Source organism: Myxocyprinus asiaticus, chromosome 9 (genome assembly GCF_019703515.2).
Source record: "Myxocyprinus asiaticus isolate MX2 ecotype Aquarium Trade chromosome 9, UBuf_Myxa_2, whole genome shotgun sequence".
NCBI lineage: Eukaryota > Metazoa > Chordata > Actinopteri > Cypriniformes > Catostomidae > Myxocyprinus > Myxocyprinus asiaticus.
Window position 1 is genome coordinate 31,503,454 of NC_059352.1, and position 111,737 is coordinate 31,615,190.

At 38.8% G+C, this 111,737-nt stretch overlaps 3 protein-coding genes across 4 annotated transcripts; 2 read left to right on the forward strand and 1 right to left on the reverse strand.

The window, feature by feature from the left end:
- Positions 1-7,493: 7,493 nt before the first annotated feature.
- LOC127446602 (protein Dr1) lies at positions 7,494-10,835 on the forward strand. 2 transcript variants are annotated; one of them, XM_051707651.1, is made up of 4 exons: positions 7,494-7,762; positions 7,853-8,212; positions 8,891-9,054; positions 9,603-10,835. In XM_051707651.1, exons 2-4 carry the CDS (start codon positions 7,993-7,995, stop codon positions 9,747-9,749), a joined length of 531 nt encoding a protein of 176 aa, XP_051563611.1. In that variant the 5' UTR covers positions 7,494-7,762; positions 7,853-7,992; the 3' UTR covers positions 9,750-10,835. The 2 variants fall into 2 exon arrangements, with proteins under 2 accessions (XP_051563611.1, XP_051563613.1); XM_051707653.1 differs by having other exon boundaries at positions 7,494-8,212.
- A 7,898-nt stretch (positions 10,836-18,733) lies between these two features.
- Positions 18,734-99,017, forward strand: LOC127446605 (guanine nucleotide-binding protein G(I)/G(S)/G(O) subunit gamma-12). Its single transcript, XM_051707656.1, has 3 exons — positions 18,734-19,107; positions 92,653-92,765; positions 97,084-99,017. Exons 2-3 carry the CDS (start codon positions 92,673-92,675, stop codon positions 97,207-97,209), a joined length of 219 nt encoding a protein of 72 aa, XP_051563616.1. The 5' UTR covers positions 18,734-19,107; positions 92,653-92,672; the 3' UTR covers positions 97,210-99,017.
- Positions 99,018-108,666: 9,649 nt separating this feature from the next.
- Positions 108,667-111,179, reverse strand: LOC127446603 (growth arrest and DNA damage-inducible protein GADD45 alpha-like). Its single transcript, XM_051707654.1, has 4 exons — positions 111,019-111,179; positions 110,417-110,518; positions 110,089-110,302; positions 108,667-109,459 (listed from the first exon to the last, which is right to left on the reverse strand). The coding sequence occupies exons 1-4, from the start codon at positions 111,066-111,068 to the stop codon at positions 109,346-109,348; spliced, it is 480 nt and encodes a 159-aa protein (XP_051563614.1). The 5' UTR covers positions 111,069-111,179; the 3' UTR covers positions 108,667-109,345.
- Between the last annotated feature and the right edge of the window lie 558 nt (positions 111,180-111,737).

Here is a 111,737-nt window from a genome sequence, read left to right on the forward strand (position 1 = left end):
GTGGAGATCATTGTGGACTTTAGGAGAAACACCCCAACACTGACCCCCCTCACCATTCTAAACAGGTTCCTGGGCACTACCATCTCACAGGACCTGAAGTGGGAGACCCACATTGACTCCATTGTGAAAAAGGCCCAGCAGAGGTTGTACTTCCTTCGCCAGCTGAGGAAATTCAACCTGCCACAGGCGCTGCTGATACAGTTCTACTCAGCAGTCATTGAGTCTGTCCTCTGCACTTCAATAACTGTCTGGTTTGGTTCAGCTACGAAATCAGACATCAGAAGACTACAAAGGACAGTTGAGAGGATTATTGGTTGCCCCCTGCCCCCTTTCAAGAACTATACACTTCCAGAGTGAGGGAAAAGGCTGGAAAATCACTCTTGACCCCGCTCACCCACCCCACTACCTTTTTGAACTTTTGTCTTCTGGCTGACGCTTCTGAGCACCAGAACCGTTAGTCACAGGAACAGTTTTTTTCCTCAGGCTATCCATCTCATGAACAGCTAAATTGCCCCATTGAGCAATAACTATGTGCAATACACAATTTGGTCTTTCTTATATTTATTCAACACATCCAACCTCTTCTGCCATTTCATTCCTCTGAAAAAAAAAAAAAAAAACATTTGCACTGTACATAACAGATTGTATTAGATTTGTACTACCCACGTGTATGTGTGTATGTATGTATGTGTGTGTCTGTATGTATGTGTATAATTATTTTTTATTTTTTATTATTATCTGTGTCTTGCTGCTGTTTTTGTATTGTTTTTGTTTTGTTGTACACTGGAAGCTCCTGTCACTAAGACAAATTCCTTGTATGTGTAAGCATACTTGGCAATAAAGCTGATTCTGATTCTGATTCTGATACCACACATCAGTATGGGTGTTATGAATTTAACATCTTCTATCTGCCTTTCCAGTTTAATTGTATCCGACTCCATTATGTTATAAATATAACTGACACGTGTACAGATAACTGACATGTCTGAATAAATTAGCAAAAACCAACAACTGTTTTATCCCTGCTCTCCCCCTTCATCACTGCTTGACTTTGTCAAAATGAAGCCATGACACTTGAAAGATATATTGAAAGAAAAATTACTTTTGGCTCTGGTACGTAAACTGCAGTATAAGTTTATCAAGATTTATAAATAGAAACAAAAATTTTGCAGGATTCCCGCAGCACACTGAAGGTATATGGATATTTGGTCACAAACATGCATGGCGGTGCTGTCACAGTGACATCACAGGAAACAGGTCAATAAGTAAATTACTATTATCTGAGAACACTGTGGTAAAAAAAAATAAGAAGAAAGAGAAGAAAATCTGAATAAATATAATAGGGTTCCAATCAGGCCCAGATTGGCCATTGGAAACACAGGGAAAATTCACCTTTTTCAGCGAAAACTGGACTTTCACTGTCCAGGGCAACCCAGTTCATTTCCCCCTCAATCACGGCAATAATGACAACATGGAAAATGGACTGACCATGTCACTGTATATTGCTCTGGGCCCCTTAAGTATTAAAAAAAATACAGTTTCGAATTTGTTGTGGGTCCCCCTGGACCTTTGGACCCCTAGAATCATTACCACCTTTCATCCCACTAGAATGTGATGCTTTCCAGTCACACTCTCAGCTTCCTGCAGTGAGAATGACTGACAGTCAGAAAGCACATCAAAGTCTTCTGATTGGTTAATCAATGAGTTTGACTGCAGCCTGCGGCTACATTTTTGTTTTCAGTTTACACAGTCTAGTGCTGTCACAAAGAGCAGTGAAATATCTCAGGAGGACTCTTATTTCAATCATATCTTTCAGGGATTAGGAACATTTTCTGCATACCATTCCATAAAAAAATAAAAAATAAAAAATAAAAAAAATGCTTACAGCACTTTCAATACAGATGTGATGCTGCCAGGGACAGAATGAGAAGCAGACCTGTAAGCTAATTAAAATTATCCGTGCAGTTATTTTATTTTTTATTTAGGGCTTGTGATAAAGTTCAGATACTGATAGTTTTTTTTTTTTTACAAGAGCAAAGAGTAGTGTGTTATCCCTTTTATTTTACACCAATATTTGTAATTAAAGCAGTGTAAAGTTGATTGAGGAGTTTATTATTTCCAGAATAACATGTACTGTGTGTGTGCTTTGGGTACAACCAGGTTTAATACAATAAAAACAATTCTGCTTGCATTAAGGTGATGTTTAGTCCAAACAGGTCTGTATGAAAACAATGTCTGTTTTTGCAATTTCGTTTGGTGGTGCAGAAATTATACACTTCAGCTTTAAATATAAAGGATATATGAAAGACGTTATATACAGTATAATATTTGTTATGCTTTTGTCTATGTTGATCAATTAAATTAAAACCATTAGTTAATGGTATAGGTCAAATAGGAGGGAGCTGGGATAAATGTATTAGTTAGGAACAATAGAAATACATACAAGACAAGATTAACAGTAGGCCCTATCACTTTTCCAACATTTTATTATTCTTAAAAGTAATGTAAATTAGCTAAATATTTTGAGATAGCCTATATTACAGTCGGTTGTTGGTGGGTTTGAAATTTGTTGTGGATTTATGGGGTGGCCTGGATTAGCGTGAGACTCCCGGCCTGAAATTTCTCCCTAGTTCAGCCATAGTTCCAGTTGTTGCCTTGCTGCTTGGCTTGGAACCCAACAATAGCCAAATAAACAAATGCTCCAGCCTACAAAAAACATATATAACCACATGATAGACCTTTTTCACACTTCGGGTTTTGGAACGTGGAAGTAAATGATTGCAGGTTAAACGTCGACAGCGATGAATGGGAGTGAATGGGAGATCACAGCAAATATTCTTTTCACTTACCCATTTGCTCCAAGACCAAAAGAAAAAAATCCACTATTACATTTTAATGACTTTCCGGAAGAACAAAAAAATTGAGAGTGGTGGATTAAGACAGTCGTATGGGAGAAGAAGCAATATTTACTGTCACTCTTTCAGCAGCTGTCATCGAAACCCCCTCACAGCTGTGGTAATTTATTTTATTTATTTATTTATTTATTTTTTTACTAATTCCATGGTAATATAACACAAAATATAATATTATAAAGTTACACTCAATATTTGACAAAATGACAATATAAAAAGTTAGATTTAAGCTGCTAAATGTCACAGTCTGTCTCCCTCATGTTCTTCAAGGACTCTTATTTTGAAGTTTTCCCCTGGACTACATCTCCCATAGTTCACTTCCATCTGCTTCTCATCCTCACCTGTATTCCATTCCCTCATTTAGTTCCTTGTGTGTAAATACCTTCTAGATTTGTTCATCCATTTTTCAGTCCTTGAAGTGTTACGTTGAGTTATGTTATGATGTTTAGCTTTATTGTTTGTTCCACTCCAGCGATTTGTTATTAAAAGATTTAAAGTATTTACTCCTGCATCTCCTCTCTTCCACTCCAAGAACCCAGCATTACACTAAATACGGTGGAAACGCATCACAGTCTGCGACAAAGGTCCATCTGTGAGCTTGCAATTTCCTCTTCGTAACTAGATGGAAGTATCAAGCAATTCCATGAAACAATAACAAGCAGAAGAATAACCAAATATTTTTTAGACTAGAGGATTAATATGTCTAAATGATGGTAGAGGAACAAGATGTTCATGGTAGGTGGTCATCAATGGATTTAACGTTAGTTTCAGAAAGTTTGGCAAGGATGTGTGTGGGATATTTGTGATGAAAATACAATAGGTAGTGATCATTTACCTATTTTTTTGTAAAATATGCATGAACATCACTGAAATGGTTGAGGAGATGATTCCTAGATGCAGACTGGGAGGGATTTAAGGAACTAAATGATATGACTTTGCAAGATTTTGATCTGTTTGGGAATATACAAGATGTACAGTAGAAGAACTGAATAATAAAATATGTGAAACATTAAATAGAACTGATGGCTGGAAAAAGGGGCTGAAGAATGTAGCAAAGTAGTTCAAGCTAGAAATAAAGCATTCAAGAAGTTTAAGAGATCATATTCATTTGATGATTTTATTACTTATAAGAGGGCACAGGCAGGAGTAAGGAAAGTAATCTGAACTGCTAAAAGGAATTATTGGGAGTTTTGTAATACTATAGGTGGAGATGTAGATATTAGTGAAGTGTGGGGTATGATAAGGAAGATGGGAGGAATTCACAAAAGTTATATTCTGCTAGTTTTACATGATGGGGAAAGAGTGGCTGTCACTAATCCAGAAAAAGCAGATGTTTTAGCTAAAGTTTTTGTCAGAGTGCACAGTAACGATAATATACCAGAGGAGATGAGAATATATAGAGAACAATGTATTGAGGAAAATTCAGATATTAGGGTGATAAGAAGTACTTCTGGTGACACCCTTGATGCAAACTTTTCAATGTATGAGTTGAAGAGAACACTTGGGTGAGTCAAGCAAACCTCTCAAGGAATGGAAGATATATGCTACTCTATGATTAAACATCTATCAGATAAATCATTGGAAATCATACTATGTTTATTTAATAAGATATGGGATGCAGGGAGATTACCTTCTTCATGGAAACATGGAGTCATTGTGCCCATTGGAAAACCAGGTAAGGATAGGTCCAATGCTTCTAACTACAGGCCAATTGCTTTGACTTCCAACTTATGCAAATTTACGGAGTGATGACTATATATAGATTGAATTACATACTTGAAAGTAAAAGGCTTATCTCTCCACTTCAGTGGCTTCCATACAGGTAGAAGCACTTTGGATGCTGTACAATGTTTAGAAGGAGATATAAGAAAGGCCCAAGTTAATAAAGAAGTGTTGGTGGGTGTTTTCTTTGACATTGAAAAAGCATATTAATAGAAGAAAATTTATAATTGGATTATGGATTTTCTATTTGGTCATACAGTGCAGGTTAGAGTGGGAACATCTTACTCTAAAGTGTTTCCAATAGACAATGGTACTCCCCAGGATAGTGTATGCAGTCCAGTACTGTTCAACATAATGATAAATGATATTTTCAAGCAAATCAAAATAGACATAGGAAGATCACTATATGCTGACGATGGTGCAATATGGAAAAGAGGTTTTAACATCTCACATGTAATAAGAAGCATTTGACAGCAGTGGTGAAGCGGAGAGCTGGGCCAATAAGTGGAATTTCCGATTATCTATGTCCAAAACCTAGGTGATGTGCTTCACTAAAAGAAATATCATCCCAAAAGTTAATCTGAAACTGTATGGCCAAAGTCTGGAACAAGCACTAGTGATAAGATATCTGGGAATATTGATGGACTCTAGACTGACTTTTGGTATGCATTCTCAGAAGCTGATAACCAAATGCAAAATAGGAATAACCATACTAACCATACTAAGATGTTTGGCAGGAGTTGAGTGGTGTGCTAGTCGACTGTCCTTAAAGCGGATATATTGCGCATTAATTAGGTGTTCTCTGGATTATGGGAGTGTGACGATGAGGAGGGTGTGGCCGGGCCGTAGCAATGGATGCCTGCCGCTGAATCAGTCCAATCAGCGGGGAGATGGATAAAGAGGAGCCAGGGACACCAGTTCGAGAGAGAGAGAGAGAGAGACACACACGTGGCTGCTCTCTCTCTCTCTGTGTCTGTGTGTGCCTGTGTGTGTGTCATTATAATTTATAATAATTATATTTATTTATCACACATTATACGTTTGCACATATAGAGTGAAATTCTTTTTTTCACATATCCCAGCTAAGCTGGGGTCAGAGTGCAGGGTCAGCCATGATACAGCACCCCTGGAGCAGTTAGTGTCAAGGGCCTTGCTCAAGGGCCCAACAGTGGCATCTTGGCGGTGCTGGGGCTTGAACCCCCAACCTTCTGATCAGTAACCCAGAGCCTTAACCGCTGAGCCACCACTGCCCAAAAAAAAGTCTTGTTGATTGTTTATCCAGTTCCTGCTTCCTCCTTTCCTTACCAAACAAGAGGCTTGTCTGCAACAGGGAGCATGGTATGTGGATCCACAGCACCTAATACAATTCGTAACATTGATGCAGTGAAGACACAAGCTTTAAGAGTATGCTGTGGAGCTTTCAAATCTTCCTCAACTCCAGCTCTGCAGATAGAGATGGGAGAAACCCCATTAGATCACTGCAGATTTCAACTAGCAATTTTATCTTGAATCAACCTGAAAGGACACTCTGAGATTCATCCAGTGCAGAAAGTGTTGGTGGAATTTTGGGAGCATGGAGATAAAGGCATTAGAAGCTTTGGGTGGACTGCTTCCAGAGATGCTCAAATAATGGGAATTACAGACATTGCAGTTAGTCCTACTGTTGTTCTACCAAATACCCCTCCCTGGTTATTTCATATGCCTCTAATTGATATTCAGCTGCAGGAAAAATTAGGAATGAGAAACATGTCCCTAAGGAAACTGTTTTTAAGCAGCATTTAGATCAAGCATATTTTTCGGCAATTCCCATTTTTACAGATGGTTCCAAAGATCCCATATCAGGTTACACAGCTGCAGCAGAACATATTCCAAAATTTAACATTAGTATTAAGAAAAGGACAACACACCTCTGGAGTTGCGAGTTCGAATCCAGTGCGTGCTGAGTGATTCCAGCTAGGTCTCCTAAGCAACCAAATTGGCCTAGTTGTTAGGGAGGGTAGAGTCACATGGGGCAACCTCCTCGTGGTCGCTATAATGTGGCTCTCGCTCTCGGTGGGGCGCGTGGTGAGTTGTGCGTGGATGCCATGGGGAATAGCGTGAAGCCTCCACACACGCTATGTCTCTGCGGTAACATGCTCAACAAGCCACGTGATAAGATGCTCGGATTGACGGTCTTGTAGAGGACGAAGAGCGCATTAGGAATTGGGCATTCCAAATTGGGGAGAAAAGGGGAGATAAAAAAAAAAAGAGAAAAGGACAACAAATCATCTGTATATTCAACAGAATTAATAGCAATTATGTTAGCCCTTCACTGTGTGGAGGATGTTCAGCCCTTAAATACGGTAATATGTACTGACTCACTCTCAGCTTTAAGTCTTGCAAATGGTCAACATTCATCAAGACAAGATATAGTATATGAAATTCTCTTTAGTTTATTCAGAATACACAACGTTGCAGTTAGTCCTGTCATTTTTGTGGGTACCAGCACACGTGTGAGTGGGGGACAATGAAATAGCTGATACATTGGCTAAACAAGCAATAAGACACCCATATACTGTTATTCAGGTAACATTAAGTAAAACAGAGATAAAAACAGTTATAAAAACATAATCAAGTGGCAAGAGAAATGGGATAGAGAAATCAAGGGAAAACATTCAAAATCAAGCAGGTAAAGGGAGAACATGTTTTAATAAACGGAAAGAGGATACAATCATCTCCCATCTCAGAACAGGATCTAGTCTAAATTATTCTTTATTTGTAATATGAAAGCACGAAACTGGACAATGCATACATCCCTCACCCCCCCTACCCAGTTGGTGGCGATAATGCACCAAAAAAACCTTAGAAGAAGAAGAAGAAGAACCGGATATCCTGAAATGTTGCATTGTGGGATTCGTTTCGTTGATCGCTAATCGAGTGGGTGAAGTAATGAATTAAGAGCTTCGGACGCTTCTAAATATCCGTTCCGTGCTACAGGCGAACGCGCACGGCGCTTGTAAGACTATCCAGACAGTGGGTTTGATTGAGAATGAATGCTTGGAATTAAACATGTTTATTAACGCTAACAGGAACAGCAGCAGCACTGATGTGTGGATGTGGAGACTCCGCGTAAACTAATCAAGCAAAAGGTACCGTCTCCTTCCATCCTCCTCTATTACGCACACTCTCCCTGGCTTCAGTTCCACTTTATATTTACAATTACGCATTCTCTGTGACAGTGTTTTGGTGAAAGCCGGCCAAATCATCTGAAGCTCCACACAAAGCCGCTGCGGCAGGCGCTTTATCATCATTAACCCGTTGAACCTCCTCGGCTTGTTTTGATCCTCCTGAACTGAAGCGTCTCAGCAGCTCATCACTCATGGCATCTTCATCAGGGAACGACGATGACCTGACGATTCCGAGGGCGGCGATCAATAAAATGATCAAAGAAACGCTTCCCAATGTGCGAGTGGCGAACGATGCCAGAGAGCTGGTGGTGAACTGCTGCACAGAGTTCATTCACCTCATCTCATCAGAAGCCAACGAGATATGTAATAAATCAGAGAAGAAGACTATATCTCCAGAGCATGTCATAAATGGTGAGAATGTCCACACGTCTTTGCCTGATGTGCTTTTGCTTGCTAATAACTCAACACAGTATACTACAGGGACATAATGTGGATGGATCAACTTTTGTGGGTTTGACCTTACAACCTTTTAGCTACCAGCTCAGATTTTTGACCAGGCTGCATTAATGCACAAGGTTTTAGTATTTCAGCGTTCAGTGTGCCTTTAAACGGAACAAGTACCAGTGATAAGATATCTGGGAATATGGATGCACTCTAGATTGACCAAATGCAAAAAAGGAATAACCATACTAAGATGTTTGGCTGGAGTTGAGTGGGGTGCTAGTCGACTGTCCTTAAAATGATAGCTATGGTTGTATTACCATAATGTTTAAGAGTAAGGGAGATGTTAGGCAAATTTGTTTCCTCAAAGCTGGTCATCATTCACTTTCATTGCACATTTTTTCAATAAAATGAAAGCCAGTGGTGACTGAGATTAACAGTTTACTTGACATAATTTATGGGACAGTATGGGTTTTGAGCAACACAAAGGCAAAAATTATGACAATTAAAATTTGAGTGAATTGTCCCTTTAAATATTTACAGTGTGTATAAAATGATTTATTGTATGCTGGATTTGCAGGCACATATCTTATTGGATAAACGCAGCTAAGTAACTGTAAATTCATTGCTTTTAATTTTTTTCTATAGCACTTGAAAGTCTAGGTTTTGGGTCATATATCGCAGAGGTAAAAGACGTTCTGCAGGAGTGTAAAACGGTAGCACTTAAACGGAGGAAGGCCAGCTCTCGACTAGAGAACCTTGGCATTCCGGAGGAGGAACTTCTCCGTCAACAGCAGGAATTATTTGCCAAGGTAAAATAAGCTTTATGTGATCTTCAAGATCAAGCACATACCAATTAAGCATATCAATTATTCATTAAACAGAGAAAGTGTTTGTGTTTTTTATGAGAGAAATTAAAGTAACTTAAAAAGGGTGTAGCTCTTAAAGCTGAAGTGTGCGTCACCATCTTCACCAAACAAAGTTGAAAAAATGATCACAGCCTTCCATTAGTTGTACAAATAGATAGTCCTGCCCCAAACTCATGTCATTGGTCGAGCCAATGTTGCTCTGTCGGGCTGGATGGGCTGCTCAAACAAATGGAAGAATGTTTTGATAGCGTCACAGAGCCACAGTGTTACACTTTTAGGTGAAACTCAACCTATAGATGGCTTGCTTACTCTGCATATTAAGCTGGAATGTATAGAAATACACACATCAGCTTTAAGTAGAAGTTAAAAATTTTTTATCTGTAGTAATGCAGTTACTAGTTCCTCTCTAGATGAAGTAACCTTGTGTTTGTGTAGGTCCATGAAAGCTGTGGTTTTGAGTGGCTTTTCTGGTAAGCTCTGCTGTGTTACAGGCTAGGCAGCAGCAGGCTGAGTTAGCACAACAGGAGTGGTTACAGATGCAGCAGGCTGCCCAACAGGCACAATTAGCGGCAGCTTCAGCCAGTTCTGCTCAGCAGGCTGGATCTTCCCAGGATGAAGATGAAGAGGATGACATGTAACTCCCAACAGGCTTTCCCTGTGGCACACAGATAGATTGACACATATATATATATATATATATATATATATACACACACACAAATAAATATTTTACAGACATGTATGGTCTCCTACACAATTTGCCCTCCTTAAACCCTAGCAGAGAGGGGACCTCTGCAGTGTTGTTTCCTAAACAAACTTTTAAATCAAGCTCATCAGTATAAATTCATACTGATGGTTTAGGAATGCTCATGGGTGCTCTTCTGTGATTTGTTGCAATGTTTGCCTCTATTCACTTGTTAACTAGAATTATTAGGTCTTTTCTTTCACATTTATACCCGAGTTATTTGAAGGCAGTTGTCATGAGTTTCACCATTTTGTATGTGTGTGGTAAGGATGTTAAGTCGTGTAAAGTGGCTGTGACGTGACGCGCACCACATTGATTGTCCTTGGTTAAGTTCAGGAGCCAGCGTTTTACCTCACTGCCTCCTGTTTTAGGTGACTTGCATATTTCTCGTATTTTTGTTTGTAAAATAGCTTATAAAGACACATTTTGGGGAATCTTTTTTGGAAAGTGATTTTTACAGCAGTTCATCCCCGCTTCTGTATTTCTCTATGTTCTGCTGAGTGAGATCTGAGAAAATGTCCTTTGTAATGTAGGATGTTGCTTTTTGGTTCTTTTTTTGTTAGACGATCAGGATACAATATATGTAGATAGGCTTTTACCTGCCCTGTGCTCAGAACAGTATTCCAATGAAAATATTTACATTTGCAGAACTAATATCTGACTCATAGTACCAAAGATAGAAGAAACTATGAAACTTCAGTCAACTGATAGTTTTCAGAAATCTACATATGGTATTTCCTCTCTGTTCGAATTGAGTGCTTCAGTGCAGACCACACTGAAGTCTCTGTAAACCTATTGGTGGCTACTCTCACTTTGTACAATGTTTTGATAGCAGATTTTTCAAGGTGCAATGTGTAAAAGTTGCATTGTGAATGTGTGATTAATTGTTATCTCATGACTGGTAAGGTGTAGTTGACAAGCATATTCACATGCCTTTGCAAAAGCTGTATTCTCTAAGCAATAAATTCAACCTGTTTTATAGACGTAGTCCTTGTCATTTCTTTAATCACAGGTTTAATAAAGATTGATTCTTAATTTCCATGATTAAAGTATTTGTGTATGAATCCTTGCTGGAGTCTTACAGGTTATTAATTTTTAGTTCACTAAAATTAATAGTTCATAATTGTGTTTACAATATTAAAAAAAATAAAGGAAATCTGGGAGTCAATTATCAACTATTTTTATTCAATATCTGGTGTAAGGTGTATTAGTTTTGGCAACAAAAAACAAATTTTGCCCTACTTGGCAACAAATAACATCCAACCAAACCTTGATACTATATAACTGAGTGGAAATATAGCCATCTTTTTTATATATGCTTTTATTTAGAATTTATTATGGATTATAAAATATAATGATTATATTTCTTATAATCTTGATCTGGTGAGGACCCATGTCGGTTGAAACGTTATCAAGGTGAGGTCATATTAGCTTTTTTCTGGTCACAAAATGTATCAAGGTCGAAACAATTTATGACTTTTTATTGAATATTGATGGAGCAACATAGTTTGTGTGAAAATAATAATGGGTTGTAAAAGGTTGTTTTGTTTAAAAAACAATATTTAATTTTTGAGTAACATATTAAGATAATGCTTATTCAAAATAACTACTTTAGAAGGGGTGCACGATTTGCTGTTAATTTCAAACACATTTGTCATTTTACAGTATAACATCTCAAGCTTTCTGTAAACAGATTAACCTCCTTTGAGATTGGACAAATCCATGTGACAATGTGCCCACTTTTTTTTTTTTGTGTGTGTGTGTGTGTGTGTGTGTGGATTTTCTCCCCTTTATTTCCCAGTTTGAAATGACCAATTCCCAATGTGCTCTAAGTCCTCGTGGTGGCGTAGTGACTCGCCTCAATCCGGGTGGCGGACGATGAATCTCAGCTGCCTCCGGGTCTGAGACCGTCAACCCACGCATCTTATCACACGCCATCCACCGCGGCATCAACTCACCAGGGTAGGGTTGCACCAGTTGTGCGTAAGTTCTCACGTAAGTTAGGACGTAAAGTTCACACTAAGGGCTTAGTAACTACTAGTTAGTTTGTAGCTAATCAGTGCTTAATTTGGTTGCACCACCTGTTCTTAAGGCAAGACTGAACTAGTAGATCGTAAGCTCTCCATAAAGTAATGCGTAGTCACATAATATGTTGTTTACCTGAACTGATCCAATAAGCAGCCTTCAAATTTGTACACAGAAGCAGGCAAGTGCACACATATACATCAAAGGGGGCTTGAGCACCTGCCCTTTTTCTTCCTCGAGGGAAAGTGCCCTTTTTTCTGGGGTGTTTTTTTTTTTTAATTATTTATATATATATATATATATATATATATATATAAATGAATATATATATATATATAAATGAATATATAAATGAATATATATATATATATATAATATATATATATATATAAATGAATATATATATATATGTAAATGAATATATATATATATATAAATGAATATATATATATATATATATAAATGAATATATATATATATTATATATATATATATATATATAATATATATATATAAATGAATATATATATATATATATATATATATATATATATATATATATATATATATATATATATAATGAATATATATATATATATATATATATTATATATATATATAAATGAATATATATATGTATATATATATATAAATGAATATATAAATGAATATATATATATATATATATATATATAAATGAATATATAAATGAATATATATATATATATATATGTATATATATATATAAATGAATATATAAATGATATATATATATATATATATATATATATATATATATATATATATATATATATATATATATAAATGAATATATAAATGAATATATAAATGAATATATATATATATATAAATGATATATATATATATATATATATATATATATATATATATATATATATAAATAAATGAATATATATATATATATATATATATATATATAAATGAATATATATATATATATATATATATATATATATATATATATATATATATATATATATATATAAATAAATGATATATATATATATATATATATATATATATATATATATATATATATATATATATATATATATATATATATTCCTGTTTGCGCACAGCTTCCCTGTCAAACAATTATATTTATTGAATAAAAAAATCTAAATATCAGTTAAATATCAGATGAGACTATGTCGAAGTTCCGATGCCCGCCCTCCCTCCCTCCCGCGCAGCAGTGCAGCACACATCGGCACATCAGACAGACAGGCAGCAGCCCCTCCCAGCTCCTATCCCAGTTGTGTTTTTCATGGCTTGTGTGGAGGTGAGTGGTGATGAACAAAAGACTAAGCTACCAGTGCCTCGACTTTACAGCTAATTAGCCAAAAGACAAATATAGTTTACTTGTGTCTTGCTAACATGCATGACTCATGAGCTACTAGCTAATGTAATATAAATCAATATATCATGGCCATACAGGCTAATGTACTGTACTTATTGGAGACACTGTGGTGAATACAGGAACATTTTTGTCTAATAACGTCATCACAATCGCCACATTGTTATGCAAATTAGGCGTTAACTAATTAAAATGTGCTACTTTGCATACATTTGACAAGGCACTGCAGGTGAATAGGATAAACAAAATAACTAAAGCATATCACCAGGGAATGGAAGTAACAGATTTTATTTCAAAGTTCAAGAGATTTTTTTTTAAATAATTTCAGTTAAATTGCTGTATTTTTGTATTTTGTCAATCATATTTTGCAGTGTTTTTTCATTATTTTTGCAGTGTTTTTCCCTGTAAAATTAACAAAATACCAGCAACAGCCTTTTTCAGTTTAGTGTGAAAATTTGTGTTGATTTTGAAGTGTTATGTATTCTAATAACACCAAAAGAATTAAAATGATTTATTGCCTTGTGCAAAATAAATTATTAGTGAAACTATGTCCTTCTCCTTGGTGCAGTGATTTATTCTAAATATATACTTGAAACTAGTAGCATAGAAAACATGCATATTGTGGCATAGTTTCCTTTGCTGTTGCCTGCTCTTGTGATAAACCTAGTGAATACTAAAGACGACTATGGTCTCTGTGTGAACTGATTATTTTGTAGAAATCTGTTGAGTATGAAACAATTGCGTGAGTGTGAGGGAATTAAAATAAATTGGTAGTTTTTATTTGACCAGTTGTGTTAATATATTTAACATTTTGTTTAAAAAAAAATTGTAATAAATAATTATGAGAAGTGCCCTTTTTTTCCACTTGAGCCCCTGCCCCCCAAAATGTCTGTGCATGTCCCTGCACAGAAGTATTAAAAAGCCGTGCATTTCAGTTTTATCTCGTTACGGTTGATGTTCAAACCTTGTAACCCGTAACTGTCAGCTGTAATAAATTATATCCCCATTAAAATACGATACGTAATAAAAGTAGCTACATTTGGTAAATAGTGTATTTGCTCTGTGTAAATAACAATAAATAGGAACTGTATCTAAAATAAATAAGGGGTGATAAATAAATACTAATACAACAGGCTGGAAAAATAGACATCTATTCATTTTAAGATCTTGTTTAATATCTTATATATTTCGTATGTTGAAACTTGACACCGGGTGACGCACTCTGAAAACTGCACCATTTGAACGGTTTCATACTGAAGAGCTGCTTAAAAGTAAGTTTTTTTTTCTCTCCCTCGTAAATGTAAATGAGTGTAAATGCCAACATCATCATATGTGTCGAAAGGATTGAAGCCTGTCATGCAAAACATGAGCTCATTGATGTCATTAAATGAGGCTGCTTCTTTATTCCATCCATTACTCCTGGTCGGAGGCTTCTGTAAATATTTAGTTTATATGTAGGGTTATGTTCTACCTAAGTTTAATGGTGCAATGCTCAAATATTTAGTAGTGCGTAAGTTGTGGCTTAGTGCCCATTTACGCCACAACTAGGCTAAGTTGTAATGTATGTATAGCTGGTGCAACTGGCCCCTGGCGCCCCACTGAGAGGAACCACATTATAGTGATCACAAGGAGGTTACCCTGTGTGACTCTACCCTCCCTAGCAACTGGGCCAATTTGGTTGCTTAGGAGACCTGGCTGGAGTCACTCAGCATGCCCTGGGATTTGAGCTAGCGAACTCCAGGTGTGGTAGCCAGCGTCTTTACCACTGAGCTACCCAGGCCCCCAGTTGTGAGCCCACTTTTAAAATTTCCAGAACAATTCTATTCCCCACACTTAAAAAAAAGACAGTGTGTTTATAGGAGCCTTTAGCCCCTGCAAAAGGGGGGCTTTTTACCCCAAATACCAACCTTTCACTTATTGGACGGTTATTAAAAAACTTTTGATTTAATGACCTGGAAAAAAAACGAAAATGATAAGTCAAGTCAAGTCATCCTATATTTATATAGCACATTTAAAAACGAAAGCAGTTGACCCAAAGTGCTTTACAAATCAATCAAAAATATACAATGACAGAATTATATACATGCAAAAAAATTAATAATAATAATAATAATAATAAATAAAAACAATACAATTTAAAAACTGCATCTTAACTGCAATTTAACATATTAAAAGACCTATTCAAATGCTTAAGAGGAACATTCAAAAGAAGATGATAAGAAGACCTGAGTGCTCTGGCGGGGGAGTAAGGGATGAGAAAATCACTCATGTATTTGGGCGAATGACCAGAAAGTGACGTGTAAACAAAAAGCAGAATTTTCTCCCCAATTTGGAATGCCCAATTCCCAATGCGCTTTAGGTCCTCGGTCCTCAATCCGGGTGGCGGAGGACGAATTTCAGTTGCCTCTGCGTCTGAGACAGTCAATCTGTGCATCTTATCACGTGGCTTGTTGAGGGCATTACCGCGGAGACATAGCACGTGTGGAGCCTTCACGCTATTCACCACGGCATCCATGCACAACACACCACGCGCCCCACCGAGAGCGAGAACCACATTATAGCGACCACAAGGAGGTTACCCCACGTGACTCTACCCTTCCTAGCAACAGGCCAGTTTGGTTGCTAGGGAGGAGATGCATAGCATCTTTACTCACTGAGCTACCCAGGCCCCCACAAAAAGCAGAATTTTAAAATCGACCCTGAATTTAACAGGAAGCCAGTGTAAAGATGCTTATATAGGGGTAATGTGATCCCTCTTTCTTGACCCAGTCAAAAGCCTAGCTGCTTCATTTTGAACCAGCTGTAGGTGGGATAACACTGTTTGAGTGAGGCCAATTGATAATGAGTTACAATAATCTAACCATGATGAAATAAGTGAGTGGATCACAATTTCAAGGTCTTTGCTGGAAAGAAAATGTTTGACTTTAGCAATCGATCTCTGGTGGAAAAAGCTACCCTTGACAATGGCATTAATTTGTTTATTAAAAAGTAATGATGAATCTAAAATCACTCCAAGACTTCTTACATGATCTTGTACATTCGACAACAGAGGATCTAACTTGGCAGCCAGGCCAGGAAAGGAGGACATGGGGGGACCTAAAATCAGAACTTCAGTTTTACTCGTTTAATTGTAAAAAAAATAAATAAAATGTTTGCCAGCCAATGTTTAATATCTTCGAAGCAATTCTGAATGTTATCAAATAAACACTTCTTGTTTAAGATCACTGTTAAGTAAAATTGGGAATCGTCAGCACAGCAGTGATAGGATATGCTGTACTTCTGGAAAATAGAGCTTAGAGGAAGCATATTCAAAGAAAATAATAAGGGTCCTAAAATCGATCTTTGAGGGATGCCACATTGTAAATGAGATGATGTACATTTACAGAAAACATGCTATCTTTTAGATAGGAGGCAAACCACTGGAGGGCCATACCCTGTATGTATGTAAATAATGGAAAATTCTAATGAAGTAAGATAAGTAAATTATCTCAAAATAAGAAGAAAATTTTCATTTGCAACATTTTTAAAAATATAAAAAAATGTTTTCATTATTTATTTTTTCACATCAATCTACACTCCCTACCCCATAATGACAAAGCAAAAACCATATTTTTGATAACTTTGCAAATTTATTAAAAAAATAAAAAACTGAAATATCACATTGACAAGTATTCAGACCCTTTGCTATGACACTTGAAATTTCTTCATCCATTTCTCTGGATCATCTTTGAGATGTTTCTACACTTTGATTGGAGTCCAGCTGTGGCCAGTTCAACTGATTGAACATGATTTGGAAAGGCACACACCCGTCTATATAAGGTCTCACAGCTGAAAATGCATATCAGAGCAAAAACCAAGCTGTGAGGTCAAAGGAACTGCCTGCAGAGCTCAGAGACAGGACAGAGACAGACACAGATCTAGGGTAGGCTACAAAATGTTTTGGCTGCATTGAAGGTCCCAAGAGAACAGTGGCCTCCATAATTCTTAAATGGAAGAAGTTTGGAACAACCAGGACTCTTCCTAGAGCTGGCCGCTGGGCCAAACTGAGCAATTAGGGGAGAAGGGCCTTGGTAAGAGAGGTGACCAAGAACCAGATGGGCACTCTGGTTGAGCTCCAGAGATTATGTGTTGAGATTGGAGAAACTTGTAGAAGGACAACCATCACTGCAACATTCCACTAATCTGGGCTTTATGGCAGAGTGTCCAGACGGAAGCCTCTCTTGTGTGTGTGTGTGTGTGTGTGTGTGTGTGTGTGTGTGTGTGTGTGTATATATATATAAATATATATATATATATATAAATAATGTTTGTGTGTGTATATTATATACAGCTCAGCCACAACATTAAAACCACCTGCCTAATATTGTGTAGGTCCCCCTCGTACTGCCAAAACTGCGCCAACCCGCATCTTGGAATAGCATTCTGAGATGCTATTCTTCTCACCACAATTGTACAGTGCGGATATCTGAGTTACCGTAGACTTATTCAGTTTGAACCAGTCTGGACATTCTCTGTTGACCTCTCTCATCAACAAGGCATTTCTGTCCACAGAACTACCGCTCACTGGATTTTATTTTTGTTTTTGGCACCATTCGGAGTAAATTCTAGAGCGTGAAAATCCCAGGAGATCAGCAGTTATAGAAATACTCAAACCAGCCCATCTGGCACCAACAATCATGCCACAGTCCAAATGTGGAGAATGGAGATCACATTTTCCCCCATTCTGATGGTTGATGTGAACATGAACTGAATCTCCTGACCCTTATCTGCATGATTTTATGCACTGCACTGCAATCAAACGATTGGCTGATTAGGTAATCGCATGGATGATTGTTGGTGCCAAACGGGCTGGTTTGAGTATTTCTGTAACTGCTCATCTCCTGGGATTTTAACGCACAACAGTCTCTAGAATTTACTCAGAATGGTGCCTAAAAACAAAAAACATCCAGTGAGCGGCAATTCTGCAGACGGAAATACCTTGTTGATGAGAGAGGTCAACAGAGAATGGCCAGACTGGTTCGAACTGACAAAGTCTACGGTAACTCAGATAACTGCTCTGTACAATTGTGGTGAGAAGAATATCATCTCAGAATGCAAATCTGAGATGCAGGTTGGCACTGTTTTGGTGGCACGAAGGTTACCTACACAATATTAGGCAGGTGGTTTTAATGTTGTGGCTGATATATATATATATATATATATATATAAAGCAGCTACACAAAACGCACCCTTGAACAGTTATCTTTCCAATGCATCTCTTCCCAATTTTTATATGAATAAGTTGTATCTCACCGACAGGGGGCGCTCCTGTGGCCATTATATGGGCAAGAATTTACATGCCCTACTATGGCAAAGGCGTGACTCATTAATAATAACTACGTGACGTTCCATCAATACTCCTAAGTGATTTGCTGAAGTCTTAGCTCATGACCATCATTAGGTTACGTGACTGGACGCTACCGGAAGGTTACCAAGCAACGTCAGTAATACCTGATTAATATGCATGGACTATTGTTTTACCATAGTATCATTCGTAAATTTGCGCTGTGAACGTGTGGAGAAACTGTTGCGCTTCAGTCCTCCAGCGTTCCCACCATAGCGCCTTATTTTCGCCTACAGAATTGTGGGAGTTCGCACAGGAGTTTTTTTTAGAGCAGTCAACTCAATAATATTAGAGTTAATGAGGTGACAGTTGTTAAAAGGAGAACTTTAAGTACACGTGAAGAATTGTCATCGGCAGATTGGACTGTTTTCGACGATATTACACCAAGGTTGTTGTTCTGTTACCGTTTTTCATCCACCCACTAAACCCACAATAAGTCAAAATACGGTAAGTCAAACTGACAATATAATGTGTGTGTATACTATAGACAAATATATAAATGTATCACTCTCATTAAGTGTTTCCGTTCACTTGTAAACTTGTGAATGTTTATAAACATTGTTGCACGGATGATTTGTGTATGACTTTGTTGTGGTGTTAAGGCTGATGTGTGTCTCGTGGGTGATAGTTGCTATATTTGTAACCAGATAGAACAAGAAAGATGCATTGTTGCCTTCGTTGTTGACATGTGTGGTGTTTATTTATTTCACTTAGGTGTGTTGGCAGCCTTAGTGTACAAATCGAGCTTCTGCAGGACATTATGAACGGTGTGTTTTGTCAATTTCAGATCTTTGAGGAGTTGTGAATTGAGATTCTTCTTATTTCCATATTATATTTGGCAAAATTAAGGATTAGAAGACCTTTTTAAATAATGTGTGGGTGCCACATGGAACCTTTATTCTGTTCTTTATGAGTTATTGGTAATCATAATTCTGAAATAACAAATCAAGATGTGATGTATATCACAGGATATAAAACCACTCTTGGTTTATGAAGTTATTTGGTAGTGCTCCCCAAATAGTCAACAAAATCTTGTTTTAGAGTTTACACGTCCAGTTCATGCCATGCATAGGAAAGCAATGACACTTAATTCTGAATGACATGAAATTAGGGTACGTTTACACAACAACGATGTACTAAAAGCGGAAAAAATTTTCATTTGCGTTTTTGAAAAGTTTCGCGTACAGACAACAACGTTGTCAAAACGATCCCCGTTCACACGGATCTGCGAAAACGACTAAAAATGCTGTATTATATATGCCAGGCCAGTAGTTGGCGATGTCATTTTGTAAAGAAACACTACGCGCCTGCGCACATAAGCATTCTTCCACAGAGCGGTGCATACAAACAATGAAGATGGTGAAAGCATCGAGCAATTTTGTCTGGACGGACGATGAGGTTGCTTTATTACTACAATTACTTTGCTGGAGAAGTATCAAACTCAAAATCTTGAGCAGAACAAACACAGTCCTGTAGTCCACTATTGTAGTTTTGAATGTCTCGCAATGTTTTGAAGTACTCAAGCGCGTGCCTATAGACTAAACACGTAATACGCGTGCGCATGATGTCATAGTTTTCACAAATTCCCGTTTTTGTATGGTTTACATGGAGACGACAGTGGCATTGTTTTCAAAAACGTGCACTTTGTTGCAAAAAAACGTTCAAAAGTTTGCGTTTTCGGGCCCCAAAACGCCGTTGTCGTGTAAACGAACAGCCAAAACGCATAAAAAGTTTTCAGTTTTTAGTTGAAAACGTCATGTAAATGGCCCCTAAATCTGAAATCTGTGTAACAAGATTTTGTTAAACTCTGCACAGTTGAAATTGTACAGTGACAATGCAAGAGTCTGAATCTCAACTTGCTGTAACAGGACTGTGTACGTTGAACTGTTAAATTCAGGCAATGTATTTCATTGAAAAGAAACAAGAGCTGACAGTCTTCAATCTTTGCTTGATATCGGACATTAGCTATTTCATCGACACGCTCTTCATAAAACTGATTAAATGAATGTTTTATGTATCTGTATGTGACGTGTTAAAATGTATGTGATGTATTTTGTGGAGAGTGCCTATTAAATCTTTAATGTCTGCACCATATATTTACCTTTCTGGTTGGACCTAATGGCTCATAAAAATAAAATGTAATTGCCCTACTTTACAACATGTTGGTAACATTGTCTTTATATTTACAACAGAATTTCAAGCTACATCATGTTCACTTTTATTATTTATGTTTTGCAGATAGGAAATCTTTAGTATGTTAAAAGTATGTAAGTCATAGTGAATGTTTATATAAGTGAAGTCAGAGAATTACAGTCACTAGATGCTATCAGGCCAGAATCATGTCAGGAATCGGGGGAGTTAATCAATGAATGCTGATTTACCAGTTTGGCCTGGCTTCAGGTTCACATAAGGCTGGCCATATCCATAATGTAAACTTACAAATATCCTAGAGGAGGAAGTTTTCTGCAAGACTAACAGTGGTGGAAATAGTACTGAAAATCTTTACTTGAGTATAAATAATTCTTAAGTAGAAGTACTGAGAAATAATGTGGCTCGAGTAAATAAGTAGTCTGCAGAAAAACTACTCAAATAATTACTTTACAAATTACTTTTATGAAAATTATAATATATTTATACTACAGGGCTGCTGAATGCTTGATTCTGATCATTTGACAGGCATTCTAAAGATGTGCAATTACTTTTTAATGTTTTTAAAAACACGTCTGTGAAGTAGTTGCAGGTCTTGACCACATAACTGTTCCATATCACTTTGCCAAATTATTTCAGTTAATTCAAAGAGCAGTACAGGCTACCACAGCCAATGTCTTTGTTTTATTTTGATATTTTGCTAAGTAAATCGGATAGAAATGACAAACAATTTTCTATAAAATTCTAAATGTATTTACATTTCTGTGGAAAGCACTATCACGCTTCCTTTCTCTCTCTCCCTCTCTTAAGTTCTCACCCACACTGACACACATATGCACACTCATAGAGACTCGCTAGCAAAAGAGTCTTGATGTTAATGCACACTGGGACTTGATCAATACAACAGTTTCTATACTATCCGAAATTAATTTTAATATCTGTGTAAAGCACAGTTTCATGTGACGTCACTGTATGACCGCGCCGCCATGTTTGTGACCAAAATTCCATATTTCTTCATTGTGCTGCACTGTGGGATGTGGCAATAGCCGGCAACATTTTTGTTTCTTTTTATAAATCATGAAACGTGTTACTGGTGTTTACTTACCATAGCCAAAATTAAAATTTCCTTTCAATAAAGTTTTATCTTTATCTTATATATAAGTGACACGGCTCCATTTCACCAAAGTCAAGCAGCCATAAAGGGGGAGGGCAGGGATAAAAACACTTGTTAGTCTTTGCTTATTTATTCAGACATGTCAGTTATCTTTATACGTGTCAATTATATTTATAACATCATCAATTCAGATATAATTGGAAATGCACATAGTTTGTTATTCATAACACCCAGTATGTCATAATTGTAACACATTGTAATACATAAAAAAGCACTATAATATGTGAATAACTTAGTATATATTTAATGTGTATATACTAATGTTAGTCAGTAAACAACACATAATGCATGATGCTCAGACATTATTCACACCACCAGATTACAGTGTGAACATATTAGTCATATTCACTAATATGCCTCGGTTGCTTTCTGTGTATTCTTCATAAGTTAAAACTAGTGATCAACCGATATGGGTTTTTTAATGGCCGATGCCAATATCCATAGAGCAGGGTGGCTGATAGGCCGATACAATGCCAATATATCACACAATTTAATATAGTAAATAACATAAACATAAAATTAGCAGTTTCTTCTGATTTCTGTTTAGTCATTAAATTTTCGTAATTTATTTGCACATGAAGAAATTGTTAAAATATAGGAAATACACCCCTGGAGTCGCGAGTTCGGATCCAGGGCGTGCTGAGGGACTCCAGCCAGGTCTTCTAAGCAACCAAATTGGCCCGGTTGCTAGGGAGGGTAGAGCCACATGGGGTAACCTCCTCATGGTCGCTATAATGTGGTTCTCGCTCTCGGTGGTGCACGTGGTGAGTTGTGCTTGGATGCTGCGGAGAATAGCGTGAAGCCTCCACACACACTATGTCTCCGCGGTAACGCACTCAAGCCACATGATAAAATGTGCAGATTGACTGTCTCAGACGCGGAGGCAACTGAGATTTGTCCTCCGCCACCCGGATTGAGGCGAGTCACTATGCCACCACGAGGACTTAGAGCGAATTGGGCATTCCAAATTGGGGAGAAAAGGAGAGGAAAAAAAAAATATTGGAAATAACAGTACACACAGTAGTCCAGCATCCATGGATGGCATGTCCATGTTAGCAATCACATTTACTAAAAAAAAAAAAAAAACTGAATCAAACCAATTGACATACAGTGCATAGTAAATAAGACATTTACTCATAGCACACGTGAAGCGCTTTTACTTTGAAGTTGTTCTCACGCATTTGTGCGGATCCATCATGAGCAGCAATCTCCTGACAGTTTAAATGGCCTGCATCGCCTGCTTGGATTATCATGGACTGACCATCATGATTTGTGAATTATTAGAGGAACTTTTGATCCTGAAGTTTTGATTCTGACTGATAGAATACACGCTTCAGAGGAAGATATTAGATGAGCGCTCGACAGGAAGAAAATGCTGGATTTTCGTGAGGTTCGTGAATTACATCTTTTTAAATTAGATATCTGCATATTTGCAGACTGTATATAAAAGTTTTATTGATATTTGCCTTTTATCATTAGAAAAGTTACAGGGAATTCTTGAGGAGAAACTGTTAGAATACATGCTTCAGAGGATGATATGAGAGCTCCACAGGATGCAGGATCTGCTGAAGTTGTATGAGGTTGGTTTATTACATCTGTTTAAACGATATGCGCATATTTGCAGAGGGGTATGATATTAGTTTTATTGATATTTGCCTTTTTATCATTAGACAAGACAGTTAACAGTTACAGGGAACTGTTGAGGAGAGAGAGGGAGAATGAAACAGGCCAGCACTTTAAAGTTATGAGCTCAAACAAGTCTGCCGCAGCTCTGATATGTGGATTGTTTAAATGAGACTCTGTTGCACACCGGTCTATTATTGTAATAACAAGATGGCAAGTAACAACTAAACAAACCATGACTGGTCGTTTACATGTCTCAGTAGCTTCACATGCAAGCAGGCGATTCTCAGCGCCCTCAAGAAACAAAACGGCCAAATCAACAAATTCAGAATATCGGCCGATATATCGGTTGACCACTAGTTAAAAGCAGCTCTTACATTCATACAGATGGGATCATCACAGACGTTTTCTAATATTGTGACCAAATCAGAGCAGAAAACAACACAAACATTTGTAACATTTGAATGAGAGATGTTTACAGTGATGTACCGGTAGGCATATGCACTCACCAGTCACACATTAGACTTGCCAGTGTACGGAAATGAATCATTGATAAAATATATTTAAATGTCCGCAAAAGTAAAATTTGGCAATATTTGTGCTGACCTCAGACATGTATACACCTTTCCTGAGACTTTGCATGGAATAAAACCGTTTTTTTGAGGTTTTTCTTGAAATCGTTTTATGGTTGTTTTTCCATTCACCACCATTGTTTCCTCCCACTGATGGTCACAAATATGGCGGCTGCGGTGAAAAAGTGACCACCTCACGGGAGGGTGAGTAATCTTTCCACAGATATATTTAATGTTCCCTCTCTCTCTTTTGCTCTCACGCACACTCTCACACATGGATACACATACATACACACAAACATAGACACTCGCGAGCAACAGAACCTTTATGTCAACGGACCCCTGCGACTCAATAAAACAGTTGTTTAGCAAAGGAACATTTATATACAAGAATGGTGACGCTACCACGCTGCTGATGAGAACTGCAGTATACTTAATTTAACATCTTGCCAATTTAAAGTGATGTTACTGCTGACGAGAGCCACAGCAAACACAGGTAATCCGTCTCTGTTTTCTCTCTTTCGCTCACGCTCACACACACACATACGCTCACACACACACACACACACACACACGACACATCCCTTATACTTCAAAATTGCTTAAAAGCAGCGTAAGCCTCTGTTACTACACTGAAAAAACAAATCTGTGGCAGAAGAAAGTCGTTCCACTCACAAGAGGGACAAAAACTAGAAAAAAACTAGATAAAATCATGAAAGATGTCTTAAGGTGTGGTAACCTTGGTATAAGCGGAAAAATTTACGCTGTTGAATGGAGTGCTTGCACTGAGCCTCATGACGTAGGCTACTTCCGCTTTAAAATAGTGCGGCCTGATAGTTTCCGGTTAAATGTGTTTACATGCGGTGTAGTTGCCTAGTTCCCGAAACGCCACTTAAAATGAGTGTTCGAAAGAAGATTTTGAAGAACAGATCTTTTCAGAGGTAGGAGAAGAAATTTTCGGAACATTACCGTGTACAGTGTCTTCAAAATTCAGTGGAAGAACAGTTTTCAGAGCTTGAATTCAGCCCGAGCCGATCTGAGAAAGCAATGGCTGGTATATACTCCAATCCAAGCGCATTTCACCGTTGAAATGGAGTCACACGGAGGTCTGTAGCAGACATTTAAACAGATCAGCTCGAAATGCAAATGACTAAAGATGGAGGGAGACAAAGGGTGTCAGCACCAGCAGTTCTCTTTGAATTAAACAACTGCGTGCTTCAGTCTTTGCTGTGTTCCATGTGTGAGGGAGAGAGACGTGATGAACGCATGCATCACCCTGTTTATAGTAAATGTTTGTTTTAATCTTTATTATGTGTCACTGTTTCACTGATAAGTACTGTATATCGATAAATGTTGAAATGCAAATGCCTAAGTAATAGCTGCTAAAGATAATGAGTTAATGTTTGAAATAGATTAAATATGTGTGGTTAAATATATTTTAGCGCAGTTGTTTATTTAATTTAATACAACTGCTTCATTTTGCTCAGAGTGTTTTTTAAAGCATGGTCAGAGTAAGATAACAGCTAATGTATTTATAATAAATACATCTGGGACATTTATCCAAAGAAAAGTTATTTGCAATCATTGTATGGTGGAATTTATTGTTTAATCTCAACTGGTATGAAATATCATCAATTAATGAAACACGTGTTAATGAGACTGCAGCAGGTTATACTGTATAGGTTTGATTTATTATTCAGGAGCTGAGTTTAGCTACATTTGGACAGTAAAAAATATATTTAGAGGCAAATTTCAGAAAATTATAAAATTGAGACATCACGTTAGCACCAAAAATATAATTTATTGATTTAATCAACTGAAAGCCCTAAGAAAAACAAAAGAAATGATCTGCCTCCCCGTGAATAATTCGCTGCATGTAGGCACGCTGAACGCTGTAACCAGAAACGCCTGAGCCGCACTACTTAGAACATGGAAGCAGTTGTGCAAGTAGTCCATTATTGAAAAATATTGCACACTCCACTTTGCGGCATGGCTGCATAACCACCTAATTATTTGTGCATTATTTTTCAATAATTCATTAAGAAATCATTCTAAGGTGCTAATTTGGTACTTAATATTGTTTTTTGATTATTAGAACAGTTGAAAGTTTCTGAGGTATATTGCACACTTGAATTTCTTACAAATCCCTTCACACTTGCAAGTCAAATTTTGGTTTTAAAAATGGCCAAAAAGTAACAAATTTCTCATGAAATTCATCAGTCTGTTTTTTAAGAGATGAAGGCGATTCCATGCACACCTGTTTTGAAAGAAGAAATCAAACTGGATCTAACCAGGACAGAGAGAAGTGGACGGCTCAGATGCACAACAACAAGAAGACATTAGAGTCTCTAGTTTGAGAAACAGACTCCTCACCTTAAATTAGCTTTCTTATTTTTTTTTTTTTTTTTTTTTTTGTCTCCCCAATTTTTTTTCTTCCCTTTTCTCCCCAATTTGGAATGCCCAGTTCCCAATGTGCTCTAAGTCCTCGTGGTGGTGTAGTGACTTGTCTAAATCCGGGTGGCGGAGGACAAATCTTAGTTGCCTCTGCATCTGAGACCGTCAATCCGTGCATCTTATCACGTGGCTTGTTGAGAGCGTCACCACGTGCCCCACCGAGAGCAAGAACCACACATTATAGTGACCACAAGGAGGTTATCCCAAGAGACTCTACCCTCCCTAGCAATCGGGCCAATTTGTTTGCTGAGGAGACCTGGCTGGAGTCACTCAGCATGCCCTGGATTCGAACTCATTACTCCAGGGGTGCTAGTCAATGTCAATACTCGCTGAGCTACCCAGGCCGCCAATCTAAATTAGCTTTCTAAATCTAAAAGGTGATTGGCTCTTTTACCTGCAAGACGGGACTTCCTTTCGATGTCCATTGACTGTTGGGTGCTAAAGCTTCTGGGGTGGGTGTTCCAGTTTCTCCCATTCATTTAAATAGAAGTGACTCGTCTCTGCTAAATAGTCTCTGGCCTCACACTCTATAGAGCTACAATGCCATTCATGCACTACGTCTCCTCCCAAAAGTTTGCACACTTTTACTCCTGATTTCTCACAATACAGGGACAGTAGAGGTGTACAAAAGCAACGCATTACTTTATTTAAAAAGTAACTCAAATATTACGGTCTAAAATATTGTTACATTACTCGTTACTCAAAAAAGTAATCTGAATACTAGCGTGCGATACTTTTATTGCATTACCCCCAACACTGTAAGCAACATTAAGAAACACATTAATTAATTAATATTAACTTCAAAAAACATAATTATGAAAAAGAACTTGAAAGATTCATGGCATCATGTCTTTTTAAAGGTATTTTAAAACATTTTATTTGATACAGATAGTTGCAAGAAAATAGGATATCCCTGCATGTTTGGCAAATTACACTGTGTTAACATGTTTCATTCAGTTAAAACATGCTTAAAAACAAGTGAAATGATCAGTGCTTGAACACATCAGTCAGAAAGTCCTTTCATATCTGAATGAATGGTTCCAAATATGCAGAAGATTACAGCAGTTCTTGCCTAGTTGAAAAGACTTGTGAGGGGAGAGACGATTGTTGCTACATAAGAACTACAACATCTGTCCGATCATGTAAACTCATCCTTGTGATAGTTGTAGTCCTTATGTATCAACTTAGCAAACTACCTTTTTTAAAGAACACAGCAGTTTCAAAAATTAATGTTTGAGGTATGGCTATATAATTTATGTTATCCACAGTTTTTCTGACTAACCACTGGACGGTGCCATGATTCTGATTGCCGCTGCACTGTTTTCTTGTTCCGGTGTCCATAAGAAACCACCAATACGAGCGTTCCAGATGGCGCACAACAACCATTTTAAGTGTTAGTTAGAGTAAAAATGACTTCAGGCTCAACTTATTCATTTGCAACATGTCATAACTTGAAATAGAACCTGATAAATAATGCGCAGCATAGAGGGTTCAAATATCAGAAATATCCACAGATAGACAGTCTCTAACGTTAATGAATGACAATAGAATACAACAGACATACTGTTTTACTCGCAGACTAAAATCTGTTTATTTGTATACAGCATAGAGTCACAAAGCATAGAGATCTGTATTTCCTAAGGTAATTTAATCTTCATAAGGGAGTGCATCTGACTTTTGAATGGATGAAGGGATGGACTCGGGCAGCTGCATCCAGGTCCTAGTGCCTGCTCATACAGTCTTTGTCAGTGCAACTTAAGCCAAGCTTACACTACACGACTTGCAGTTGGCGCCCTGCAACTCACAGTCCAGTTTTTCGTCGCGCTGGTGAGAACCATAGATATACATACATAGATGCCTCATTCGGCTGGTTCGGATCCGTCAACCGTGGCACCATCTCGTCTCTTGGAACAGTCAACAAGGAGAGCTGTTTGAATGTAAGTGAATGGAGAAGAAGCCTCAGAACACTGCATAAACGTTTGTGTGGAAAAAGTTCATCATGTAATGAATTGACTGACTGGGTGCTAATTTTCAGTATGTTTGCCATGGTATATTCATTTGTAGAGGACTTTTTTTGCAGATTGCTATGGGATAAAAAACCTGTTTTAGAAGTGAAGTCAGAATTTCTTATATCATCTAAAATATGTAAAATCAGATAATCTGAAAGTTGGCTGGAAAAGACAACAGACTTTTGCAGACCGTATCTGTCAATTTACATTCATGTGTTGACAGACAGCTCTTGACCTATCCAATATGGCGGATGCGCTGACGTATCGTGGTCCATAGAAACAGCTGCTAATAAGGTATCTACATATAGATATCTATGGTGCGAACACTTCAGGACTGTAGTGTCAACTACATGACCATTAGTCCCCGACTGAGGCAATGTGTATACTTGGTATTAAGATGAGTTTAGGGTGATCTGATCACAAGTGTAGAAGCGAGGCAGTTCACCGTTACATCTGGTCGTCTCTTTTGACCATTTGTTTTCTTATTCGAGGAGAGAATCTCTGATTTCAAATCATTATGTCTGTGTTTACTAAATGATGATAAAGTGCAAAAAAGTAAAAGACGAGAGAGAAAGCGGTACAGATTCTCTTCCCAAACATGACATTTGGAGCAGAATTCTGAGTGCAGAACCTGTAATTGAGCTTCTAATGTGCATGCTGCTCATTTCTGTGTCTCTATTGTACATGTCCATGCATTCGCTTTTTTACATTTTCCGATCGTACGCTTATTTCCCTTTAAATCCACACCGTTTATATGCCCACCTGTCAGTCTTCTCAAGCATATAAATCTTTATATGCCCAGCTGTCAGTCAAAGTTTAGCGCTAATTTTACCCTGTTGAAACAATATGGTGTCCATTTAGTGCAGTTGAATGTCAAATTTGTTAATTGTCATTTAATCTCAGTTTCATACTAAATGTATAAATTATCATCTCAGCTCATCATCTTTCTTTCATCAATATATGATTAACACGCACAAGGCAATAAATGTGTTATGGCAGACATGAAATAACAGAGTTGCTCTCTGTCACAAGCACACCCTGCATACACACATGCGTGCACACACACACACTTTTACAAAGATGTGACACATTCTGCCACTGACTTGTGAAGACTTGGTTTAATCTGTAAGTGGTTGCTATACTCCTCATTAAGCAGTCTTGCTCTGTAGACCAAGGAGTTCTTTTTTTTTCCCCTCCATAGATTTTGTATTAGTGTGTAGTTTTTTTTCAATGTCAAAATACCTGTTTAATGTGCAGAGATACTATACAAATATACAATACTATAAAAACTCTGCAACTGTAAGAAATTTATTTATTGTTGACTTTGTGAAATGTGTAAACACTGTGGCTTTGTGCCATTTTAAAACATTGCTCGGGGCTGGGTTTCCCGAAGCACTAGGCTAAGTAGAAAGTTAGTCACACATGTGTAGTGCTTAATCTTTACAGCATGTTTCACAAAAGTATTAAAAACGATTAGAAATGAAAGAAAGCTTCAGACCACTTGTACACCCAATACCTTCAACTTAAAGGTGCTGTAAGTGATTTTTCATGAAAAGGTATGTTGAAAATGTTCCTACTCCCTGAAAGAAAATAATAAAATAAGTGACTTGAGATATCTCACCGGTGTCTTTGACAGCACTAGACTCAGTAAACAACAAACTGTGTCAACAGGCTGCAGTCTCTGATGCTTTCTGCCTGTCAGTCATTTTGCGCATTCTCATAGTATTGTAATTGCAGCTAATTATTGAGGATTTATACCATTTTTATGGCATGTGGTTCAAAACAGTTGTCAGTTAAAGGTGCTATTTTGCTGCTGGTGTTTCTGACAACTACTTCTGCTCGATAAATAAAGCTCATTTGGTATCTTTGGAGTGCAGTGTTTTGGAAAGAGGGGGCGTGGCTAGCTTGGGGAAATTCTAGATTGGCTAAAATCGCTTACAGCATCTTTAGACATCTTTTTCGCTTCTTTCACAGTTTATTAGAGACAAAATAATGTTTCTGAGAAGAACAAAGTTTTGTGAAAAAATTGCATTTAAAAAAATAGGCTACTTCGCAGTTTGAGCATGCAACGTGATAGGCCTTAATTTATATGGCAGACAATAGCCTACTGTATAATTTATGTTGGCCTACTTTGATAAGCATAATATTTTCTTATTAATCATTTTGATTTCACAAGAAGACGTGACCCTGGTGAAAGTTTCGGCTTTAGTTCAGCACCTTTTGACCTGACAGCTCCCATAATGGCGCACTTAAGTTCTACTTAATAATGAGCGATCTACATGCTGGTTTAGAAAACAGACGTTACAACATTGTAAAATAATGTACAACATTAGTTAAGTTGCTATGTTATCGGGAAACCCAGCCCTATTTGTTTGAGCAGTTTGACATATCAACTTTTGGTGCAACAGATGGCAGGCGTTTGATGGATGACAACATTTTTTATGCAGTCTAGTTTGCCGCTAGTGGCCTTTTGCTCACCTTTATGTTTGCCCCAAGTGAAATGTAGCATATTGTTTTTTATTCCCATTTTATTCCCTTTTTCTGTCTCCAGAACTTTCACACCCACTACAGTCATCTCAGAGACTTTACAATGTGTTGGAATGACCCATGTTTTGTGTGATATGTGGGTAGGGCTTGTAATTTTGTTAAGTGTTATTGGCCTGCTGTGGATGTTTTGTACTGTTTTGTCCAAATAACTCTCTGTAGTCTAATTATACTGTTACTTGGTCTACGCTCACTTGTCGATTTTGTCTCATGTACATTAGTAAGTGTTGAGGTTTAGGTTGCCATAAGTCCAGTGTGAAGTCATCTCATGTTTACAGCAGTTTACTGGAAGTGTGTTTGTGACTAACAGTTACTTGTGTGTGACACACACAATGATGAGTTCAGGGTGTTTAGGTAAGGCATAGACATAAATTATGGGAGGAAAAACAATACATGCATAATAACAAAATCTGGCTCATGCAAATGGTTATCAGGTAAATAGTGACAACCATATCTTTATTTAATGTCAGATTTATGCCAAGGATTGTTGAGATTGTGACTGGACCTGTGAGAGATACATTCTTTTATGTATGGGCCACAGGATCAGGCTGCATGACATTGCATAAATAGTGTGCATCTTTCAGCTCAGATGGTATATTTCTGTCTATTTTTAAATTTACTTGAGCCATAGACTGATCAGGCAGAGATTTACCTTATTTTTGCATAAAGGGTTGTTTCGTGGAAAACCTAGCAACCCAGTTGCTTGAGGCTATTGTTTGCATGAGTGCAGACATGTGGCCCCATTTACACCTTGCATTAACATGGTTTTCGTATCTGGATAGTATCTGGATATTCTGTAGCTGGATTGTATTTACACCTTCCACTCCACTCATAATCAGATGCTGTGGTAACTGAAAATTCTCCATCTTTAAGCAAAATTTAAAAACACAGATGGATAATTCAAATGCTTTCTATCACTTTAACAGTCAGGGATTTTCCATCATTTTAAATTTTTTGGTGGCCGCCAAAGCTAAATGTAATGATATTCATCTCACATTCGGTGCTTTGTATATGCTTCTCATCTGAAATGTGTGAGTGATGACATCTGGTTTCTTGTGAATTTCACCCGAGGGGGTGATTAGAAAACAGGAGAGAGATGCGAGCGAGTGGGAATTTGAGGAGAGAGAGAAGATATTCCAAGTGTATTCCAATCGAATTCATGAAATATTGTTCGGGTGACAAAATTTTCAAGACAGCGGTGTCTGTTGTGTTCTTCACATTGCACTGGCTGAATTGATGGAAAAAGGCAAGAACCCGCAACAAAGCACTTTAACAATGGATGAATGTAGCGTAACCTCATCACATAATTACTTACGTAGTTGGCTCATACTATAATTGGGGGTACATTTCATGTCAACAAAAATGTACAAAAATAAAGTCCTTTCAATAAAACAACTATTGGTTTAAGTTAATATATTTCTTCAGTGTAACATATCTACTAGTTGCAAAGCTTAAAGGTGCAGTATGTAACAATTTTCATGTAATATTCGCCTTTTTTTTTTTTTTTTTTTTTTTGCCAATGTGTGAACGGCTTGTAACGCAACTTAAATGAGCCCTTCCTGGACTTCCAAGGTTTCCTATTAAAGCCTGTAGACGGATTTTCATTTGAAGGGAGCGGGTCAGTTTTGCCGGGAAAATCCAAAGTATGTGACGTTTATGCGTGCTCCTGAGAACCTTGCCTCAGTGCTTCTCTTCCGCTATTCAACAGCGACAACAAACGGCAAAACTAGGTAATGTTATCTTAGAGATGGAATCCAGCAAACATCCAGCTCCCAGCACAACACCGACTCCTACACAAACTTAGAGTAAGCCAAACTACCCCCAACCCACCCCCCCCCGATCATTGTCGAACGAAAACTAGAGTGAACATCGGCAGGGCATTTGATTCCTGGAGGGAACTTCGTTCGGTTTTGGGGATCAAAACCGACCCTGAATTGGCATTCTTCTTATTGGACAGGTAAGCTTACATAACTGCAAAGCATATGAAATATAGTGCCATAAGGATTGATATGTGTAATTTTAGCTAACTTGATCTTGCCTGCTGAAGTTGACAAATTGAAAGCTACCTTGCTTCGTAACTTTCAAATAATTTCAACGATCTTCTCTTTATACTAAATGTCAGGTATACAGGATAAATTTAAGCAAATACGCTGGTTTCTTGATCGTAGTACAACATATGACATACAAAACATACAATAGTGCAACATAATGCAGTGCAACAATAAACTGTCTGGTATAGTTCGATAGTATGTAGCTGTATGTGTGTATCAGTATGCTATGTTAGCTGATAAGTAGTTTTAGTTTAGTCTCAAAATTTGTAGTAAAACAATCATAATTGTGTAATTTTAATTATGCTACCTCATCTGTCAGCATGATGCCGGTGGATCACGTTCAGTCTCTTTGTACGTTACGTCATTGTTTTGGCCAATGCTTGCTCGCTCGCATCCCTATGGAGTGTGTGCGCGAGCGCGAGCAACAGGTAGCTGGCTGCAGTTCACTTAACGGCCACAGGTGTCATTAATAACAAGGGTTTCTGAATCTTACATACTGCACCTTTAAGCATTAAACACCTTTTTGATATTATAAGGGAAATGATGTTTTCCCTAGTGAGTTTGTCAACTATGTTACAGACAAACTGCATGCCATTACAGACACTGATTAAATGCTACACTTCAAGTAACACATAATTAAGGGGTCTTTGGTCATAAATCTGCCTTAAATATAATTTTGATAGTTTTGAGATGTTATGCAAAACTCTAACCTTTGTGGATTTAAAATAAGGCCTATACCTTGAAGGATATCAGAAGCAGCATTCTTGTTATTTGAAATCAAGTGTAACATAGTTGACAGTGAAAGTAAAAGTGTTGAAAAAGCAATATCCTGCTTTTTTCACAAAACACAATGACACCATTTACATAAGAAGATCTCTGTTTTAACTTGGAAAGGAACAATATCTAGTTAATTTTGTAAAATCAATTAAATGTCCCTTAATTCTGAATCATCATGATTCACACACATGAATGCACACACTTGCACGAGGGCACACACACCCCCAGTGTCATGTGACATACAGGTTAAAATTATGACAAAAAACTGTTATATGGTCATCAACTATGTTACCCAAGAATTGGGCCTAGATGGCAACATATTTGACAATTCCCTCATTTTAACTCATCATTTCAATGGTAGGCCTCACCTGGCCAACCACATGTAATTTTCTTGATCAGGTTAACCTCAAATTTTTATATATATTTTAGTTAAAATCATAAAAATATATCAAACCATAACAATGCACCCAACATAGTTGACGGTCAGTTAATATTGTCCTTGACATTATGCTATTGTAGTTAAAATATTGAGAAACAAAATTTAAGGACACTCACCATTATGTGTTCAAAATGTCCCCCACAGAGAAAAATGACATCACATGATGATGGTCACATGTTTTTGGGATACACCATTTTTTAGTTGCAGGGGAGTGTTTATTTAGTAACATAGTTGACAGAACTTTTGTCGACATGAGTAAAAGAAGATATTTTCTTTATTAAAATGTCAAACTCAATCTAAAAATTAAAATTTTTCTGAAGTGTTTAGAATCTAAAAATAAATAAAATTTAGATAATGTTGACTAACATTTTTATTCATTATTTTTTAACTTAAGACCCTCTCACTTAAAAAATGGACATTGCAAAAACTGTCAATTAAGAATCATCATGGCAATTTCAAGCAAAATGAATGGGGTGCACAAAATATTTGTGATATTGTAACATGCTTTCCCTTTATGGATAAAATTGGATAGTTCTGAAGAAAATATAGAATTATCATCAATGGACATTGAATGTACCCTAAATTATAGAATGAAATCCAGATAATAAAAATGCATTAGCATTTACACCTTCTTTGAATGTGGTCAGAATCCATTCCTGACCACCTCTGAATGTGGTTTGAATGATCTGATCATCGAAAATGCATGTTAATGCAAGGTGTAAATGGGGCCACAGATGTCATTGTGTACATCATTGGTAACATAATCATAGATTGTCCTCTTTTCCATAGCATACACAAGACTGTAATTGAGTGGATGACCAATTTTACCACAGAAAACACTTTTAGGATCTGTGTGGCTGCTGCATTCAGGAAGTATTAGGCTAACCAAGGAAAGTTTGAGATCGTTGACAGTTTTTGTTTCCTCCTCCTCCTCCACATCAAACTCTCCTATTAGACTTGCCTTTTGTTGCCAGGACATTGACCCAGTTAAACTCCAGAAGGACTTGTTCAGCTCTGCGATTTTCAGTCCTTCAGAACTGTCATCAGCCTGTGTGTAACATGCAGTGGTGTGACACCAGAGTTTTAATGGAATTTGGATCCTGTTCTCCTCAGCCGTACCTATAGAGGTTTTTCCTCAGGGAACCGCTTGGACCAGGTCTGGAGGGGGTAAGAGTATGGTAACCATCAGCAGTTTCACATTCCTTATGTCCAAATATCCATACTTCCCTACTACGCCAAAAACAGTATGACAATGGAGTAGTAGGGCTGGGCGGTATAGCTGCAAAAATTATATCTCAGTATTTTTCAGCTTATTGACAAATGTGATATATATCTTGATAATGATGTATTTGTTCTAAAGTGGCATTAGAAGTGTTTTTTAATTGAAAGGGACCATCATTTCAACCAAACAGCCATTGTAGCCAAGAATACTGAAAATGTTTAATACATGAAATAAAAAATAAAAATTATTAAGGCATGTTTTCCTCAGTTTTTCACTAAATGAACAGAAGGAAAAACTATGTTTAATAAAAAAACATTTAGATGCAACAATACAACAATACAATAATAAAAAGCAATATTTACCTACATATATTTTTACTAAAACATTGTTTGTGAATGAACAGGGTGTGCAAAAATTACAAGTTCACTCACTTTTTGGAGCCCAGTTGAATTTCATTATAACAATAAATAATACTGAAAGGGCTGTCGTATTTACTTCAACTTCACCTGAAGCTTTTATTTTGGTGGAAAACTGAAAGTACAGTGTTTATTTGGCAGCTTGCAATGTTGCTCATTACAAATTAGGTGAAACACTGTCCTCTCCTTCTTTTCTGTGATACCTTGTCCCATTTTTAGATTTGTATAATAACTTGTAGAGATTACAAAAGCTTAGAATTATGTTAATGTGTGAACCTGCAGCGCTTTGCTTTCACAATGCACACAAACTGCTCTGAGACTGCTTAAAAGAGCGTATAATGAGCACCGCTTGTGAACACAGACCATGCATTCATTGCATTAAATCACAGCCTTTTGCGGTTCAATAATCACATATGACAATACTGAGATTTTGATGTTATTTTGATGAATTGTATAGCTCTGAAGGATCGTGAAATTTGTCTAATGCTATGCTCTTAGGAAACATTGTGGCCAAATAAAAAGCACACTACAATCATCGCAATATTCTCTATATTGCTTGATTTTATATTGCCAGCAAAATCATCATGATAATATCGTGAATATTTGAAATATTGCCCAGCCCTATGGAGTAGTATGTCAGAATCCTCAGTATTCATAAAACAGTAAGCCAGAAATACCTGGATGACCTACTATTACCTGCCAGATTTTAAAGTGCAGATTGACTGGACACTTTATGATCCCATAATGCCTCGGGAGCTGAGGAGACTTCATGTTTAAAATGCTGGATTTAAAAAATTTAAAAAAAAAAACAGCAGAGAACCGAGTCAGGTGCCCTGCAACATAGCACCCTGTCTTTTGTTTTCGGTTGTGTTGGTGTGCACACTACATGACTAATTGCAGACTAGGTGTATAAACTACAAGACCGTTCCTGACTGAAACTATGATCCCAAAATTCTAATTCACAAACTCACACACATTGCAATGGGAGAGTGTATTCATGATAACAAAAAAAAAAATAATGCTGAAAATGATGAGACAGCAGTTTTGGAGACGCGGGTGATGTTTTGTTGTATTATATAATTATTTTTTGTCTCCTGCTTCCCAATGCCTCACTCATTGGAACAGTGCGCACACCTGTTGACTTGTCTGCCAGATCTGAAGCAGGTTTGAAATCCATGGTAATGTCTTCAACTTGTCTGGTGAGTCACAAGAGCAGGGCCGTAGCTAATGGGGTGAAAGGTGTAAATGATTCTATGGGCCCACAGGTCCAGGGAGGCCCACAACAAATTTTAAACTGAATTTATTAATAAGAAAGACCAATATACAGTCAGGGGGCCCAGAATTTCTTGCTATGGCACTGCACAAGAGTATGTACACTACCTTTGGTCGTGCTATCTGAGACTTCTAATCAGACTAGTTGCTGACTCAAAAAAATCAAAGGAGATGAGCTTGAGTCGTGTAATGTGCGTTTGGCTTAAGGCACCAAAAATGTAAAGTTTTACTACAAAGTTGCAAAAGATGCAAAGAATGCGAGATACTTGCCGATGGCAATTTCTGAAGAAACGGGCAGTATTTAGAAATGCATTTGCTTCTCTTCATGTCAGTTTCGTTAGTCAGGAAGGTGAGTGAACAAGCTATTTGTCATTAATAGCGGTAAATTTCTGCAAATTAGGCCAGATAGCTTTCATAACAATGGAGAATCACACTGGAACCGTTCTCGAGTGGCCTTGGGTGCGATTCCTTGGTGCACTAACCAACTAACCAAACTCTGACATCAAACGGATTCAAGTATTCCCCTGAAGATCTAGTGTGAAAGCACTTTTTCTCATCTAGGCTTTTCACCCAAATTAATTTGCACCAAAAAATTGTAGGCTCTGATGAGTTTATCATGACCATAGTTGACCATCAGAGATGGACCTAAGATCAGAGATGTTGTAAAGCTCCAGAGTGCTCCACATGATTTGGTCCCCAATGCGTTTCTCTACAGCTGTTTTTGTGGTTCAGGGGATTAAATGTAAACCGCATTAGACTATCCATCAGAGAATCCTTTCCCTTACTAATTGACTCATTAATTTCATTATGAGTCAATTAGTAAGGCTTTGCTGTTCTCAGTCTGGTGGAGGCACTGATGACTGCACCCTTCAAGGCACTTACAGCATCACACCTATTCAAAAGCACCAACTCCTTGTAAAAATTGGTGTGTAAACTTCAAAGAATTTTATAAAAGCAGCTTTTACACTTTTGCAACCATGGTTACCACAGAGGAAAAGACAACACTTATAAAATAGTCATTGTATGATGTGCACAAATGCTCATTATCGAATTATCCCCAATTGTCTTAAAGGGATAGTTCATTAAAAAAATGAAAATTCTCTCATTATTTACTCACCCTCATATGGTTCCAAACCAGTATGACTTTCTTCCGTGGAACATTCTGAGCCTGTGTGTAACATGCAGTGGCTTGAAGAACTAGGAAACATTCTGCCTAACCTCTCCTTTTGTGTTTCATGGAAGAAAGTTGTAGGATACAGGTGTGGAACAACATGAGGGTGATTAAATGATGAAATAATAAACATTTTTGTGAACTATCCCTTTAACTCCACAGAGCCCATTTTGGTCCCAGTATATGGAGTACCTCCGAAGATGGTAAATACCATATTTGCCCAGGTTACTCCCTAACATACCAGATGTTCATGATGTTCAGATCTCTAAGCATCTTGTGTGATACATAGGGCCATTCACTGAGGGCTAGTTAATTAGGTGTCACCAGATGAATGCTGTGGTCATGTTATCGCCTACATGGAGACACAGAAAAATAAGAACACTGTGATTCTGCACAAACTTGCTGGCTAGAGAAGCAAAAGGTTGCCTAGTAACTGTAGAACTCAGTAGGGAATAAAGGAACAAAATAGGTTCAGCACCTAAACCAAATTGGCACATATCATGATGTTTGGGTGTAGATGAGTGTCTTTTGTCTTTGAGCCAAGGTGTGGAAGAATAGGAGTTTGTGGATGTGGCTTCAAGAAAACATATACCATACGCTATTGTCTCACTCTGGCATGTCTATTAATATACTTTATGCTTAAGTTTGAGTATCGAGGTTGTGCTGACATGCCATGATTTCCCTCGAGATGTGCAGAGAATCTGAGCTCCTGTTTTGTGTAAGCGTGACCCCATGAATGACCTCAGCACTTATAATTCTCACCCTCCACAAGCCCTTATATTCTATGGGCCCTGTGTTGTGACAACTACATTACACAAACTGCGGACATAAAAAGGAAAAACTGTTCTAAAATGAATATGATGCTTTTTTCAGCAGATAAACATTATAGTGATTTATACATGCATTAAATCAGGACAGAGACGTAGTATTTGGACTTTGCCTATGTTTTATGACTTCTTGTTTTATTAAGCCATTTCATGTGGAGTTATTTCTGTTCCCTTTTGTCTCCATGACAAGTTTCCTGCTTTGTTGCCTAGTGATCTATAAACCCAGAATTGGCTGCAGCCCCTGTCTGAAAAAGCCTGTCTAAAGTTTATCATTTAGCCACACTTTCAGTTTTAAGTCGCTGTTGTAGTACTTACTGCAATTAGCCTGTTTACTGCCAACATTCAGACAAGCTCATTATGTCTCAGTGTACACATCTTGTTGTGATTGTCTTAAGGATAGCAAAGATTTACTGCAATGATCTTGCAACTGACCTACCAGCTCACGCTTGATGAATATGTTGAAATGCAGTTATAGATTATGTCTGTGTAAAATCTAGAATCCATTTGTTTACTCCAAGCAGCCCTTGACTTAAATACTAGGCATTCATCTGGGAGCCAGGCAATGCTTAATTCCAAACCATGATCCCTACAACTGCTCACAAGAGACTATAATAAATGTAACATCTCACACTGATAACAGCTCAAACTAAATAAACTGAAGTTTGAAGACAGATTCATGAGGTTTTTAAGGAGAAATGGCACTCCAAAGACTTGTAGAGGCTGGAGAGAGATTTCTTATGGCCCGTCTCACTCGCCTACTCGAAATGACTCAGTTTTGTTCGGGAATGTCACACCTACTGACTTTTTGGTTTACATTTTTATCCTTTCTATCAGAGGTCTGTCACACATCAATTGAGAATGGAAGAGAGGTGAGAGAGAAAACAAATACCTCTCTGTTCTACAGTATTATACAATAGAAGAACCCGAAATCTTAACTTAAAGGGATAGTTCACCCAAAAATGAAAATACCTCATCATTTACTCACCCTCATGTCATCTCAGATGTGAATGACTTTCTTTCTTCTGCAGAACACAAACCAAGGTTTTTAGAAGAAAATCTCAGCTGTGTAGGTGCATACAATGCAAATGAATGGTGACCAGACCTTTCAAACTCCAAAAATCAAATAAAGGCAGCATAAAAGTTATCTATATGACTCCAGTGGTTAAATGTATGTCTTCAGAAGTGATATGATTGGTGTGGGTGAGAAATAGATCAGTATTTAAGTCCTTTTTTTATTATAAATTCTCCACGTTCACATTCTGAAAGTGAAAGTGAAGATTCATAGTAAAAAAAGGACTTAAATATTGATCTGTTTGCATCGCTTCAGAAGACATATATTAAACCACTGAAGTCATATGGATTACTTTTACTACAACTGTCTATGCTTTTTGGAGCTTTAAAGTGCTGATCACCATTCACTTGCATTATATGGACCTACACAGCTGAGATGTTCTTCTAAAAATCTTTGTTTGTGTTCAGCAGAAGAAAGAAAGTCATACAGATCTGGGATGGCATGAGGGTGAGTAAATGATGAGAGAATTTAAACTTTTGGCTGAACTATCCCTTTGAAAACTGCGTTTTATACTATGCACTGCATTGTTTTAAAATGAGTTTGTTGAGGAAAATAAATGAATAAAGTCAAGTCCAAACTGCACCCATGAGTAGTTTTGACCAATCATGATCTCTCTTGGAGTTCACCCAGGTCAAGAACTTCAGGGGAGTGTGCAAACAGGAGAAATCCAACTAAACAAACATCTTATCAGAACAAAACAGTCAATGCATTTCGTAATTTTTAGACAAACTAAATAAAGCCAGTTCACCCAGCAAGTGTAAATTAGCCTAAGACCTGTGAAGCTCGCCGAAACAATGACGTGAGAACCGTGTCAACATAAATAATTGTAATAGACTCAATAACTATCCAATTTGTTGTCACTTTTCCCTGGCGAATGTGTGTGATTATGTTTATCCCTTCAGGAATAGCTGTAGAAGCGTCCATCCAACTTCAGTGAGAAAAGTATTCTGTCTCCACTTTCTGATTTTATTAGTCAATTAAGTGTAGATGCACCCCAGAAAAGCATTTTTATTTTTTTTGCGATATGTGGCTTTGTGTTTGCTGAGGAAAAAGAGCAGGATGATGTCTTGTTCTTCAGTGTGAGAAAAAGCTCATTGGTCACTTGACGAGACCACAAGTGCCAGACACGTAAAGGAAGATCCAAATGCAGAGGAAGAATTTAACAGTTTATATTTATTTATAACAGTGATGAATAAACAGGTCAAAGTAAAGTATGTAGACCCAGCTCAGACTGCAGTGGGAGAGAGACTAGCAATAGCCAACACACAGGGCACCCAGGCGGAGAGAACTGGAGGAATGATGACTGGAGGAGAGACTGATAAGGTACAACCTGCTGGAGATGCAGACTGGAGGCAAACAGCCACTGACCGAACAGACAGAGAACAAGACTGATTGACAGAGGCAAGACTGAATGCGGTGAGTGCGAGGCTACACACAAACAACAGTCTGGTGACAAACATAACACACAGTGGTGCTTAAAGAGTAAAGGGAGTAATGACGACACACAAGGTAACGAACACAGAATGAGCCGAGTGAACTCACTGACCGTGGCAGTACACCCCCCTCCCCCCATCTCCTAGCTTCCCTAAAGGGGTTACCATGACGATGATGGAACTGGTCAGTGAGTGGTCCAGAATATCCCAAGCCAGGACACAACACCTCTCCTCAGGTCCATAACCCTCCCAGTCTACCAAATACTGGAACCCTCTGCCTAACGTACAGCAGCCGTTTGACCGAATAATCTGAAGCCCCCTCAATAAGTTGTGGAGGATGGGAGAGGCGGGCTGAAGATCAGAATGGAAAACTGGTTTCATTTTAGAAACATGGTGAATGTGCTTGAGATGGGGTGGTCATTTGTGGTAAATCACCACCGGACTGAGGACCTTAGAAATAGCAAACAGGTTGATGAATTTGGGCCCCAGTTTACGAGAGGGGAGTCAGAGAGTGATGTCCTTAGAGGACAACTAAACCTTCTAGCCATAGACGTAAGCTGGGAGCTTAGACCGGTGTCGGTCCGCTAACACTTTCTGGCGACTGCCAGTCCTGAGAAGGGCTTCTCTGGCTAGTCTCAAGGTGTGTTGGCACCTTTGAATAAAGGCGTGGGCAGAGAGAACAACGGCATCAGGTTCTTGAGTCGGAAAGAAAGGCGGCTGATAACCGAGGCAGCACTGGAAGGGTGATAACCCCGTAGACGACGACGGTAAGGAGTTGTGAGCGTACTCGACCCAGCCCAAATGAGAACTCCAGGAAGACTAATTCCAAGAGGCCACACAGCGCAGGGCTCTTTCTAGGTCTTGGTTAGTGCATCAGGCTTAACGTTCTTAGAGCACGGACGATACGAGAGGATGAAGTCGAAACATGCAAAGAAAAGTGCCCAGCGAGCCTGTCTCAAATTTATGTTTAGCTCTTGCAGATATATTCAAGGTTCTTTTGGTAAGTCCAAACCACAAAAGGTACATCCTCTAACCAATGACGCCATTCGCCCAAGGCCAGTTTGACAGCCGTGACATCGTAATTCCGTTCCGAGGGAGAAAGGCGTTGAGAATAAAAGGTGCATGTATGCATCTTTCCATCCTAGGGAGAGCGCTGGGACAGAACCGGCCCGAGACAGACCTCTGATGCATCCCCCTCCACCACAAACTGACAAGACGGGTCGGGTGTAATGAGAACGGGGGTGGTGTTAAACCTTTCCTTTAATTTGAGAAACGCAGACTGAGCCTGCAACAACCATTCAAATTCCGTTTGGGTGGAGGTGAAATTCGTCAGAGGTAAAGTTATGAATGAAACGGGGGTAGAAATTGGTGAACCCCATTAACCTCTGCAAAGCCTTGTGGGAATCTGGGGTTAGCCAATTGAAGATGGCTCTGAACTTAACCGGGTCCATGCATACCCCCTCAGATGAAATGATGAACCCCAGGAACAAAACTGACTGCACGTAAAACACACACTTCTCTGCCTTGAAGAACAGCTGATTCTCTAACAGCTGCTGTAACACCCTCCTGACATGCTGGACATGGTCCTGGATACTCTGGGAGAAAATCAGAATATCATCAAGATAAAGACAAACTGATCAACCATGTCTTTAATCACATCATTAACGAGCCCCTGGAAGACAGCTGGGGTGTTGGCCAGCCCAAAGGGCATGACCAAGTACTCAAAGTGCCCCCTAGGGGTGTTAAAGGCTGTCTTCCACGTATCCCCCTCCCTGGTGATAAGCTTTGCACAGGTCCAACATCGTAAAGATTGTCACCCCCTGCAAAAGCTTGAAGGCCGAGAACATCAACGGCAAGGGATAATGATTCTTGACTGTGATGTCGTCCAGAGAGGGAGGCTATGGATTAGTATATCAACGATTCTCTGGCTGCTGGCCTCATCCGCCATTCTTCCTCTCTGGCAGGGGCGGGGTTCTTCTTCGCAGAGAAAAAAGATGGTTCGCTTAGGTCAGTGGTTCCCAACCCTGGTCCAGGAGTACTCACAACACTGCATGTTTTGGATGTCTCCCTTATCTAACACACCTGATTCAACTCATCTGCTCATTAGTAGAGGCTCCATGAGCAGAACTGGGTGTGTCAAATAACGGAGACATCCAAAATGTGCAGTGTTGGGGGTACTCCTGGACCAGGGTTGGGAACCACTGGCCTAAGCGAACCATCTTTTTTCTCTGCGAAGAAGAACCCCGCCTCTGCCAGAGAGGAAGTATGGCGGATGAGGCCAGCAGCCAGAGAATCGTTGATATACTTATCCATAGCTTCCCTCTCTGGGGCAGAGTGCGAATAAAGTCAACCTTGAGGCGGAAAAGTGCCGGGTAGCAAATCAATGGCGCAGTCATACGGGTGATGAGGAGGAAGGATCGTGGCGCGCGACCAGCTGAACACCGCTCCCAGGTCATGGTAAGCCATGGGGACACCAGACAAATTCACGACTCGTCCTGCAACATAGAACAAAACTTAACAGGGAAGTCAGCAGAGGTGAGACAATGAGACAAACAGTAAGGACTCCAGGCAAGAATGGTGTTAGTGGATGAGTCTATATGTGGATTATGTTTTACCATCCATGGGTACCCTAACACAACTGAAGATTATGGATTTTTGATACATTTATTTATTTTTATTTTTTTAAAGATTTATACATTTTAAATGTATAAAAATATTATAATTTTTTTAAATATATACATGTTACAATAAATGTAATTTGTTAAATATATTAAATACAATGCCCCAAATACCCTGTAAATATGGTCACCCTGTTTCTAAAGCAGTGTTTCCCAACCTTTTTTCTGCCATGGCACACTAAAAAATTCTACGGCATACCACTATCCCACATAGGCTAACCATCGTCAATATTTTTCCTTTTCAAGAACTTGTCCATGTTTTCTATCCATCTTAGTAGCGTGTTTACTTGTAATGTTTGAAATTCGGCTATGCAAAAAAAATAAGTCACATAGGTAGGCTACACTGTGTGAGGTCACAGGTGGCAAGAGCGCTAAATAGGTAATGGAAAAACAACAAATTTGCTTATTTTCTAATTTGTAGATTTGTTCTTACAATGCCACAACAAATTACAGGGATACAAACTCATGAGGGGCGAAAATATTGATCACTGGTCCACGAACATTTTTTCTGGGGATATTTTTTTTTTTAAAGAATAAGCTAAAAGCACCAATTCCAGCTATTTTAATGATTCAAGTTTATTCAAGTTTACAATTGTGCAGAATTAGCTGCAAAATAAAGAGTATTTTGGTGAGGCTTGTTTCTGTTTCACAAATTTGTTCAATTTTATTAACTGATTAGTTCAGTGACCCCTTCTGGAAATGTCACTAGGTGGCGACAAATGAGCGTCTTATGTGCTATGAGTGAGTCAGTGACTCATTTTGAGTCGTTCATGACCGAAATCTACCAAGAGACTTTATAGTGTTTAAGCATTAAAAGAACAAAGCAGATCTATAGTCTTCCTTCAGTCTGAGCATTATTTTTCGTCCAAAAAGACAACAGTAATAGTCTAATAATAGTGAGTTTCAATTACGTCCTTACCTTCTCCTTTATTAAAACTTGCATGGCTACAAATCTACTGACTTCAGTATAAGAATTATAAACACAAATCAGATCTACGGTATCATTTCATACAGCAGCCTATTTAAACTGCTGAGCATGGCTTTTATCAGAAAAGCTAAGTTTCAATAATGTTATTTTGTCATTGTAAAGCACATTTCACGAGGCGTCAACGCTCCGTTCAACGCCAGCGTCAACGCGCCGCTTTGCCCTCCACATGACAAGCGTTGCTGAAAGCGTCACAGAGGGGCGATTTTACGAGTTTGCCACGTAACAAAGCGGGAGGTGTGCACAATAAACATTGAAAACATGTATTTGGAAGAGAGAGAGAGAGAGAAAAAAACTTGCAGTTTCTTTGATAGCATAAAATGACTCGTTCATGTTTAGGTCTAAGCGTTTTCTTGGTGAATTTAAATTAGTTCAATAACTGGGGTCTCTGATATTCGGAAACGATAAGGTAATATTTAATTAAAAGAAATTATGAGACATTCAACGTCTCTTCGCAAATTTGGACAGTTTTTAAATATTTCTTGTTGCTTAGTACTCTCAAAGACATTATTGGTGAAGCAAAAAGGTGTGTTTGAAAAACACTTTGGTGTAAAGTGGCGTCACTTCATAGACTTCAATGTATTCTGCAGCGCTGACGCGAGTCATGTGAAAGACTCTTAACGCGTATAAATATCAGTCACTTTTGCACATTAATCATTGCTCTTCACAGTAACAAAAGTGACCGATTATGGTTTCAAAACGGCGAATTTCTCCGAAAGGGGAGGAGTTTGGATCCCTGAAATTATTATTATTATTATTATTATTTGCATACATTTATTTATTTTTTGGAATTTTGATAATTTTCCACAGCACATCTGACAATATTTCATGGCACACTAGTGTGCTGCCGCACAGTGGTTGGGAAACACTGTTCTTAAGGGTTTTAATTTATCTTTCTCTTTGAAGAAAGATCACAGTAGCTCTAATAAACAGGCATAATAAACAGTAGCTAACAAATAGGCCTTAATGTTGTATATTTGGAATTACCATTACCTGTATATAGAAAAGCCACTAGGGGGAGCCACTGAACTAGGAATAGATTACTTTCCTGCAATATAAAACAGCAAGTTTCCATGAACAACTTCGGTCTGACTACAGACTGACATCTTTTAATTTTTCTTTTGTACTAAATACTCACTCCAATGCTCAGTACAGCAGGGTGCATGAGTTGCAGTAACGTAACTTTTTAAAAGTTCTGTAGTCTTGTTTTAGATGGACATTTTATAGCCTGCCACAAGAAAATCTGAATTCTTTTGGTTATCTATCCCACCATTAACTGGCGTATTGTGGGATTATATTGGACTATGTGCATGTTTGAATGATTATGCAACAAGTGCAATGCTTCAGGTGAGCACTCCTCCTCTCTGAGAAGAGGACAGCACATCAAGGACCCCTTCAAGCATATGAATACTGTATTTTCAGTGTCAAGGCCCTGGTGTGGGGTCCCCGAACAAGAGTGTTTGAGAAAATCTGAAGTTTCACTGTCAGAACTAGCCTAGTGTTGTAATAACATACTCCAGCATAGCACTGAGGGCTGGTCAGGCATGCATCTCACAGAGAGTAACTCAGTACACAGCTGTAGTTCACATGAATGGCTTCAGAACTAAAGTGTTTGTTGAATGCTTAAACAGAGAGTGGGCTGGAATGCATCAAGTGTAATATAATCTGTGATGAAGTGTCATATTTTGCTGGTATGGAAGGAAGGAGGCTCTTGGCTGAGAAAGGTTGTTTTATCCCTAGATGAAGGAAGTGTGGGAAAAATTCCTTCCCCTAACAGGACAACAAGGGCAGCAGGTTTAGTTTCAGTCCCTCTTTTGTGTGGATCATTGGCTCACCGTCTCAGAACTCACGGCCCGTGTGGATTCCTGGCTGGTGGGCTTGCATAATGATGCACTATAATCTAACAGACATGCCGGATGTCAACATCCGTCAATGGGAAATGTTCTAACTGTAAGAGAACTAGAAAAAAAAAAACTCTGAGTGTCCTGTGGCAGTTTTTAAGCATAATGTATGTTTAGGAATGCTTTTGTGTACCTGCAAGAGATATATATGTGTGTATTAGTCAATGTGTTTATGTGAGTTGTGTTCATGGTTTTTACCATGCCTTCTAGGAAAATGAAAATGCACATTTGGCCTACATTACCTCATGATTGCTTTTTTATAGGCCCTTCCCATTAAAGGCATTGCTACCTTCCTGTTTCGTAAACACTTGCTCATATATGGGCATTATGGTGTATGGGTGTGGCTGAGTTCCGTCCAAAATTCTACAAGCTCCCCCTCCACAAGCATGTAGACTTGCACTCTCCCACATCCTCCACACACGCTCACACACTCAACATCCGCGCAAACCGGCCCAAAGCTCAGACAGGCGTGGCATGGCAGGAAGTGATGTTATTTGGCTCTGTAGGACTGTTCTTTTTGATCATGTGTGTAGTAATGTGCCCCACAGGAAAACAAGGAAGTGCTTCAATTTTGATTGTTATTCTATCTGCCTTTGTTAGTGCCAGTGCTGACCACAGATAACTTTGTAGTTGCTTGTTAAAAGAATATGCACAAAGTTCCTTCTTCCTGTGTGTGAGTGTGGGTCTGGTTTTGCCTACATTTTTGGGGACCAAATATGCCCACAAAAATAGAAATCACATACAATGTGGTAACCTGCCAATGGCCCCCACATGGAAAATGGCTTAATTAATGTACAGTTGAAGTGAGAAGTTTACATACACTTAGGTTGAAGTCATTAAAACTAATTTTTTAACCACTCCACAGATTTAATATTAGCAAACTATAGTTTTGGCAAGTCGTTTAGGACATCTTTGTGCATGACACGAGTAATTTTTCCAACAATTGTTTACAGACAGATTGTTTCATTATTAAATGACTATATCACAATTCCAGTGGGTCAGAAGTTTACATACACTATAGGTACCTCATAATGTCTTAACGAAAATCTGAAAATACAGAAAGGTTTACAGTTGAAGTCAGAAGCTTACATACACTTTGTTAGTATTTGGTAGCATTGCCTTTAAATTGTTTGTACTTAGGTCAAAACGTTTTGGGTAGCCTTCCACAAGCTTCTAACAATAAGTTGCTGGAATTTTGGCCCATTCCTCCAGACAGAACTGGTGTAACTGACTCAGGTTTGTAGGCCTCCTTGCTCGCACACGCTTTTTCAGTTCTGCCCACAAATTTTCTATCGGATTGAGGTCAGGGCTTTGTGATGGCCACTCCAATACCTTGACTCTGTTGTCCTTAACCCTCTGGGGTCTGAAAGTGTTTTGAGCCCTGGAGAAGTTTTGACATGCCTTAACATTTGTGCTTTTTTCAGTTGCTTAAAAACATATTAATGGCTAAAGTCTGATAACACTGTATTCAGCACAAACTGGGCTAAAATAATATGTGAGCAACATGTTATTTTAGACCAGCAAAATAATGTTTATGCATGTTTTTTTTTTTACATCACTGAAATAAGGCCATATAACACATACTAAATATTTGTTCACATGACTTTCTTTAGCCTAGAGTTTTTGCTATAAAATGATGTGAAAACCATCCTGATCACTCATTCATACAAAACAATATAGTCATTTAACTTTTGTAAGACTTTAGTGTTAGAAAGGCCATATGTAAGGAGGCATGGATGATCATGAATATTGATGTGATTCACACCTGAGAAGACAAAGACCCCACCCCTGAGAGAGAATGAATGTGAGGAGACTTAATGATTGAATTTATTGTTTGTAGTTTATGTTAAAATAAGTAATCTGACTATACATTTTCTTTACATAAAGACTTTACTTAAAAACTTTAGACCTAAACTACCGTTTTAGATCAGTAAGATTTTTTAATGTTTTTATAAGAAGTCTCTTCTGCTCACCAAGGCTGCATTTATTTGATTCAAAATACAGCAAAAACAGTGATACTGTGAAATATTTGTACAATTTAAAATAACTTTTCTATTTGAATGTATATTGTCAAATGCAATTTATTCCTGTGATCAAAGCTGAATTTTCAGCATAATTACTGCAGTCTTCAGTGTCACATGATCCTTCAGAAATCATTCTAATATACTGATTTTCTAATATGGGCATATTTACTGCACATTTGACACATTTACACCTGAACAGATATTTGCAAGCACAAGCTTCATTGATGATAATGAGGCAGCATAAACACTAGTAAAAATATAATCTAAACATTCATATTATTTTTATATCATATTACATATCATATTTATGTCATATAGCATACAATTTAAATACCTGCTTTAGCCGAAACAACGTTTAAATGTAACTAAAACTTGCCTATTAGGACATATTTCAAATTTCATTACTTTGAATACTGGCTGGCAAGTCTGGAAATAGTCCAACTAGTAATATATGTACATGTTTATATAAAATAGCATGTCAACTAATGTAAGTAAAGACTTACTCATCCGAAATTGTATCCTCGGCTGGATCAAGTCGCTCTTCAAAATGCAAATGTTCCTTGTTGGATTCCTGCTCTTCTTCTGAGGAAAATGTGAATCTTCGTCACTATCCAGGAGGTTCCTCACCTGTGTAGCGTGCCGTCTTCCAAATGCACAGGAAAGTGAATGAATCGGATGATGAACTTCATGTTTTTTAAGACATTGTTGGGGGCGTTTACCATTTGCACTGATCGCCTCAGCACATTACCGTATGAATAGCACACTTTGCTGGTGGGTGTGATCACATTAGCGATAATTAGCTGAGCCAGAAGAAATTGTACATCGCTTTGTTTCGTACAGATTACATTGCAGGAGAATATTTGTTTTAAATGTGAATTGTTTTATTTAAAAGTAGACATTTTAAGCTTTCTTTAGACATATGTTTCATGTTTGTCTGATAAGTATTCGTGGAGTATCAGTTCATTTTTGTGACGTGTTTCAGAAAGATGTTCGCGAAGACAGAGATGGCTGAAAGCGCACCCTGTTTATTTTCTTTATTTTACAAAAGCACAAGGTTTTGTTGTTATTGTGAGTGTACACAAAAGTAGACCCTTTATAGTTTCTAATGATGTCTTACACTTATCTGTATGCCCAAAAATGACGGAGTATTTTAAGTTGTTTCGCTGTTATGAGGAGAAAATCCAGCAGGACGTGCTGCCGCATCCGTCGACCCCACAGGGTTAAGCCATTTTGCTACAACTTTGGAGGTATGCTTGGGGTCATTGTCCATTTGGAAGACCCATTTGCGACTGAGCTTTAACTTCCTGGCTGATGTCTTGAGATGTTGCTTCAATATATCCACATAATTTTCCTTCCTCATGATGCCATCTATTTTGCGAAGTGCACCAGTCCCTCCTGCAGCAAAGCACCCCAACAACATGATGCTGCCACCCCCATGCTTCACGGTTGGGATGGTGTTCTTCAGCTTGCAAGCCTCACCCTTTTTCCTTCAAACATAACAATGGTCATTATGGCCAAACGGTTTTTGTTTCATCAGACCAGAGGACATTTTTCCAAAAAGTAAGATCTTTGTCCCTGTGTGCATTTGCAGACTGTAGTCTGGCTTTTTTATGGTGGTTTTGGAGAAGTGGCTTCTTCCTTGCTGAGCAGCCTTTCAGGTTATGTCGATATAGGACTCATTTTACTGTGGATGTAGATACTTGTTTACCTGTTTCTTCCAGCATCTTCACAAGGTCCTTTGCTGTTGTTCTGGGATTTATTTAAACTTTTCACACCAAATTACGTTCATCTCTAGGAGACAGAATGCGTCTCCTTCCTGAGCAGTATGATGGCTACTTGGAACCATGGTGTTTATACTTGCTTACTGTTGTTTGTACAGATGAACGTGGTACCTTCAGGTGTTTAAAAATTGCTCCCAAGGATGAATTGCTTATTATGTGCTACTAGTTACAAATCAAAAAGGGAAGTGGAAAATACACACAGCATTCACGCTCTGGTCTCAGGAGGATAAAGGCCCCTATGAGGAATGTTTCAAATCAGTCACTTTGAACTAATGTTCTTTTTTATTTAGGATGATGCTGTGTGTACAGTTCTCCCTCATGACTGAATCTGTCAGATGTCTTTTGCAGTTATGTCCTCCTGACAGCAGTCAGATTTGTTTAGACCAAACTGTACTAGCTCTGATAAGACTATCTAAATCCTGTGTTGTGGTGTCCGTTCAACAGCTCTCTACTCTTGGGAAAAGGGGCAATTTAAATCTTATAGACACTAATTAGCTGCAGGAGACAGAAATTTCTCTTTACGAATGTATTTCGGGCTCTGACCTGGTCATCTGACTATGTAAGGGCTTTTTTTCCTACTGTGCAAAAGTGTGTAGTAAGATTATCTGAGTAGTATCAGAGGCGGTGTGTAGGGGTTACCTGCCCCCTGTCACACTGGCCTATTTCACCCTCTTTAAGTGGGTCAACTCGGATCACATTCCCTGAGCCTGGGCTGTCTTTCTCACAATGTGTGCCAGGCAAGGGATCCAGAGCATATATTCATGTATATGTGTGTGTGTGTGTGTGTGTGTGTGTGTGTGTGTGTGTGTGTGTATATGTATATATATATATATATATATATATATATATATATATATATATATATATATATATATATATTAGATTAGATTAGATAAGCAGTTTCATTTAGTCTCAGCTGCATCAGTGAAACGTTCTGGAAATATTTGTGCTGCATGATTCTGCATATAGTAGCATGCCTCAGAAGAACTTAAAGTGGTGTGGGGGTGAAGAGGTGTGGAGATATTTTTATCATATTTTGTATATGTAAGGAATGTTTCCTGACACATACCTCTGTGATGACACTGTGCAATCATGATAATTCTTTAGAATTCTTCTGTGCAATCATGAGGGTCGTCTCTTAAAAATTTTTTTATATTAAAGTCCTTTTTTTATTTTTTCTAATTTAATGTGCAGAGACAATTATAAGTAGTTTAATTTCAAAACATTGCTCGGTTTGTTTGAGCAATCTGAGATTTCAACTTCTGCTCAATTAATAGTGTGAAATTGGGGTGGGACTACCTGTTTGTCCAAAAATGGTAGATGGTGAGTGGGACAGAGAGGACCTGCTGGTCAGTGTTTGGTCAGGTTTGCAGTTCAGAAATGACACCACCTTAAATGTATATGTATTCAGTCTGGAATCATTTCCATCCACTGTGCCCTCAGCAGTCTGCAGGAAGTGAGGTGAGATATCCAGTGATCATAGTACAAAAGCATGTGACCAATCCCTCTGTGGCCTCACTGGTAAAATCTCCACATGCCTGGAATTCTGCTCACAGCCTGCTTTTCCATGCTTTTCATTTTTTGTCCCCTCTTTTTTGTTTTGTTTTTGGAGGTTTGTTTGAAGCAGTGTCTCTTGGCAGATAGAGGAAGAGGAAATATTTGCCTGGCCATAAATAAGTGGAGTTTAATTGCAGTGGCTGTCGGTTGAAAAGTAGAGGGAGGCACCACAGCCAGTCCGCTCAGTGTTTTACACCACAGCCTAATGAGTGTTAAAAACACATCTTCTCTCTCAGCATGTTTCTCTTGCTCTTTCCTACTTTTGTCAAATCTGCACTCTTAAAGAAAAGGTGTATATATACAGGTGCATCTCAATAAATTAGAATGTCGTGGAAAAGTTCATTTATTTCAGTAATTCAACTCAAATTGTGAAACTCGTGTATTAAATAAATTCAGTGCACACAGACTGAAGTAGTTTAAGTCTTTGGTTCTTTTAATTGTGATGATTTTGGCTCACATTTAACAAAAACCCACCAATTCACTATCTCAACAAATTAGAATACATCATAAGACCAATAAAAAAACATTTTTAGTGAATTGTTGGCCTTCTGGAAAGTATGTTCATTTACTGTATATGTACTCAATACTTGGTAGGGGCTCCTTTTGCTTTAATTACTGCCTCAATTCGGCGTGGCATGGAGGTGATCAGTTTGTGGCACTGCTGAGGTGGTATGGAAGCCCAGGTTTCTTTGACAGTGGCCTTCAGCTCATCTGCATTTTTTGGTCTCTTGTTTCTCATTTTCCTCTTGACAATACCCCATAGATTCTCTATGGGGTTCAGGTCTTGTGAGTTTGCTGGCCAGTCAAGCACACCAACACCATGGTCATTTAACCAACTTTTGGTGCTTTTGGCAGTGTGGGCAGGTGCCAAATCCTGCTGGAAAATGAAATCAGCATCTTTAAAAAGCTGGTCAGCAGAAGGAAGCATGAAGTGCTCCAAAATTTCTTGGTAAACAGGTGCAGTGACTTTGGTTTTCAAAAAACACAATGGACCAACACCAGCAGATGACATTGCACCCCAAATCATCACAGACTGTGGAAACTTAACACTGGACTTCAAGCAACTTGGGCTATGAGCTTCTCCACCCTTCCTCCAGACTCTAGGACCTTGGTTTCTAAATGAAATACAAAACTTGCTCTCATCTGAAAAGAGGACTTTGGAACACTGGGCAACAGTCCAGTTCTTCTCCTTAGCCCAGGTAAGACGCCTCTGAAGTTGTCTGTGGTTCAGGAGTGGCTTAACAAGAGGAATATGACAACTGTAGCCAAATTCCTTGACACGTCTGTGTGTGGTGGCTCTTGATGCCTTGACCCCAGCCTCAGTCCATTCCTTGTGAAGTTCACCCAAATTCTTGAATCGATTTTGCTTGACAGTCCTCATAAGGCTATGGTTCTCTCGGTTGGTTGTGCATCTTTTTCTTCCACACTTTTTCCTTCCACTCAACTTTCTGTTAACATGCTTGGATACAGCACTCTGTGAACAGCCAGCTTCTTTGGCAATGAATGTTTGTGGCTTACCCTCCTTGTGAAGGGTGTCAGTGATTGTCTTCTGGACAACTGTCAGATCAGCAGTCTTCCCCATGATTGTGTAGCCTATTGAACCAAACTGAGAGACCATTTTGAAGGCCCAGGAAACCTTTGCAGGTGTTTTGACTTGATTAGCTAATTGGCACGTCACCATATTCTAATTTTTTGAGATAGTGAATTGGTGGGTTTTTGTTAAATGTGAGCCAAAATCATCACAATTAAAAGAACCAAAGATTTAAACTACTTCAGTCTGTGTGCATTGAATTTATTTAATACACGAGTTTCACAATTTGAGTTGAATTACTGAAATAAATGAACTTTTCCACGACATTCTAATTTATTGAGATGCACCTGTGTGTGTGTGTGTGTGTGTGTGTGTATATATATATATATATATACTGTATATATATTCATAATAAAAAAATGTTCTGTTGTTTTCCAGTATAAATATTTAAGCACCCTTAAAACAAAATTAATTTACAAAATTGTGTTAGATTATAAGACAAGAATAAATCTTGGAATAGTTCACCCAAAAATGAAAATTCTGTAATAATTTACTCACTTTCATGTCATTAAAAATTTGTTTGACTTTCGGTCTTATGCTGAACACAAATTTGATTTTGTTTTTTTGTTTTTGATTTTTCTCCCCAATTTGGAATGCCCAATTCCCAATGTGCTCTAAGTCCTTGAGGTGGCATGGTGACTCGCCTCAATCCGGGTTGCGGAGGATGAATCTCAGTTGCCTTCGTGTCTGAGACCGTCAATCCACGCATCTTATCAGGTGGCTTGTTGAGCACGTTACCGCGGAGACATAGCGCATGTGGAGGCTTCATGCTATTCTCCGCGGCATCCATGCACAACTCGCCACGTGCCCCACCGAGAGCGAGAACCACATTATAGCGACCACGAGGAGGTTAACCCACGTGACTCTACCCTCCCTAGCAACTGGGCCAATTTAGTTGCTTGGGAGACCTGGCTGGAGTCACTCAGCACGCCCTGTTTGAACTGATTTGAACTCGTGACTCCAGGTGTGGTAGTCAGCGTCTTTACTCGTTGAGCTACCCAGGCCCCCTAAATGTTTTTTTGAATATACCGGTCAACTTTAAATCTTTAAAGTGCACTCAGTAATTTTTTTCTCATTAAAAAAGTTTATCTCCTAAAAACATGAATTGTAATTTAGCAATATATGCAGGAAATCATGACCACTCACATTAAAATGAAGAGCCATATCAGTAACCTAATAATAGCTGTTTTATTCTACATGGAGTGTGTCCGCAGATAGGGGCTGAAACTGAAAACTATTGATTTTAAATGATGCTACATCCAAGCCGCTAGGTGTCAGTGCAAGTCCAAGATGACACAAAGACAAACGTTACAGAGTGCACCTTTAAAAAGCTTTATCATAAAAATAGTCCATATGTGCGCCCCAAACTGCACACATCTGCACTATTTTACGGCATTTTATTGTGCGAGAAATACGTTTACACTGAAAATGCAGCAGAAAGAAGTGTACTTTAAGTACCCAGATGATGGTTGGACACTTCATGCACTCAGCGCATGCGGTTTGCCGTAGATAGCGGAAGGGGCGGAGTTACCTGACTACACTGCTGGTCTGACAAAACAGTATACTCTGGTCTGAGTAAACAATGAAGAATGTGGCAGCTGGCGAAACTTCAGTGGATACAGCACCTTACAAATGTGAGTTGAATGCTGTCACCCCAAGCTGTGTGAATATGTACATTATTTAAGATACAAGTGTTGAACTGTGGTTGGCTAACTTGCTAAAGCTAGCGGCAACACATCACGTGTGCTTGAAACGTCACTTCTGTCAGCTGTTAAACGGCGAATGCTGTGTTCCATTTGGGACGATAGTAGACTTTGAAAATTCATACACTGCATGGCTGAGTGCATAGTATATTTTATAAGTGCATAGTGTAGCCTATAGTGTGTCATTTGGGACACCGCTCATGTGTCATATTCACTGATATATAAATAGAACTGGATCGCTGGTGCAACGTTAAACTGTCAGCAGGAGGTGAAGCCACTGGAAGTGTTCGAGCGGCCATCTTAGTATGCCTAAACTCTCTCAAAGACTGACAGGAGAATACATCCCCATTTCAGCTTCTCTGACCTGCGGATACGACAGTTGCATTTCGCCCTCTAGTGACAATCATGTTTAATGTTTGATTTGCTTGTTATGGATAATATTCGTTATGAGGGAGAAGATATATGCAGATCGTGATGTCAGAGCATTCACCTGCCCCGGTGTTCAGTCTATCATTGCAGCACAACGATCACCAAAGGAAGCGGGAAAACTGTCCACAAGTTGTGATGTATTTAGCAAAAGCTGTAATATCTGCTTGTTTAGGGTGACAAAACATCCTTACCCCTGAAAGGTACTTTAAAAAAGTCAGGCCGGGACTTAAATTGCCTTAAATGCCCGGGATTTGCTTGTTTTCACATTGAAGTGCTCTCTGTAGTCAGTTTAATTCATTGTCCTTCAGTCAAACCCGTATCAGTTTAATTTTAACCAGCTTTGCTTTGCGTGTCTCCCTCAATCTCAGCGCCTGCTGCGTGTGTGAAAGTTGGGAATTTTTCCTGTTTCTTGAAAGCCAAAGCAAGTTATGTATATCTACTGTATATCAAACAGTATCCACCTCAAACAAACTTCATCAGTGAACAGATCAACTGAATGTAAACAAGTTCACTGAAACTGAGGTAAGATACAAACAGACATTTTCAGACTTATTTATTGTGATAATCGAAGTGTTTGTTCAGAGTTACTTGTTTTATGTTTTTATCAAAAAGTGCCTTGTTCACTTGACTCCCTGATCATTGCCCTGACTGCTGAACTAGGGAGCTGATTGAGACACCCCAAGTCTTTGAAAAAGCTTTTCTCATAGCAATGATGAAAGAGCAACAAACTGCAAGATTTTCACTGAAAAAAGTTTGGGGTTTCTTACCAAAACTTCTTATATGCCTTCAAAAGACTTGGAATATGATGCCTAAGTCGCATTAACTACTTTTATGATATGCCTGGGTCATTTTTTTTTCAACTGCCATTTTATTGAAAAGCAGGACTGGTATATTAACTAAAACATCTCCTTTATTGTTCCACATAAGAAAGAAAGTATGTGTTTGGAACTACATGATGGTGAGAAAATAATGACAGAATTTTATTTTTTAGATGAGTTAAGTTTTTTTCTTACCACATTAGTTTTAAAATGGTTTCTTTCCTGTTGTCTAAAGTTTGTTAGATTTATGCTTATCATTTTTAATTTTTTGTCAGTGTATGTGCACATGTGTTTGTGTGTATGGTTGTATGAATGTGTGAGTATGATCTTGTGTGTACATGTGGGTGTAGTCTGTTGTTGCATGTGCAGTCCATGTTTAGTCTGTGCGATTCATAGGATCACAGGCAGTTTAGACACAGTGCTTCCTTTAGGGTAAACCTCCTTTCCCAACATGCACATCTAAATCAGCTGTTAGGACACAGACCTCTGCTGACTCTTCTGGGTTTTAACAACATGTGAAAAAAAAACAAAACAGGAAAGCTTGTTACAAACTCACTTGGTACAGATATACTCGTAACATTGCTGGTTTGTGTGCTTTCATTGCATGCACATGTGTGTGCTTGTACACTAACCTAGCACTTTATTAGAAACACATGTAAACCTACTTATTCATGTGAATATCTAATCAGCCAATCATGTGGCAGCAGTGCAATGCATAAAATCATACAGATACAGGTCAGGAACTTCACTTAATGTTCATATTAACCATCAAAATGGGGAAAATATGTGATCTCAGTGATTACGACTGTGGCCTGATTTTTGGTGCCAGACGGGTGGGTTTAAGTATTTCTGTAACTGCTGATCTTCTGGGATTTTCAATTCTGCAGGCGGAAATGCCTTGTTAGTGAGAGAGGTAAACGGAGAATGGTCAGACTGGTTCGAGTTAACAGAAAGTCTATGGTAACTCCGATAACCACTCTGTACAATTATATTGAGCAGAATAGCATCTCAGAATGCACAGCACGTTGAACCTTCAGGCAGAAGGGCTGCAACAGCAGAAGACCACGTTTGGCACCTTATTAAGACCATAGTGTTCCTAATTAAATGCTCGGTGAATGTAGATCCCTGCACAAACCTTTTTTCTCAGAATTCACTCAGTGTTTACATGAATCCTATCTATTTATTAGGATTGATATGAATCTTAATCTTATCAGTCTCATTAATATTGTATTCCCAGAGCAGGTAAGGGACATACTGTATATGGGCATATCAGTCATTCTGTCTCATTTACAGTGCAATTAATCTGGTTTAGTAGACATGTGTTCTGTTATGATACAAAAATGTGTGTCTTGTTGCTTTTGTTATCACCAGTGAGGTTTAACCAGTGATGCATGAGGCTGCATGTAAATTGCGTACAGTATGTTAAGAGGCTGTGTCCATGAAATTGCAAAGTTGGGGGAGTAATGACTGTAATTGACTGTTTGTTTTGCTCTTTTTCTAAACTGGCACACAGACTGATTGATAAGGCTCCTCTGCTTAAAGCAAAGACTTGAAAAATGTGAGTAAAAGTTCTTGTGTGTGTTTTGGGGGGTTTTCTTCCCAAGGCTTTCAATTCGTCCTCAGTTTCAACCTCCACGGAGGAGGGAGGGAGGAACATTTAAAAAAATGAGAGCGAAGGAAAGAGGTTGGACCTTCCCATGAGCTGCCTGACTCCGCGCTGTCTCTATATGGGTCGTATTAGCACTGGCCTGCCACTGAGGTTTCTCGCGGCACACATTCTACCTGCAGGTCAAGAGAACAACCTCCAGACCACAGCAGGACCTGTGATCTCTCTCTCTCTCTCTCTTTCTTTCTCTCTCTCTCACACACACACACACACACACATTTACAAACAAACACTCACCCCTACCTTGTCCTGTCCTCCTACCAGAGCAAGGCGGACGACCCTGTGTGCATCACTATCATGGAGTGATGAGTGGTGAAGGGCATGTGTGAGTACAGAATTAGACCATTGTATGTGTGTATGTTGTGTGCGTTGACATATTTGTGTTAGTATTTGATTTTCATGCACATGGGAATCATCATAAGGATTGATAATTTGACCCACTCCAATTGTCTTTAACATGGGCTGCAATCAGAGGAATAGTTGACCAAAAAATTACAATTCACCCTCATGCTGTTCCAAACCTGTATTAGTTTCTTTCTTATGTGGAACACTTAAGAAGGAATTTTAAAGGATTTCTTGTTCGCTAATTTCAACACACTTGCAGTTGACAGTGACTCACTTTAAAGCTTGAAAAAGGACCTAAAGGTGTCATAAAATAGGGGTCCATGTGACTTGTATTCCAGTTCTTCTGAAGGCATTCAGTAGGTTTTAGTGAGAAACAACCATGAAAACCTTTGCATGTTCATGAGTGCATGAGAGAAGCACTTTCCCGTCAGAGCTTCTTTCATGCACCCATGAACACGCAAAGAAGAGTTATGGCGGAAATATTAAATGTAAAATTAATATGGGGTTTCTCACCAAAACCTATCGTTTGCTTTGAGATTACTAGAAATATGATGCACGAGTTTCATGGACTACTTTTGTGACACTTTTGGGTTCTTGTTTAACCTTTCAAATGAGTCAATATCCACTGCCTTTGTATTGACATTGCACCCTTTAAAATTCCTCCTTTAGGATTTTGCAGAAGAAAGAGGTAATGCAGGTTTGGAACAACATGAGGGTGAGCAATTGATGACAAAATTTTCATTTTTGGGTCAACTATGCTTTAACGGAGGTGTTTATTTTAGGGTTTTCTGTTCAGTTATGTCTCAATTTGCTCAGCCTGACTGTGAGATAATCACATCCCCTTTAGGGACAACTGTTTCTCCAAAATATCCCCTTCAGCTTTTCCTCTTCTTAACAGACATGTCATTGCTTAATAACACCACAAGCAACCCCCGATCTTGTGCTTGGCCCTGCAGGCACTGTTTTTTTTTTTTTTTTTTTTGGCAGATAGGCTGATCCTTCTCCACCTGTTCAGAGAAATCTTTCAATTTCGTTTTGTTTGAAGCAGAGCTGGAACTTCCAAGAATCAAGGGAGGAGCTGAACTGAGCTGACTCTCACCCAACTTCCAGTTAAGCATTGACTCTCTGCACTGAGGCCCCTCCTGCCAAAAAAAAAGAAAAAAAAAAGGGGGGATCAAGATTGCAAGTGCACAGAGTATTAGTGTGTGAGAAACAGCATTATTTGTGTTTACATGCAACAGTAGAAATCTTTAATGTTAGTTTTGCACCATGCAAGTTGCATGTTTGATGCCTGCATATGCAAGTGTTTGTGTGAGAGTGCGTTTGGACTATGTACTAAGGAGCTGACTAATTGTGCAGGAATGTGTTCCCTGGTCAGGTGCCTTCTCATCAGCCATTGAAATGTTCGAGAATTCAGCTTTATTTCCCCCTGCTACCTCACCCTACCCACTGAGGTCACCCTGACCGTGAAACAAACACACAGAACTTTTTCTCTTCCTCCTGCACATTCTGTGTTCTCTCTCATGCCCTTTCTCTCTGGCTAGTAAGGACGGTGTGCGGTCACTCATGCATCTGTTCTCCAGAGCTTTTTGCTTGTGCATACATGCCATTGTTGGGGGACACTCTAGATAATGCAGTGATGAGGTCATCCTTATGTCTCTCTCTCTCTCTCTCTCTCTTTCTCTCTCTCTCTCTCTCTCTCTCTCTCTCTCTCTCTCTCTCTCTCTCTCATTTTCCCTTTAGCAAAACAGGCATTTTTCACCTGCATTAGGGACTTTACTTCCTTCAGTCACACTGTAATATCTCAAACATGCTGTAAATGGTGATTCAGGTGTTGTGCAATCTTCCCACTGATATTTGTTGTTACCTAATGACCGTTTCACACAGGTGAATCTGTGTGTGGTCTTGACACACAATGAGCAGTTTCTCTTTTTTTTTTTTTTCTGTGACTGCAATCTGTAGCTGCTCTGAAACACATCTCCTTCCATGCATCAAATCCATCTAGCTTTATGTCACTCAAACAAACTTCTGCATTCATCAGTAATATTGCAGATGCACCTGTGAATAGAAGCATGTTTGCACTGATGCATTTTTCATAGCGACAGTGCATTCAAGCTATAGCCAACACACTCTCACGGCGCAATCGTCAGGATTCGTACAACTTTTCTAAATTTGGCTAACTCGTATGATATCGTGCGACTATACTCGTTTTAAATCCCTTCGACTTTTACTACAGCCAATGACATCGCTGGACATCATTTCCATCTAATACGTGACAGTTACTTGCTTCTGTCACACACAACAGCTTCCTATCATGTTTACACATTCTACTGATTGGTTAAGTTTAGATAAGGGGTTTGGGTAAGAGCATAATATTAACAAGTATGTCCTTGACGCCTCGTGCACGGTACTCGCGCCTCTGCATTAGACATCCGGGAATTTGCACGTGATGAAGTCATACGAGTTTGTGCGAACAACATCGTGTGAGACCATACGAAATTGCCAACTCATAAATTATGTACGAATTTTCATGAGATCGGGTAGGCTATAGCCTACAATTTATTAGTATGTGTAAATCGCAGATTTTGAAAGTGATGAAATCTGACTTTATATTTACTTCTTTTTCTGTCAAAGTGCATTTAACTAGTTCTGTCAGGCTATTACATTTTTTAACTGCAATTAATCACATAATTTTCATAATCACGATTAATTGCAGATTTTAAAATGTGCTGAAATGTGACTTTATATTTCTTTTCTGTCAAAATATATTTATTTCCTTTTTAGGAAAGGAAACAAAACACAATGTTACAACAATGCTCTATTACCATTTTCAAAACAAAGCCTTCCACAGTATAAAGATAGAAATTATCTGAAATAGCAACAATGCAAGTAAAAAGAAGTTTCCCAAAGTCTAATTGGGAGGTTGACTAATTGAAAGAACTCGTCCACATAGGTTGCATATTCTTTGCAATGCACATTAAATCTCTTAAAGCCTCATCCTCCACAATATTGGTCGGCCGGCAGGCTGTGGCTATCTCTTTGGATATGGAATTCACATGTTTCACGGCAGGGTGTCAAGCACCTATAGCAGAAATAGTAAGAGTAGTATGGTAGTAGTATGCCATTCCGAAAACGACCAATGTAATGATACTTCATCTGATATGTCAGGTAATCATTAGCTGACGCTTCAAAAGCTCAGCGGCAACAAGTACAAAGTTATTATATTATTAGATTAATTTTGAGCAGAGCGTCGACAGACCATCAACAGGAGAACTCCAATAAGCTGCACAGCAGTCCCTCATCATTGCCATAGATCCTGTTTGATTTGTAGGTGGTAGTTAAGATTTGACGTGCTTCTGTAGTAAAATTCCAACTTGCAAAGGATGCAGAGTACTTTATTTTTGTCCAAAGTCCCATCTGGGTTTGTTTTGTAAGAGGTCCCTTCTCCATCACTTGATCATTGGCACGGAATCCCTGTTGTGTGTCTCTGGTGTGTACATCAGTGTAATGTTTCTGCCGGACACATCGCTAAGGTTCTGCCAATTCCAGTCAAGTTTAGAATTCACATGGAGCTGAGAAAAATACTCCTCAAATTTCAAAATTTCGGAATCCAATGTGAGAGATCAATTAGCATGTTAAACATTTTAAATGAATCGCATACATTAACATGTTATTTTTGACAGCTCTAATTATAACTTTTTCTTCAGATGTTTCTCCTAAAATTTGTTATAGAAATGGAAACAAATGAGACAATTTGACATACAGCAAGAGTTTAGAGCAATAAAATTAATGTGGATAGGATAGTCCAGAAAGTTCATATTAAAATCTCTGACTTTTGTTTGCAGATTTTGGTATCTTTAAACATCTGAGCATAGTTTGGGATAGGGATGGGCATTTTCAAGTAAATTAGTAGTCAAGTACTCTAAATCACAAAAAACAAGTACTCAATTACTTGTAAATTAAATGCACTTTAAACAAAAAAAACATGTATGACACGTACATGAATCTTATATTTAGTTTTATTCACAAACGTTACCAAGAGCGGTGTGAAAATAAGATAACTTAACAAACTATGCTTTTCTTTTTGGATTTTTTTTATTGTATTTTTTATATGGACAATATGAATTGAATAAAAATGTAAAACAAAAAAGATAAAAAAAAAAAAAAAGACATAAAGCATTTTAACTCACCTGGAGCTTATATAGAAACCAATACGGATGGCATGAGGATCTATCCGAATCAGAAACCATGGATAAATAACTATGTTCACGCGGCACTTAATGTGCGGACCTCCGCTTTTAATTCCGGGAATGCGGAGGAGCATAAACAAGCCAGTTATGCCATCCGAAAAACTATCAGAACCGCAAAACGCCAGTACAGGAGCAAGATTGAAGGACAGTTTAACACCACCAACTCTAGAAGCATGTGGCAGGGAATTAACATCATCACGGACTTTAAAGGGAATGAAAACTCCGCCATGAACACCGCTGCCTCTCTCCCGGATGAGCTAAATACTTTTTATGCTCGTTTCGAGGGAAATAACACCGCCCTCGGGGAGAGAACTCTCGTGGCTGAAGCTACAGAGGTTAGTTCACTCTCCGGCTCTGTAGTGGATGTAACCCGATCCTTCCGATGGGTGAATATCCGCAAAGCCGCGGGCCCAGACGGCATTCCGGGCCGTGTCATCAGAGCGTGCGCGAATCAGCTGGCTGGTGTTTTTACAGACATTTTCAACCTTTCCCTCTCTTTGTCTGTGGTCCCCATATGCTGTAAAACATCCACCATTGTGCCTGTTCCAAAACAATCAAAAATAACTTGCTTAAATGACTGGCGTCCTGTTGCTCTGACCCCCATCATCAGCAAATGCTTTAAGAGACTAATCAGAGATTACATCTGCTCTGTGCTGCCTCTCTCTCTTGACCCGCTGCAGTTTGCTTACCGCAACAACCGCTCCACTGATGATGCCATTGCATCTACAATACACACTGCTCTCTCCCACCTGGAAAAAAAGAACACTTATGTGAGAATGCTGTTTGTAGACTACAGCTCAGCATTCAACACCATAGTGCCCTCCAAGCTAGATGAGAAACTCCGGGCTCTGGGCTTAAACAGCTCGCTGTGCAGCTGGATCCTGGACTTCCTGTCAAGCAGACGCCAGGTGGTTAGAATAGGCAGCAACATCTCCTCATCACTGACCCTCAACACTGGAGCCCCGCAGGGCTGTGTTCTCAGCCCACTCCTGTATTCCTTGTACACACATGACTGTGTGGCAACACATAGCTCCAATGCCATCATTAAGTTTGCTGATGACACGACGGTGGTAGGTCTGATCACTGACAATGATGAAACAGCCTACAGAGAGGAGGTGCACACCCTGACACACTGGTGTCAGGAGCACAACCTCTCCCTCAACGTCAGTAAGACAAAGGAGCTTGTGGTGGACTTCAGAAGAAAAGACAGAGAACACAGTCCCATCACCATCAATGGAGCACCAGTGGAGAGAGTCAGCAGCTTCAAGTTCTTGGGTGTCCACATCACTGAGGAACTCACATGGTCCATCCACACTGAAGTCGTTATGAAGAAGGCTCATCAGCGCCTCTTCTTCCTGAGACGGCTGAGGAAGTTTGGAATGAACCGCCACATCCTCACACGGTTCTACACCTGCACTGTAGAGAGCATCCTGACTGGCTGCATCTCCGCCTGGTACGGCAATAGCACCGCCCACAACCGCAAAGCACTGCAAAAGGTGGTGCGAACTGCCAGACACATCATCGGAGGTGAGCTTCCCTCCCTCCAGGAAATATATACAAGGTGGTGTGTGAAAAAAGCTCAGAGGATCATCAGAGACTCCAGCCACCCGAGCCATGGGCTGTTCTCACTGCTACCATCAGGTAGGCGGTATCGCAGCATCAGGACCCGCACCAGCAGACTCCATGATAGCTTCTTCCCCCAAGCAATCAGACTTCTGAACTCTTGATCTCCCATGATCAAATACATCAGCACTGCACTTTATTACCCTTACTCTTATATCTCACACCAGACTGTCATAAATTATTATTATTATTATATATATTCTCTCTTAACAACTGACTATCAACCGACAGCCTAAATGTCAATACAGTACAATACTGTACATTCTATATATACTATATATACTTTTTTATATATTTTTATTTTTTATTTTTATTGAATAATGTATATCTATATAGTGCATATTGTATACTGTACAGTGTATGTTATTATTTGTATATTGTTGAGTGTAATTATGTGTATATCAGATGTTTAAATTGTGCTGTGTTAATTTGATGTTATTGTAAATTATTGGTACTGTCTCATCACTGTCACGACTGCTATGTTGATCGGAACCTCACCCAAGAATTTCACACACCATTGCACTTGTGTATATGGCTGTGTGACAATAAAGTGATTTGATTTGATTGATCTGATGAGGGTAATGCACAGATATAAACTCTGAGTCTACATAAAGGCTGTCACATTTTTAGAATTTCACGTTATAATTCAGAAAAACAAGTGGTAAAAGTTTGCTTTTTATAAAATGCATTTTATGCTTGTGTAAACCGCTCCTGCTTGACCCACTCCAAGCAGGATTCAAACCGGGGTATCCAGCATGGGAGGTGGATGTGCTAACAAGGAGGCTAAAGGCTACAGCCTCTAGTGTCAGTCGCTAATGCGCCTCTTGAGGCCAGGGGTATACATTATGGTGTACATACAGTATGTTATTGGTGTACTGATGTCTCAAAATAGCACTCAAAATTTTAATGCAGCCCAAATAGAGGATTCGGCTTGTCAGGTCGGTAAACGCCCCCTTGAGGAAGAGCCTGTTGTTTCTCATAGGCCAAAGTTATTAGTCGACAGCATATTTGGGGGGGGGGGATCTGAGAAGCAGGAGACTTTAGCAAACGTCTAAATTTCCTCCCCATTTATTATCATTGCTGTGTAGGAGAAACAGTTAAGTTATTACACTTTTTTTGTGACTTTTTTTTCTCTCTTGTCAACGGGTGTGTGAGAGACTGTTGCCATCTAGAAGATAACAAGCACACATAACCTCACAGTGTACATGGAGATACTCAGATAAGAACATACTCTTCTACTGTAAAGATGTGTGTGTCTGTGGAGCTGTACCTCACATTCCTTACTTGTGTCATCACTGTCCTTTTTCTGCATCATGTCTCATCCCTGCTATCTGTTCTTGGAGCTCTCTCTTTTTGTTTTTTTGTTTTGTTTTTTGTTTGTTAAAATAACTTTCTAAGAAACAACAAAATAGTAATAGGAATGTATTTTCTTGCACTCATTGAAGACGTAAAGATGATTTCCATATGAAAATAGACTGAGATAGAAGCAAATCAGGGCTATTGGAGCATATTTTAAATAGTGGCTGCGTAAGCAACGACTTTCATCTTTGTTATTCTTGGCACATAGTTCATAGAATGAGGTACACGCAATCCGAAGCGTAAACATAGATTTGCATTAAAATGTGACGTGATACAATCGAAGTTGTTGACGCACAGATAGAGACTGCTAAGCAGACTGATGCTTGTTTGCTCGGAACAGAATAGTCATGCATGAACTGTTGCATGTATAAATTGGAAAGTAAATGTTGTTATTGGAATCGTTAGTAGCTAAATCTCAAACACTGGAATGTCTGTGCACATCCTTTGTTGTTGTGGCATTACAGCTCTTTTTTATCATGAATGTATGCAGCTATTTTTACTGCACAAAGAGGAATTTTAAATGGAAATTAGGTAAAAGGTGACTGAACCTTCCCCTGCATCCTTGAAGTGGCAGTTTCAGGAACACACCCAAAGCTTTACTGTACTCGCATCTACAGCAATTACTTGATTCCAGGCTGCTTTCTCTTACGTTATGAACCATTGTTCTTCATACATACGCACGCACCGCCTGCGCATACATACAAATCCTTACTTTGCTCTTTCACTGTGAATGTTTACAGAGGGATTTAGGTGTGTGCATAGAGATACTGAGTGCAAACAAAGTTTACATGCAAAGTTGGACTGAAACATGATTTTGGATCCGAATGGCTTGGGAGCGTTTGATGTCTTTATTATGTAGGAAATAAAAGCAATACATTGTGGTTGTAACATACAGTGGCTTTGAATCTGATGGACAGGACTTATATGTGTTAATATGAGGAAATGTTTGAACCAGATTCTTGTTATATGAGCTCAGCCTGGCCTGGAGTCTAGACATGGACTGAATTCGCTGGCAGAACCTAAATGTGTGCGCTCGGGCAGCACAAAAATAGCCTACCACAGAGCCCAGGGCTCCAGGAAGTGGGGTGTGTGAAGGGAAATAATGGGATTGAGCTCCTGTCAGCGTCAGCCCCTCCTCTGTTGACCCTGGGGAGGGTACTGTGGTCAGACTGCTCCACTGGAGCGTAAGATACACGCTCTTCCTGTTGCAGCTTTCCTGTGTCGAGGCTTGCCGGGGAGATTCTGTTATTCTGTTCCTCATATTTACTCTGCTGAGAAATTACGACATCCTCTCCAGCTCTCTTGGAGCATTGCATGACTGACGGATGTCAGAATTGTGCATCTGTTCTTTTGAGCAGCAGGAAAGAAGGGTTGGGTTGAGAAGCTTATCATGAAATACTCTTGATAGATCCTCAGTGGTTTTTCCTCAGAGAAATATATTCCTGTAAATGATAGTGTTAATGTTTTTTTTGTTTTGAATCGAGAATTTTTAAAAAATAAAATCATTTTGAATTTTTCTTATATTTTATACAAAAGATGTTTTGCAGAATGTCTGTGGTGAACTTTTACATACAATGAAAGTAATGGGGGCATAATATATAAAAAAAGTTAAAAATAAAATAAAAAGCACTATATACACAAGACATATGCGCTATATTCAAAGTCTGCTGAAGAAATCTAATAGCTTTACATGGGTATATGTCTAAATGGCCATAATTGATCAAAAAATTCCAAAAGTAATTATTGGCTGAAATTCTTTTTGCGCATTAAAACATTGCATCTCAAGACGTGTCGTGAAATTGAGTTGAATGCAAGTACTGAATTTAATGCAAGTGTAACGGTAGCCAGCTGGTAGGTAGTTGTGCAGTGTGTAAACCTCACTCCCCTGGCCTCAAGAGGCGCATTAGCGACTGACACTAGAGGCTGTAGCCTTTAGCCTCCTTGTTAGCATGCCTGCCTCCCATGCTGGATACCCCGGTTTGAATCCCACTTGGAGCGGGTCAAGCAGGACCAGTTTACACAAGCATGAATGAGGATGAGTAAATGGAAGCTGAATTTTTTTAATTAACTTTAAGTTCAGGCAATCGATAAAGAAAGCATAGTAAAATATTTTTTTCCCCCACAGTTTTTGCATTTTACCATACTTGTTTTATGTGCTATAAGTTTAAGCATGCTTGAGTGTTTCTACTTAGCAGGAGCATACTTGGCTTAGATGCTTTCATAAGGTAAATATAGACCCCAAAGAGGCAGGCAGAGTTCTCCTAAAAATTTCTAAGCAGGTCAATGAATCTATTGATTTTGAAAAACAGGGATCCTTTTGTGTGCCAATCTCGTTTCTGACACTAAGATCCTTCTTGCATTTTAAATACTAAAGTATGTACATGTGTAACCACAACTTCCTCATTGTCTGCCCTGAATGCAAAGATCATAGAAAATAAGGATCTGCTTTGATAGCCTGAGCCATGCAATGACTTTGAAAAATGAAAGTGTCTGTTGTGCATCATTGATGAACACACAGAGCTCAGACAGACTGCTTGTCTTCATTCTGGTATGTGTTATCAGGTCTATTAAGGTGAGCCAATGCTACACAGTGCGCTTACTGTTTGTACAGAGACAGAGCAAAGCCTTTTTACTTTTTCGCCACACACAGAGCCCCTATCAAACAGCAATCCAAGATAAAACACCTCGAGAGACCCAAACAAAAGCCCCATCATGATCTACTTATACTGGCTTTCAGTGAAGGTGAGCAAAGACACGCTAAGAAATAACATAACAGTAGGGTGAAAAAATGATGAGTGGCCACCAGCAGCTCTGAGGATGCCAAGTGATTTAAAGTTTTTGTATCTTTGGCATGTCAGTGCACTTTGCACCGTGATGTTGATGGAAGTAAGGAACACAAAGATACTCTGAACGATTTTTGTAGTTACCTGTTTCTGAGGCTTGTTTTTGCTGTTCATAACACATATTCCTTTGTTGTAACGGCCATAATGACAGTTGATCTGGAGATCATTTGAACATTTATGCAGTTTTTGGGCAAATATTCTACAGGGTTAGTTTTCTGAAACTAATAAAAAATAGCAAATTATTTCCACTTAGTTCACTCAAAAGTGAAGCCACAAGACCTAAACATTATACAAGTTAAAATTATTTTAGTGTGATGAAATCACTTATAAATTTCCACAGATAAGGATAGTAGCCTATCCAATATTACAACTTTGTCGTCATGATGACGTAACATTCATGACGTAATCATATAGAACAGAGATTTTATCAAGCTAAAATCATGTTAACATGAACAATGTTTATATCTTATGGCTATACTTTTGAAACTGTGTGTATTTTAATGTTTATGGACTGGCCATTCACTTCCTTGACTCAACAGTTTAAGTGGACTTAAAATAAATAAATAAAAACATGAAAGAGTCAGAATGAGGTCATTGCAAGGTGCATGCCCAGCCTCAACCCATTTTTAGCAGAATTTAATTTGAGATTGACTCACTCAATATGCAAGGTCTACAAGCAAACAAACTTCATGCAGCAGGTCTGCGTGCTCTCCCCCACCCAAGTTTCTTTATCCCTTGATGGTGTATTAATAAAAGCAGATGGTTGGTTCATTCATTGATGTTGCCTGCCTCCTGTGCTGCCCCATTTCCTGCCCCACCATACCTCAGAAGGGCTGCCCATTCCAAAGGCAAACATCCTTCCTCGCCGCTCATCTGCACCACATTTAATGGCCATACTCTCCTTTTGACCTCACTCTGCCATGCAGATGTGGCATGATGCTCACACATTTTCAAGTTAGGCCAGTGTCTCTGAAGTCTCTCACCTGGCCCGTTCACAGGAGACAGGCATTTGGCAGGTTGTGTGCAGGCCAGCTCAAGGAATGTGTGGGGAGGGAAAGATCTGATGTCTGTGTGTGTACAGTTTGGTGACTGTGCAGAGATCAAACGCATTGTCGTGCTGCGGTTTTACTTATTCCAGTACTGTCTAGCCCACTTACACTGGATCCTGATCAGAGAATTTATGTGCCAAAAGTAAAAAAAAAAAAATAAGAAAAACATAAGAGCAAAGTAAGAAAAGTAGGCAAAGTATGTGCTATCTTGCCTATCATTCAGGTGCTCAAAGAAAGAAAAGAAAAAACTTTGCCAAATACAAGGGTCACAATTTAGCATCACCAACTTAGCTCCTTGTGGCAGATGCTGGAACAACACCGTTATGATGGCAGAAAGCATGTTTCCCTTTAAAGGCCATTCAAAAGTAATCATGTATTCTGACTAAATAAAGATATTTGTTGTCCACACAACATATAAGCTGCAAGTATTTCATTATATTAAAGTAGATTTTATTTATTTATTTATTTATTTTTACCAGTAACAGATTTTTTTGGAGGGCTTGTTTTTCTCTTAAAAGTGTGAAATATTTCTCCCTATCTGTTGCCATTGACAAATGATGAGTCATGTGACAACTGGTGCTGAAACTTAACAACCATGAATAAAGATGAGCCCCTTTAGATCTCAAACTTCCAAGTGTTCTTATGTCAGCCAAGCAACTGCCATTGGGATGAATTTGGGAAGGCTAACAGGTACATCTCTCCAGGTATTATAGACTTCCTTGCCAAGTACGGACTGAGAATTGTCCTGACTGCCACATGTGCTACCTTCACTGGGGCTGTTGGTGCCTTATTGTCCTGGATGTGTCAGGCAGTGGTGTGTATTTGCTTTTCACCTCTTTCACACATTCCCTCAGTGTGAGACACTGCGGAGACATGGGAGAAACTGTCAGGCTGTGACTCACTGGCTAAATGTCCTGAGTACACACTGTAAGTAAAATCCGATCACCTGTACATGACACCTCTAAAACATTCAAACAGCAATCTGTCATCTTTTCTCTGATATGATTATGTATCAGCGTCTTTTAATGAGCTCTTATCTGTAGAATTGTTTTCATAGTTGGCGCTGAACTGTTTGCTGTAGTTTGACAATTTTATGTGGGTGGAGAGGTTTGTCTCTCTCTGTCTTCCTGGGTATCATTGTTTAGTCTCCAGACGCCAGACAAAACTGTTGGTCAAGATTGCGATCAAAGAACTAATTTCAAATCAGCAGTAAAATCTGACAACAATGATATAAATTGTTCTTCTGTAGCTATATATTATATTATTCAGGCTGGTCCAGCTAATGCGCAATCATGTTCTTCAGTTGACAGAAAGGCGATGTCTGTATATAAATAGTGATTGGCTCTTTTACCTATAAGGCGGGACCTCCTTTTCTACATCCGCCATATTGGGGTGTTCCAATTTCTCCTATTCATTTTAATACAAGTAGTCTGTCTCTGGCTATATGGTCTCAGATATTACACACAGAACTGAAAATTAATTTATCGATCTGGTAAGCTCTAATCTGAGTAAGCTTGGCTGACTTTATGCAACTTGTGTAAAAAACTGAGAACCGGTTCTGAATAAGAACATTTTTGAAAAAATACCACAACCAAATGATTTTCATGAGGTTCGGCTCCATTAATGGTTTCGAACATGCGTTCTTCCGTCAGTGGGGATGGGCAGGGTTTCCTGCACTGCTGCAACAAATATTGTGACCGGTGTAGTCCAATTCCCAAAAGAATGAGTCGTATGAAGTGGTTATTTTAAGTGAATCAAACAGAAAGCACAACCCATGTAGTCTGATTCCCAAATCAATGACTCTTTTCAACCAGTTCTTTTAAGTGAATCAAAACATACAGTTAACATATAAAACGGTATTTTCGGCTTTGTTTTCTGTGTTATGTGTGTGAAATAGGCTGTACTAATTACTTTTGGACAGCAGAAATTCTGATTACAAAGTTGATAAAAATGTTCCCCTATTTTTCTGTTGTTTTCTATACAACTGTTGTGCAGACTGCCGTGCCATTATTTAAATGATTGTTTCCATGCCAGCCTATTACCTATTTCAGATAAATGTAAAATTATAAACAATATGAACTGTGGTTGGTCACTTTACATATCAGTCAGAAGCTGCATTGTGGATCATGCCATTTAGTCAAACGTCTGGCTACACGGGACTATCTATTCTTTGACTCAAAGCTCTCTATTTAAACATATACACATGCACGTACACCTCTATCAACACTCCTCTCCCCCCTCCGTTCTCCTCCCAAAGCCCAGTGTCGCTGTGAGAGAGCCGTCTCCCTTCTTCCCCATGCCTCATGGCTACAGCCTGTCTGTCTGATAACATCAGGCTCTAGGAGATAAGGTCTCATAAGGGTGCTATTAAACTGGCCCTGGTTTCCTAAGTCTACCTTTTTTTTTGTCTGGTCGTACCCTATCTCCCACTCTACAAGCTGGAGTGTGTAGGTCCTCTGATAGCACAGTCTTCATTGTCTTGCTGTGCACTGGTAGCCCTTTTCCACCGAAATTGCGATGGTTCTCGTACCGAGCCTGTGCTCTGCTGGTTCACGGCCGGGGCAATCTGGTGCCTATTGTAAACTAGGCATGCTTTTCCACTGACCTGAGAGCCAAATGGTGACGTAATGGGTTACTGTATACGTGGTAGTTTCACGTGACTACCTCAAACATAAACAAACATGGGGCATCACAATGTGTTTGTATACAGCTTTTACTCTTGTTTTTGAGGACATATTTAAACACAGATTAATGCAATCCATCCTTATTATGTTGCTCAACAAGATCTACGCTAAAGACGACAGGTAATGTAATTACATTATACTGTATGAACTGGCTTAGCTTGATATGTTCTGTAATATGTTACAGTGGAATCATTATTAACATTGGTGTAGCAGATGGTTGTATTTGGATTTTTGCCATAGCATATAATATTACTGATTGAGAATCCCACCGTTTTACTTAACAGTAGCTGCGATCTTCCAAACTTAGTAAGCAGCTGGTAAAAAAAAATACCCTTACAGAACAAAACAATGAACAAAATAAGATGACAACAGTGTAAGGAAAGCTAACAAAGTTGGCAAATATAAAAACTTGCTGAAATCAGCTGCAGAGGACACCGGCGATTCACTGTTTATCACAAGCGTTACTGGCTGAATTCAGTGCCGCAGTTAGTTAGCAGGCTGGTCTGTGTCCGAGTTCAAAACATCGTTTTTGATGTTTGATCATTTTGTGGGGTTTTTATTGTTGATATATTGCGAAAAAGTACTCCTTGCTGTAGACGCTAGCTACTGTTGTTGTTTGGAAAAACTTTACCATAGTTACGAAACATTGAATGCATTTACATGAACACCAGAAAGCAGCGTATTGGGAGAACACGGCTTATTGAGAGAAAGCTGTGTTCCTTTTTACATGTACTGTATAAGCGGCATATTCTTAACTCGTGTATACATGCAGCTTTGTGAGAAAGCAGCGTTTTCCATAGCAACGTGATATCCCCTCGACGCTTGTGTAAATAACAAACGCCATCTGAGCAAGACTTTTCTGTTTTACTCTCTGTTGCTTCCCTTTATTTACATATATTCCACAGTTGTTGCTGTGTTTGTTTCCTTAACTTTCTGTTGTGACCTGCAGCGGAATTGCACAGGAATAGTGGGGTTTTCTCTCTTACGTAAAACACTGGTTTTCCCCCAATGTACGAGCGCATATATGCGGAGGTAAGGGACAGTCAATAATGTACACTGGTGTTTATAAATGACTATAGTTTATTGTGTATGTGCTTTCCCTACTGTACTTCCGGAAATGTTGAAGTCTTTCTGCTTTGTTTACTTCTTGTTTGGCTCCATCTGTTAACGTGTGTTACCCCAGTCTGTTCACGCACATGCGCACTCTTCAAAAACCTGTGAGAACTTATGTGCTTATGTGTTTACATGTCCAGATAAGCTGCATTTTCCGGGAGTAACCTAGGTGTATTAAACCGCTTTCTCTTAATCCCTTAAGTGGCGTAAGGAAACCCACTTTCTCGTTTACATGGCATTTCAGAACGCTGCTTTCTGCAAAAACCCTGAAGTGAACTGTTTTCTGTGCATGTAAGTGCATGTAAATGGGGTCATTATCCCTCCCTCCATCCCCTGACGTAATCGGTTCCTGTGTAGAGACCAGCAAGCTTTTGGGACCAGTGTCGAACCAGGTTTTTGACCTGGAACGGCCTTTTCTGCAGTGGAAATGTGCGGAACAGTTAAAGAATTCACACCGGGCCAGGAACCCGCACCCCAACCATGTCGGTGGAAAAGGGCTATGGGTGTCTCGAGAACTCGAAGGCTTCAGCAGCACAAGGCACAATTTTAGGCACAACCATTGCTAAGCAATTGGTCCTTGTGAAGAATAGATAATAGACCTGCGAAAAGAACATTATGGGACAGAAGAAAAGAAAATATCTTGTTCTCTTAGGACTTTTTAATCCATGCGCCACTGCCACCCAGTCATTAGATAACACAACGCTCAATTCATGTACAGCATATATTAAGACATTATGAACAGAATGCTTGCTGGTGGTAAGACAGGGATCTGCTTCTGCTGGTTCAGTCTGACCTGGGCTGTTGCTCTGCACAAGGGTTTCCATGTGAGGTAGCCAGCCAACAAATTCCTGTCTGAGCATTGGAAATGCAGCTGTGTACATATACCTCCTCGAGTCTCGTAAAGGTTTTTACCTCCCAGCCTAGTCTCTGAATATGAATAATATTACTATGAAATGCTTACTGTAGTGCACATACCAACAAATACATCTGGGGTGTTTATAGTACTAGTGAGAAATTCATTTAAAAAAATTTTTCATGCTTTAAGTCAGTGCCTTAGCAAGCACCACTATTACTATTGCTCATACTGTATTTAGGGTTAAGGATTTAAACAAACTCCTAACCCAAAGTATAAAACTTTTCTGCATAACTTGTCCTGTGCTTCATACATGAATGATACCTCAAATGCTGCAGCTTGTTAAGAGGTGTGCTATTACTTTTCTAAGCTATCAGACTCGGATGATTTTCACCTGGCATTTGATAAAACTTCAAAAATTTCCATAGACTTACATTGAAGGAGGAACCCAAGCCATATTTACATCCTGATCTCATGAAAAGTATGTGATGGTGGCAACATGTTTGCAAAATGATATTATGTGGTTCATTGCACTTATCGCGACAAGGTAAAATGTCCACTGTGTGACACTAAAAGTGAGTGAAGTTTTCTCTCAAACAGAAAACTACGGCTGTCACTATCGATTATCTTTGTAATCGAGTAATCTAATGTTTATTCTGAAGATTAATCGAGTAATCTGAAAAATTATTTAATAACTCAGATTGCATAATGTTGTCGAGGTGAAGTCATGCTTGGCTAAAATGTGTTTGATATGCTGCTGCAGTGACAGCGTTACACACCCTGCCCATTTCACAAGCAAGAGGGAAGCTCAAGCTGAGGTATCATGTTATTTCATTATTTAGAATATTGAGTTTATATCGAATGTAAACAGCAAGATATGTTAGCGTTGACAACTCACCGACAGTAATTGCCATGGTGTCCCGAGTGGTCTCTCCACTATCAGCGGGAAGATGTCCCAGCACCTATGAAAGTTCACCAAACCATGTAAAGTAATTTATTTGGGCACCGCTTTGTCCATTGGCTGTTTTAACGGATTTGTACTGTGCCCGCATTTTTATTTTTTTTTCCAAACCTGTACCATTGTGTGCTGGATACACAACCTGGGAAGTTCGGTGAAACTCCGCCTTTGACATTGAACCCGCCTCAATCCCCTCTTGGCCTTGTTTGGCCCAAGGGTAATCGGCAGGCCAAAGGCCACTGGCCTCGAAAGCCCCGAGGAGGCACGAAAAAGCACCGGAAGTGCCAGTGGAAACGCAACTGGCCCTGGCACACACTAGCAAGCCCTCATTTGTCCCAATAGAGGATACGCGGCTAGTGTATGCCTACCAGTCTTGTTTATTGAGGATGAGTTATATTCATGGTTAAACTATTTAATGGGAATATAAAAGCTATTTTATTTAGTTATTATTATTTTTATTTTTTTACACTATCACTTGGAATACAATAGGCTGTTTACAGTATTCACATCATTGAGAGAGGTTTTAACTCTCTTGCATTAAGCTGGAGCAGTTGCGGGCATTGTTATACTTGCTACATACTGCCCAGATCGCAGAAACTTGTCGCTTGCAATGTACTGGGTAAAATGCCTTAAAGCATCTGGACATTCAGTTCCTTCTTGAGTAAACACTGTTAAAAATTTCACATGCAAAGTTTAGCCGCATATGAATACAGCTACGGAGTAACCCTCAGTTATCATGTTACGTCTGCGGGGTAGAGAGACGCGTATCTGTGTGGCTTTAACGGAAAGCTCACATTGAGCTTCAACTGACAGCATACATACAGGTGCATCTCAATAAATTAGAATGTCGTGGAAAAGTTCATTTATTTCAGTAATTCAACTCAAATTGTGAAACTCGTGTATTAAATAAATTCAGTGCACACAGACTGAAGTAGTTTAAGTCTTTGGTTCTTTTAATTGTGATGATTTTGGCTCACATTTAACAAAAACCCACCAATTCACTATCTCAAAAAATTAGAATATGGTGACATGCCAATCAGCTAATCAACTCAAAACACCTGCAAAGGTTTCCTGAGCCTTCAAAATGGTCTCTCAGTTTGGTTTACTAGGCTACACAATCATGGGGAAGACTGCTGATCTGACAGTTGTCCAGAAGACAATCATTGACACCCTTCACAAGGAGGGTAAGCCACAAACATTCATTGCCAAAGAAGCTGGCTGTTCACAGAGTGCTGTATCCAAGCATGTTAACAGAAAGTTGAGTGGAAGGAAAAAGTGTGGAAGAAAAAGATGCACAACCAACCGAGAGAACCGCAGCCTTATGATTGTCAAGCAAAATCGATTCAAGAATTTGGGTGAACTTCACAAGGAATGGACTGAGGCTGGGGTCAAGGCATCAAGAGCCACCACACACAGACATGTCAAGGAATTTGGCTACAGTTGTCGTATTCCTCTTGTCAAGCCACTCCTGAACCACAGACAACGTCAGAGGCGTCTTACCTGGGCTAAGGAGAAGAACTGGACTGTTGCCCAGTGGTCCAAAGTCCTCTTTTCAGATGAGAGCAAGTTTTGTATTTCATTTGGAAACCAAGGTCCTAGAGTCTGGAGGAAGGGTGGAGAAGCTCATAGCCCAAGTTGCTTGAAGTCCAGTGTTAAGTTTCCACAGTCTGTGATGATTTGAGGTGCAATGTCATCTGCTGGTGTAGGTCCATTGTGTTTTTTGAAAACCAAAGTCACTGCACCTGTTTACCAAGAAATTTTGGAGCACTTCAGGCTTCCTTCTGCTGACCAGCTTTTTAAAGATGCTGATTTCATTTTCCAGCAGGATTTGGCACCTGCCCACACTGCCAAAAGCACCAAAAGTTGGTTAAATGACCATGGTGTTGGTGTGCTTGACTGGCCAGAGAATCTATGGGGTATTGTCAAGAGGAAAATGGGAAACAAGAGACCAAAAAATGCAGATGAGCTGAAGGCCAGTGTCAAAGAAACCTGGGCTTCCATACCACCTCAGCAGTGCCACAAACTGATCACCTCCATGCCACGCCGAATTGAGGCAGTAATTAAAGCAAAAGGAGCCCCTACCAAGTACTGAGTACATATACAGTAAATGAACATACTTTCCAGAAGGCCAACAATTCACTAAAAATGTTTTTTTTATTGGTCTTATGATGTATTCTAATTTTTTGAGATAGTGAATTGGTGGGTTTTTGTTAAATATGAGCCAAAATCATCACAATTAAAAGAACCAAAGACTTAAACTACTTCAGTCTGTGTGCATTGAATTTATTTAATACACGAGTTTCACAATTTGAGTTGAATTACTGAAATAAATGAACTTTTCCACGACATTCTAATTTATTGAGATGCACCTGTACATGCTGCGTAATTCAGTTAATAAAGTTCTCTGGGTTCCTACGTTGAGTTTTACCTTTGGCAATGGCTATAAATGATTAAATATTTATCAGTAGTGGGGCATTGCAAACTGTTACAAAATCATCAGCATGTCCCACATGGCAACGAAGGGCTCAACAACAGCAATAAGGGCTCAAAATATTGTATTCAGCATTCTCCGATAACAATTTTTTCTTCTGCAGTATAGCTCCTAAATTAAATGTACGTTGTTTTAAAGGAGTTGTAGATATTATTTCGGAAAACAAGGCAAAAAAAAATTAATCAAAAACGTATTTGTTGCAGTGTATAATTGGCTAAGACTACTCTCTTTCACCTTTTTGTTCACTTCTATCCGTATTTATCTCACAAAAACGAACTCTCTCTTCTGAATAGAGCTGCGTATCACCGATTTTCTTCATGATAAGATAAACACTGTGACACATAAAGTATACTATGATTCGGTATGGCGCGAGCCGTCATGGTATAATCTAGCTGCAGCAAACGTATGCGAGGTACGAGCGTCCCTGCGACAGAGGGTGCATCCGGGTGCAGTTTCAGTCTCTCCCCCTTAGATTGGGTCACTTCACGCGACTCATAGAAGTGGTGCTGACCGCACAGAGATATGCCAGTTTCAGAGTTTGTTTATTTACATGACCTGCTTCCTTATTATTTGAACTTTAATAAAAGGATGCGTTAAAGATATAACGTGGAAGTGTTTCCTTTTTAGACGCTCTCACATGCAACTTTTGCTTATGCGAAATGACAGATCTTGCTCCACTTTATTTTATGATGACTGCTTCTGTATTTACTTATTTAGTATTTTTGCATTATAATTCCCTCAAAATTTGCGATCTCCTTTTAGCATGTTTGAAATGTCTGAAGCGTGAGCTGCAGTGCTGCTCTCGCACACCATCATTAGAGATTTATGTGATCTCATATTAAATTAAATGAGATAAAATGACTATTCAACAACGAAAATGTTTGACAACAAATTTTTATTGTCAACGTTGTCGATAACGTCGACTAATCATTTCATCCCTGTTTCACAGCTGACATCTCTTGTCGATGTCCACGGACGAGAGACTGTCACTTCTGCCTTATTTTGGATTTGTTGATTCTGCAATTTTGCTATAGAGGAATTTTTTTTTTAATCGAGTAATCAAATTAAATCGAATAACGATGACAGCAGAGCATGTGAGCGGAGCAGAGCGTAGCGGGAGCAGAGCGAGGAGCGGAGCAATCAGAATTTCACTGGAGCAAGACTTAATGAACTCATGTGCTGTACTGACTTAAATTTATATTGTTGTTCTTGGCAGACACTTAACAAAACAGGTAATTAAAAAGATTCACCCAAACATTACTCAACCTCATGGACATTTCTCTCTTCTGTGTAGCACAAAATTATTAGGCAGAATGTCAGTCTAAATCACCATTTACTTTAATACAATAAAGGTGAATACTGAGACCACCATTCTGCCTAACATCTCCTTTTGAGTTCCACAGAAGAAAAAAAAAAAGTAATGGGTTTGCAAAAACTTGGAAATGTGAAGTGATGACTGAATTTTCATTTTGGGTGAACTATCTCTACAGCAGTCAATGCTCACAAGTTTAAAGTAGACAAAATGCACTGAACATGTTAACAGATGAAATCCTAAAAGAGGGGACCTTGTTGCTAAATCAGTTATGATGTTTACTTAAAGACAATAACATGTATATTAAAGATAAATAAATGATATTTTGAATATTCTGCATGTATATGAAAAGTATTAATATTATAGTATTTATATTATTATTATGGATACCATAACTGGTACATATGACCTACTTATATTATATTAACTTGACTAATTCACAAAGACAGAGAAAATACCTGTATAGCCGACATCGGATGAGGGAGATGTAACAGGTGTTTAGTAGGGTGATGAATTCAGTTTGAAGTGTTTCTCTTCACTCTGCGTAGTTCTGGTAGCATTACACACCAAGCATTTTTGCTGTTTCTGCCTTTCTTGTCAAAGGCGCTGTTTTACAAGGGAGCGCCACAATGTGATGAGACAAACAAAACTAGATCGCTCCAAAGTCGCGCGCTTGCACTATATAAACAGGAGTGATTATTTTATCATGAAGCTGGCTTGCTGAGATGCGGTATAACATACATATATAGGTTTAATCTTTAAGTTCAGCAAATGTGCAACTTTATTTGCTCACTGTGCGCTCACACTAAACTCGACAAGCGAACGGAATGCTACATGAGAGCGAGTAGAGAGACGCGGTAGGTGCCGCTTTACCAGAGCTAAAAATGCAGATTAATGAAGCTGTACAAACGGAGAAAAGTAGGGTTGTCGGGCAATACTTAAAATAAAACTAGTTTTGCCATGGCAGTACTGGCAACGGCGGCTATGAGCGGAGCGATGACTTTTGAACTTGAGCGTTAGAGTTGAGCGATCGTACATGAGCAAATATTTGAGCGGAGCGACAACTCGCTCCACTCCGCTCACATGCTCTGTGTGACAGCCCTACAGACAGCCCTTTTTTTTATGCTTATTTGAGTTTTAAATCAACAAAGCCTACCTCCCTTCCCTAACCTTAAAGCTAACCCTAACTGATAGTGTAATAAAAGCAAAGAGATGTTTGAATAACGCAACTGAAGCAACCATGTTATTTTGGGGTGTTTTTATTATACTTTCGGCTCACAAGTTGACTCATTTGCTCTTCAGGCCTTTGCATGTCAAGTGCAATGCTCTATCAGTTGTGCTAACACATAATTTGATTGTGCTCAAACAAGCTTGTAAATGTAATTGTTTATGTTATATTAAAATGTATCGCCTGATAAGCCATGCACTATAGTAAAAGTGTTTTGATGTCATAGAATAGCATTGTGTGATAGTAAGCACTTATAAACTTATAATCTGCCGATTCTCTGGTAATTTGTGTGAAAGTGAATAAAAGTAATTTTTGTTGTAGCACCTTTAGTGTTCATTACACCAGTAAACTGCAGCGACTGTACAACAAGCCAAGTAAAAATAATTGTGCAAAGATGTAGTATAGTAACATGATTCTATGAGACCAGGTTACATATTTAGGGATGTGAATTGAGAACACCCTAGAAATCACATTTCAAACCAATTTTAATCACCCAGAACACCCTAGCATGATGGTATTTTTCAAACAGACTGAGACACATTTTCTTCAGACAATGTAAAAATCTAGTTTTTAATTAGTTAATTTATTTATTTCAAAGTGTAACAGATTTAAAAGTTGTTTCTCGCTCTCTGTGCTGCCACTGTGGTGGTCTCTGTATGCCAACGCTCTGTTATTCCTGGAGTGCTACATCAGAAGCAGGGGTAATGGCTGGAGCCATCTGGTCCTGGCTGAGATCCAGGCCGGCAACGGCAGTGCCAGAGTGGGAGGGAGGTGTGGGTTTGTCTGCAGAGGTGTGGGTGGCCTGGTGGGCAGCTCAGTCAGCAGCAGTATTGATCTGTGCCCAGAGGTGGTCCGTGCTCTGCCTCTTGGTGGTCTTACTACTTTTCCCCTTGTGCTTGTTTGTTAGTGATTCAGCTTGAATCACACACTTCAAAGCCGGTTACAGTTCCCTCTCTTTCTCTCCGCTCTCTCTCTCTTCGTTTCATGTCTGTTTTTACACCTTTGCAAGACATACAAACATCGAGCCAACCCATCCTGCCCCTCTGATCTGTCCTTTGAGAGTGACAGCTATCCTGTCTAGTATTCCCTTTCATTCAGTATTCACTGTCTTCTTTTCAGTACAGTTGTTTTAGTGGGGCAGGGTCACTGGAGGGGAGAGGTGACAAAGATGTAACAAAAGACTGAAGGGTGCAGTGTCAGCCCGAGCTTAAAATGTGCTTGACTCATAGGTCTCTCTCAAAAGCTGTAATTACAGTCGAGACACCAAGATGAGCTGGCTGGCACAGTTCAGAGCACCTCGAGTGTCCTCTCTCTCTGCACAGCTGCTAGGACAAAAGCTTTGACTATGGTCTGGCTCAGCTCTCCAGTACTGGTCAGCACCCTGTGTCCACTCACTTAAGCCAGTGCAGCGGTTAGCCTGCTGGATGATTCAAAGTCGCTGTTGCGTAGATAGCAAAGGGCATACGTTAACTGCACTTCAGTGACTGCAGGTCACATTCCGCCACACTCTGCTTTCCTAGCATGGAGAGGACAAACAAGTTTAAGAGCAAATGGTGGAGTTGGTGAGTTCACTAAAGAGTCGCAAACATCCCGTTTAAGCGGACACAAAATATAAACTGAAAAAGCAACACACTCCCATAAAAATACATCCAAATAGAGACTTTTTGTCTGTACCACCAAAATGTCCTCCTTGGTCTGTTGCCTGTATGCACCATTTGTGCATATTTCGAATGTCACTCTGATGAGATTTGTTCAATTCATTTTGGAGGAAATCAATACTTTACACAAGGGTAAATTTTTATTAAATTAATTTTATTAATGTATTGAAATTTCTGGCATCATTTGCTTCATTGCTTTCATTGCTTTATTTATTTATTGCTTATTTGCTCATTGTTTTGTTTGCTGTGGGACACAGAGTTTTCAGAATGTCTGAGCTGTGGCTTAAAAGAAGAGAGAAGAGAAAAGCACCATAAAAATGTTCATAAAATAATTCATGCTATTTGTGAGCTCTGTTCCTGAACTTCCAATGCCATGTGATGCTTTTTCTTTTTTTGAGGAACAGTTCCAAATTTTTGTCTGTGGTTTATGCAACAATCAGCACCCCTATCCACTGTAACACTCAAATATATATTTTTTTTATAAATGATTGTGACTGTGTCTGCTTGTTCCGTCTTTTATATTGTTGATTAGTTAGATTAGTTGTATTATTGTTTATGTTTAGGCGTAGTGGTGAGGTTAGATGTTCAGAAATATCTATATTATAGATATATAATGTAAATAAAAGTATTGTGACTACATTTACCTACTGTTACATGCTTTATACTGATAATTGTTTAGGTTTTGGAATGGGGTTTGGTTAGGAGATCTAAAATGTCGGTTTGATGGTATAAGTAAACTAATATATTTATAAGCAGTGTTGGGTAAGTTACTCTTAAAAAAGTAATTAATTACTAACTACTAATTACATCTTCTACAGTGTAATTAGATTACTGTACTAATTACTCTTTCTGAAAAGTAATTGCATTATTTATTACTAATTACTTTCTAAAACCTTTATCAACCTCGACCAGATGGAAAATACAAGGATAGACATGAAATTGTTCTTTTAATTCTTTCAAATAAATCCTATAAAATCAAATACATTATTCATGAACTGGCCAAAGAATTTAAGGGGGCTGCATTAAATTAGAAAACATACATTTTAACATTAGATTTTAAATGTTTTATTTTAAATTCACTATTGTTTTATATAGAATTGTTCTATAGTCTACAATTACATCAGAAGTAACTGTAATCCCTTTCTTTACTTTTTCATTGGAAAGTAATTTAATTACAGTAATGCATTATGCCCAACACTGTTTATATGTATAATGAAGCATATTGTGGTAAAACACGTTCGATAAATCTGAAGATTACTGTGCCTATGACTGAATCGTCTGAACTCAAGGATATTTTCATGATGTAGGCAAAAAGTTGATACAGTGACGTCTTTGTCATTAGACTGCTTTGGAAATAGTGCTGTGGCTATTTAAAATAAAGCTGAAGTATGTCATTTCTGAGCAGCTAACACCACCAAACGAAATTGCAAAAATATACATTGTTTTCAAAACAGCTTTCAACCCCCCAAGGATAGATAGTCAAACAGATAGTCCCGCCCCTAACTCACACCATTGGTTGAGTCAAAGTTAGTGTCTCTCAACTCAAAACAAACAGAGGATTTTTTTCCCTCTGCGCCACAGAGACAGTGTTTACCATTTTCAAGAAATTTACTAACGAATGGCTTACTTATAGTTGTCTCTGCATATTAAACTGGGATAGGAGAAAGTACTGTATTTTTACACCGAAAAAGTTACATACCTTAACTTTAGTCATTGTCATTCTTTTCAGCACACACAAAATTCTGCATCATTTACCTGGAACAATTAACGGAACGCAATAAATGCCCATAAAAAGCAAGCAGTGAATGGAATATTCATATGTGTGTGTTTGTTTACATTCTCTATCGATTATAGTAGCTGTATAATGGTAGCATTTGTCAAATGATGATCAAATAATGGGGAAGAGCCATATTATATATCTAGATCTGAGGTTGACTGCACTTTTGGCATTTTAAAGAGCCGATTCAGCTCTTTGGACCACAGTGGTGGAGCGATGCAGTATAGTCCTAATAAAGTGTGCCAGATCACAGTAGTCTACTGCATCCTTCACCACCTAGAAACAACCTGCAAGATCTGGAATCACTCTGTGCAAATTGCACCATTGCCTGACTTGAATAGTTCCTTAAGTGAATCAGGTGCTAAAACTACACAGACAGTGCATGCTGTCAGCAGACACAATTCAGTCTTAGTGAATTCCCTCCTCAGTGTTTTATCACAACATTGTTTTGAATATGAGAGGAATGAATGAAGTCCCATGGGCCCAGTTATGCAGTTGTTAGTGTCCTTTTCTCTGCTGAGCTCAGGCTTTTGGTCTGGTCTGAGAGTGGGTTGTATCCTGCTCTGACACACTCCCCCCTCTTCCTGTTCTTTTGCTATTTATACATATATACACATCTTTAATCATTTTATACTGCAGGGAGAGGAGAGGAGTGAGTAAGTGGGTTAATGAAACGGATGTGGGCTCCTGGAAGGCTTGCTGCGCACTGGTTTTTGGCAGTAAATCATATTGTAATTTTGTCTCCACATGTGAACCTCTGCTTGGACAACATGAGTGAATGAGGACCCATGTCTAGCCTACTGAGGGGCCAGAGGTTGTTATGCTGGAGTGAGTGAGTAGTGAGAGGATTTTAACTGGCACTACTCTTGAGCGTGTCTGTCTGCGTCAGAGTTCAGCTCTGTGCTGCGTCTGCGGAAAATTGACACTCATTGTTTAGAAGCCACTCTGAGGGAACAGACTGTTACCTTACAGGAAATGTTACTGTAACATCACAATTACCTCGCCCTTTCTCAGAGCTGATGCTTCTTTCTGTGCCATGCATTCTTAATCAACCTTCATTGAACTTGACATAAACTGAATACAATCAACACTTTGCATAAATTAGCACTTGCCTATTGTTTAAGATAATGCCTCCATTGTAAACACAATCACAATGGTCACGTAACATTTGCAAAGTTTTGGGAGTGTCAGCATTTATTTGCAGAAGTGAACCGTTATAATTCCATCTACTACCTTGAATTTGTGATGGTTGGCATAGTGATAATCATACAGTAGCATAGTTTTGGTGTCTCTCGACAGTAAACAAGAAACATGGATGTCAACAGCTGTTTGATGATTAATGATTGCTGAGCAATTCTTGGGGTAATTATCAGGACTTAATCTGTGACAGAACAAGCCAGATGTGGCAGCTATTTTAGTGGATCCCCCACCTCATATGCCTTTGAGAGAAATGTATGCTATAACCATATATTAATAATCAGGGACTGGATTCGTTCTGAGCAAAAACTGTATTTTTTCTTTCCGGTTCAGAAGTTCTGCAGCCTCCCTTCCAAATGGTAACTGGTTAGAATAAAATAAAAGAACGGTAAATAACGTTCTTTTTAAAATGAAAGTACTCTGCACTAAGGGGTTGGTGAAATACTAATTGCAGTGTTGCCAGATCTCAAAATAAGCCACTTACCTCACCGAAATAAGTGAAAATATGCAATTTTTTCCCCCTTGTGTGGTGGATTTATCAGCATAGAAATCATAACAAGCATACAGTTAATTGCAGTTAAGTATCATTTTAATTACAGATCTGTTTCTCAGTCTAAACCCGGCAGCATCAAATCTGTATTAATGCATCATATCTAACAATAATTCAGTGAAGACTTGGAAACTTGGAAATATACTTTTTACCTCTAATAATATTTTCTTTGTATCTGGATTAGCTGTGCATGTACAGAATTATACATAGTCCTTAAAAAGTTCTTCATTCACAGAATATGACACCACAATGGGCAATTAGGCAAAGAAATGTGTGATGCAGCAGTTTCCTTATAAATGAAAGCACATGTTTCATTTTTTCGGGAACATGAAGTGGTGTAGTTCCAAAACATTACTGTGATAATTGTGATTAATCACCTGTAGTCTGCATAACACTTTCACATATGAATGCAATCTGTTTATCGAATTTCTCTTATAGGAATAGTTCACCCAAAAATTAAAATGTCATTATTTACTCACCCTAATGCTGCTCCAAACCTGTATGACTTTCTTTCTTCTGTAGTACACAAAAGGCCATAATGCTAGTGAATAGTGATTCCGGTCTGTCAAGCTTGGAAAAAAAAAAAAAAAACGGCACTTTATATCCATAGTAAAAGCAAATGATGCGACTATATTTTAAAACTTCTGAAGCCATACTATCACTTTGTGTGTTGGACAGAATGAAATTAAAGTTGTTATTCATTCTCAAATCAAATCAAATAATTAATAAAGCGGTTAAATCAAATATAGCGGCTACGTCATTAACATCAATCTTCATCGGTTCTTATTGCATCTCGTGACCAAATGTCTTGACATCATGTCGCATGTTTGCTCACAAGATGATTTGATTAGTTTTTGTCCTTTTTCGAGCTTGACAGAATCACTATTCACTTGCATTATGGCAAATAAACCCTGTGGAAACTTTTTAATAATGCACCTTTGATGTTCCACAGAAGAAGAAAGTCATAAGGATTTGGAGTAACATTAAAGTGAGTAAATAATTACAGAAATTTCATTTTCATCAACTCACTAATGTTTTTTTTAAATTCACAGAGAAAAGAATTATCCTTTCTTGAAAATGATTCTTTACACATTATTTAAACATTCATCTGGCCTAATGCAAGTTATTACACTGTAAAATCAAATTAATTGACCTTACTATTTTTTAGGGCAATCGGTTTGCAAACATACTTATTTGGCTCAAGTAAAGTGAACTTAATTATTTAAGTACAGTTCACTTGTTATAAGTAAACTTAACTCATCTGTGATTAAAGTATTGTTAATTATTTAAATTGAGTTATAGCATGTCTTATACAGTATAAGGGAAATTATGACTGGGTTAGCCATATGGCACACTGGATTCGCCTCATTACTTCTTAGTGCACATAAATCTGCACTTTTGTAAAGTACAGTTGAGTAGAGAAGAGTTACTTAAATTTAACAGGCTCCAAGTTCACCAGCGGTAACACTAATTACCCTAATGGTGACTTCACACAAATCAACCAGCAACAATAAAATAACAACAGTAGTCATAAGAACTAAAACTATATAAATTCTTGAATAACAATTATTATATTTCTTCATAAGTTCCCTTGTCTTGACCAAACATACATAATTTATTCAAGCGCAAGGGCCTATGGGTATCCCATACAGCCACAATTGTGTACTTTATAATTTTGAGTAAACAAATAATATTAACAACTTTAAAGTTTAGAGAGTAACAGTGATTTAATTAAAACTAGTGAGAATAGTAAAAATGAAAGCTTAAGTTGATTCAACTATTTTTTTACATTTGAAATAACTTAGTATTTACAACTCACAACCACAGTAGTAACGCTGCATCAGTGTAGATGTTATGCCCAATCGACACTACAACTGAGCATCATGGTGCACCCACCATAATCAATAAAGCTGTCTGATGCCATGCTGCTCTCAGTGTAGACACCTTACTAGTAGGAGCAATGTAGTTTTGTTGTGTCACGTTGTGTTTTTTTTAAAATATTTTTTTTCACCCAATTTGGAATGCCCAATTCCCAGTGTGTTTTTAAGTCATCGTGGCGGCGTAGTGATTCGCCTCATCCAGGTGGCGGAGGTTGAATCTCAGTTGCCTCCGCGTCTGAGACCATCAACCCGCATATCTTATCACGTGGCTTGTTGAGCACGTTGCCACGGAGACATAGTGCGTTTGGAGGCTTCACACCATCCACCGCGGCATCCGCGCTCAACTCACCACGCGCCCTACCGAGAACGAACCACTTTATAGCGACCAGGAGGAGGTTACCCCATGTGACTCTACCCACCCTAGCAACCGGGCCAATTTGGTTGCTTAGGAGACCTGGTTGGAGTCACTCAGCACACCCTGGGATTCGAACTAGCGAACTCCAGGGGTGGTAGCCAGCGTCTTTTACCACTGCGCTACCCAGGCCCCCGACGTTGCGTTTTTTTAATAGAAATGTAGTTTGGCTTTTAAACACAATCTATTTAATTTATGTTGACCCAAAAACACAAACACCACCCCTCCACCACTATGTCGGATCCAGCATCTGCCCAAACCTGCCAGATCCGTCACCAGTCCTTCATCTGGGACCTCATCATTTACATATTAAGTGCTGCATATTATTGTCCTGCAAATGCAGCAATTGTTTGTAAACTGCCATCGACAAGGGTGTCATGTTTGGTTATGCTTGTTAAGGTGCTGCTTATCAGCATGCTCTCTAGACCATTATGGATGGATTGCCACTAGACGTCATGACTATGGTGGAGGAAGTCTCTGTCTCGTACTAATTACATCAGTGCATTAACAACTTCTTGTTATCCAAACCTCTTAACCATGTTTCTGTCCGAGAGCCAGATAGGGTTATCCCCCACACACATGCCGTGTAGAGATACCAGTTATGTGCCAGTGCAAAGGAGTCAGCCGTACACTCTTTCTCTAAATTCTTGATAAAGCCATGTCTGTTTTTCTCAGGAAGTAGTTATCAGGGTTTGTTGTGCTAGAGATTATGTGACTGGCTTAGTAGCAATATGCAAGCCTCTCTTTTAAAGGGATAGTTCACTCAAAAATGAAAATTTGCTCACTTTCATGTTGTGCCAAAACCGAATGGCTTTTTTGATGGAACATAAAAGGAGATGTAAGGCAGAATGTTAGTCTCAGTCATCATTTACTTTCATTGTATGGAATAAAGCTAAAATGGAAGTGAATGGTAACATTTTGCCTAACATCTCCCTTTGACACTTTCTTTAAAGATCTTGTGAAATCAAAATTAAAGTTTTGCTGCTTTTAGTAAAAAGAAAATTCATGACTCACATAGAGGTTCAGAAACCTTCAAATACTATCTTGAAATAAAACACACCCTACCCCTACAACTGTTCAGCGCACCTAGCTGTGTTCTAACTGGCACTGATCATGCCTTTGCAGGGCACTTCAAAGTGAGCACAATCCATGCTGTAGGGTTGTTCCAAACTAATTTTCCAATAAGAATCAATTAAAAAGTGAGTTCTGACTGACCATTATTGCCTTTCAGCCATCTGAAGCTCTCACAGTGGAGGGTAATTGTCTTTGAAGGGAATAGGGCATATGGATGATCACTACTGAATGGGACGCGCTCACGTGGGAGCTGAACGTGAGGAAAATAGCGAGGGGAAAAAAAAAGAGTTTTCTGGGATGTTTAGTTTGAGTAAGTGTTCCTTATTCTTTATACTTAGTGTATTGTGATTCAAAACATGTATATACTATCTTTTACTCTCTTGTTTCTTATTCATTTGTATTGGCACTGGCTCCAGCCTTGCTGTATGCAAAGACCGCAATATGCTGTGTTTGTTTTAGGGTTTGTTATGCAGTAACAAGTTTAGTAAGATCATCATTCAGTCCTCAAGTATTTTGAAAAGCTTGCCGATATTGAGATCACTTCTTAAGTTTCCACGGTAAGCGGCTCTGACATGAGCAGCAAACACTGGAAAGTGATATGTGTGTGTGTGTGGCTATACACTAAAGCCTATTAGTTAGTTTTAACATTCGACATGTCCCGCCCCTACTTCCTTTTTCAGTAGGAAATACGTCAAACACCAAATCGAATCGCGCCAGTCAAAGCACTTCATGGGGACTGTAACAGCTTCACTGAGAACTGACACATAGAAAGAACTCTGAACTCTTGTTTAACATTCAGTATGATAAGCTTGTACAAACTATATTCCTCTTATTTTTCCTTCAACCCTTTCTTCCATTTTCACTAAAGCTGTTAGAGAAGTGTAAAACCTAATTGTCTTCTCGTTGTCTCTCGGTCACTGAGAGATCACCCACCCCACTCCACCATTTCCTTCTCTATGCCGTTTGGATTACACAACCCCTTCCGCCTGAGTGACTGCACCACTGACTCTTTGAATCTGTGCCTGTGCACACGTGTTCTGTGTGTTGATGAGTTGGCTGCTTAACTGGTGATGGTGGTTTACGAAGAGGAACAGTAAGTAGCTGCAGGGGAGAAGCTGGCTGCTGCTTCTGTGTAAAGACACACCGCTTGCTTTCTCTCCTGCAGTTATAAGGCAGTACTGAGGCTGTCGACCCAGTGAAAAGCCTCTGACTGGGTGCTTGATGCAATATACACCCCCACCCACCACAGGGGTAAAGGGGCCCCCAGTAACCTCTTCAGAGAGCTTTACTGTGCATGTGACTAAGTGTGAAAACATGTACACTTGCAATCAGAAATATACAAACCCCCAAAGAAAGTAAGGATTTATAAATTTAAAGTTTTCTGCAGAGCTTGATTTTGCTTTAAATTAAGTCTTTATCAGTTAAATGATATAGCAAATGAACAAAGAAAATTAATGTAGTATTTTAGAGTAGCAGGATATTTTGTTAATACTGCCATGTCACAATTATTCAACCCCTATATAATATTGCTGATTTTAAAACCTACTGCTAGTCTGTATGACCTGAAGTTGGGTTAAAACATGATTAACCCATTGGGAACTCAATAATGACCCTTAATTTGCTTCAGCTGTGATGTGTTTATATAAACACGACCCAGGGATGTGTTCAAGGTGTGTTGCAACCATGGTGAAGACTAAGGAGCTGTCACAAAAGCTGAGAAAGGAGATAATTTTATTGCACCAAAAGGGCAGTTGGTATAAGAAGATTTCCAAGACCTTGAACATTCCTAGAGACACCACTGGGAGCACTGTACGGAAGTTCAAAACCTATGGCACAGCAGCAAAACCAAAATTTCATCAAGAGGCCTTAGCCATCTCATCAAGACAACAAAGAAAAACCCCTGTGTTACTGCAAAAGACTTACAGGATGACCTGATGAAGGCTGGGACAAATGTGTCAGTGGCAACCATAAGAAGATCACTTAACAACCAAGGACTTCATGGCCGGACTCCAGGACGCACACCACTCTTGATCAAGCAGCACAAGAAGGGTCGACTGGAATATGCCAGAAGGAATTTGGATAGGCCTGCAGAGTTCTTGGACACAGTTATATGGAGTGACGAAACAAAACTGGAACTGTTTGGTCGTATGGATCAGCAGTTTGTCTGCCGCAAGAAATGTGAGGCTTAGGAACAGAAGAATACTATCCCCACGGTCAGTCATTGAGGTGGGTCAGTGATTATGTGGGGATATTTTTCTGCTGCAGGAACTGGCAGTCTTGACCGTGTGATTGGCATCATGGATTCACAGAAATGCCAAGCCATTTTGAGGAGGAATGTTACGCCTTCTGTTGTGAACTTGAACCTTGGTGATAATTGGACTCTCCAGCAAGGCAGTGATCCCAAGCACACTTCCAAGTCAACCAAAGCTTGGTTAAGGAATCAGTCCTGGAATGTCCTGGAGTAGCCTTCTCAGTCTCCAGACTTAAATCCCATAGAAAAGGGTGGGATTTAAAGAAAGCAGTTTTGGCATGGAAGCCATCAAACCTCAGTGAACTGGAAGCTTTTGCACAAGAAGAATGGGAAAAGATTCCACGAGAGAAGTGTCAGAAGCTTGTCAGCACTTACCGAAATCACTTATTGGAGGTTATCAAGGCAAAAGGAAACGCCACCAAGTACTGAGGTTGGGGGTTGAATAATATTGCACATGGACATTTGCAAGAGAACTAGATGTTTTTCATTTAAACTTAAAATTATGTCAACTTATGTTATCAAAATTGCATTGCACGTGGACATACAGACATTATTTTGGTCAAGTTTCCTGTCTTGCACGTTTTGCCTGAGAGTTCTGCTGTGTGTAATTTGTGCTGATTTACCATCCAGAATCAGCGGAGTGAACTGATATGTAGTTGTTTCGTTGGTCTGCACTGCTGACTGCTCATTGCTAGCAATGGAGAGTTTGCGTCTCTCAATATTAAGTTTGCATTTGTTTTCCACACAGGTCTCTGAAGATTATCAAAGATGTCATCTAAGGTGCAAAGTTCAAATAATATAGCCCAGGCCAGAAGGACTGTTGAACAGCTACGGATAGAAGCGAACATAGAAAGGATAAAGGTAAATAAACTAGTGCACATCATAATTACCAATAAATATAGTTGATTACCATAAAAAAAACTAAAAATACTAAAAAAGAACTGTGGCTGTACCACGCTACAGTGATGGTATTACATACAATGGCATGTTACTTTGATATACACCAATAAAAAGTTTGGACACACTTAAACCAAATTTATTTTTCTCACGACCGTTTGATCTAAATGCTTATGCATAAGTGCTTGAAATTCTTTTTGTAGATAAATATAAATTGTGCTTAAATGTCTTTACAAAACTAACATTTTTAATGGATAAGTTGGACCAGATAGTGAATAAAAAGCAGCCAACCATCACCCAGTGTACATGGGAACTCCTTTAAAACTGGTTAAAAATTATCCCAGGTGGACACCTCATGAAGTTGCTTGAAAGAATGACCAGAGTGTGCAGAGCTGAAATCTAGGCAAAGGGTGGCTATTTAAAAAAAAATAAAAATAAGATGAATTTGATTTGCTTAACATGTTTTGGTTACTACTTAACTCCTAAACTTTCATGTGTGTTATTTAATAACTTTGATGTCATTAATGTTATTCTCAAATGTGGGGAAAAATTAATTATAAAGAATGGGTAAATGTGTCCAGACTTTGACTAATAGTGCATGCTACTAATTGATTGCCAGGTTCATGTAGCATATTTGCACGATACTCTGATGCTTCTAATAATAACTTGAAACTACCATGGCACATGTCCAAAAGCAATGTTAATTCCACGGTACACATAAAATAAATAAATAAAAACTTAGTATAAGGTAGTATAATGGAATGTTTTAAAACTCTTTTAAATCGGGGCCTGGGTAGCTCAGTGGTAAAATACGCTGGCTACCACACCTGGAGTTCGCTAGTTCGAATCCCAGGGTGTGCTGAGTGACTCCAGCCAGGTCTCCTAAGCAACCAAATTGGCCTGGTTGCTAGGGAGGGTAGAGTCACATGGGGTAACCTCCTCGTGGTCGCTATAATGTGGTTTGTTCTCGGTGGGGCATGGTGAATTGAGCGTGGTTGCCGCGGTGGATGGCGTGAAGCCTCCACACGCATTATGTCTCCGTGGCAACACGCTCAACAAGCCACGTGATAAGATGCGCGGGTTGACTGTCTCAGACGCGGAGGCAACTGGGATTCGTCCTCTGCCACCCAGACTGAGGCGAATCACTATGCGACCACGAGGACTTAGAGCGCATCGGGAATTGGGCATTCCAAATTGGGAGAAAAAGGGGAAAAATTCCCAAAAAAAATAAAAATAAAATAAAACTCTTTCAAATCAAGTCACTTTTATTGTCACAAAACCACATACACAAGTGCAATAGTGGGTGAAAGTGGGTGCAGTTCCGAGCAACATAGCAGTCATGACAGTGATGAGACATATACCAATTTACAATAAACATCAGATTTACACAACACAATTTACATATCTAATATACACAATTACACACAACACAATATACAAATAATAATATACAATGTACAGTATACAATACACACAATATAGAATACACATACACACAATATAGTATACACATTATACAATAAAAATTGTATATATAGTATATATAAAATATACAGTAGGTTGTATTGTACTGTATTGACATTCAAGAAGTCTCTTGAAGTCTTGCTGACGTTGAGGGAGAGGTTGTGCTCCTGACACCAGCGTTCCAGAGTGTGCACCTCCTCTCTGTAGGCTGTTTCATCATTGTCAGTGATCAGACCTACCACCGTCGTATCATCAGCAAACTTAATGATGACATTGGAGCTATGTGTTGCCACACAGTCATGTGTGTACAGGGAATACAGGAGTGGGCTGAGAACACAGCCCTGCGGGGCTCCAGTGTTGAGGGTCAGTGATGAGATGTTGCTGCCTATTCTAACCACCTGGCGTCTGCTTGACAGGAAGTCCAGGATCCAGTTTCACATCAAGTTTGGAGGGCACTATGGTGTTGAATGCTGAGCTGTAGTCTACAAACAGCATTCTCACATAAGTGTTCCTTTTTTCCAGGTGGGAGAGAGCAGTGTGTAGTGTAGATGCAATGGCATCATCAGTGGAGCGGTTGTTGCGGTAAGCAAACTGCAATGGGTCCAGTGAGGGAGGCAGCACAGAGCAGATGTAATCTCTGATTAGTCTCTCAAAGCATTTGCTGATGATGGGGGTCAGAGCAACAGGACGCCAGTCATTTAAGCAAGTGATTTTGGATTGCTTTGGTACAGGCACAATGGTGGCGTTTTAAAGCATGTGGGGACCACAGACAAGGAGAGGGAAAGGTTGAAAATGTCCGTAAAAACACAAGCCAGTTGGTTCGCGCACGCTCTGATGCGGCCCGGAATGCCGTCTGGACCCGCAGCTTTACGGATATTCACCCGTCGGAAGGATCGGGTTACATCCGCTACAGAGACGGAGAGTGAACTAACCTCTGTAGCTTCAGCCACGAGAGTTCTCTCCCCGAGGGCGGTGTTATTTCCCTCGAAACGAGCATAAAAATATTTAGCTCATCTGGGAGAGAGGCAGCGGTGTTCACGGCGGAGTTTTTATACCCTTTAAAGTCTGTGATGATATTAATTCCCTACCACATGCTTCTAGAGTTGGTGGTGTTAAACTGTCCTTCAATCTTGTCCCTGTACTGGCGTTTGGCTGCTCTGATAGTTTTGCGGAGGGCATAACTGGCTTGTTTATGCTCCTCCGCGTTCCCGGAATTAAAAGCGGAGGTCCGCGCATCAAGTGCCGTGCGAACATCGCTATTTATCCATGGCTTCTGGTTGGGGTAGATCCGTATTGTTTTGGTCGGAACAACATCCTCTATGCACTTTCTGATTAAACACGTTACGCTATCAGCGTATATCTCGATGTTGTCATCAGAGGCGGACCGGAACATCTCCCAGTTAGTGTGATCAAAACAGTCTTGTAGCGTAGAATCTGATTGGTCCGACCAGCACTGGATCGTTCTGAGGGTGAGTGCTTCCTGTTTCAGTTTCTGCCTGTAAGTGGGCAGAAGCAGAATGGAAGAGTGGCCCGATTTGCCAAATGGTGGGCGGGCGAGGGATTTGTTGCCATCCCAGAAGGGAGAGTAGCAATGGTCCAAAACCCAGTCCCCTCGTGTGTTGAAACTGATGTGTTGGTGGTATTTTGGTGCGTTTGATTTGAAATTGGCTCTGTTAAAGTCCCCGGTCACAATAAACGCAGCCTCAGGGTGCGAGGTTTCCTGCTCAATTATACTTCCATACAGTTCCTTGAGTGCCCGGTCTGTGTTGGCTTGTGGCGGAATGTACACAGCTGTGATAATGACCACTGTGAATTCCCTCGGTAGCCAGAATGGTCGACACAGAAGCATGAGGAATTCCAGATCAGGAGAGCAGAAAGACTTGATAGAATGTACGTTCTTCTGATCACACCAGGATTTGTTGATCATAAAACATACACCACCACCTCTGCTTTTACCTGAGAGGTCTTTCACTCTGTCCGCTCGGTGCATGGAGAACCCTGCGGGTTCGATGGCTGAATCTGGAATCTCAGCTGACATACAAATTTCTGTAAGGCAGATAATGCAGCAGTCCCTCGTCTCTCGTTGGATCCACACTCTCAGCTCGCAGAGCTTGTTGTCCAGAGACTGAACATTTGCCAGTAGAATACTGGGTAGCGGGGGTCGATTTGCGTGGCATCTTACTCTGATGAGAACACCAGCTCTCCTTCCCCTTTTCCCTCTGCGTTTCCGCGGCCGGGCTGCCCAGACAAAGGGCTCTGCTGGCGTGTTTGTAAACAGCGGGTCGGCATTGAGGAATTTGAAGTCCGGTTAGCAGTGTGCAATTGCAGAACCAATGTCCAGAAGTGTTTGTCTGTCGTAGACAATAAGGCAGACAACATCCAAGACAAAAAACATAAGAATTGTAAACAAAACAAACAAAAAACTGCAATGTTGTGTCGGAGCTCGTAACGCAGCAGCCATACTCTGCGCCACCTTGAGTTGACATCTCCAGTGTACCAGTCTTGGAATATGTTAATACATGGAAAAACAGCCAATGTTTTGTTTTATATAATGTTTCTTTCCTCAGTATAGTGGGTTGTGTAGCCTAGTGGTTAAAGAACTGAGACCAAAAGGTTGTAGGTTCAAACCCCTAAAATGGGCAAACCATCAATATTGTACCTTAAATAGGACACTTAACATCAGGGTACTCCAAATGGGTTGACCTTATGATGTCACTTTAGATAAAAATGTCAGCTAAATTACTAGTTAATGATTAATTTAGTTTTATACTACTACTCCCTCACTAATCTAATGTATTATTGTCTGTCTTATCTGCAGGTGTCTAAAGCTTCTGCAGACCTCATGCATTACTGCAGTGAACATGCCAAGTATGATCCTCTGCTAATGGGTATCCCAACTTCAGAAAACCCTTTTAAAGATAAAAAGCCCTGCACTATATTGTAGTGAGATGCTTGAACTCTTGATGTGTTTTGATGTGCCCTTTATTTTTCCTTTAAAGAGAGAAAATGATCTTCAAACATTCATTCACTATTCGCCTTAAAGTGAACTAAACCTCAAGCCTTAATCTGATTGTATACTCTGGCCTTAAGGCTGAAATGAAACAAATCTCCTGTTTAAACTATAAAAAGAAGAGTCAAAGCACCTAGTAAACATAATCATTTGTGGTGCAATGACAAAGCCAACCCATGAATTCAATTTTAGCTTTGGACTCAGCACAGATGACTTGTTTGCTTTGTGATGCTCCTCACTGATGTGGTTGGGACCGGTGACTTCTGCAAATAAAGGGTGAGATCAGAGTGGGCAGTGCTCAACCTTGCTAGTATCATGAAGCACAGGAAACAATCATATTCAATGACTTCTGGCTGTAATATATACTCCAGATAAGCAGAGCCTCATCAGTGGTGCTTTGACCCCATGTAAATTTTTTTTAATGCATCCAGTCCATGGGAGTGTGTGGGGCTGATGTGAGAGGTGAAATGTCAGCATCACTAATGTGTGAAGGGTGCTTGTGCTTGGTGGAGGTGCCAGATTGACATAATGGTACTCTTGCCCTTCCTCCTTAACTCACTGTCTAAACAATGGCATGATACAAAGCTAACTCCTCCTCTCAAGTCACTAAACTCAAGATTGTGCCCTTTTCTTTTTCTCTCAGTAAATCAGGTGAACTGTGTATCAAAAGTTCATCGACTGCCAAAAACTTGCAGATCAGCATTTCTGGATTGATACAACATTCTGTGTTCATGCATTCGTCTGAAATGCTGTAATGTTTTTTATTTTCTTTTTTTCTCAATAAGCCAAACAAAATGTGTTTATTTGACCGCATTCCACTTCGTTTCGTTCTTTGAAAGCCCACTTTCAGTAATGTTGCAGGATCACATTTCATATACCTTCTGTGAATTCTTTTGAATTCAGTGAATATTTTGACTTGAGTTGTTGCCCTGTGTGTGATAGATACAGTACCAATTCTTTATTGCAGATCATGGTATGCTAATATATTGTAACCCTTTAATTAATTTTATTTACAAGATGCCTTATGTTAATGTAAACCTTGCTTTTGATTGTTTTAATATGTAATCATTCTCTCTTTTTCTATAACAAAGTTTTAATGTCATTGTGCCATCTCATTCTGGGATCTAACAGGCAATAGAAACTAGAAACTGTAGGGAAACAATGAATGCTTTGAATGATTTGTCTGTACACATACACTGAGAAGTTGATAAATTCTATAATGGTAGTTAATTTTGTGACTATTATAATCATGAATTTTGATATCATTCCATGTTTACAACCCCTGTACCTTTTTTGTAAGTGGCTATAATGCAATCTTCTTTGATAACAGTATTCTTTCAGCAAATACATGTTTATAAATTAGTTTGCAGCCTTGCTTTCCTGTTGTTTATTGAGTGATGCATTCAAAGTGACATTTTTGTAATGTTTCCCAAAGTAGTACCGAGTTATAATTGTCACAGTGGCCTATTGTTAATTGGACAGTTGTGTTTTTCTTTATCCTATGGTAATTTCTGAAGGTACTTTTGTATTGTAAATGTCTTGCACAAGCTCTTCAGTCAGCCCTCTTAAATCTTTTTGCCTTTTAAAAATGTTTTAGTATGAAGTGCATTTAGTTTCACCATTTTTTTAGTGAATTTTCCATCTCATAAAAATAACTTGTGCAACATTTCAGAGCTGGGTCCCAATAATTTGGATTGCAGATGTTGTCTTTTCCAACTGAAGTTAAATATTCAGTAGTTTTATTCTCAGTCTTTCTGTCTTGTTTATGTTTGTTCTCTTAACACACCTGTCTATTACAGGCACACAAAATGACAAGGTGTTTATGCTAAATAGATTTGTTTTTCCAGAATGAAATACCAATACTTACAAGACAGCAAAAGTAATGCAGATTTTTATTACCATATGGCCTAACCTTAATCCATTAGGGGAGTAAAAGATGTGGTAACACTTTACAATGAGGTTCCATTTGTTAACATTAGTAAATGCATTAGGTATCATGAACTAACAATAAACAATATATTTTTACAGCATTTAATAATCTTGTTTAGTGTTAAATGTTAGTTTATAAAAATACAAGTGTTTATTGTTAGTTCCTGTTAGTTGCATTAATTGATGCATTAACTAATGTTAACAAACAATTTCTAATTATAAGTATGTTCAATAAACATAATAAATGATGTAAAAGTATTGTTCACTGTTAGTTCGTGTTAAATAATGTAGTAATGTTAACAAATACAACCTTACTGTAAAGTGTTACCAATAAAATAATCTGAGATTGAAAATGCAACCTAAATCATGCCCATTATTGATTTTGTGAACGCGATTACTTCCTGGTTCTGCCCACCTCACAGAATGGGGTTGATGTTAGGGTACTGGAACATTCAGTAGTAACATGTCGACCTCCCGTGTGATTACACCTATCAGCCACAACATTAAAACCACCTGCCTAATATTGTGTAGGTCCCCCTCGTGCCGCCAGAACAGCGCCAACCCGCATCTCAGAATAGCATTCTGACCAACAATCATACCACAGTCCAAATCATTGAGTCCATAAACATTAACTGAAGCTCCTGACCTGTATCTACATTATTTTATGCACTGCTGCCACATGATTGGCTGATTAGATGATTGCATGGATGATTGTTGGTGCCAGATGGGCTGGTTTGAGTATTTCTGTAACAGCTGATCTCCTGGGATTTTCACGCACAACAGTCTCTAGAATTTATCTGAATGGTGCCAAAAACGAAAAACACCCAGTGGGCAAGTTCTGTGGATGGAAATGCCTTGTTGATGAGAGAGGGCAACGGAGAATGGCCAGACTGGTTTGAACTGTCAAAGTCTATGGTAACTCAGATAACCGCTCTGTACAATTGTGGTGAGAAGAACAGCATCTAAGAATGCTATTCTGAGAAGTGGGTTGGTGCTGTTTTGGCAGCACGAGGGAGACCTACACAATATTAGGCAGGTGGTATTAATGTTGTGGCTGATCAGTGTATGTTGTTCTGTCAGCTGTGCACTAGAATCGACACAACGCAACACTTGTTGCAGTGTAAACGTGGCTATAAATGGTTACATAGATGTAAGAAAGCAAGAAGAACAAATGCAATTCAGTATGCAAATAGATGTAAGAAAGAACTGCAATAGACCCTATTCACAGTAGCGCCATCTTTGAGTTTTGACGGGAATGAAAACAAGGCTGTAAGAGATAGACTTACCGTCTCTTCAGTAACATGCACTGTATAAAGCTATCAAAAAGCTTCTAGATCACATCTAATTTTTCCACAACTCATGTTGTTTGGAGTTTTTAGTGTACTCTGAAATTTCTTAGAAAGACATTTTTCAATGTTTCGTCAGTGGAAAAGATAAAAAAACAAAAATAATTTGTTTTTTAAACAACTGTACAACCCAGTGAAGAGACTGTACGTCTATCTCTCACAGTCTCGTTGTCATTCCTATCAAAAATTAAAGATGGCGCTGCTGTGAATAGGGTCTATATAGCAAGTCAGTTTGCAAATATAATGTCATCACTATGTTGAAACTTGCATGGTGAACAGTCTATCAATTTACTGTAAGTCAGTCAATGGGAGATTTTCAGCCTCTAATCTTTAATTTCTTAATAAATATAAAGTTTATAAAAAAACAAAATGGATTGCACATCTAAAGAGTCTGTACATTAAGCATTTAGGATGAATTAATTGCAGAAGTTTCATAATTAGTTTTAGGGGTTTAGAACAAACCTCTTGAATAGAATTTAGAATATCAATACAATGCTGCCTTGCAAACACTCTTAAATTCACATTCTCATAATCTTTTGAGACTATTTCACAGGCAGCATATTTAAATATATCAGGAGATGATACTGTGTAGATTATCACTGCCAGTGCTGGTTAGTAACGGATTGCAGGTAATCTGGATTAAGTAATCAGATTACAAAAACCAAGTACTTGTAATTTAATTTAATTACATGTTAAAATACTTGTTGGATTACAGTTACTTTTTAATGGATTACATGATTACGTATTAATTAGGCAAAGGCATTAAATTGATCATAGTTGATTGATTTCATGACCTGATACTAGCCACTAGCCAGGTGGCTATAATAAAATTAAAGATGAAGAGGTCTGAGCATTTGACCACGAAATTTATAAAAAATTATTTCACTTTTAAGGAGACACAGTGCAAAAACATTTCTGTGCAATGTTAACTCTGCCTTCCAAATATTAATATCCTGTCCAGTGCAAACAAATCTATGTCAAATCTAAAGAAGCATTTAGAGGTGTACTTGCATGTTTTCTCAACTTGACATTTCATATCTAAACTCCTGATGAACACATTGTAATTATAATTTGCATTATCACTCTGTGTTCATATTCACAATTTAATCTACACATAAATGCATAACAGATTGCATTAGTTCAGTAAACGTAGTTTTAGTTTTGCGAAACGCTTTTTCACTCAACTTCAAACATGTAAATGAATGCACTTTTGCTTTTGTGATAACTTTTGAGACTGATTTTTGTGACGTTGATTCATAAAAATAACTGGTCTGATCTGTTACCACACATGGATGGTGTTGGAAATGTTGAAATTGCCGGAGTAAGACCACGTTTGTTTAACATGCACCATGGCACCTGTCCATAATTCTCGAAACTCTCTTTTAAGAAATGCATGTTAAACTCAAACATATTTGTGTCTCTCATTGATGGAGGGCCTAGAGCTCTATCAGCATCACGGGTGAAAAGATGCAACTCGCTTCTTATTTTACACTATGTAAAATACATTTGCAATCCATGCTTCTGAATTTATGGACAAAAGCACTGTTTAAACGATTAGGCCATGCCTTGATGGATAATAATGCAAGTAACTAAACACTGCTGGTACTATATATAGTTGTGAAATACTATGTCTACATCATATACAGTGACCTTCACTAATTATTGATTCTGGAAGTCAGGGGGAAAAAATCAAACCTGGAAGACAATAGTTTAAAAAAATAAGAATAATTTGAACCATCTTTTTCTGCCATCTTAGACAAAACATACATTTAAGTTAAAATGTGTTTTTGTGTTACATCAAGTCAAGTGGCTTTTATTGTCATTTCAACCATATGCAGATAGTACAGTACACAGTGAAACGAAACAACATTCCTCCAGGACCATGGTGCTACATAAAACAACATAAAAAACAACATAAAACAAACACAGAACTACGTGAGACTACACAGAACTAAATAAGACCTACACATTACTACATAAAGTGCACGTGTGCAAACAGTACAAGACGGTAAAATAATTGCTAAAAACAGGACAATAGGCACAGTAAGAGACAGTGCAGCGCTGACCAGTACACAGTTCTAGTGTGAAAGTGTCAGATAATACAGGTAGTGCAAAAGATTTAGCAAAATAATAGAAAATGCTGTGAATGTAAACATAACAAACTATGACATAGTATTCAGCGGATAAGCTTATACCATATATGGACATAGCATTTATTGGGGTAGCAGCCAGGTAGAAAGTGACAAGAAATTAAATACAGTATTTTTATGAATACAGTAGCAGCAAAAAATTGGGGTAGATAATACAGAAATGTGCAAAAATTGCAAAGGGAGTCGGATGGTGTTCAGGTGTGTGTGTGTGTGTGTGTGTCAGTCCAGTCTCTGAGTATTGAGGAGTCTGATGGCTTGAGGGGAAGAAACTATTACACAGTCTGGCCGTGAGGGCCTGAATGCTTTGGTACCAGACGGCAGGAGGGAGAAGAGTTTGTGTGAGGGGTACGTGGGGTCATCCACAATGCTGGTGGCTTTGCGGATGCAGCTTGTGGTGTAAATGTCCATGATGGAGGAACGAGAGACCCCAGTGATCTTCTCAGCTGTCCTCACTATCCTCTGCAGGGTCTTGCAATCCGAAACGGTGCAATTTCCAAACCAGGCAGTGATGCAGCTGCTCAGGATGCTCTCGACAGTCCCTCTGTAGAATGTGGTGAGGATGGGCGGTGGGAGATGGGCTTTTCTCAGCCTTTGCAGAAAGTAGAGATGCTGCTGGGCTTTCTTGGTTATGGAGCTGGTGTTGAGGGACCAGGTGAGGTTCTCTGGCAGGTGAACACCAAGGAATTTGGTGCTCTTGACGATCTCCACAGTGGAGCCACCGATGTTCTGCGGAGAGTGGTTGGTGGTTGTTCCGTGTTCTCCTGAAGTCAACAACCATCTCTTTTGTTTTGTCCATGTTCAGAGGCAGGTTGCTGGCTATCGACCTCCACTGCCACTGCACCTCCTCTCAGTATGCTGACTCGTCATTCTTGCTGATGAGACCCACTACGGTCGTGTCATCGGGCGAACTTGATGATGTGTTTCGAGCTGTGCATTGCTGCACAGTCGTGAGTCAGCAGAGTGAACAGCAGTGGACTGAGCAACACAGCCCTGGGGGGACCCCAGTGCTCAGTGTGGTGGTGGTGGAGATGCTGCTCCCGATCCGGACTGACTGAGGTCTCCCAGTCAGGAAGTCCAGGATCCAGTTGCAGAGGGAGGTGTTCAGGCCTTTAAGGGCCTTTTTTATTTCACTCGGTAACAGACAAAAAGCAAATAAAACACAAAAAAAAAACCACATAAATTCTTCAAAATTTGATTAAGTACGTTAACTTAAATGCATTTCAGCAACATTGTCAAAATGGCATAGATTATTTTACTCAAGTGCATGTGACATCAAATAAACAAGAGTTAGGTCAGAGGTAATCCAAAAGTAATCAGATTAGATGATGTATGAAATGTAATCCAAAAGATGACGTTACTAATTACAATTTTAGTCATGTAATTTGATTGCAATTCAGAAGTAAACTACCCAGCACTTCACTTCCTCATACTCACCCCCAGCAGCCAGGTGTTCAGGGTCTCAGCATTCCCACTTGCTCTAATTTTCTGTGAGATTGTTTTATTTAGGGCTCCAGGTCAAAGCCCTGTTGTTATGAATGGACCTATAGAGCTCCTCTCATACTCTCTACACTTAGAAACAGGTCAGGCTATATTAACTGGCCCATATCGATGTAATCAGTGGAGCTTCTTGCGTATGATTAATGAACGGGCTTTGTGGTCATGCCATTTTTAGGGATAGAGTTACCTGTCAGCTTGGTGGAAAAACTCCAGGATAAACCCAGTAATCCAGTATGGGGGAACTGAGGAGCTATTCAATATATCATCAACTATTTATTTATTATTTTAAAGATATACTGTGGGATTAGTAGTACTAGTGCTTTGTGAGATCACAGGTTTATGTACCCATTAATGGTAGGTAGGGCACTAATGTTTGCCCTGGCTTTATACTGGATAGTATTATTGCTCTCCTGGGAGTATCAGTTTTGCTATTGCCCTTAGGAGCTACATTCTAAAGTAATTTTGCATAATAGTACATGATAATTCAATTAAACTAATTTAAACAATAGCTTTTTTACTCCTCTGCATGCTTGACCCTAAATTGCTCTTCATGCTCTCCAGGTTTGATCTGTATTGCTGCAACCAGTCCATTCAGAAACATTTGTGTTCCTTGTGCATGGGAACAACCAACATCTCACATCCACCAAAAATCATGGCACCAAACCCATAAAACTAGAATTTCTCACCTTTAGGCACTTTCAGGGAGAAAGTACTGCTGTACTACTCCACTTACCTGCTCCCCCTCCTCTACCCCATGACTGCATTCCTGTATTTAGCAGGATGAGGTTAATGGCAGGCCGGGTGGCAGAAACTTCAGAGATTATTGCATAAGGGACATAATATAAGCACTATTCACTTTTAGTACAGAAATACCCTGATCTCCTCCCATAATGGCTCAGCCCAGCTCTCTGAAGGGACTTTTCCATTGCAGTTACTGTGTGTGAGGTGGATAAGATCCAGTGTCAGAAATTAACTATTTTTTTTTTTTTATTGTTATTAGTAAGAGGCTGTATTATTCACCATCTTGTTGATTTTTAGGTGCTTTATTTACCTTTATGAGGGTATTTTCTTTTCTAATCATATAAAACATATTTTGTCACCTTTTTTAATTCAGACTTAATTCATTATAATAAATTCTCCATCTTATTAATTAGAATAACTTTTCATTTACGTATATTACATTTATATTATTAACTGGTAACACTTTACAAGAAGGTTCCATTAGTTAACACATTATGTATCATGAAATAACAATGAACAATATATTTTTTATAGCATTTATTAATATTTGTTAATGTTAGTTAATAAAAATACAACTGTTCATTGTTAGTTCATAGGGCATTAACTAATGTTAACATATGCAACTTTTGATTTTAAAAATGTATTACAATGTTGAAATTCATATTAACCAAGATTAATAGATGCTGTAAAAGGATTGTTTATTGTTCATTTAAGTTAACTAATGTTGTTAACAAATGTTAACAAATGGAACCTTATTGTAAAATGTTACCAATTAACTAGACTAAGAAAAGAACTTGAGGGAATAGTTAAATACAAATATACATACTGTACAAATATCTAAAATTGACTTTTTTTTTTTTTTTTTTTGGTGGCAGGCCCAATAAATTTCTGACCCTGGAAGATCACAATATACACTACTGTTCAAAAGTTTAGGGTCACTTATTCTTTATTTATTTATTTTTCACATTTTAGAATAATAGTAAAGTCATCACAACTATGGAATAATAGAAATGGAAATATGAGAATTATGCTGTGACTAAAAAAATCCAAAGCAAATCAAAACTGTGTTATATTTTAGCATCTTCAAAGTGGCCACACTTTCCCTAGATTTTGCAGAAATGTACTCTTGGCATTTTCTCAACCAACTTCTTGAGGTACCACCGTGGGAAGCTTTTTAAACAATATTTTATATATATATGCTGGGCACTTAGTGGCTGCTTTTCTTAATTATTCAGTCCAAGTCATCCATTTCAAAAACTTTTTTTTTTTTTTTTTAATTAAATTAATATGTTGGCACAATTATATTTTTGCTACAAAACTAATTTCAAACATTTAAACATATGCCTTCAGATCAAAAGGTTTTTAAGATCATGAGAAACATTTCAGGCAAGTGACCCCAAACTTTTGAATGGTAGTGTAGCTTCAAATTTTATTCCTCAACTCAAACACTACTGCATTTGCGTGCCCAATTATTAGGCGAGTATTCTGATCTTGTCATTATTTCCATGCACATTTTCCAACTCCAAACCATATAAACTTGAATGCTTATTGGATTCAATCATTTTCAGGTGGTATGTATTTGTGTAATGCGGGAGGGCGTGGCGAAAGTGACTAACACCTTATATCAAGGTGTGCATAATAATTAGGCAGCTTCATTACCTCAGGTAAAATGGGCCAAAAAAGAAATTTAACTGACACTGAAAAGTCAAATATTGTAAAATACCTTTCAGACGTATGCAACACTCTTGAAATAGCTCAACTATTGAGGCATGACCACCGGACAATCAAACGTTTTGTTGCGAATGTCAACTGGGGCGCAAAAAATGCATGGAGAAGAAAAGGCGCAAATTAACTGCAAAAGACTTGAGAAAAATTAAACGTGAAGCTACCAGGAACCCATAATCCTCCAATACTACCATATTCCAGAACTGCAACCTACCTGGAGTGTCCAGAAGCACAAGGTGTCAAGTGCTCAGAGACATGGCCAGGGTCAAGAATGGTGAAACACGACCAACACTGAATATCTTCACAAGTTGAAGCATCAAGATTGGGCAAAGAAATACATGAAGACAGATTTTTCAAAGGTTTTATGGACAGATGAAATGAGAGTGACTCTTGATGGACCAGATGGATGGGCCCGTGGCTGGATCACTAATGGATACAGGGCACCACTTCGAGTCAGGTGCCAGCAAGGTGGAGGAGGGGTACTGGTATGGGCTGCTATCACTAAGGATGAGGTAGCTGGACCTTTTCGAGTTGAAAATGGACTGAAACTCAACTGTCAAACCTACTGCCGGTTTCTGGAAAGTACTTTCTTCAAGCAGTGGTACAGGAAGAAGTCCTCAGCATTCAAGAAGGCAAAATAATGACTTGACCCCCTTCCACACCTGACTTAATTCCTACTGAGAACTTGTGGGCCCTTTTCAAACGTGAGATTTACAGTGAGGGAGGACAATATACCTCTTTGAACAGCATTTGGGAGGCTGTGGTTGCTGCTTCAGCGAAAGTTGATCGTGAACAGATCAAGAAACTGACAGACTCCATAGATGGAAGGCTCATGGCAGTTATTGAAAAAAATGGCTATATTGTTCACTGAATAATTTTGAAAGGCCAAAAATGTTATTTAATTGTCATTTTGTGTTACTTATTTGTTGCACCTACTCTAAAAATTGAGAATAAACAATTGAGTTGGGAGAAATTATTTTTGTAATTTAGTTGCCTAATAATTGTGCACACTAATAGTTGCCTAATAATTGTAACTTATATATTCCCGTGAAAGACAAAACTCACTTTTTCTTTGTTAACCATTCAAGTTTGAGGTTCAATAACATTTTGGATTGACTGAGAGCATTGTGTTTGTTCAACAATATAATTAATCCCAAGGAATACAATTTGCCTAATAAATGGGCATGCAGTGTAAAGTCTGAATTCTGCCTCTTAGCATCAAACGCTTTAGACTGCAAACATAAGTGGAGCTCCAAGCACACAAAATCACCTGTATGAACACTGCAGCAAAGCTTAGTTGGAAATGAAATTACAATTTACAGAGATATTTAATTTGTTTCCCCTCTTGGTTCTGCCTCTCTCTTGCAGTGAACTCAGCATAGTGAACAGAGAGCTATTTTTAGTTGTCAGCTCTCCTGCTGCACCCTTGACTCACTCCCTCTTTTTGTTTTTTCTTTTCTTTGTCCACATTTAAACTCAGCCATCATTTTGTATGTCCCCCAACCTCACGAGTATGCTGATGCTGTCAAGTATGATTCACTCTCTCAACAGTGTTTCTATTTCTGGCTCGGTTAGAGCCAGGTTTATCTCGTTTTGTGTAAAGAAAGACACAAGGCCATAAAGACCGGACGTCACGCGTCTCCCAGCTGCCGTAGGGAACGTAATGGAATTCTCTGTTCCGCCTACTTTTAGCAGTACAAGAGAAGAAAGCAATTGGATGGTTTTTACAAGGTTGTTGACAAAACAAATCCTGTTAACACTTCTAAACTGCCCTCTACAATGCCAAAAAGTGCCTGCCTCACAAAACATTTTGTATGCAGTGCATTTATAATGATACCAAAGTTGCATTGTCAGGAAAAGGTTTTTACTGCAAATAAATGTCTGAGGTTGACTGTCTTATCTTAGTTTTAGTTTTTATGAGTATGATTCCAGTTAGACAGGCTTATCATGGCATTATGACAATGACATATGCATAAACCCACTGACATTAGCAACACAGCCAACAACAGATGCAGATAGATCAAAAATGTTTATTTTGATAACAATTTTTGACAATGAACAGAACAATATAAATACAATTAATAAATTAACAGTTTAAAACTATTCCAGAACGGTTCAAATAAAACAAATTACTTATCTCTAAAACAATAAGGTCTGATGTATATTCCCTTTTAAATAATTTTAATAAAAGGACAGCTTTAGGATCATAAATTATGGTCTTTAAATTGTAGAGTGTCTGCCTAACTTTTGCTTTACAGTCCATTAGACTGACATTCTGATCTTGTTTCGCAGAGTTCAGTAAAGTCCAGTTAAACATACGCCAGTCTCTCAGCTCACTCTTAGTACACTTGAGCAGCATGTGCAGGTGAGCAGTCACATGATTCAGTTTCCTGTACAGTCTTTTCCTGGCAAACTGTGGGACTTGTCGTTCCCTGGCAGCACTGTGAACATAGTGCCGAGTCATTCTTCCTGCTCTGGGGCAAACCATGAATCGCCTCTCCAGCCAAACACAAAATCCACACCTTTTTTCATTGGGTTTGCTGGAATACATTTCATTATCCATTACATTTTGTTAATCCTCCTCATGTCTCATTTTTAGTGACAGCATTTGGCTTCATCCAGTGCAGAACAAAAACAAGTGGAGTAGCTTGAAAAAGCTGACACAGGTTTGTCTGCTTTTATTCATCGCTCAGGTAGATTGATAACCGGCACCCACTGATCCAGACACCGGCTGTCTCTGTAGAATCGATTCAGTTTGCTGAGGGCCGGATCCTTCCATGCGGACGACTGTGGATTCTGCAAGGGATAGGAGAAATATCATGAAGTTTGCTTGTACTGTATATTGCATGCATTCTAGACAAGTTTTGGAATTCCTCATGCATCCCATGGTGTAATCAGGGTACATTCAGAGAGTCCACAGCATGAGTCTGGCAGTGAGTGGTTTTAACAGCTGCTGGCTAACTGAAAAGCACTTGTTTTCAAAGGGCCTCTCTCTAATTTGTTAAAGATGGCCACTTCACAGAGCTTTTCTTCCAGGAAACTCTGTTTGCAGAAATGCCTCACCGTTGCACAGGAAGCTCTGTGAATACTAGGCAGCCACAGAAGTTCAGCACTGGTATTAGATCACTCTGAAGAGTTGCCAGTGGAATTTCACATCACAGACGCTCTAATGGATCATTGAACGTCTATCGAGATGCCCTCAAAGAGTTTAACGGAACCTTCCACCTCAGCCTAAATTACTTGTGTGCAAGGCTGGCAGTTATGAAAATGCATTAAGAATTTTGCAGCCGTTAACAGATGATATTCACAATAAAGCTGTAGGCTGCCACATGTGCAAACAATAAACTGCCATTACATTCGTTTTGACTTATATTCCTGATACAAGCAGAATGAAAGACTATTAAAGATAATTAAATGACACTTACGGTGACTAATACACAGTGAAGGTCCATGGATTCTCCTCCCGGTTTAACCCCGTCGAGGATCTCTGCTAGACGTCTCATGTTGTTTACTCGCAAGATGTTTATGTCATTCTCACAACAGAAAGCCTGAATCAATGTGAAATGAATCTGAAGAGCGACATCCTTCACATCTTCTTCATCTGTGGCCAGCAGACACAAGACCACGTTGTCTGGGTCCCTAAAAAAGAATCAATAATGGTACATTTAAAAATGTGCAAAAAAGAAAACTGATACATTTAGGGAATAATATGTGAATCTTATGGATTGGAGAGGATCTGCCATGATCACTTACACATTGAGTGACTTGGCTGCCTCATAAACTCCCACAGTGATGCAACCCTGTGGTAACGCAGCAGTCAGTACCTCTTCCAGTGCTTTTGCCACCGAGTCCATTCTGTGAGATGAAGAAAAACTAATTACCTCGCTCATTTCACACAAAAGTGTCTACTTTCCAGGTGATCCCACACATAATGAAACAAAAACTTCTCATAAGGAGCAAAATGTAGGGAAGTATTGTGCATGAGCGCTCTTTGCAAAATAATTGTGGAAGTTTAAAAAATAAAGCTACTAACGAAAATAATGCTGCAACTGCAGTCACCTGTGCGTTTCATTTGAAAAAAGAATTCGTTTGATTGGTAATTTCTGCACGCGATGCAAGCGTTTTTTTCTAAAGTAACCAAGGAGACAATGACAGAAACGTCTGAGAGCTAGAAACACATTAATAAAATACACGGGCAGATCATCAGGAACTTAAAGAAAAATCTTTATAAGACAGTGATGAGAAATTATTGGTGATCTTCATGTGCGCGAGAACAGTTATCAATTCGCGTGATGCTCGGCTCGAGACATTTATGCAACGCAATACAAACAAGCGAGATTTATGTAAAAACATACCTTTCCGTGGCGTTGTCTCCACAAGATTCTTCAAAAGTCATATTGCACATTAGAGACAGATATCCTAAAAGTATTTCGCGCACTGTTCTTTGACGGAGGGTACTCCTGTGCGATCCAGACACAGGAGTGTGTAACTTCTCCCGAGTTGAGCAGTAAACTGTCTGACGCTCACTGAGTAGACTGTAGAGTACTCGTTCACTCCCGTCTCATTTACATACGTATCTGATTGGTCAGCGCACGTGAACGCGCATACATATACACACAACTGAATAGATTTTCTAGACCTGTTGCACACAGTGTAAAGAATAATTATAAATAAATAATAAATATAACATATAGTCAATGTCAAGCCCAAGAATATGTTGCACTGAAAGTAACACAATAAATTATGCGGGTAATTTCGAGCAAACCAAAATTTTTCCAAAATTGCGAATTTGAAATAAGGCTCAGTGAGAGAAAAGGTTAAAGTGACATCGTGTGGCGGTGTAGTGAAGTCACATTATATGGAAAAAATGTGGAAACTTGCATCACTGTGCTGGATTTAGATTGAATGAACTATTCAGTAATGCTGTTGTAATTAGTTTTATAATTTTTCCACACAGTATTAAGAGTACACATATTTTCATGGAAGCCGCAGTATAAAAGCGTATACATATCTGCCATATTCCCTGCTGAGCTACAGGAGTATCTGTAGATTTTCATAACCATGTGTCTATAAA

Coding starts and splice junctions, on each gene's coding strand:
- LOC127446602 (XM_051707653.1), top strand. CDS start 7,993: ATGGCATCTTCATCAGGGAACGACGATGACCTGACGATTCCGAGGGCG. Junction 8,213..8,890: donor TCCAGAGCATGTCATAAATG/GTGAGAATGTCC, acceptor TTTTTTCTATAG/CACTTGAAAGTCTAGGTTTT. Junction 9,055..9,602: donor AGCAGGAATTATTTGCCAAG/GTAAAATAAGCT, acceptor GCTGTGTTACAG/GCTAGGCAGCAGCAGGCTGA.
- LOC127446605 (XM_051707656.1), top strand. CDS start 92,673: ATGTCATCTAAGGTGCAAAGTTCAAATAATATAGCCCAGGCCAGAAGG. Junction 92,766..97,083: donor CGAACATAGAAAGGATAAAG/GTAAATAAACTA, acceptor TCTTATCTGCAG/GTGTCTAAAGCTTCTGCAGA.
- LOC127446603 (XM_051707654.1), bottom strand. CDS start 111,068: ATGTGCAATATGACTTTTGAAGAATCTTGTGGAGACAACGCCACGGAA. Junction 110,519..111,018: donor GGAGACAACGCCACGGAAAG/GTATGTTTTTAC, acceptor TTCATCTCACAG/AATGGACTCGGTGGCAAAAG. Junction 109,460..110,088: donor TTCACTGTGTATTAGTCACC/GTAAGTGTCATT, acceptor TATCCCTTGCAG/AATCCACAGTCGTCCGCATG.